Source organism: Scomber japonicus, chromosome 7, assembly GCF_027409825.1.
Source record: "Scomber japonicus isolate fScoJap1 chromosome 7, fScoJap1.pri, whole genome shotgun sequence".
NCBI lineage: Eukaryota > Metazoa > Chordata > Actinopteri > Scombriformes > Scombridae > Scomber > Scomber japonicus.
In genome coordinates, this window is record NC_070584.1 from 19,715,515 (window position 1) to 19,859,693 (window position 144,179).

General features: G+C 40.4%; 4 protein-coding genes across 8 annotated transcripts in view; all 4 read left to right on the forward strand.

Moving 5' to 3' along the window:
- Window positions 1-5,094, forward strand: part of lsg1 (large 60S subunit nuclear export GTPase 1) — a 7,381-nt gene extending 2,287 nt beyond the window's left edge. The window contains exons 3-14 of the mRNA XM_053321899.1: window positions 1-23; window positions 108-194; window positions 287-373; window positions 489-549; window positions 645-821; window positions 1,002-1,325; window positions 1,478-1,579; window positions 1,834-1,977; window positions 2,272-2,395; window positions 2,604-2,683; window positions 4,109-4,279; window positions 4,425-5,094. The exon at window positions 1-23 is cut by the window's left edge and continues 98 nt beyond it. Coding sequence (XP_053177874.1) covers window positions 1-23; window positions 108-194; window positions 287-373; window positions 489-549; window positions 645-821; window positions 1,002-1,325; window positions 1,478-1,579; window positions 1,834-1,977; window positions 2,272-2,395; window positions 2,604-2,683; window positions 4,109-4,279; window positions 4,425-4,604 — 1,560 coding nt within the window. The 3' untranslated portion in view covers window positions 4,605-5,094. The remainder of the gene's footprint in view (window positions 24-107; window positions 195-286; window positions 374-488; window positions 550-644; window positions 822-1,001; window positions 1,326-1,477; window positions 1,580-1,833; window positions 1,978-2,271; window positions 2,396-2,603; window positions 2,684-4,108; window positions 4,280-4,424) is intronic.
- A 933-nt stretch (window positions 5,095-6,027) lies between these two features.
- tmem44 (transmembrane protein 44) lies at window positions 6,028-11,795 on the forward strand. Its single transcript, XM_053322980.1, has 10 exons — window positions 6,028-6,212; window positions 6,287-6,413; window positions 6,496-6,586; window positions 6,829-6,986; window positions 7,399-7,485; window positions 7,608-7,778; window positions 8,194-8,319; window positions 8,669-8,734; window positions 8,862-9,002; window positions 11,577-11,795. Exons 1-10 carry the CDS (start codon window positions 6,028-6,030, stop codon window positions 11,793-11,795), a joined length of 1,371 nt encoding a protein of 456 aa, XP_053178955.1.
- A 2,928-nt stretch (window positions 11,796-14,723) lies between these two features.
- On the forward strand, window positions 14,724-45,941 carry atp13a3 (ATPase 13A3). Of its 2 annotated transcripts, XM_053321927.1 has the most exons (34): window positions 14,724-14,854; window positions 22,069-22,149; window positions 27,023-27,109; window positions 27,204-27,377; window positions 27,699-27,929; window positions 28,481-28,551; window positions 28,835-28,918; window positions 29,380-29,449; window positions 30,168-30,302; window positions 31,221-31,293; window positions 31,646-31,777; window positions 31,906-32,088; window positions 32,453-32,610; window positions 34,007-34,195; window positions 34,566-34,627; window positions 35,144-35,294; window positions 35,433-35,552; window positions 35,750-35,767; window positions 36,071-36,224; window positions 36,820-36,940; window positions 37,244-37,368; window positions 38,837-38,997; window positions 39,586-39,714; window positions 39,812-39,891; window positions 40,091-40,133; window positions 40,239-40,348; window positions 40,693-40,789; window positions 40,911-40,983; window positions 41,073-41,250; window positions 41,507-41,685; window positions 41,782-41,870; window positions 42,078-42,158; window positions 42,948-43,040; window positions 44,695-45,941. In XM_053321927.1, the coding sequence occupies exons 3-34, from the start codon at window positions 27,059-27,061 to the stop codon at window positions 44,890-44,892; spliced, it is 3,813 nt and encodes a 1,270-aa protein (XP_053177902.1). In that variant the 5' UTR covers window positions 14,724-14,854; window positions 22,069-22,149; window positions 27,023-27,058; the 3' UTR covers window positions 44,893-45,941. The 2 variants fall into 2 exon arrangements, with proteins under 2 accessions (XP_053177902.1, XP_053177903.1); XM_053321928.1 differs by lacking the exon at window positions 42,948-43,040.
- Window positions 45,942-52,561: 6,620 nt separating this feature from the next.
- opa1 (OPA1 mitochondrial dynamin like GTPase) lies at window positions 52,562-91,110 on the forward strand. Of its 4 annotated transcripts, XM_053322016.1 has the most exons (31): window positions 52,562-52,699; window positions 53,810-54,134; window positions 54,527-54,623; window positions 54,834-54,941; window positions 56,204-56,257; window positions 57,938-58,020; window positions 59,810-59,965; window positions 61,794-61,847; window positions 62,022-62,126; window positions 62,439-62,525; window positions 62,757-62,870; window positions 63,128-63,208; window positions 63,350-63,424; window positions 63,511-63,582; window positions 63,912-64,011; window positions 64,226-64,356; window positions 65,321-65,393; window positions 65,619-65,691; window positions 65,777-65,892; window positions 67,596-67,660; window positions 67,754-67,830; window positions 68,845-69,010; window positions 69,420-69,572; window positions 69,881-69,989; window positions 70,363-70,442; window positions 71,355-71,495; window positions 71,622-71,738; window positions 71,849-71,942; window positions 72,447-72,557; window positions 88,677-88,750; window positions 88,911-91,110. In XM_053322016.1, the coding sequence occupies exons 1-30, from the start codon at window positions 52,671-52,673 to the stop codon at window positions 88,739-88,741; spliced, it is 3,111 nt and encodes a 1,036-aa protein (XP_053177991.1). In that variant the 5' UTR covers window positions 52,562-52,670; the 3' UTR covers window positions 88,742-88,750; window positions 88,911-91,110. The 4 variants fall into 4 exon arrangements, with proteins under 4 accessions (XP_053177991.1, XP_053177993.1, XP_053177992.1 ...); XM_053322018.1 differs by lacking the exon at window positions 59,810-59,965; XM_053322017.1 differs by lacking the exon at window positions 56,204-56,257.
- The last annotated feature ends 53,069 nt before the right edge of the window (window positions 91,111-144,179 follow it).

Consider the following 144,179-nt stretch of genomic DNA (forward strand, 5'->3'; position numbering starts at 1 on the left):
CATTGCCTCAAAATTCCTCGACGGTAAGCTGAACTGATTTAGTCAATTAAATGACATGTATGTATATTTGGCATTTTTAATGTTGTTATTTCTCTGCTTGTTTTCAGCCCCCACTGGGATGGAAGCACTAGTCCAGAGGCCCTTCAGCAGGCAGAAAAAGACAGCTTCCTGGTGTGGAGACGAGATCTTGCTGAGTATGTAATATTCATATCCATATATAGTTTTTTGTAAACCCCTTTAGGATTATCTGTGCCAGTAATTTAATCACTAAGTATTACTTCTAAAGGCTAGAAGAACAACAGAAGTTACTTATCACACCATTTGAGAGGAATCTTGAGTTCTGGAGACAGCTGTGGAGAGTCATCGAGAGAAGGTAGAAACAAAAGCTTTCTTCTTCATTTATCATTTCATTTGTTCATACCTGTATTTAAGGAGGAAGGTGTTCTTCTTATATGATGCTTAAAGTAAAACTGTTTATTTTCTTGTAGTGACGTTGTCGTTCAAATTGTCGATGCAAGAAATCCTCTGCTGTTCAGATGTCCTGACCTGGTAAAAGCTTATGACTAGCAGAAATACTGAAATCAAAGTGAGCATCACCTCTACTCTGTTGATTAAATTTCTTCTTTCCCATTGTGTGCTGCAAGGAGTCATATGTCAGTGAAGTTTCGGAAAATAAGGTGAACATGCTGCTGATAAACAAAGCCGACCTGCTGACCAGAGAGCAGAGGCGAGCCTGGGCCAGACACTTTGAGAAAGAGGGGCTAAGAGCAGTTTTCTGGTCTGCGCTGGCTGAAAGCAACAGACTGGAGGCAGAGGAAAAGGTGAGAAGGTGGAGGTTTACTAACAAGCTGTACATGAAACTGAGCCGATAACTGTGTGAACTTGCATTATCTTACATCAGGGGTTTGGAGCTCAGAGAAATTTGTGTGCTCTTCAGCATCTTCAGACTTGCTGTTGCCTTTAACCCCAATATTAAAAGTGGTAAACTTCCCTTCCTACAGGGAATGGAAGTGGATGATCCAGAGTGTGGAGAGAGTGACCCAGAAGAGGAAGAGCAGCCAGACAATGAAGACTTGTCAGCCAATCGGGAGGAAGAGGGAGAAGAGAGTGATACAGAAGAAGAGCAGCAGGAAAAGATAATTGTAGATGAGGAGGAGTGGCACACCTGCTCAGAAGACGAGGGAGAAGAGGAATGGACTCTCGCTTCATCTAATGAATCAATCCACAACTCCAGTCGGCTGCTGCACAAGGATGAATTGCTGGCAATGTTTAAGTCTGTTCACAGCGGACCCAAGTGTAAAGAAGACCAACTGACAGTGGGGCTGGTGGGTAAAATGTATTACTTACTTTCTGTTTGTGTACAGTAGTCAAATATACATGTGTTGTAATCTTCTGCAAGCTTTATTCAGGAATGCTGCTGTGACAGAAAAAAGTTGCAACATGAACTAAACCATCATTTTTCATCATTTCACAACAGGTTGGGTATCCAAACGTGGGGAAGAGTTCCACCATCAACACTATTTTACGGAACAAGAAGGTGTCTGTTTCAGCCACTCCTGGACACACTAAACACTTTCAGGTACAGAATGGCTCTCCAAAACTCTCCCATGTGAATTCAAGTCATGTTTTCCATCAGCAGAAGGAAATATAAGATAAGATAAAAATGTTATTGATCCACAGTGGGGAAAATTCATTGCTACAGCAGCTCAAAAAGATAGATATGAGAAAAAAACAAATATATACAACAATAAAATTAAAAACTAAATAAAAGGACCTTAAAGTGCAATTATAATGTATGTGATTGATTTAGCCTTTTATGTTCATGTATCACAGACTTTGTATGTGGAGCCAGGGCTGTGCCTCTGCGACTGCCCCGGGCTGGTCATGCCCTCCTTTGTTTCTACCAAAGCTGAGATGATCTGCTCTGGGATCCTGCCCATTGACCAGATGAGAGATCACGTACCAGCAGCCTCTCTGATATCCTTTATATGACAATCAATAATTTTTCTTTTTGTTTCAGGAAAAACTTTATGGGAAATGTGGTCCTACTTGTAAACCAAGTTATAGGTCTTTGTCTGGGGGAACTGATGAACACCTAAACTTATGACCTAGTCTGACAGTGGTCTTATTTATTTTACATTAATCATGCCAAATATCCAAAATGAATTTGAAGTATATAAATTGCAGTTTTTACCCAGAATTTCACATTTTTACACCATAAAGCTCAGTGTTACCAGGCAATCAAAGTTAAGCCCTTAACAGATTTATTAAGTATGTCAAACAATCCCTCGGGACGTATTGGAAGGCACCTACGGCATCAACATCATCCGACCACGAGAGGATGAAGACCCCGACAGAACCCCCACCTCTGAGGAGCTGCTGATGGCTTACGGATGTGGGACTACCAGACATTTATAGAGTTTTCTATTAAAACAAAAAAAGAAAATCGTAAAATAAATTAAAAAGAATTATTTGCAAGTGTGCAACTTTCCTTGGCTTTTATTTAGTATTCGGCTTCTTCTTGTTCCTCTGTGTGTGTAAAGCACTGTGCTTTTAGATACAAGCTGTTAAAGTTTATCATCCTGCGTTTTCCTGTCTTTCAGACATGAGAGGCTTTATGACGGCACACGGCCAGCCTGATCAGCCCAGATCTTGCCGGTACATCCTGAAGGATTATGTCAATGTAAGTTACACATCCTTATCAGATTCGGGGAAAAATTACAGTTGTTTTGATTTCTTTTGGTTACTTTTGTATAGTTGGAAGGTAATATTGGATTTAATTTGAGTAACAACAGGCTGCTAAAAGTCAGTTTACAAATACTCCTCCATGATTTAGACCCCAAGCAGGACAACTGAATGGAAATTACTGCCATCTAGTGGTTGTTGCATTAACTGCAGCATGGCATTGCATTACAACTTAAAAACTGTGTCTCTGCTGTACATTTAAGACTGTGTTCTATACAAAACTGCAGGAACATAGAGACGGAATAAAAAGAGGGAGCAGTGGTAGTGACGACTAGGGTTGCCAACTTTCTCACCTCCAAATGAGGGACACTTTGTTCTGGGTGTGGGCAGGTACCAGTGCAGGCCCCAGAGTGCATGCATGCATCCAGCAGGTGGCCCACAGTAATTAAAAGTGTCATTAGCCATACCATAAACCTACTGATGTCACAGTTTAGTAACACAAAACCCATATTATTCTTGCTTAGATGTGTGGTTTACAGTAACATATGCCACAGACACTGGAAAGCTTTAGGCCTAAACCAAACTAACTCTTAGTAATACATGGGAGGTCCATATAATTTTATATATTTTATAAATAGAAACATTTTATTATATCTTTTGCATGTAGGGTGCAGAAATGTTTGTTATCCATCTTGCAGTAAATGACAGAACTAAATGATTTACTTGTTTGACAAATACTACATACATTTCTCTGGTGGTGGGCTATATGTGGGGGTTTTATAAATAGGTTTTATATATATATAAAGCAAAAGAAGACTCACCATGTAGGGCTTCTTCTTCCATGGATATTTCTTGCTACTCTTGACTGATTCCAACAGTTTTTATCCTTCTGTGCAGCCAGGTAGAGGTCCTAACCCTAACCCTTCCCATGGCCTGTTGTATCTGCATAGTCTTTTTTTTTTTTGAGAGAGAGAGAGATTCAGGTCCGTTCATTTTGACAGTGGCACACTCGCGTCAACGCTCACGCTGACTCGCAAAGTTAGCCAGCGAATCAAACAGCCGCCCCGCCCCCCAACAACAACTGTGTCTCCTAGAAACTTTACGTGAGTTTTGGCACGTTAAATGTACACTGACCAACTATTGGCTAGCAACGCTGCCTGTGACTGAAATTCAATACCTCATGGGTCTAATTTTCATCTATGTGGTTCCTCAACAGGATTGTACAGTAGCGACTTGTAGTTCCAAGTTTAAGATTATTTTTTCTGGTTCCAGGGTAGGCTATCTGAAGGTTTTTCCAAAACACTGCAAATTAGATTTTTTGGGAGGCAGTTGTTGCTATAAATTCAGTTGTTACCCCACATGCATCTGGAATAGATGTTCCTCTCTCTAACACACACTGCCTAACAATGTTGACTCCTCACAGGGCAAGCTTCTGTACTGCCATCCTCCACCACATATAGATGCCAAAGACTTCCAGCCACAGCACAGCAAGTTCCAGCCAAAGGACTCGGACAACTGTGACCTCTCCTTGTCAACAAACAAACAGAAAATCAAGAGAATCGAAAATGTGGTTGACAAGAACTTCTTCCATCAGGTACAATACATCTTACTGTCTTGTTACTAGCAATGAAAATGCTTGAAAAGTATGTCTTAACATTGAAGCTTGTTTTCCTATTTCTAAAAAAACGGTTTATTTGAGAAATTGAATGCTTGAGTTTTGATGGGATCTCTGTCTTTAGGCGAATGTGCGAGCGCTCTCCAGGGGGGTTCAATCTGTCATGGGCTACAAACCAGACAGTGGACCAGTCAGCCTAGAAAAAGCTGGATCAGAGATGGTGGTGGGCAAGCCTTGGAAAAAACATGGCAACAGGAACAAGAAGGAGAAAGTACGCCGGCTTACCAAGCATCTGGATGCCTGAAGATGGCCGGAAATCTAAGCACTTTCAATTACAGATCATTTCAACTGGAATGGAAAAACCCTTAAGTATGGTTCACATGTGATTCCAAAGGTATTAATGCTGAGCAATATCAGTAGGTAGATGTAGGCCCCTTAATCCTGTGAGTAAAGAAAGGTCATGTTGTCTTGAAATTAACCAGTGAAGTGAATAATCTGTAATGGACTGTTGTGGTTTTAAAAATGGTTTGATCATATTGGTGCAATGCATTCCATCAACTGGATCACCAGTTGTACATCAGATCTCACAGGACTGCTCGGAAATTAACTCCACATTCAGAGGGTGAGAATTTTATAAGACGCTGAAAAAGAGGTTTTCAATTATTACAGTTTGCTGAAGTTTTCAAGAGGCATAATTGAAAGTCTTCATTAAACAGATTGCTGTTTCTTGGATACACCTTCACTCAGTTATGATTCATGTGATTATCATTGGCTATTGAATAAAAGTTAAAACTCATTATGTGTCACTTGTTTATTGCATTTCCATCAGGAAAATAATGATTAATCTTCAAGGTACAATGTGGGAAATATAGTTTGCTTAAAAGCTATGATTACTGTGAGTCTGAGTAGCAATCAAGGTTTTTGATATTAAAGGATAGGTTTACAATAGTTCAAGATTGTCTTACAACCGTTCAGATGTCCAAATAAACATTGAAACAGTCCTCCTGTTCATCCTATAACACAGAATGGAATGAAAGATGTGAAGTGCTGGAATGTGTATTTTTCATGTTTTACACTTCATTAACCAAAGCTGATATATTTATGTAAAAATTCCCCAAATGCAATTACATGCAATACACTAGTGTCCCAAGACTCCTTCTATTTTACAGATTTTACAAATGTTGCTTTATTAACTGTTGTTTCAACGTCTCCGTTTTTGAGAATTCAACACTCAGACATCGTTCTGGAGTTGAGGTCGTTATTTTATTCATTCAGAGATACAAACAATTCCCAGGTTGCCCGACATTCACAACTGAGAGGCTGTCAACAGCAACTCGTGTGAAAGATAGGAACATTTCCCCTCATCCTGCAGAGGATTCAACACTGGTCCTTGCAGCTGAACTCAGGATGCATGCCAATGATTATCAACAACTATTTGACTACACAGGTGTATCACCAACTATTGTACAGGCAAAGTTTTACTTATTTTTTTTAAAGAAATTACGTATTCTGTGCCACAAATTTGCCAGATAATCTCCCACAATTTATTCCAGCAATGCAACATTAATCACAGGTGAGCCCCTCCCTTGCAGTCACCTCTGCCTCAGTGCTCAGGTACCTTTAATGCGCAGGTTTGCTCTTCGGCTGCACGGCTTTTGGCAGGCACGGCACGGCATGGCTTGCTTCGCTTTTTAGCAACTCGGAATGTGAATTTATTTGCAATTAACATGAGGGTACGCACACTGAAGTTGGAGGGCCAGACAAGAGAAAATCCCAACCTGCCGCCCACCAGTTTACTTGCTTTTTGCATCGATTCAGTCACCACCTGTTTTTCACACGACGCAGGCAAACTTTGCGTCCCCATCGGTCTCTGTTCCTTATCTGCTCTGTGTTTACTGCTCTCATGTCTTCTGTAAGTAGTTTTTTTTAAGAAGCATTTTCTCCAGCAACTCTTTCTGGTATTAAACCTGGTATCACTGTTTCAAGGCTCGTGTATCAGAGGTGCAGGTTTCGGAGAAGACATCCGGGAGAGACCATGACATCTCTCTACTGTTTCTTGGGTAACCTGTGTGCTACCACTGGAGCAGTTATGTCCAAGCAGCCGCATGTTCTGGTAAGGTAGTAGTTTATATATCATGGTTTTTTTCATCATTTGCATTCAGTACAATAACGCATTTCTGCTTCCTCTCCTCTAGATTTTAATGGGTCCTTTTGCTGCTGCTATGGATGCTGTAAATTTTATTTCTGGCTGCTTCCCAGTGTGTCTGTGCTGGAACTCGAAGACAGGTACGTCTAGAGCAATGCCATTAAAAAGAGTAATGTAAAATGTATAATCTCCTGGACAGTTACACTGTGGATATGGTACAAATACAACATGTAGCATATGCACCTAGGCTTAATAGTAGTAGCCAAACCGTTTAGGCAAAACAGTAAGCTCTACAGATAACCAAACAAATGAACTGGGGATGTCACAACTAACTGTTTGGTACTCCATCTGATGGTTGTCTATGTTTGGTACTCTCCCACAGAGAGGAGGCTGAAGATCATAAGAAGGAGGAGGAGACAGCATCTCCTTGCAGTGTGTGTGCTGATGGTTGTAGCAGGAGGGTTCCTGAAGTTCAGAGTCAGCCACGACCCAGCAGACAATCCCCTCAGTGGTAGAAGACTGCTGCACATCTCCCTGCACGTAAGGAGATGACAGCAAGTTACAGACAAAGCTACACAGCACCTACAACACAACACACATACACTAACTAAACTGTAACATAGTGCACTGAAACACGACAGATAACAGATAACTGCACTTTGAATGCAGTTTGCATAAATGCTTGTTTTCATAGTGATTAGATACTCTGTCAATACATATGGTTTGTTTAACTGTGAGTCCATGGACTTATGCTACACTGCTGTTTTTTATTTCTAATGTGTCATTGTATGCCTCTAAATACACCATTTTAAAACATATTTTACAGCATCAATATCTGCAAATGTGGATGGATATTCATGTGCTTAAATCCAGCATTATTTGGCAAAATGTCCTGTTTGTTGTATCTACACAAACTAACTTTATAACACCTGATATCTGTCCTTTTTAACAGGACAACACTGAAATCCTAGGTTACATTCTTGGCCTGCTGTCCTTTGTCATCATGTGTACCTCCAAGTTTCCTGCCCTCTACAGGGCTGTAAGTGATCAGATACAGTACAGGTGACTCGATGTCACTTAAAATCGTGCTCTTATTGCTTTCCCAAAAATGTTCCTCGTGGGAAATCTTTTTAGGAAATAGCATTTGCTTTTCCCCTGCAGCACAGAGGACGGATGCTGACAAGGGCCAAAGTGTTCTCTGGAGTGCTGTGCTCACTAGCTGGTGTCCTCTATGCTGCTGCTATACTCCTCTACGACACTCAGCTTGCGTTTCTTCTGACAGTTATGCCGTGGCTGCTGTCAGCAATATGCTGTGTCACCCTAGACCTTCTGGTATCCTTTTATTGTGTGGTCAGTGAGCATCTTACTGACATTATTAGATTCAGCGGTTTAGTTTTCAAACACCATAGTAAAACTCTTGCCACAAACTGTAGATGGTCCCTTTGAGCATGTGTACCTGTATATTGTGTTATAGACACAAACTGCTTTTTCCTGAGAGAAAAAAACCTTCTTTCATAGAAGAAGGAGCAATGGCAGCATTAGCCACCATGGCTGAACAGTGAAGGAAAGAGTGCCACTTACATAAATCCAAAGATCACCAACACAAAATACAAAAAAAGCATCAAGCACAAAGTAAATCAAGGGTATAATTAGGTTAAAGTGATCTCTTGAAATCTTTGAATGTATATGAGTTGACCATCTTTTTAGACCAACTGTGATGTACTGACCGTTGACCCAGATTTGTCAGATTCTAGTCATCTATTGGTGCAAGAGGGGAACCAGGCAGCAACCTATAATATTTTCTCCAGACACAGAGAGCCTCTTAGGTGACACCACTGAGGAGAAAGCTGTCATTTCACTAGCACAAACAAAGGTAATTCTTCATACTTGATGTTTAAGGTCTTATTTGTTTATTTGTTTGTTTTCCTTAACTCTAGAAATTGTACATTGTTACATCTGTTGCACAAACCACAGATTATCACTGTCATTTCTTAGTGAGACCTTGATGTAGTGAGACCTACTGAATTAAGAAAGAACTAACTGACTGCTTTATGTTTAACAGGGATATTTAGAAATAAATGGTAGGCACTAGGCATTGATCTCTAAGATTTGACTCATGTTCATAAAACGAAAGCCGCAGTCTCTTTCTGTTTTCATTTTTTAATCTCATGGTTGATGTGTGAGTTTGAACATTTCTTACTAGTCACCCTTTTTCTTCCAAGACAAAAAACTCCCCAGTGACTGAGATGGGCCGTTATATGGATGTCAGTATTCAACCTGCAAGAAAAGTAAGCATAGTTGTTGCAGACAACTTTTAATAATGGCAGTGAAAACTGGACATTTTCTCTTCCTGAGTCAGCACTTTCTCTTGCAGTTTAATATCTAAAGTGGAGACCATCATGTTCTTGTTGGCAGATATGCCTGAACGAGGTGACAGTGTCCAAGGAGGAGGTGAATGGGCAGCCTCTGAACAGGACAGTACGACTAATCAGAGTGGACAGTTTCTGCTCTTCAGATACCTCTTATGACTCTTCGCTAGTCAGTTCTGATCTAGAGGTGGGTGGGACCAATTAAATATTTTGTTAATGAAATGTGATGACATTTTCTTTCACAATGGAGTTGAGTAAGTTAACTGATCAGAGGAGATATCCAAAACTGATGTTTCATACAAAGGAAGATGCATTTGCAAAAAAGTAGTGAGCAAACAAATTAAGTCATCTGTTGTTATCCAGAGCCCATTCAACCCATCTCAACTTAAATAAAGCGACTTTAACTATCTACCTCCAGATTTTTTGTTTCTATTCTAAAATGTTCCGAAAATGTCCAGAACATTTTTTGTTTTAGGACTAGATTTTTCTTTTCATAATTGATATTACTGAAAAGAGGTGAAAAGGCTGTAAAAAGGTTTGGACAATGTCCTTTATCCCACAATCTAAAATTGTGTTAAGTAAGGCTATGGAGTGTTCGTCATACAGTGAGCCACTAGGTGGTGATAGCATGTAGACATAATGCTATGGATGAATGTGACTGTTTTTCACTGTGATTAACTTGAGTTGTGTCACCTTGGGTGAGCTGCTGTGATTACATTCAATTTGAGTTTATTGCCTTTCATGTTGGTTTATGTAGCCGGTTTTCCTCTCTACAACATTGCACTGAAGTTCATCAAGAGGTAAAACTTGAGAGCTATAATATGTTGTCTGCTGAATCTTTGACAGGGTGTTTTTACTATTTGGCTTTGTTTTTCTGAGTGTAATAAACTGCAGTAAAATTGGATGCCTTGCAGTCTGACAGAGTTGGATTCTGTCCCTTCTTGATGATAGTACAAGTTTGGAGACCGCCACTTGAAATTGTGGCTGTGTTACAAAAGTATGCCTCCAAACTTCTGTTTCAGTGCCACTAAAATTTCTTGTCTGAATCACCACTCCTAGTTTAAGAGCTGAAACAGAAATGTTCCTCTTCTGGTGTTTAATCAGAACCCACCAAGGGTATCTCCAGACCAATGTACTGGAATGTTAGTGTTATAACTCAACTCAGAAGAACTTGTAAGAAGAAGTAACAGTGAGGACAGTGTGCTGCTGCAAACCAAGCTTCGTGCTTTCCACATGTGACTTTGGGGGAAGTAAAGTTAGACGGTCGTCAGAGGTTCTTGTGAGAAGACAACGGTCAGCAAGTTCTTTGGGGATTGATGAGTCGAAATCTACAGAGGACTGTGTGTGTGAGCATGTGATTCTGTGGGTAAAAGTTTATGGTTTGTAAGAAGCAAGAGTTTGTGTTTTAACTGCTGATTATAGGCTAAGTAAAGTGTAATGTGGCTTTATTCTGCAGTTGCACCCAGCATTATATTTTGGCTAAATTGCTAAACTAGTCTTGTATTTAAATGATGGTCCACATGTGTATAATTTCTCCTCTTGGGTTTCTGGGGAGAATGACATTTCAAGCTTATTCCTTCTCTTTGGCCATGATGCTCACAGCCTCAAGAGAAACTCCCTTACTGTGCTACTGTAGTACGCCTAGTTATGGAGGATGTCATTTAATTGGAAACAAAGGCAAATAGTGTGAGAGCAAACAATTGCAGTTTAATACTGTTTACCAAACAGGAAAGAGCAACGGATGTAAATGCCCGTACCGCAGTTAACAGTAGAAAAGAAAGAACGCTTTGAGAGCTTCTTCAATATGTACTTTGTGTAAATTATGTTTGTGGTAAGGCTTATAGCTTTATTTGGCTGTGGGACAATTCTTCCTCTGCACCTTCATCTAACTTGAACACTCAACGGTTGGTGGTGGTCTGGTAGGCACTCGCCACAGGATCTTCAAAATATTATGTTACTCATCTTTTTTGACCATTAATCCTGAGCAAATCTCAAACCTCACAACATTTTGAGTGTGCTGCCTGCCTAAACTGAGCAGCCAGCAGCTTGGATTGTCTATTGTACTGTTTGTTGCTCCTTTCTGCTGAGTGCTAGTTCCTAACTGAGGTGAAGGTGAGGGTGGGGTGGTGGGGTATACTGAGGGTGGAATTGTTTGAGATTTACTTTGTGGCTCAATTGTTCTGCTGTAAAGGATCTTTGATTAAAGACCAACACTGGGCTGGGCCTGTCTGCTTAGGAAGTAGTGCAAAAAATGTCTGCCTTGTCTATAGGGGGCCGCAAGCTACCCTCTGCTATTTTTGGAGATGTTTATAGCGTCCTGTGTGATGCCTGCTGGCCTGGGGTTTAACTCTGAGCTTGAGGCATTTAGCTGTTGTTCAAATACAGCATGAGTCATCGGAGCGGTGAAATAAACCTTAATACCAGCACCTCAAACATTACAAACAAACCTATGTTAAATTAGAAAAGGGTTTGTCTCCTTTTTGTTCCTTTTTGTTCCAAAAGTGATTAAGACAAGTGCTACATGATGATGATGATGATAATAATAATGTCCTCTTCACAGAAGTGATTTTTGAAACACCCTTTAAAAACAATTGTTTGAATAAAAACACTAACTTCTTGAACTAATTACTTTACCATTGTGAGAGACATGCACCTAGCTCCTACTGCCTATGAGTAGATAATTAGTTTAATAAGTTTGCTCTGTTTGCCCTTTCTGTTTTTGATTCTCTATATGATATCCTGACTTGTCCTTATTTTCTAGTGGGATTTTGAAGAGGGAAATGTACAGTGGAGCAAACTAAATGCAGAGCAGCAGGAGGGACATGAGTTTCCCCTGGAAGAGTGGCCAAGAATCCCCAAACCCTTTAACATCTGCACCTGTGCTGTTTCTGGACTCCCACAGAACTCTGTAACCAGAAAAGAAGAGGGTGAGAGTGGCTCCGCTGCAAACCCAAATGACAAGGAAATGTCAATTAAATGACGTGATACATTAATTTGAATGGTAATAAAAACTGTAAACATTGACCTGTTGTCTGACGTGTTTTATTGCAATGTTTTACAGTTTAGCTAGTGTATGTGTGTTGTGTTTGTAGTTGCACTGTGTAGCTTTGTGTCAATACTCTGTCCTGACTGCTTTCATCAAGCCCTCTGAGAACTGAGATCTAGGAAGGTTTACAAAACACCTCCCCTAATAAAACAATATTGCTCCCCTGCTGCCTTGCAAGGTTATTGGGTCATATCCTGTATTTTGCCATCCGACCTGTGTTATCAGGGCAGGACTGGGAAAGTGGGCCGGTGGCGCAGATAAGCACCAAACTAGACGGCTGGGGCTCCTCTGTCCTCTCCATCATCTCTCAAACCTCTGTCCCTCCACCCGCTCCAGGGCTTTAGACTATCATGCCAGAGCAACAGACCAGCAAATTTTTAACGAAAGAGACTTCCTGAGGTCTGATAGTGGAACAATACACAGATTAGAGTAAAGTTATGAAGCACATTTTACTCCTCCCTGTTACATTTCCTCAAGTGACATCTCTGAGACAAATGACTGGGAAACAAGTAATGAAGTGTAGCAGAGCAATTGCTGATACCAGCAGTTGTAATTAATGTAACTTAACGCCTTGTTCAACCTGTAATCCTAGTTTGATAGCTTGTGTGGGAAAATGATTCAACATTCAACCATTTATCATTTGTGAGCTAAATTCTATTGTGATGTAACCTTATCATTTTATTGTTCCACCGAGTTCTGCTATCCATATTGATGTTTTTGAACAAGCTGTGATTAAAAACGTAACAATGGTTTATGACAATTTATGTCCTCCTATTTAGCAAGCATTTAATATATTTTTTGTAACAGACTATAATGTAGTTAGAAGCATATATAAGGAAATTATTTGGTGTTAAACTTTGGTATTAAACTTAACTTAACTTAAACTAAACATTTCCCAAAAAGCATAACTTCATTGTACCATGTTGTCATTATCTGTCATTGTTCAGCATATTTTGACAAATATAGTTTCATGTATTGTGTAACACTGGGCTAGACCTCACTATTTTGAACATCAGGATGATTATTTCATGTGTGGTTTTGCTTATCTTGACACACAGTGATATAGGAAAATATCCGTATTAATACTGTAATATTTCAGTCATATAATTTAGTCAGTGCTTAATATATCTTTATTTATGTCATTTTATCAACTTTGCTTTCTTTGGGGTGTGAGTAATGAATCCACAATGAAAAGCCTAATGCATTCCTTCCTGCTTCTTAAACCAATCTGTAGTGAGATAGATAGATAGACTTTTATTGTCATTGTACAGACACCTGAACAACGAAATTAAAAAGCTGTAGCTAAAGGTGCTTTCAGACATAAAAAACATATAAATTGCTCCACATAATAAAAAAAGAATGAGAGCTTTGTTCTGCACAAGCTGAGATGAACTTGTGTGCATCTTAGTAAAGAAATTTGGTAATTTTGGTATTTCATCTTTATTTTCTATGACATACAATAAAGCCAAAAAAAAAAACCAAACTCATGAATTTGTTCTCAATTGGTGTATGCTGGTATCATGATGAATGCTGAGCTAGCACTGTTCTGTCTCTGGGCCTCAACCCTGTCCCTTGTGAGACTGGGCCAAAAGAAAACAAACTGCATGTCCCTCATAAAAAGGTGGAATTCTGTTTGCAGAAGTGAAGAGGAGCACGGATTAGGACATCTGAAGCAGCAGTGGTACATGGGCCTTTCTGTTTTTCTTGGCCCGTACGTCAGTGATCGCTCCACTGCAGAGGACATAAAATGCTGGATTATTTGAGCATGACATTTTGTTCACCTTGCAAATTGTCCAAAAAGGGAGGAGGGAGAGGTGGATTTGTTCAGGAGTAACACAAAATCCTGAATTCTTGCCAGTAAATGGGCAAGGAATAAATCAGAAACTGAATGTTGATAAATGAGTACCAAGTAGTTACTAAATAACTGGATAAAGGAGATAAACATATAATCATATAATAAAGTTGCTTGAGAGTTATAGGCTAAGTGGCAGTCAAGTGATCTGACACACAAAGATGAGTTTCTGTGTCACTTATGTCTAAGTCTAAAAAAAGCCCTGATAATGTCTCAACTTGAGCATGATACTTTAAATTTTTTACAGGAAGTCTGCATTACAATTTGGGCACATTTTGAAACTGCAATGGGCAGGGAGGGATCTAAAGAATGACTCTTTTGATTGCATTATGTGAAACATAGGATCCAGGATCTCTGCTCTGCTACTTCAATGGGCAATCCAATTCAACAACTCTGCTATAAATTCTATACTGTTTTGAAGTTAATACATTCTCAGTGTTAGTTGACATTGTCAAAAAGATGATATTTCTTCTTTATGCTTATAACTGAGGTCGTACGTGGTAGTGGCATACTCGGGCAAATTATATTGAATGGTGTTCCTAATATTTTGCCCCTCTCATATAGATGTTAATGGAGTGGACAAAATATTAGGGACACCATTCAATATAATGCACTTTAGTACACCACCATCACTTACTGCCAATGTCAACAAAAACTGAAAATGTATAAACTTCATACATGTAGAATTTATAGCAAAGTTGTTGTATTGGATTGAATTAGGTTGCACAGGTGTACTTAGTGAGGTGGCCGGTGATTGTATATTCGTGTTATTCCAAATGTGAGCGGAGACATATGTTAACTAAGGACCAGCAGAAAAGTAGCTTTTAGGAAAATTGGGGGGTTTTACAGGAAAATGAGTGTGCGAGCTTTTCACCTTGCGTGGCTCTCCAGTGACGCCACGCTGCGTCACTTCCTCCCGTCAGACAGCCAGTTCAGGCCAGTTCACTACGTGCTGTAGTACTCAGTCTGTCCCGCTGAGCTGTCAACACACAGCAGCCCCTGCTCTGCGTGTCCGCTGCGACAACATTTTTCTTCTCAACTTGGTCCGTTTTCTTCTTCAACGACGTTTTCCTTCAGATAACAGCTGCTTTCATCTCACCATGACTCGGAGGTGATCTTCAGAGTGTCCGGGTGGTTCTGGGTGAGTCTGTGATTCAGGAACATGTTGCGGTGTCTCCTCTCTGCTGTCATCGTCACACATGTCAGTTGCTACCTAGCGGGGCTAAAGCTAAAGTGGTAACGTTAGCTGCTGCTTATGTGGACGTCAGCTTTCATCCTCTCATGAAGGTGAGAGGCAGGGAAACCAGACAGCTTTACCGGTTAAACGGGAATTCGCCCCCACATTGTCTCAAACCAAAAGTACAGAGGAAGACACATGGATGTTATCAATAAGCTGGTCAATGAGTAGCGAGCTAACAATGAAGCTTGGCTAATGTTAGCCAACTAGCCCGATGAAGCATCTTCCTTGCAACCTGGAGGCTGTTGGAATGATTCATTTGTCAGTAATTTAACATTTAACGCGTATTAGTCTTACCAGGGATGTAGTCAACATTAGCTAGTGAAAGGTTAACTTAGATTAAACCAAGGAAACCATGAACCAAAGCCACATCCTGTTACAATGTTAAAGCATTTACCATATGGCAATTCCCAATAACACTTATTTTAAAACTCATTCTTAGGTCCCTAAATGGCGATTATAGTTACTTTTCACTAAGTATTCACAGTTATTGAATTACTTAAGAGTACCTCTGTTCAGGCTGTAAACTGTTTGGTCAACACCTGTCACTCTGGTCTGATTAGTAACAAGCAAGGATGTACTGTGCACATGTCAAGCAGACCAGCTTAATTAAATTAACAAGAGCCTGGGTAATGCCTAATTTCATCTCATGCTTATTAGCTTTCACAACTTTAATGTGTGATAACATGCAATTGAAAATATGTAAAACAAACTGTACCTATAAACATGCTCAGCCTCTCTTGGAGCTCTTTGAGTCATTTTTTTTAACCTAATTAAAACACAAGACATTTGTTTGATAATTATTGTTTAGCCTCAAAGTACTAAAATGAGGGGACAAATTCACAGTAAGGAAACAATTTGTAATCTCATACAGCGATGTCAAAGATAAAACAGCACCCAGTTTGACAGCCTGAGGCACATCTACACCTCTGTGTCTACTGAAATAATACTATGAAATGCAAATGGCCCCTTACACTGCCCACAACTTTACATTGTGTGTGTTTTTTGTTATGACTGCACTAACAGAGAATGTGTGCATCTTGCAGCAAAGGCTAAACAAGAAGTGTATCAAAAAAGCATGAAAAAGTTATTGTTATTTTCTTATAGTTTGCAGTAGCTCTTTCCTTCTTAGGTCTCTTGGTGGGCTCCCTCACTCATGGCCCTCTTACATAAAAACAGATTTTTTTTAGGGCAGTCTGCACAAGGCTGACTTATACTTCCATTATTATTATGATTGGCCTTACTGTACTGAAATGTTTGCCTTGAAAAATGTTTTGTATCCTTTTGGTACTTTGGCACTTAACTGTTACCTCACTTTAGATGTGTTTGGGCGATTGGTTTCTTTTTCACTATGTAGTTTTTGCCTAATAATTGATTTACCAGCAGTTTGACCTTCTGAATACAAGTGTTTTTAATCTAAAACCACTCGTCACAAATTAATTATGTACAGATGATTGATGCAACTGCCATAAACAAGTAAATGTGTCATTGATCATTTATAGGTGCCATACCAGTAAAAAACTTGAAAGGATAATGGTATAGACTATTCTAGAGTTGTTATTCTTGCATGACTTGTGGCTACATGCTGTAATTGTGGATGTCATTAATTGAGACTGCTGGCTGCTATTTATTTATTAGTGCTGCAGGCTCTGCATGGTTGGCATACCCAGACTACAAAAGGGTTTAGTAAACAAAGGATCAGAAAGAGATTTCTATAGCAGCACTGACAAATTTAAAAACGCCCTGATCTAGTTCAAGTTTATTTGTGTTGCACAAATACTGATCATGCAGACTAGCTCAGGACACTTTTCAGCATATATCACTAACAGAGACAGTGGATTGGCTGGTATGTGGCTCTCTATGCAGCCACAGTGAGACTCAGGAGATAATTAGCTTGTGTGGCTTTTATTAACATGTAACCTTTGAGTTGAGAACAGTGCCCACACACACAGTGTTATATTCCAACAGGACATATGAATAAGAAAGTACCTCTTACACCCATAAACCTGTGCAGTCTCTGACTACATGCTGAAGGATTCAGATGTGATGTGCAGACTTTGTTTTTAATAATGTGACTGATGTTACAAAAGCCTGGGATGAGCTGGACCCCACTGCTTGGGGGAAATATATCTGATGAATTCTGTACCTCTAAAATAGACTTGTTGTATTCAAGTTATGTAAGGTGTAAAATAGGAGTCGTTTTCGAACAAGATTGAACAAACTTTGGGATATCCTCAGCTCACGCTGTGCTCTCACAGCAGTCAGAGAAATGCCCTACTGGTGCGCTCAGGTTTCACATGTTTTCACAGTAAAAAAAAACAAAAAACTAGAGCTGAAATGATTATTCAACTGACTTAACTGTTGACTGGTAATGTTTCCATGAAATGTATTTACTTTATTGTCTCCACTGATAGGAGAGAGAACCTGGGGCCTGATCATTGTGGAAACAAAATTACATATTCACAACATATAGAGTGTGGGAGATTGTGGAAGAGTTCGCTTCATTAGACTGGTTGGAAAAAAAGGGTGACCACAGATTTGTGGTTGGATATCTATGTGAGACGCACTGTATGTCCTACATCAGATTGGATTGATGCATTTTCAAACACAAAGGCTTATTTGTACATTTTCTAAATTGAACTATAGTTTTTAATTTAACATGATGCATGCTTGGTTTCCAATTTTCCTTTAGAGGTGTTACTCTGCCTCAGATCTCAGATATAGCAGTATATAAATCCTTCTTCACTTGGAATTAAGTCTACTAATAAGAGATTAGCCTGAACGTTTTAAGATTTGTGTCCATGTGCTGGTTACTTAGTTCAGTAAGGGCAGGAAGTACAGACAAACACAGACTCTATAAATATGTGTCTAGAGGACGTACTTGTCTATGGACTCAGTTTGACAGTTTGACTTGGGTAAATAACCTCATAAGTAATTGTTTAAGAAAAAAAAAGAAAAGGCGTAGTGTATATATAGTATCATCTGAATCCCTGGAATTGAGGAATTGAACCTGCACTTTTCACCTTTGAACTTCTCTGTGAGAGGGTTTGAGGTTCTGTCCAAGTTGAAGGTTTGGAAACAGTTTAGTCTCAAGTTAAGAAGTGAGGCGCCAATATTCCATGGGCCTTTGAACCAACGCCTCAAGACTTTTCACAGGTGTGCTTAAGCACAGCAGCCTGTGATGGAAGGCCTGCTAGTGTTGATTCAGAGTTGAGATGAGAACTATCCTGACATGGTAAAGGTCCTCTCAACAGCCCAGCACTGTTTGATGTGGGAGCTCCAGAGCAGCATGATAGAGAAACTGATCTTTCTAGTGCCGGCCCAGCGGTTTGTTTCCAACAAGACCAAGACCAACCTGCGGCCTTTATCAGTGGAAGTGAGAAGGAACATTTGGAATGAAAATAGAAACAACTGTGAAATTTAACACAGTAATGCAAACCAGAGGACAGAGTCGTTTGTTTATACATCAGATAACGCTGTGTTCATTGTGGAGCAAAATTTCCCTTCTGTTTTAAAGTTGTGTAGTCCAGCAACTCTGGTACTTGTTCATTTTAGAGTTTATTCAAACATTTTACCAAGGACTTTTTAAGGCTTACATAGACTGTTTCCTAAAAATGTAACTTTTAATTCCTTAGGAACCTGCGTGCCGTTTGAGTCTACAGACTAATGATCCTGATTGACCGACAGTATGATGTTGCTGGGAGACTTGGAGTGACTTGTTTCATCCCTCAATGATTCGTTTTGAGGCTGAAAAACTGGATGGGATGCTCTGTAGAAAACAAACAGCAGCTGAAAACCGGGCTCCTGTGATTTTTGGACATATTAAACTCTTATTCATCACAAAAAGCCTCAAAAGCAACATTTTTTTTCTTTAAAATTACTTGGAAGACTTCCATTTGCTCTATTAGCTTGTACCATGATATCACAGCATCCTGTCATTCTCCAGGCAATAGCATCCCAAAGTTCGCCCCTTGTCTGACTGCATCTCAAGTCTGTGTGGGGCAAGATGGGAACATAAACCTTCTTAGGGACCTTTTAGATTGGGATCTGGCAGTGAGGGCACAGATTGAGTTACACGTCTTCTTCCCTTTGTGCATTTGTCATACCGGAAGTTAAGATTGTAATCAATTCCAGCTGATTTGCATCTTTCATCTGAGTTTGCACTATTACACAGATGAGATTTGCGACTTAGTTTTGCATATGAAAGAAACTTGAAACTGTTGAATAATCTGTTACTTCCACCTAGAATTGTTATTTCCCACTGTGGTTCATAGAGTGCCGTAAAGCTGCTCTATTAGGTAATAACGTGTTTTAATCTCATGCACAGTGGTATCAGAAGTTTTTCATAAACTGTCAAGCAATGCCAGTGTTAATCCAAGAGCATGTGGTCTGACTTAAAACTTTGGATCTGTAGGATTATTGGTTTTTTCCCAGCCTTTTCCCTCCATTATTTCTAATAGGGTTTTTTCTGGATGGAGCCCACATACTGAGACCTTGGTGATTTTTGACCTCATCCGTTCTTTTTCCCACTACATTTTCATAACAGCCAATAATATCAACAGCTCTTCTCACTTGATAGTGATTGCAAGTGTACACAAACAATCTTAAAACATACAGTACAGTATCAGTATCTATAATGCATTTGCAGCCCATACTCTGTGTGGATTATAATATATAATATTTATTACAATGGGTTTGAATTGTGTTTGAGGTTGATGTACTTTCATTAAGTCTAACTACCTTGTTAGCTTTTTACATAAAAAAACATCCACACTAATGACAAAACAAAACTTATTGTTCAGTATGTTATCAGTGGCGGTGGGCTCTTGAAGCTGGCTGGGGAAGAGGTTTTGGTTTGGACAATAGAGGAAGGGCAGGTAGTCATACAATTTTTTAGTAAAGCCAGTGGCCACAGTGATAAACAGCTTGATTGGCCCATGATGTGGAACAAAGCTTGGCTATTATACCCCATGAGTGGGAGGGGAAGTGATAAAGAAAGCACATTGAGTGCAGAGTATGATGGTAACAAAACACTTTCCTCCAAATGCTTCCATGAATTATAGACTCCTGTCATTAGGTCATGGCTCATTGTTCATGTTTTCCTTTTTGTCTGTGCGTCGAAGAACAGGACAGAAAGGGAAAGGACAATATGTCTAGTCTTAGCTATCATAGAGTTATTCATTTATATACAGTAGTGTTGCTTTGCTCATGTTCAGCTTCTTATAAAACACAGTACCAGTCAAAAGGTTGGACACACTAACTTTGGACTGGTACTATGTTCTTTATGTGATTGCTGAGCAGCTGCTTAAATGGGATCTTAACTTAGTACTAATTATATTTAGGTAATGATGATATTTAGACACACTACTATCTTCAAACGATTCAAGCACGGGACTAGAAGCATGACTTAGTTAAAGCTGCCATACGGTGATGCATGACAACAATCTTTTTATTACTATCACGTAAGACATCGGGTGACATTTGAAATTAAATCCCACATAAAGCTGACACTGTAAATTCATTAGGCTAATTAATGAGGTAATCAACATTAAAATTAATCTGCGACTATTGTGATAATGAATTGTATTTTTCCAAGCAAAATGTGCTGTACATTGTCTAGATTCAGCTTCTTGATTCTGAGCATTTGCTGCCTTTGTTTGTGTTAAACATACACTTTTAAGATATCACCTTGGGTTTCCAAGATATTGAGACAAGCATTTTTTTTTTGTATTTTCTTTCAATTTATAGACGACTTATGTGAAGAACATAAGAACATAATATGAAAGTGTCGGTTGCAGCCTCAGGCCCAGGGCTGTACAAACATTGTCTCTGCGTATGAAAGAAATGTTTATTTAAAGGTCCATTTGCTAATGTTAATTAATGTATCACTGCTTTTAGTTTGCACTCAGTTGATAAATTGGAGTGTCAGAGAGCTCATGATACACTAAAAAGAATGATTAATTTATTGTGTCAATAGATAATCATTTCATATAGTATGCTCCCTGCTAACTAAGAGCTGTGCTTGGTACTCATCTGGTCTTGGTAGCTGTGTGCGTCTCTACGTCTGTCATCTTCTTACAAATACTTTCTGTTTTTGTTATACAGTTTTTTTCCCTCCCAACAGAGAATAGGCAGTGTTGCTTATTAATACAATAGCAGACTAATCAAATGAGAGACAACAATGTGGCTGTAGGCTGGGCTGAATGAATCTATAAATACCTCTGAAGTCATGCTGACTCCTAGAGGCCCCAAACAGGGTCCTCTGTATTCCAGTAAGAACAGTGGTCTCTTCTGTCATCTTCGTCTTCACAACAGGAGACTCAGCATTTATTCTGTTGTTAGTGTTTAGAAGGAAAGAAGAGGATGGGAGATTTATTACGGTCTTTCTATAGCATTGGGACCAGAAGGGAACACCAAGCCTCATGAGTTGATGGTAGTCAGGAGGCATCACCTGTGGTTTCAGCAGGAGGTCACGATTATTTAAGTCATGGCTTATCATGTTGGCACCTACCCAGACTTTTTAGTCACTGTGGGAAATAATTACTGGGAATAGAGCATAAAATGGACGGTCAGCACGGGACAGGATTAGTAACAACAGAAGTCCACAGGAGCCAGTGGGAACAGGAAGATGTACTTTAACATGATGTGAAAACATTTCAGTTCCACTTTAGTCTGGTCTAATCCATGAAATTCAACCCAAAGATCTGTATCAGTGTGGACATGGTAATCTGTACTCTCTTGATGCTGACGGTCTATTGTTGGACTTGTTTACTTCAGACTTGTTATTAGAAAGTTCACTCATTTCCAAATTTGGTTTCTTGAGGACAAGTTTAATTTAATTCATTTTAGTCAGTTGATTGTCTCCAGTAAACCAGTGAACACCTTTAGTGAGTGTCTTGCATCACTTGGTAGGTTTGAAACTTACTCAGGTCAAGTGTAGCTCAATACACATTAACCATTATTGTTTTTCCTTCCAATAATATGTTACTATTTTGTTGAAGTCTCTTCTGTAGTTAACCTCTTTAGTCAATTTAGTGGAAAGACCTGACCTTTTAGAAAGATATGTTTATAATGTCCATTGTTTGTGCCCCCCCCCCCCCCCCCCCCCCCCCCCTCAGGGTTCCAGGTTGGTGTGGTGAGAGAGCAAGCTAACTACGGGGTGGAGCACTGCCTGGGGCATTTTGTCCCTGGCTGTCAAGGTAAGAGCACACCAACCAGCTGGAAACGTCTGCTTTATTAGTAGTTTTTGTGGCATATGTAGCCATTTTCAGCCAGACACCCAGATTGTTAATCCCCAGGAGCTGATTGCACTGCAAATATACTGAGCAGCTATGTGGGGAGACTGTAGTAGCACCTAAATAACAAAGCTGCTTTGTAAAAAAAAAAAAAAAAAAAAAAAAAAAAGAATCTATGGGACAAAGGCCCACTCTAGATTATTTTGGTATATTTGACAATATTAATCAACTGAGCTGTGCAAAATTTTTATATGGATCTGAGGGACCCTGTGTTATGTGTCTATATCAATGTACAACTAAACTTGCCTCCTTCCCCAGTTAACATGTAACATATTGGTATGTGAGCCACAAACAGGGTTAAAATGTCTGCCCCGTCAGCTGTCAAGCTTTAACTTTAGCCTGTTGTCTGTTTTGAGTATATAATTATGGAGCTCTGTTTTCTGAGGTCACAACCCTGTTATCTGAATGATGATTCAAACATAACAGACAATGTAACGGCCTCTGATTTTAGTAACCGCATAAGCTTGATACTTTGTAATCTATGAGTCACCATACCAGAACAGCAGTCCCATAAAAGACTGTGTCCATGATGCACTGATGTCGGCATTTCCAGTCAGAGCAGACATTGGGGAGGGAGTGTTCTTGTTGCTCTGCACCCACTGCCTAGTGCCGGCCAGGGGGGCTGCTATTGTAAAATACTAGGAAGGGCTTGGTCCTAAGCAAAATATTGCGCTGTATGCCAGAGAAAAAGTACAGCCGAGTGCAGCTGACCGATAAGGTCGAGTGTGGGGGTAGTGATAAAGGATCAGTGGTGGTGGTAGTAGCAGGGTGGTCCTGTGGGTACCATGCCTTGACATGCCAGCGATCCTTTGTGATCTCCCTGTGTTTGTGTCACTTCATATGTTTGTTTTTTTTCCCTTTCTGTTTATATGTGTGTATTTCTTTTCTTTGGTCTCTGTTTGATGCAAGGCATCTCTGTATCATGATCTGCTTCTTTGGGCTTTCACACTAAAGGCAGCGTTACAGCACTGCCCAGAGGAAGACCATTGTTTTCAGTGGAGAAGGCAACCAAACTCTCTTGAAGTTGCATGAGGGAAAACTGGAGCATTATTCTATCAGTCAGAAAGTAGATTTTTATCAGTGGTAAGGTTGGCTGTAATTAGCAAAAATGGTCTCAAGGGAATACAAGGAAATGCAAGTGCCAGGTCAGAAAATGTGTGTATGGTGTTTACATAGCCTTCATTGTCCTTGTTTCAACTGTTGAAGCAGCTTCTGGATGAATGATTGTCTGTGTAGCTCAATGATTATATATTTTAAACCCTGAAATATTTGCACATTATTCACATCGCAACTACATACATTTACATTGACCATTTACAAACAGATATCCAGATGTAATACTCTTGGCAGGCAGACTACCTTATGCAAGTTATGCACTTTTATGGGAAAGCCTGTGCTCTGTATGCCTCTTCTTCCTCTTATACTCCATCCCTCCGCCAGTATTTTTTCTTTTTCTTTTTTCTAACTTATGACATATATATCTGATGGTGTTGTTGACAACATAAGAGATAATGAACAATTGTCCAGTACTTTTTAGCTGCAGCTGCAGTATGTCACCTGATTGTGTCTCTTTTACTGAACCAGAATTTAAAGTACTTTTCGTAGGAGTAGCTGAGTTGGAAAACTATAGTGGTGTATACTAGTGTTGTAGCTGTATGTGTATAGTAAATTGTTTGGATAGTGATGTGCCAGTTCTACTATACAGTATATTGACTCAACAGGACTGACTGTGTGATGTTCAACAGTAATGCTGTGTGTTTGCTAACATGCCAAGTGCTGTTACAAATCACAGACATGCAGCTGCAAGTTTTGCTCTACCCTTTAGCTAGCTGTGCTCTCACGGCCAACATGTGCATAGAGTAGCCAGAAATTGCTTCCCATTTCTAATTTATTACTTCCCACCTGCCTTGTGTGGAATGATGGGAGGTTATGAATAAAGCAGCTTTTTATTTTTTCATGCTTGTTCCCATTTTGGCATGCCAAGCCGTGATGACACATGTTTTCACAACAGCCTCACAGCCTACTGTGGTCCTGCTGTGAGGCTGTAGTATCAACATGTATGGTTGTGTTGGAGACCAAAGAGAAATAATGTTTATAAATCTCCCTGTGTTCAACTCTTACTGCTTTTGTAGCTTCTCACTGAATCTCTCTGGCTCAAAGTTTAGTTCCTCTCCTGCTTTCATGTGTCTAATATTTGATATCATTATTATTTCACTGTCTCTTAATTGCTTTCAATCATATCTGAGCTGTATTAAGTAACTGCTGATGAAAACCTATCCCTACATGCTTTTGCTAATTAATATTAAAAGCTTTCCACCAACGAACCATCTGGAGGCTTTTATTGAGAAGTGATAGGAAATTCTCTATATAAGAATGCTATACATAACATATGGAAATATTTGGCTCTATCTAGTCAGCTGAGTAGTTTTAAATATTGTAGGGAGGAACAGAGACAGCCATAGTGAGCTGTTATATGAAGATTCTTAATGCATTTTCTGCACACCAGCACACCTCCAACACGATACACACAATATAAACAGCTTTATTTTACCTTGCCATGCTGTACAGTGGAAAACACTCATCATGTGGCTGTTGACAGCATGGCTTGACGCATCTACCTCCACCACCATAGGAAAACTCTGTCAAGCTCCCACACCTGTTTTTCTGACGCTGCTTTCATCACCCAAAAGCTGGGTTGGCATCTTAGCAGCACATGATGGGATGTCACCAATTGGAGCAGAAACCTGAGTGTCCTGAGTATCCTTAGTGTATTGGTTATCGATCCTGACTTTAATGCCAGTAGCCTAATTTTATATTACTTTCCCACAGTTTGATTTAGCCTTGCAGTCAATGCATTAGCTATAGCCTCACAGTTATTTCCAAGGGCATTTTCTTCTTTTGACACTATCTGTATGTGAATGCAACATTCACATACACACACTCTCAGAAAGTGCCTTCCTTGACAGCTGGCTGGTCCTTAGAGACAACTGAGAGGAAATGGAGACATGAGACATGCTTGATATTGGGTAACACACATTTGATGACTCAGCTGGTCTGTGCATGGATATGTTGCCACACTAAAGAGATAATCTCAGGTGTTTTGAGGTCAAGCAGCTGTCAGAGAAGGGCTGAGCATAGTTGTAGTTTGAGCATGTCCCTTCAATGAACTACTGACCTCCAGTTAGCTTTAATTATTACTCTTTGTATCAACACAAAGTAATATATCTCTTTTGTGTCGTTCTTGTCTCACAGACAGTTGAAGAGTTCACACTGGCTTAATAGGATTTCCCAAGAATTAAGAAAGAGTTTGATCCCTTCTTATCTGCCCCTTATTGACCATATGCCATTGGAAGTTTCTTTTATATCTAGAGGAATACACTTGATTTAATGTATAAAGCATTTAAAGTATTTTGAGTTTCTGTACTTTTAACATTCAGCAGAACATCACAAAGTGTTTATACTTGTCTCATAGTCAAACATTTTATATACATGGTAAAAATGTGTCAGCTTGTTATTCACATAAGCAGAGAAAAATTGATATCCAATGCCCGAGACATAAGCCCAATTTCCACCGGGTCCGTCAGCGGCGCGTTACAGTCACTGGAGCTGATAGGTACCACTATAATCAATGAGGGTGTTTCCACCTGGAACGTCTCAGCAGCGTCTCAGCAACGTGTCAGCAGTGCCCCAGCAGCGGCTCTCCGGGTGCTTAATAGTGCAACTTCATTTTAAAAGGCAGATTTCTCTCCCAGAGCATGCTCTGCTCTGCTGCTGTAACGCTCCCGGTGTTAGTTGACGCCAGGCAGAGGACGGCGCTAAACCATGGCGCAGCCGTTCCGCGCCGCTGACGGACCTGGTGGAAATCCCCAGTTAGAGAGTGATTGATAGATGCATTGCAGTGTTATTCACGTCCAAATATTGACAATGGTCGTACCTACTGACTAATTCAAAGGCTCTTGTAAAGTAGAGTTCAGGCATTTAGATAATGCTCTTATCAAGAACATAAGATGTAAAGCCCAATTTCCACCTGGTCCGTCAGCGGCGCGTTACAGCTGCACCGCGGTCACCGGAGCTGATAGGTACCACTATAATCAATGAGAGTGTTTCCACCGAGAGCATCTCAGCAGCGTGTCAGCAGCGGCTCTCTGCGCCGCAGCGCTATCAATCTGCAGCTTTTCTATTTTTGACAGAGCTGTTTCTAACTCGCGACAAGCTCAACAGAGCAGATCGCACCAGACAGGAAGTCAGACACAGAATCGGCATAATAAAACTTCCATCTTTCAAAATAAAACAACCCGTCCAGCCTCCCGATCGTATTTCAGCAACAAACACGAATAAAACAGACAGATAAAGACACCTACTGACACATGAGATAAGCACAAAAATCTAATTAAAATTACCAAATCAACTATATTTGAGCAAGTTAACAAAATCGGGCCATTCAGTTGTGCTGCTACTACAGTAATTATGGTAGACTAAAGGAACTCATTCAGATTTGATTGGGCTGCCGTAATTACTGTATTAACAGTGCAACTTCATTTTAAAAGGCAAGTTTCTCTCCCAGAGCATGACATTTCATCTTGTGTCTCTTAAAGACGAACAGTCAGATTGATGCTACCATTGATCCTCTCTTTGTTTTATGTAAAGCACATTGAGTTGCCATTGTGTATGAAATGCGCTATATAAATAAAACTGCCTTGCCTTGCCTTGCAGGACATTCTCACCTTTCACTTGATTCAAAGTCTTTCTCCATCTCATTTTTCTGCTGTATTTGCAGTGACTAAGGAAGGGGCTTGGCAAACTGTTCTGCAGCATGGAGAAGGAAGATATAAAGGTCCTCAACAAGGGGGACGAGGAGGAGATGGTGAGCCTCATTTTCATGTTGCATTAGCACCAAGGTGGGAATTGTTATTTTGACACTCATAAGACTGTGCCACTTCTCTCTTTGCACCCTTCAGGAGCTGCAGGGCTACCGTCTGTGCCGTTGGCGGTTGGCCCTCGTGGGCCTCGGGGTGCTGTGTACAGGGGGCTTCCTCCTCCTGCTGCTCTACTGGATGCCAGAGTGGTGTGTCAAATCCACCTGCACCCGTACCACAGCCCGTGATGCGGAAGTGGTGTTGCTGCGCTCCACGGTGGGTAGTAATCTAAACTGTAAGGGTATACATTAATGTTTGCAGAAAATATTGTGGTTTTATCCATAGCTTAAGAGAGGCTGTTAACGTCTTATCAATTAAAAAAATCACCAAAATAACACGCAAAGCACCAGATACAATTCAATGTTGTAATGTGAAAACAAAAGGCCACATGCTGCTTTGATAACTTGCCTTTTTAAGACAGACTTGCATGACAGAAATGTACTTAAGACAGCAGAACACGTGTCAGGGTTAGTGAGTAATAGGATTAAGGTTCACAAAAGTTCAGTCGTTGAACTTAGTTTTTGTGTTTTTGACCAGGATGAGTTCCGGCGCTGGTTCCTGGCTAAGGTTCGAGTGATGCTGGCCCCGGGGAGCAACCCCTTCCACAGCCTGGAGACCCAGACCACCTCCCCCTCCTCCCCTTCCTCTCCCTCCTGCCCCTTGTCCCCTGACTCCACCTCACTGGCCAACGGACACACCCCTCACGCCTCTGATAGCAGCCCCGCTGAGGAGCTCATCAGAAGATTCGCCGATTACCAGCCCACACAGGTAGGCTAAAACACTCGTCTCCACAGTTTATCACAGTATACTGTATTTATACACATACTGAACACAACATTGACAGCAACTACAAGCACACCCTGAAAGTCAATCTTATAACTAGCTGCCTGCCTAGCGACAGTGCCTCAGTGTCTGTTGAAGTTGACAGAAGGTTTTCCATATTGTCATGTGTGATTATATCCCAAATTTCCATAATGATAGTGATAACACAATTTATTAAATGTATCTTACATTGCTATTCTTCACTCTCCATTGACCATTCACATTCACACACACATTCATGGCATAATGCCTTAATCTAACAAGAAACTCAACAATCCAAATTTACTGTAGTGTCCTCCATTGATCCAAACATTCAAATTTCCGTTAAAAATGAAGGGGAAATATTGGAATTTTACGTGGTGCACTGTCAAACTGCCTGTCGTCGTTTTTTTATTTTAAATGTGCTCTGACTTTCTGATTTTCTGGCTTTGAGTGTATGGACATTACAGTAATGCTTTGCCTGTCCCTCTTGCCCCTCTCCCTCCTGTTGCCCTCAGATTCGCTATTTTACCTTCCATAGCACAAAGTATTATTGGAACGACGAGGTGCAGAACTTTGAGGTTTTAAAGTAAGCATTCTTTGATTTTCTACACACATTTATTGAGCTATTTTTATACTAACGTGCAGCATTTTTTACTGCTGTAGCAATAGGCTAAATAAAGAGCTTATCTGTGATAAATAGCAATAATCATTATTGCCTCATATAACTGATGAATAGCTGTAGAATAAAATGGCCAAACCAAGCGTTTGCATAAACAGCTGTAGCTGGTTAGACTTGCATTGCTGGCACTGTTAAGTGTTATTAAAAATGTCAAGTTTGTCCCTTGCTGTAATCTATATTCTCCCTACAGTGGCCTGGAGGATCTGCAGGTCAGCTGCTCGACCCTCCACTCGGAGCACAGTGCAGGCCTGACCAGGAACCAGCAGGAGTACAGGTAACATCTATCTGTAGGATGAATCACAAAGCTTAAGATAATTTGTACAACAGTTCTACACCTGTTTGCGGTGGAAGGGTAGTCAAGACCATTTGTTACGTTTTCCTATTGTTGAATATTATAACCCCTTTACCCTGTAATTGCCTGACAGCATTTTTCTAACAGCTAGGATTCACCAGAGGAGGTGTGGCCAGGAGAAGGCAGTGTAGATATGTTGAAATGACAATTTATACAGAGCACACTGTTTTTAAAAGCTGCCTAACCTAAGAGTAATCATTGTAACCATCTTGTAAAGTGTTTAGGTTGAAAACCTGGAAACCCTGAGCCTCATATTACATTGTTGTGTATCTTTGCTTTATTCTGTATGTTTTTAAAGATGAATGTCTGATTTACAACACATTGAACATAGAAACAGTTTTACTTACATGAATGTGGCTCTTGTCTGTTTTACCTCTTAACAGGAAACTGTTCTTCGGAGTGAATGAAATTGCAGTGAAAGTGCCTTCTGTTTTCAAGCTGCTTATCAAAGAGGTATGGCCTAGTTGCAGCAGTTATTTCACTCATAGTGTGACTTTTCTTTAAATGAAAGACGCTTTATCAATTTAGGTGCTCATTCCATTCCAGTGTTTTTGCAGGCATATTGGCACAATTAACTGACAGTTGCCTATATACCGGATTATAATGACTTCATTATGAAAAGTTGTGGACTACGGACATTTTCCCTCATTCTCTGAACTTTATTCATTCAAATAGTAGATCTCTGATTGTGTGCTACCAATTTGTTCTAACTTTTAAAGGTAACTGATTGTTTGTGAAGGATACAATATAACAGTTTGTGCCATTCAATTAACTATTCAACAAAATGTATGCAAAAGGAGAAACACATTTTTCCCAAGTGCCTTAAAGCTTGCTGGGAGGGTGGTCTTATTTACAGACATTTACATACTTGAGGTAATTGATTCAGTTCAAGGAAAGAAACCGATGCAGTGTCCAAATGCCCTCAAGAAATACAGATACAGCTTTTCATTATTATTTCTGCATGGAATTAGGCAATTGAGCTCTATTTCTGATGAGTAAATAAACCCTAATCCTTCAGGATCACTATTAGAAAATACATTCAAGCAAATTCAGTAACATAACTCAGTGGGCATGTGCATGAAATTTTCTAAAGTTTTCAAATGTATCACAGTTTCACCTTCTCTATTTGCCATACAGGACTAATCTCTCTCTCTGTCTCTCCCTCCTGTAGGTCCTCAATCCTTTCTACATCTTCCAGCTCTTCAGTGTGATCCTGTGGAGTGCCGATGAGTATTACTACTATGCTGTGGCCATTGTTTTCATGTCGGTCATATCCATAGCTACCTCTCTGTACACCATCAAAAAGGTGAGGCCATATCAATATTTATTGTTGTTCTGAGTTACATGGCATTGGAGAGAAATGGGATCCAATTTTTGTTCACACACAATTAGACCCTCACATTTCACAGATTGGGACTGCGTTATATTTAATTTCGTTGTAATTTAGATTTTCTGAAACATGTTTTTTGCACATTTTATTCGCATGTTAAGACACATTTATGGCAGCCTACTTAGCTTGTAACTATACATTTTTTTTGCCCTGCTAGCAACGGGGCCAAAGGATGGCAAGGTCGGTTCGCCCATCCGCTTCAGAGTTTAGCCATATATTGGTTCATCTGTCCATCCATACGTCTCAACACTTTGATCCAGAGCAAGATATCTCAACAACTAATGGCCAGATTGAAATTTGGTACGAATACTCATGGAGGACAGTTCCAAATGTTTTTTCTGTAGCGTCAATTTTAGGCCAAAATGTGAACTTTGTTTGCAAGATATTTCATAATCTGGCAGGTAAAGCAGTCATCAAAACTTAAATAAGTAGCATTTAAGAATTACAGTGGTATTATTTATTATTTATGTGTCAGGGGTGTCTTTTAAAAAAAAAACATAAGTATCAGTTTATCTCTGCTCTATTTAAAAGTTCAGCAAGTACCGTAGTACTGTTGTTTACTGCTCACATCACACAAACTAAACTGCTCTGGTGCAGTCACATTTCTTACGCACCCGTTCAAACCCCAGTGCCACGTCAGACACACTCGCTGTCCCGCTCATGCCTAATCCAGGGGTTTCAGGCTAGCATAAAGGCTCATCTGCACACGGTCTGCTGCCCCTGGCTTCATAGTTCACAAACTCGGATCAAAACATGCTTACAGTCACACAGGTCATTGGTTTCAAGAAACTGTGTAAAGTATTTCATCTTTTTTTCTTTTTTCCCTTTCTCCAGCAATACGTCATGCTTCATGATATGGTGGCAGCTCACAGTATTGTCCGTGTGTCTGTATGCCGAGCCAACAACGGTTTGTCAATACTTTCTTTTTTTGTCCCCCTCTGCATTTTTTTGTAGATTTCTTCTTCTTTCTCTTGTGGACTTACCACACAGCATGCATAATTCTATTCTATTCTCTATTCAGAGAGATGCACTTTGTAGTCACATTCATATTTATTTTTTATCTTTGCACTAAATGTCACCTGATTTATATTGTTTGATGTACTGTTGTTGTGTTATATGTGCCTTGGTGACCTTGAGTGCTTTGAAAGGCACCTTTAAATAAAATGCATTATTATTATTATTATTATTATTATTATTATTATTATTATTATCTTCCTGTCTGTATTTGCATTTATCCTCTCCAACCCCCTCCCTGGCAGATATTGAAGAGATTTTGTCTACTGACCTGGTGCCTGGGGATGTGATCGTCATCCCCAGCAATGGGACCATAATGCCATGTGACGCCGTGCTGGTCAGCGGCACCTGCATTGTCAATGAAAGCATGCTCACAGGTTAGAGAATTTAACTTTGAGAACTTTGTCAAGACAATTATTTGACATATCCCAACCACAGGAGACTCCAAATAACAAAGTGTAAACCTCCCAGAAGCCAGTCCTAATATCAATTTAACCTCCATCAGGTGAGAGCGTTCCCGTGACAAAGACCAATCTCCCAAACCCGGTGCCAGGTGAGAGGGGGGAGGAGGCTGACGGTGCCTACAGCACAGAGGAGCATAAGAGACACACACTCTTCTGTGGCACCCACGTCATCCAGACCCGTTTCTACACAGGCGAACTAGTCAAGGCTGTGGTGGTCCGCACAGGTAAGTGTTTTTGTGTCTGAGGATGTAATGCTAATGTTTAATTGTCCTTTATGCTTTCTATTTAAACTGTTGCACTATAACAACAATCGGATTCCATATATTTAAGTTTGACTGTGAGACATTACTCACTTTATATGAATAGCAACTGAGTGAGCTATGCTCAATAAAGTCGACAATTCAGCATTTCGGAGTTCAAACATATTATTTAAATTCAGGATGTCAGCATAGGATATGTTCTACCAAATATGTTTTCAACATATTTTGTTACAGTGTAATTCTTGGTCATCACCGTTTGGAGACCGTTATCCCTGTCTGAAAGTATAAACTTTTCAAAAACGTCACCTAAAACCACTTCTTCACCCAGGTTTCGGCACAGCCAAAGGCCAGCTGGTGCGCTCCATACTTTACCCCAAACCTACCGACTTCAAGCTGTACCGTGATGCCTACCTCTTCCTGTTATGTCTGGTGGCTGTGGCTGGAATCGGATTTGTCTACTCCATCGTCCTCAGCATCATGAACAAGGTGATCTAAGTCAAGAGAGCAGATTAAACTGCATGGGTCAGAGTTTCTCTACCGAGGTAAAGGAGGTGAACAAGGGAGTATAGCTGTTGAAAAACCAGATCTTATATTCTCCCATGAAACATTTGATGCACTCTGCTTTTGCATATCAGCTGCACAATGTAGTTTCAGTTCAATCTTACAGTTAAATTAGTTGACCATTGAACATCCTATTGTGGCTGATGCTTAAAGGGGAACTATTGTGTTTTTCCTTATTTTCAGTTATATAATATAAAATGTCAGTGGCTCATATTAAATGTGGTAAAAGTATCAAATAAATACTAAATGTGTAGAAAAGTAATCCTTGTGAGCAAAAAGCACCAGCTTTATACTGCTCCGAATACTACCTTCAACCCAAGCCAGCGTTAGCTCTTGACAGCTTTCTGTATATAGTCATCTGCTCTATGCACAGCATGTGAGTTTACTGCTCCACTCTGCTAACATGATGGTTTTTTCCAATGTTTTGGGAAATGCCAATGCCAAGCCATGACTCAAGTTGAGCTGGCATGCTGTTAGTGTTTACCTGTTGGAGGTGTGCAGTTTCATCTGCAGTTTTTCATCAAACATCATCATCACTGTGGCTATTTCCGCTTACGATTCCTGCATTGTGACCAACTGATCCACTTAACAAAGAGCTCCAAATATCTCCATACATTATGTTAACTTTTTTTAGCACTGCTAATGGCGCTCAATTTAGTTAATTCAGTGTTGAACACATTTTGTTCTTTACAATAAACTTTTGCCATTATTAAGCCATTTAAAAGCTTTTAAAATGAAGCAGAAAAGCAGGAAATATTGAATTTGTACCGGTGGTACTTCTGGAAAGCTGACCAATAGGAGACCTCATAGGAGAGGAGCCTGAAAGAGACACAAACTAAGACCGCCTGTTAGAGACAGCTGAGGGGCTTTCACAAAGGGCCATAATAAGATAAATAAGCAGTTTTTGAACTGTGAATGATGCAAAGTTATTCTGGCGCTGTATGTGTTTTTCCAAACACATACAGTGTAGTAATACATTTGTTGAAGAACATGGAAGTGAACTGTTTGAAACAGTACTTTGCATTCTCTGTGAGGCTTATTGGAGGATTAGCATTAGGCTTCAGACTTGGAGGATCAGTCAGTTAGGGTCACCAATTTGGATTTGTGGTTAACATAACAATCAGAGGAGAAATATACCCCAGAGAGATTTTGCTTTACCACACTGTTCAGTTCTTAAGTGGGTTTCGTATGCCCAGCAGCCCCTTGAACAAATGAGGGATGACGAACACTGAATCCCTAACAGTTTAAATTAAGTGCTCATTTACAGTGATAATAAAACAAAACAAAAGTTTCACAACCTTTACCTTTTCTGCCTGCCCAGGTTCCAGCAAAGACCATCATCATTGAGTCCCTGGACATCATCACCATCACTGTGCCACCTGCGCTGCCAGCTGCCATGACAGCTGGTATTGTGTACGCCCAGCGACGCCTCAAACACATTGGCATTTTCTGCATTAGCCCACAGAGGATTAATATTTGCGGGCAGATCAATCTGGTCTGCTTTGACAAGGTGGGTACTAGCGGTTGTATGATCGCTGTTTTTCGCCAGGCACATAGTCAACACTACTAACCTTCCATATTTAATGAAGAAGAAAAGTTTAAAAAGTTAAATATGTAAGTGTATGTAGGTTTTCAACAGGACACACACCTAAAAATAAACAGAATTTACAGAAACATAAAGTGATATGAACAGTGGTAGGACGAGAACATTTTGAGTAACCAAGCAATTGGAGTGATGCTGTTGATGTTAAGGTTTGGCAGGTGTCATTTCTTAAGAAGAAGCAACTACTGCCACCTGCCTCTGGTTGTGTGACAATAAAGATCGACATGATTTGATTCAGTTGAATTCAGTTGTATTCTTACATCTGTTCTTCCTCCAGACTGGAACTCTTACAGAAGATGGATTAGATTTATGGGGAGTCCAAAGAGTTGAGAATGGCAGGTAAGATTGTTTTTATTCCAGTCCAATCCATGTTGAAGTAATTTGCCTTCGTCCCACAAAAGCTTTGTGAAACTTTGGTCATTGTCTTACATTATTTAAATAATCGTCTTGTTGATTGTCTCATTCACATATGTTTGTTATGTTCTGCAATTTACATTCAACTGAAAATGATACGTAAATACTCTGAACCCTTGAAATTGTTACAATTCCTCTGAGCATAGTGATGATTGGTATTGTTTCAAAAAGATAGCCGATCCTTAAATCCTTAACCAGTTACTAAATCTGCATTTCTTGGTGAATCTTAAACTAATTCTAACATATTACAGTAATGTTGAATGATTTGCCCCCCCCACATTGAGAATGATAATTATTGATTAAGTGATCATAATTTATATGTGTCTTAGGCTTGAATCAGTCAAAATGGAACCATAATCGTGCAGTGTTGTTATTGGTAGTTTTCACACAGCAAAACTTTTTTCTGTGCATGTTCATCATCTGTTTGTCCTGCGTCTCCAGTTTCCACCTGTCAGAGGAAAATGCCTACAAGGAGAATCTGGTCAAGACCCAGTTTGTGGCTTGCATGGCCACCTGCCACTCTCTCACCAAAATAGAGGGCCAGCTGTCTGGAGACCCATTGGACCTCAAAATGTTTGAGGCTACAGGCTGGGTAAGTTGCTCTGTATCTTCCCAAAAGCATAATTATGGCAAAACTAGAAACACAACAATGGCAATGTCAACAAGGGATTCTGTTACATGCTCATTTTTCTGATCCCTACCATCCCTACCAAAACCTTTGTATGCCCAGATCCTGGAGGAGGCCACTGAGGAGGAAACGGCTCTTCACAACCGTATCATGCCAACTGTGGTTCGACCCCCAAAGCAGCTGTTGCCCCCAGAACCTGCTGTATCCCCAGAACAGGACATGGTACGTGCAGAACTCACTTGTTTAACAAGATAACAAAAGGTCACAGAAAAAACAGCATATTCTTATTCCTCAGTGTAAGACAGATAGACACTACAGTCATGGCAATACAAAAGCTACATTAACAAATTTGAATTATGGGTTTGTTATTGACATATAGTTTTTCCTCAACTTATCCCCCTTTACTCTTCTCATTCTAGGAACTTTATGAGCTGTCGGTAAGTAGTTGGCTTTCTTTTTTTTTTAAATGTACTCAACAAATTACTCTTTTTTACCTGTCCAACTGTTCAGCCTGGCTCCTTCTCTCAAAAGCACTTTAAGAGATCATCTTAGCCTAAATATTGAATTTCAATTGTTAATGTAGGATATTTCATTTAGATTTCATTTTAAATTCCAGCTTTTAAAGAATATTTTTAGTCTTAATGAAAGAAACTGATCTGTGTAGAGTTTGTGATTTTGTCAACCGAGCACTTATTTCATTTTGTGTCATTGTTTTTGTATGTTTGTGTGTGCATGTGCAGTCAGCGTATGAGATAGGTATCGTGCGCCAGTTCCCTTTTTCCTCAGCACTCCAGAGGATGAGTGTGGTGGCTCGTCTGCTGGGGGAAAAACGTATGGATGCCTACATGAAGGGGGCACCAGAGGTGGTGGCGAGTCTCTGCAAGAAAGAGACAGGTGAGATGTCAAAGTACTGGAATTGTTATGATGGTAAATTGAACTGAAACCCACTCAGCTCCTAAAGTAGTGGGATTTAGCAGCACATCAAAGTATTATGAGAACCAGTGAGTTTTGTTTATTTTTCTTCAGTTCTGCTTATTTGTTTGTTACTCTCTCAAAAACGGCTTTCCTGTAAGGATTGGGATTTGGGAAACAGGTCAAGTACCTTGTGATTAATTCAGGTTGCAGAACTGGATTAACAATGTTACAAGTGCTTACAATGCTTTCTATGTTTTGGCTGAAAATAGTAGTTCATTGTAAGGCATTGAAGCAAACTATTGATCCAATTAGGCAACTTCCACCAAAACAGACTCTACTTTTTTTTCTCCACTCCTCACACTACTTTCATCCAATCCTGGTATAACAGATATTTTAATACCATAAGACCAAGACTTATTAGCTTGTTTTTGCAAATGGTGGCCAGATTCTTGTAAACAGCCTTCTACCACTGACCAAAGCATTTAAAGCCATAGAAGTTGAATGAGTCTCTACTGCTGTTACTGCTCTTCTATGTCTTTACTTATCTCTCCACTTTCTCCCTGTCTCTTTGTAGTGCCAGACAATTTTGCAGAGGTTTTGGAAAGCTATACCAAGCAGGGTTTCAGGGTCATAGCTCTGGCTCACCGTCGTCTTGAATCGAAAGTCTCCTGGCACAAAGCCCAGAACATTAGCAGGTAGTGTATACTGTGGATATTGTTGTCTGTGACCTTTTGATTTTAAAGCTCAGGATTATTGCTGCTCTTTTAGCATGCTACAATCAAACAGTGTCACACCCACGTCGCTCCAGTCTTCTTTATATAAATAAGAAAAAACAAATTGACGGGGCTCTTGTGTACTCAACATGTTTAAATGAATAATAACTTAAGCAAAACAATATAATAATTTGGAACAATAGTATGTGGCTCCCAAATACTTTTTTGAAGGTTTTTGGACTTGGTTTATAAGTACAAATGTATATGCGTCTTCCTCTGAACTAGGGATCACATTGAGAAAAACATGGAGTTCCTGGGTCTGATTATCATGCAGAACAAGCTGAAAACAGAAACCCCAGGAGTACTGCAAGACCTCCACCGAGCCAACATCCGCACTGTCATGGTTACCGGTGAGAACATGCTCACATATATACACTTATACACATAGAGCCTGATTTACTAAAGGTTTGCGTGTGTAAAAATGTGTGCAAGCTTGACATCACCTGCAAAAAATATGCAAGCTGATCTACTAATGCAGCGCACTGAGGTTTGCGTCTTTCAACTATGCAAGATAATATGCGCTGTACATTTAGTATGTTTGCCTTAATGGATATGTAATATGGGGCGTTTCAACCCCAGTGCGCAAAATACAAGGAGGAGAAAATGCAGATATGTATTTTTCAGATTCTAACTGCGTCTATTAATACCTTTTTGAAGGGCAGGTATTAACCAGCTGTGCACTGCACACAGATGACTGCTGTCACTGTGGAGAGGAGGAGACGGAGGCACAATGACAGAATACGCACAGGATGGAGTTTTTCCACCTGTGTTATAATTTTGGAGAGGAATATTTTTGGTTTTACTAACAGCATTGACTTCGTCACAAATATTCTCCCATATGTCGGTTTTTCTGGCAATATTAGTTTTTTTCATAACTCAATATATTTGTTAACCTCTTCCACTAGAACCTGATGACATTTTATTTTGTGCTTGCAGCTTTCTGCTCGTCCAAACTCTCCATTCAGACACGCAAAACCCTCATTTAAATACTGCTGTCTCCACCCTGTTGCACCTGTTTTCCTGTTTTCATTAACGCAGTTATTCTTAGTAGAATGCAATCTATTGCACTGTGCAGGCAATTTAGTACCCACTATTTGGGATGTTAGTAAATCAGGCCCATAGAGTATATGCATCATAGTAATAACTAATGAGAAAATGAGCTCGCACACACACACACAGATTTGGATATGCAAATAAAAACATACAACTCAGCCACAGATGCACACAATCCTCCTGTCTTGTTTCTGTCTGTCTGTAGGTGTTTGGAGCTCTTGTGTTGCTTTTTAGCACACTGCGAAATTGGTTTGATATATATTTGGCACTAGAAAGATTTAATTCCTCTGGTATTTACTCAGCTGCACCTGTAGTCTCTACTAATAACATTTCTAGGCTGGTCATTGTAACTGCCACAAACAAACTCACCAGAGGCTCTTTTGTATTTTTCCTTTACTTTCTTCTCTTTCTTTCTTCCTTGTATTCATCTCGTTTTATGAGGATTGTCACACAGGCCTTAAAAGGAAAGACTGAAAACAGAAAACATCTCACACTGAAGCTGATGATTCATGATCAACAAACATTAGTTGCTATTTCTGTGCAAGCCTTTCTCTGTGTAACCTGTTGATTTTTTTTTTTTTTTTTCCCCAAACTCAATCACCTCCTCCTTCATTTGATATTGAGCCGGACTTTTCAACGCTATTAGATTAGAGTGACATAAAAAACACATAAAGCACATGAAAAATGTATTTGTTTTCCAACTTGGTACTGTGTCATCATCCTAGTCTATCCTTAATTAGAGATGGTTACTCATTCGTTTTGCAGGTGACAACATGCTGACAGCCATCTCGGTGGCTCGAGACTGTGGAATGATCCCTCCACAGGACACAGTTATAATTGCAGATGCCCTACCCCCCCATGACGGACAGTCCGCCAAAATCATCTGGAGATACGCCGACAAACCAAGCAAGACATCTCGCCTGGAGGTGAGGCGATAAGGCAAATGAATACTTACACCAACACAAAACATACACACTCCTGCATTCAGCAATGGGATGGAAAAACAACTCTGCCCATTGTTTGCAACAATGCATACCACAAAATGTTATTCCTGGCAGGGTGGAAAGCCTCTGAAAACTGAATCCAGGTTGTTTGGGGACTGCTGAAACAGTAATTATAACACAGCATGTGAAATAGCTTTAGAAAGGTTGCTTTCAAAGCCAAAGTGTCCCATAGCACCTATTCAGTGGGAAGGAACATAACTTTCCTGCCATTTCCTTTTTATTGTTGGTCCAACAAAAGGCAAAACAAACTTTGCCAATATTAGTAGGTGGTTTGATACTTTCTCTAACAGAAGGGTTTTTTGTCCACAAAAAAAAGAAAAAGCTACACTTGTTGTCTTCAAAGCCGTGCTGTCACAGCAGTGACATCCTTATCAATGTTCAAACAATGGATATCAGTCAGCTAACACTGTCTGATAGGTTGATGCAACAAACTACGGTAGTTATTGAGGCTACCATATATTGGTATTTTCCATTGTTTTGATTCTAATCCATCATTTTATTTCATTAAAGGAAATAAACATCAGCCTGGAGGACGTGTGTCATGTAGACGAGCCCAAAAGGCAAGAGCTGTATCACTTTGCTATGAATGGAAAATCATTTGCGGTCATTGCAGAGCATTTCACCGACATGCTTCAAAAGGTATGAGGTCTCTTAAAGGAGGTTGGACATCTTCTTCATTTGATGACGTTTGTAATAATACGTAATGTCTATTATGATCATGTGCTCTGCCCTGTAGCTGGTGCTGCACGGGACAGTGTTTGCCAGGATGGCCCCGGATCAGAAAACCCAGCTCATTGAGGCGCTGCAGGGTGTAGAGTGAGTATTCATGTCCAGCATATTACTTTGAAAGTCAAGTTTTCCAAAGTTCATTGCAGTTGTATTACCTGCAGAGGTGTTAGAAGATAAATGTAACAAAAAAATTTAAACATAAGTGAGGTTTAAAACTGTGTGAGATTTTAAATGTAAAATATGGGACGATTGAGCAAAGTCTCTGATTGTTATTTGTCTCTCACAGCTACTTTGTGGGTATGTGCGGAGACGGAGCAAATGACTGCGGGGTATGTAGTGTCACCATGCAAATGAATATTTTACTGACACATTGAAATGGACATAAATTGATGCCAGTTAGTACATATGCTATCTTTCTTTCTTCCTTCATCCAGGCTTTAAAGAGGGCTCATGGTGGCATCTCTCTGTCAGAGCTTGAGGCTTCTGTCGCCTCTCCCTTCACCTCCAGGACGCCTAACATCTCCTGTGTCCCCAGCCTCATCAGGTTTTCTTTATTTGCATACTAAACAATATATACATCATAAAAAATAAAAATGGTCAAAATGAGCAAATAACCCTTTCAGGTTACATCTTCCCTCAACTCATCTCACCACTTAACTGTTGAATATTTTAATTGTAATTATATGTTATGCTGATTATTTGAGACGCCAAGATTTTTGAATATTGCGTCTTGAAATTGATTTAAAGTTCCAACATTTTAATTTACCAAATTTAAGGTTAGGGTTAGGACAAGCTGTTAAATTTCTTGAATGTTAAGTGTCTGTGTGTTTTTAGAGCTGCTTGACATGAAATTTACTTGTGGGTTTTTATGTTGTCTTTATTTTACAGGGAGGGTCGTGCTGCTCTTATAACTTCCTTCTGTGTGTTCAAGTTCATGGCCCTCTACAGCATCATCCAGTATATCAGTGTCACTCTCCTTTACTCTGTACGTAATGCTGCTTGCACAATAATTAGTACCAGTAGAGTTCATGAGAAATACAGTAAATGCCATGTAGACTTCACTCAACAGAGTCTCTGATCTGTACTTTTTTTTTTTTTCTTATTAGATTCTTAGTAACCTTGGAGACTTCCAGTTCCTCTTCATTGACATTGCCATCATCCTCCTCATTGTCTTTACCAGTAAGTATAAGATAAGTAACAAATATAAGGATTTTTTTTACCATTGCGTTTTTTATCTGAACATTCCTGCTCCACCTCTTCCTCCTCAGTGAGTCTGAACCCAGCGTGGAAAGAGCTGGTGTCACGTCGTCCCCCATCAGGTCTGATCTCAGGACCTCTGCTGTTCTCTGTGCTGACGCAGATTCTCATCTGCTTGGGCTTCCAGACCATTACATTCCTTTGGGTCCGACAGCAGCCCTGGTACACGGTCTGGACACCGCTTTCCGAGTGAGTACTTTCTGTCATTACGGAGGAACTGCAGCTATCTCAACATGATTGTTACCATGCTTTTTAAATGTGAAATAGCTCAGTTTGTGGGCAATGATCAGGGACATAGAGACTGCTCTTAAGCAAGCAAGCATGTAATGAATATTACATTTAAATCAATCTTGTACATCTAAAAATGATTTGTTTGTGCACAGGCAAATTAGATTCCTGTATTTTGACTGCAGACTAAAAATATTCTTTGACTCCTCTCTCCCAGTGTCTGCAACCATTCATCGCACATTAACATGTCTGACCTCAACGACACAGAATTGGACGACCACAACATCAAAAATTTTGAGAACACCAGCCTCTTTTATGTGTCCTGCTTCCAGTATCTCATTGTTGCCATTGTCTTCTCAAAGGGCAAACCATTCAGACAGCCTAGCTACAAAAATTGTAAGTTACTTGCTTAACACAAATAAATCCGTCTTAAAGTGGTTACAAATGTACTTTATGTATTTTAAATGTGTGTTTTTCTATTGCTTTCTACAGGGCCTTTTGTGCTATCTGCTGTGGGTTTGTACGCTTTCCTGCTGTTCATCATGTTCCATCCTATTGAAAGCATTGATAAGTTTCTAGAGGTAAGAGGAGCTCGAGAAACACACACATTTACTCAGCTCTGGTTTAAAGTGTAGCTTTTTTTCATCACTGCTGAGCATTGTAGTATATTTCTTTCAATTTAAGGCCAAGTCCATGATTTCATGAAGATAAACAAGGCTGTCCTGCTAATTATAACTTTGTGAGCTTTCATTGATGTTTAGTGTTTTTGTGTCTCTCTCTCTGTACAGATTGTTTGTGTTCCATTTGAATGGAGGCTAAAACTCTCCTTGATCATCTTAGTCAATGCTGCTGTGTCTGTTGTGGTAGAGGTAAGACACACATGTAAACACGTGCTAACAATAGATCTTTTTCTCATATCAAGTTTTTGTTTTCTCATGCAGTGTGCTCATCTTTGTGTCATTTAGCTGGACAGCAGGATCAATGTTGTGTTGAAAATAAATTTTGTCATAGAATGAAAATATTGTTGTGCTTGAGGAGACCACTCTATGGTATCTGTAGGAGTTAACACATAAGTATGTGATAGTGTTGTTTTTTTCTTTTTCAAATTCATTTTTAGTAAAACTTTTTACATTTCAGGCTTTTTTCTCTAATTAGTGGATAGGCAAATGTTATAACTTATTTCTGCATAGCTTCATGATAGTAGATAGTTTATTCTGGTCTGCCACACTCTTCCTTCCTTATAGCTGGCTGCCCTTCCATACATGCACTGCTTAGCAGACATCCTAGAAGGCACCATTTTCTAAGTTACCAGTGCAAACTCCTTTCACCTTTTCAGTGAATTAAAAAACAAGCAAAATCATTTCACACAAAATCAAAAAATGACACCCAAGTTTTCAATATTTTAAGACAATGTTAACCGTGCACTTTCTTCTCACTAATTTTGTGTAATTTCTTTTTTTGTCAAAGTATTAACCTCTTATATGATGATTAACACACAACCTTGTGGAAGAAAAATATTCCCACATGATTTTGATACAATGTGACTCTGCAAAAACAATTGAAGACCTCTGTGCAAAAAAATAACAGAGCTCTTAGTTATGTGAAATCAAATTAGCCTCTCTGTAATTCTTTCCCCTGCCCACTGCGCTATTCCATAGACCTTCATCATTGACATCGTCTTATGGAAGCTTGTGTTCAGCCGAGACAAACAGGGCAGCTTTGTCGACACTCCTGCCGCCCCGACACCACAGGTTGGGAAAATCTGACACCTTCTTCTTTAGCCCTTTCATTTTCCTCTTGTGTGGTGTTCCCTCTCTCTGTCCCTACTTCTTTTCTCTGATGTTGCAGACCGCACTTTTCTATTGTAACCTCTAACCAAGACATGCATGTGCTGAACTTAAGTCTCATATTATCTGTCCTCTCCCTCTCATGCACTACTCATGGGCACTCAGTTCATGCTTGATAACAGTTACAGATTTACTCCAAAAAACTGTGACGTTAAGCTGCTCTTAAATAAAAGTATTTTAGTGAAGATATTTTTGTTGAAGTTGAAGCTATTTCCAGATTGAGAGCTGCTGATTGTCACTGTTAAACACATTTTACTGTAGGTAAAAGATCAAATCAGTGGCCTTATGACTGGAACATTATTCATCTAATTTAAAGCTGGTTTGGAAAATCAAATGAGGAATGCACTTGCATTCTTCAGCCACCATCATTAAGAAATGTCCTCAGTTTTCAGCTGTCATTTGTGAAGAGCACATATACCCTTGTAAATTTGTCCTAAAATGTAAATAATATATTTTACACTTTAAACTTGTCAAACAACCTAATGATTGATACCTTTTCAAAACTGGTGCATCTACTGATGGTTTGAAAACCTGGCAGTTAGAATAAGGGGTAGGGTTAGATGGGAAGTTGTCTGAGATTTGATGGTGGAGCTAATATAAGAATCTAGTCCCACAAATACAAGAAGCAGAAGAACTATTAAAGTCCAGGCATAATCTAAAACAACTTCAACCTTTTATCTGTGAAGTTGGTGGCATTTAAGTTCAACATAATGAATTTGGTGTTAATTCAGTTTTAGCTTCATATCAATGTTGCTTCAATATACTGTAGATAAGAATTAGATTTTTATGGTGTGATATGCTGCCATGCACATGTATCCGTTACATTGCACACATTTATGTTGGAGAACTTTAAAAAAAAATTACAGTTTCTGTCCATAAATGCAATACAAATGTGGCCAGTTATTATTCTCCCTCTTTAAAATTTTAATTGCTCAAACTGATTCAAGGCTTCGATATGTCCCATTGCTTTTGTTCTAGAAGTTTGTTTGCTTGTTAGCTCTTCTCCCTCCAGTTCTTCCTCCACTGCACTTGTCTCTTAGCGTCTCTAGCTAATTATCTCAGATGACACTGTCAGTGGTTCCCATGAAGTACAGTATGTTTGAAGTTTAAGCAGGCTGGCCTAAATGCCCTTTTCATATTATATTGTTAATGACAAAATTTACTTGTATATTTTTTTAATCTGTAATGATCTGCTGTGGAATCCTTTGTTTGATCTTTGACTCCATGAGCTTGTTTTTAAGGAGTAGGCTCAGTCTTTAAGCTGTCTACAGCCAACTCCTTCAAATCGTTGTCATGCTGAATTTTGTTTTGAATGACGTGCATGCATGCATAATTGTAATCGTTGAACATTATAAAGAAAGTGTACCTACGGATTAGACAGCTGGCTCCTCTACAGTTTTAGATTTTGCATGATACTTGCATTCCATTATCTGATGTGATTTGCTGTCAGTAGAAATGTTTTTAGAGAAACTGTCTGACACTCATTCATTGAACCTTTTCTCCTTTTTTCTGGTATTTTTATTTCATTTGTTTATTTTTGGGGCTGTGGTATTTTCAGGGGGGCATAGACCTGCGGGCATACAAGTGTCTGTCCTGGGTGTGCTGTCCACGCAAGATGACACCCAAGGCTCGCTACATGCATCTGGCCCAGGAGCTCAGTGTTGACCCCGACTGGCCACCAAAGCCAACCACCACTACTGAAGCCAAGCCCTGCCCAGAAAATGGTTCCGCCTATCAAATCATGATCAACTCCTAGCATCCACAACGTCCCTCCCAGTATCCAATACCCGCTTCATACAGGAGACATGACCATGACACGTTTGGTGAACGCACATTCAATCTATTCATATGAAACTGTCACAGGCTTTTTACTTGTTACTGTTCAGAAGCTCGCATCTAATACTGTAGTTCCAGAGACATTACTGCAAAAACCAGAGACTTACACATAAATACCAAATAAAGTTAAGTTTCTGTTATCTCTGAACTCTTGCTCTCTCTGGCTTGCCCACTCGTGCGCCCTCAGGTCTCTTACTTACATCAGTAAAATTAAATTCCCATCGCTTATAGCAAGGCCTGTTCACCTAGGCTGAACAACATCCGACTCATAGGCGCGTTGAGAAGCCAGGTCAGATTAGCGTGTTGACCAAGAATTTAATACCCGCCTGACTTTGTCTGTCTAGAAGGGGTATAGAGGGGCAATAGAGACTTGAGTCTATTTCAGAGCTAGCCTCTGACATACATGTGCTGTCAGGAACATCATAGGAAGTGTAGGTCTTGTGCCAGAAGATTTCTGTCATACAATTGTTAAAAATACTGAGATTAAGAGGGTTGTTTGACACAGACTCTGGATTTTGAGGGAAATTACTTTAAAAAGAGGTTCCACTTAAAAACTGAGCTTTTCAAACAGTGGTGAATACTGGAAAGATTTGGAGGTGGTCATTGTCTGATCTGTAGCAGCAAAAATGTAAATCTTCATATTTTTGTGCAGTCACCACCGCACAATTAAGCCCTTCATTTAGTGCATAACCTTTGTTGTGGGCAGTGCAGGCTCGGATTGCTACTATGTAGTGGTCTTATACAGTTAATATACTGTACATACATGTTGTTTTAATGAGTTTGCATAACCACCTGGCAAGCACTCATTAGAAAGCATAGATTTATAACCAAAAATAAAAATTCACCATAGACCCCCAGTGATGAATAAAATGACTAATGACTTATTTGTATTCAAATAATCTGTCAAGCACACTGTACATTGCAGCAGATTAGGAGTCTTTGAATGCTTGCAATCAACAGACTGAAGTTCATATTGTCACTGATGATACAGGTCTGAAAAAAAACTTAAATAATGAAATGGGGCATGTCTAAATTTTGTAGGGTTTGGAAACTGTACAATAATTCTAAAAATATATATTTTTGGTAAGAGCTGACAGGATAGTTTTACCTGCTTTCATTAAACTTATTTATTGTGTTGATGTGTCACCAGCCATCAAGGTGATACTACCTTCCATAAAATTATACTGTTGTTTTCGGCCACTTTTAATTTAATTTAAAATAAATGTAGAAAGTGACTTGCTGTTACTAGAAGTAGGCAAAGTAGATTTAAGGAAGTGTTTTTTGTTTGTTTGTTTATTGCAAGACTTCCTCACAAAATACACTAAACATGCAGATTGATGATTGAAACTACAAAATTATTAACCTCAAACTAATCTGAGGTTGCATATTTTCTCATTCTCATTTTCCCAAAACTTTTATACACATTTAAGAACTGATGACTTTGAAAAAAGTATAAGTGAGAGAGCCTTATACACAAAGGATGTATTCATCTACACTCAACCATGGGCTGGGACCTGTGGCAGGCTATCCATTGCATCTGTCGTCTTGTCAAAGATGTTATTTAGAAAATATACAAAAAGACAATAAGAAAAACGAATCATTGATCAAGGAATTGCAAGTAGCATTGTTCTGTTGGTCCAGAGTGAAATATGTCAACAATTATCAGCTGTTTTGCCATGAAATTTGGCAGACATGATGTACAGAGGATGAATTTTCATTCTTTTTTTTTTTTCATCTCCTGGTGTTTCATGTCATTTCACCAACCAGTCAACAACACTTCAGCTCCCAACAGGATACCTCTAAAAGTGATGACTGAACTCTCATTGCATGCATGTTGTAACCGAAGACCGACAGGGGACAACGTTGCCTTTCCTCAGGCACTCCCCTTTAGTCCAAATTTTGTTTGCTCTGGTATTGGTAAAGCGTAGAAATAGCAACATCACAATCTAATGAGCCACTACCATTGCTGTAAAAATTGAATCTTGTTTTTGCATTTATGAGCCATTTCCTGTCACTATCTAATGACATCAGACAGGAGACTGAAAGCATGCAAAGACACCAGCTCTGTGGTCATGTTTTAAAGACTTGCAAAACTAGATTTATTACTACAAATACACAGCATTATTGTAGTATTAAGAATATTTTACATGTACATCTCTGTATTAAAACATCTGCAGAAGAAACTGCATGCATCTTGCTGGTTCTCATGGACAATTATCCAAATGCATGAAACATGATGTTTTAGATCATTCATCTTTAAACTCACGGCTGATGGGCTCCAGAGAGCCATACTACATTTTTTTTTATTTTTTTTTTTAAATGTCCATAACCGTCTCAGTAAAACATTTCTTCCTATGGAAGACTAATTAAGAGTTTGATGGTAAACAAAAGGCAAGGCATTGCGCGTCTCATCAGCTCACTGCTCTCAGCACATTCAGAACATCCATGTAAAAGCACACCGTGCACAATATGGATGCTGATTAACATTTACATTGTGTTCATGTATTGCACATAGGCTACCTGCATGGAGAGTTAAGGGCTACATTTTATGTTCACTGCTCTCTCTTTGATGTTTAAAGTGATACTCCCCCAAATCTGTTCATTAGTATCTAAAACTCACTCACAATTTGTAGATTTCAAAGGTGGCTATAGATGTCTGTAGTTTCATTCTTTATAAAAATCTGAATGTGGAAATTAAATCTGGAAGTAAAATCAATCCCAAAGCGGGTTAGTGGAAAAGCAGTTTGTACTATAGAGTTTTGATTTGCATTTTGATACTTTTCAGCCATAAAAATTGGAAACAATTGTAATTGACTGAATACAAGCTGACTCTGTTGTATGAAGAAAACAAACAGCCTTTTTACAGCCACCAGAGATGGTGTTTGATAATCCAAAGACAGATCTTGGGTCAAGTATCACTTTAGAACAAAGATACCAAAACATATGTAGCTGCCTCCCAATGTCATTATAACTGTATTCTCCACAAAGCTGCCTCCCTGTCATTATTTTATGTTTTAATTTTTTTCATTTTAAATTACATGTCCCTGTGTATACTCTTGAGTGCTTATCAGTGGTTATGCGACACCTTGTCAAAAGAATGTCAATGTAATGTGACTGAAATTAAGCAAATTACACATCTGGTAACAGCCCCTTTGTATAATTTGCCACTTTATCATGTATCATGTGATTATGAATTATTTGATTCATATAAATCCAATATCACAACAGATTTCCATAATATCAGTAACGTCACTCAAAAGCCTGAAGTTGCTCAGTTTTTAAAAGCCATGGTCTATTGAAGTACTTGTAGTAATATTACAGATGCATATGAAAGTTGTGATCCATACCGTTTTTAAAGCCCAAATGTGATATATGATAATAGTTTTCATGTATTTGATTTGCAAATTTATATGTTACTTTTAATAGGTTCATGGTCTGACTGAGGAGAAGGGTAGATACTAGATGAAACTGATGATGAAATGCATAACATGGTTCAAATAGAAATACTTGTGCCAACTTGCAGAAAGATTCTGATGGTTTGTCATGAAATTGTGATTTTAGTTTTGTTCTAGTTAAACAATGTGGCTGATAGGCCACGTGGGTTTCTATGCTTCTGAATATTCAGCAGTATTTTCTTTATCTTTCAGGGTTTCTTTTTTTTTTTCTTGATACCTACTGAGGCTAAAATTGAATGTTATGAAAAGAACAAAAACAGTAGTTGTTTTTTTTAATGCAATGCAATACTATGGTTATTGATTATATTTCCAAAGATTTAAAAACATTTGATCACATCTGTATTGGTTATTAGAAAAAATAATAATTTTAGCCTGTGTTCAGTTCTGTCAATTCTGATTTGACTGAGCAGAAGTGAACTTTAAATGGAGATAATAATATTAGAGGTTGGATTTTATCTGTATATATGAGATGTACATTTCTAGTGTGTGCATAAAAGTCAAAGGATTTAGTTATAAAAATGTAAGGTTTTTGGATTATCAAAGGGCTGGTGTGTCTTTTTCTACTATTTTGGTACTGTGTTACAATCAGTTGTCTTTCTACTTTTAATTTATACTTTCTATTGGATTTGTTTGTACCTTCACTTTTGTTATGAAGTTGCATTAGCTTGGATTTCCTTTATTTGGGCATGAATCCTGGGCATTTATTTCACAATTTTAATCAGTTATTGTGAAGTATGAATAGGGCACTTGGATCAATATTCATTCAGTCTTGGGTGAATATACAGTAATACAGAAAATGTCTTCTTTTAGAGTTAAAGGATACTCCGACTGGAAAGACTTCAAGTCACCAAAATAAGCGTACTTCTCAGCTTTTCTTCTCTTGAGTCTCAGTATTTTGTATGAAACCAAGCATCTGATCTGACACAAGAAGGGAATTAAATGGATGTAGTGTATTTAGCTCCTCCACTTGGTGAATTCAGAGTAAGAGCAACATCTGACAATCTTGTTACTTTTTTTTTGTCTGCTCATTCATCTTTTTTTTTCTGTCTAGATTTTTTAAAATATCTTTTGCATCCATGTAAAATTAAAATGTAATTGGCAAAAAGAATGTGTGTTGCTGTTCAGCGGTCTATTGTAGAGGTGATGATATTGCTGCTAATGGCAAAATGATCCAGTCACAGCTGTGTCATAACTGTGCACCTTGATACAGAAAATAAATCAATTTAATGACTTGCAACATGTAAATACTGCTACAGCTTTTCTTCTACGCTACAGTTTTGCCTTTTTATTGTGACACAGCTATGTCAAAGCAATGGATTTTATGCTGAAACCTCTACTCTTATACAGGTACAACATATACTGACTGTTGACAGTTAGCATCGGCCTCTTATTCACATGTACTTTAAACAAACCATTGAATGGCATTTAGATTGAGTCAGCCACTGAGTACATGCAGCCTCACGTGGATGTTGTTTCCTCAGGGAAATGTGTGTATTTGTAATGAATAGAGAAAATAATAAAAGTTCATACCCAAAATAAGGAAAATATACAGTTTGTAAAAGTTTTTATTACAATTCATCTGTATGTCAGTGCTTTCACAACAGTTTATTTGGTCCGCTTTTATTTGCAGCTCCCACACCTCAGCAAGAGACTCACCTTGGGTGTATGTATTTTTTTTATTGGCAGAGATGTACATTTTTTTTGGAATTTTTTGTACTTTATAATTTATTTTTTATTTATTTTCATTTCTTTTTCCCTGAGGATTGTATTTCAGATTTATCTTGATTTCTTTCTTTTGAATAAATGTTCTTAAAACATTCTGCTGCAGGTCGAATTATTTCTCTTCATGTGGGATAAGTGGGATATTACAGAGGCTGCAGATAATTATTAGTTTATATGCTAGAGAATGGTTAGGAAGCCTCAAGTTACACATATGTAGCATCAAGCCTGAGTATATGGTTCAGAGTGTATCTGAGTAGAATACAGGGTAATTGTAAAGTTGTATCCAGATATTTACTCACTCTACAAGTTGACACAGATCTTGTAAATGTAAGTAACTGCAGCACATCATTTATTGTGGGATATTGAGGGCTGTAAGGACACATTGGTGTCATCCTCCATATTCATGAATAATATACCTCGAGAGCAGGCTTTAAAATGAGATTGTGCTTCTTATATTCAGTTTAGAAAAAACGACTTTTTAGAATCCAGCCTATAAATTAGGGTTAGGGTTTGAGTTACCCAAGCAACAGTCTAGTGTGGTCCCTGCTCCCACTGGTGTAAAATTCATTTATCCTTAGATTAGCCTTAGTATTACTAACGCTGTTGGTAACCAGTTACAAAAAATTGAATCCACTGGAATTTTTGTCTGACTGCCACAACTCTTGAATACATTAGGTCTTTGTGATCCTCCTGTATGATATGTAATAAATAATTATACTTTCCTAGACAGAAAACATGTCACGCAAATAAGAACACATGTTCCACCTGTTTAATCAAATGACACCTGTATCAGTCATAATAGTATATTTAAACTGTGGTTGCATTTAGGATGATGTCTGTTTTGTTTTTCCATCCTTTTATGTGCAATATCCATACCGAAAGTCTGCAAGTTTGCATGCTGCTTGAGAACATGATAGGGAGGGTCTAAAATACACACAAATCAAATTTACAAGGTTTCCATGCACATAGTAATAAACACTGTGTCTGATGTCTGTAAAGGCTGTCGGTATTGTTTAATTTGTGTCATCCCTCTGGCCAAATGTTACTGTATATACAGCCCTAAAAGGATAGGTTCAAAATGTTTCATGTCTGATGGAATGTGAATATAAACACATGTTGCACTCTTTAATCATTCCTCCTGTTCATACTGAACATCCTGGAACCCTTCCTCACACTTTGCATTGTCTACCAGATAAATGAATGATCATTTTTAGGGGCTTGAGAAGATACAATACAGCAATTCACAATGAGCAATGCAAAAAGTAGTAGAAAACCTTTTTTTGTGTGGCCAATCTCATAACCCCTTATATTAATACAGGTTGTGAACCACTGATGCAAGTGATAGGAGACAACATCCATAGTCCTTGTTTCAATTATAAATGTATTTTAAAGTTTATCTGAAGCTTATATAAAGCTTCACGGGTCTGAGCTATTCAAATAAAGTGGATATCTTCTACAGTTACAGTCTTTGTAGTAAAAAAACAAAAAAACCTTTCTGTGTCTCAGTTTTTCTTGTTCAGCTGCAGTGGAAGTATAGTACACTACTAACAGCTTTGTTACTACAAAGACAAACTTTGAAAGATATTAACGTGATTTGACTTATTTGGACAGCCAAAGCCTCATATAAGTTCATTAACCTTTTTAGATATACCTTTGGATGGAAGGACGCTTGTGGATTTTATCCCCCATCACTTACATTGAAAGTGCTTTATGAAGGGATCTTGTGATGGTCAGTATGAACAGGGGGAATATTTATAGCAAGAGAAAGTAACCAGGCAGTTCAGGGTGCTGTCTATGAAGGGATCTAAGAGGAGCCTGAGTGGGTGAGACAGTGCAGCATTACACTCACTCGTTAGGTGCAGCTGTGCAATCTAATGCAATCCAATACAAGAAGCCTGCTTTAAATTCTACATTTATGAAGTTTATACATTTTCAGGTTTTGTTGACATTGTCAAGAAGGTGATAATTCTGTTTTATGATTATTATTGAGGTCATAGTGGGAGTTGGTGGTGTATAAGTGTGCATTATATTGAATGGTGTTCCTAATATTTTGTCGACTACATTAACATACATGAGGGGGGCAACATATAAGGAAAACCATTCAATTTAAAGCACCTTAGTACACCACCACCACTTAGTAGGACCACAATAATAAACATAAAGTAGAATTCATCTTTTTGACATATCAACAAAAACTGAAAATGTAAAAACTTCACAAATGTAGAATGTATGGAAGAGCTGCTGAATTGGATTGAATAAGATTGCACAGGTGTACCTAGAGAAGTGGCTGGTGATTGTATATTGGAACTGTTTCGCCTGGAGTGGTTGTTTTTGTCGGTGCTGATTTGGAGGTTGTACCGATTCACCGGAAGTGGACTGTCATTCTGAGCTGTGTCCTTGCTAGCTAACGAGCTACTCAGCTGCCATAACAGGCAAGCAAATGTGTACCAATTGGAAAGATGAATTAAACAGTGCCTAAAGACTACATTTTAAAGCAAATTCGTGTGTTAATAGCAGCACCATGTTGCGTGTCGGGAGCAAAGCTGGCTGGTAAGTTCCCGTTTAAACGAGGTTAGGGATCAGTAACGTCAGCTAGGTGTTGTAGCTGCGGGGAAAGCTAAGCGCAGATGTAGCTTAGCTGCTCATTTTGACAGCTGAGGACAGCGGGACTACCTCCTTTATGTGAATATCTGTCGTCCTAATTAAAAAGCTTCATGTTCCAAAAACCTAACTGAATCCCCACAAAGCATATACATGAATTGGTGTCACTGACATCTTAATTAAACAGGCCTTTGCTGCTGTTGTGGATTTTGACGTAGCTTTGGTCAAATAGCTAAACCTTAACTAGATAACATGGGTCTGGACTAGTAGCTTTATATTATCTATATCTGTACAATATATTCAACATTATGTGTACACTGTAGCTTTAAAGTTTATACCAAATCTCTTCAGCGTCTTATGGTGCTACTGTGTACTAAAAGGACCATTTAGCTAACTTAAACAAGTCAGAGTATGACCATATGTATACACGCTATTCCTTTTTATCTCTTAGTTATTTTCTATTCACCACCCCTATAGCTAAGGACTGAGTCGCCGGCTGGCAATGAGGACAAACGTACTTACACTGATAATACCTGGCTGCTGCTACAGCTGCTGTAATTGTGCAACAGCTACAAGCACCACTGCTGCTAACATAACATTTATTTATCCTGGGTTCACGTGTTTACCTGGTGTAGTGATTAAAGGTCTTGAGGCCAAGTTCAATTAGCTCCTCTCTGTGGCTCATATTTGAATTATTGTGTACTGGATATGGAGGGATTAGTGATGAAATGATTAGTTAACTAATTGAGCAGTTAATCAACGGAAAGTTAATGTCAGCAACTTTTACAATCAAGTCAAAGTTAAACAAAAATTAGTAACTATGTCTGCAGAGAATTATGGCTCCAGCATCTCAAATATGAGTTTTTTTTGTCTTTTATAATTTAATATCTGTTGAACAAAACAATCAACAGATTACTCAGCAATGAAGATAGTCATTATTTGTTGCTGTAGGATGTTTGACTAGTAGCTTTATTTGAAATTATTACTGATGATAGCACATCATGAGTTTCAGGAAGGTGAGATTGTTTAATGTGTTTCTCAATTTCTCTGTTATCTCAGCATGGCCTGCAGGAACCTGGTCTCCACCAACATGGGGGTGAGATTTCGGGTACCGCTCCAGAAGCTGCACCCTCTGTCTCGTGCCATCCACCACCGCTACTCGGGTAACACCAATCCCCAGCGGCCACCTCATCGCACGGCAGCCCGCTATTTCACCTCCATGTCGCGGTTGCCCATGCGGCCACCTAAACCTCCCCCGGGGTCAGGGGGACGGGGCCACCAGCAGCAGCGCAACTTTTGGATGCTCCGCCTTGCTTCCAGGCTGCTAAAGCTCCGATACATCTTGTTGGGCAGTGCAGTGGGAGGAGGCTATACAGCTAAGAAGGTCAGTATGGAGTCAGCAATTGTCTCATCACTTCTTTTTAATTTTTTTTATGAATATTAGAAACTCTGTAAGCCATGGTTTATTAACCTTTTCTGCCATGAACATTTCTTCATAGTTCTCAATGACTTAAGACCTGAGAAATTAGATATTTTCACATGAGTTTACAAGGGTACTACAAACATTAGTAGTCACAATTTTAATTTCCCCATCAATCGTTATAATTTATTGGTTGTTTTTCCAGCTATGATCCTACCTTGCTACTTATTCAAAGCAGTAGAAAATCCTCTCTTTCTTATTTCCAAACATACTTCTAATATAATATAAAATAGATTCATATTATTATTATATAATGTTTATGTGAAGATAACACAAGCTTGTCATTATACCCACAGACCTATGAAGAGTGGAAGGACATGCTGCCTGATTTTAGTGAATACAACTGGGTCATTCCTGATTTTGTCTGGGAGCTGAGTGAACAAATTGACCTCGGTAAGTGTTTTAATTTCAGTGCTATGTAGTGAGAGACATACAATTGACATCTTATAATTAGTTAAATGTATACCTGGACATGTCTTATGTATGTCTAAAATAAAGGTTATACTTGAAATATGGCTGCACATTTAGGGTTATCATAAAATACTTTCTACCTTCTTGCCTTTCTGTCTTTTCCACTTGACCGATCATCTGTTTTGTCCACAGATAAACTGGCCAAAGCTCTACCAGAGATTGAGGAAATAGCCAAACTACTACCTGACTTAGACAAGATAGGAGAGAACTTCACCTTCCTCAAAAGCCTCCTGTCCTCTGGTGAGTGAACAGAATCTCAATCGTGTCTTTATAAGGTTACTGCATCTGCAATGAATAATTATTGATAGACATTAGAGTGTGTAGTCCAGTGTCTGGGCAACAGTCATTCCACCTGAGCAAACCAGTCTTCCATATCAGTGTTGGCCTGTACTTTTATATAATGTACATAACAATTCAACTGACTGCCATATCCCAGGCTGCAAATACAGTGTCTGTGGTTTCTCCTGCTGCAAAGTGACCCCAGCAGAATGAGATAACATAGACTCAGAGTTATGAAAAAAACATAACGAAATAGCCTGCTGTGTGCTCAAATCTGCTGCTTGTCTGCTATAACCTTTTCTGTCTGTGGTTGTGGTTGCAGATGGATTCTACATAGTGTCTATTTCACATTCATGTTATAATATTTATTTAAAAACACCTCTGAACAGACAAAATCTCTCATGACTTGAAATCAAGCCCATATACCTTTCAAATGATCATTATTTTGTTACATTTCACAGATGTAATTTATCATATAATGCATAAATTACTACACTTAAGGCTGACCAAGTACCCTCCAGCTGCTGGTCAAGGAACATACAGACTTTAATGATGTTTGGAAAAGCACTTACGCCATCTGCTTATCAGGGGATTTCATTATAGTTGCTCACAGCACACCATAGCACACATATGCCAACAGCAATTACAATGATCTACTTGCCACCATGCAATTTACAACACTGTTAACATTTGTAAAGCAATCTCAGGTTTCCTCTATCAGCTCAACACAAAACTCCACAGGGCACCTTTAATTCACCATGACATTCTTCTAATAACCTTTGCAGAATTTAGGCCAGTTGCTGTGTTTTCTGCACCCTGAGTCCAAAATGCATTTATGGAAGGTAACTCCATCAAGTTACAGAAGAACTGATAATATGTTGCGTCATAATGCAACAATATCAAAGAAAATGTCTTCTTTTACTTACAAATCTGTAGTCAGTAATGGACATACCTTTTAAATTTAACCACATCTTGATTGGCGCTGACTCCTTGAGGATCCAGCTCAGTTAATTGGTGTGCTGCTCTCCTTTAACTGCTTCTCATGAAGTGGCTTTTTTTTTACCTGAAGCTCTGTTTTAACACACATAATTTAGCTGTGGCCCTGCTTTGACCACCATCCCTCTGCTTCTGTCATTTTATGATTTTTATCTTGTGTTGTTCTTCCTTTCTCCCCCCCCCCCCCCCTACCCCCAACCTCCTGTCCTCCTCCACATTCTTTACAGGTGTGAGTTTGGGTAGTGAAGTCAAAGGAGCTTCTGGTCTGCATCTGTTGTTAGGTGTGTAAACCCCGCTCTCAGTAGCGCTGCCCACTCCCCTCCTTTCTTTTCCGTTGATGTTTGACCACCATCTTGCCATGATGTTGGTATGGTTGTGGTAGCATTCCTGTTTGCAGACTTCCAAGCTTCCAGGTTGCAGACCAGTGCTGCTGTCAACAATGGCATTGTTCATGGTGAACGCAGGTTGTGTATTCAGTGAAATGTATGAACTATCCGTAGGATGGTGAAACAGTCTCATTTTGGACTCTGGGTATTCAGAGCAGTAGGCGTATTTCCGTAGACATCCAATTAGACTCTGTTGCTAATATCTGTTTACTGTAATCGGTATCTTTCAGTTGCTTCTTTTTGAATTCTTTTAAAATGGTTAGTGATCCTGAATGGTTACTATTCCAAGTGCAAGTTTTATTTTTTTCCCTCCTGGTCTGGAGAGCTCTCAAAAGCAAATCCAGTGTGTTTGCCTTAAGTATGTTCTCCTGTTCCCTTGTGACTTTCTTTAACTTGACTGTCCTTGGCTGCACTTTGTCCTACCTGTGTGTTTTGCCTCCTTTGACTTCCACCCTCTCTCTCCCCTGGCCTGTTTTCTGTAATTACACTCTAATCACTAATATTTTGGGTGTTCTCTTTCTGCTTTTAGTTGTTGCCACTCAGATGTTTGGAAAATTAACCCTAACTGCAATCTATATGACATATCCACTGAACTTCAACATTTGCAAATCCACAAATACTTTTTTTTTTAGTGGCATGCTCAGATGGATATGGAAACACGTGATCTTCCAGAGTCACTTACAAACAAAAAGGTTCCCACCTTAGAGTGACGCATAAAAACAACAAAGGAGTGTCCCTGGCTCCTTCTCTTCAAAATTAACCATTCTACTTATTACCCTCTGCATGACATCACATTTGACTATGTACGGCACATTGCAGCATATCGCTTTTCTAAACACCTCCCTCATTTATAAGCAGACTTTGCTTTGTGCATAGCAGTAAAAGCTAGTTAGTTCACATCATATAAACCAATAATATTAATAAGTTTGACCTACAATAACTTCTTTTATAACACAGAAGCCCCACTAAAGTGTACCAAACAAAATTTCAGCAAACTATGTCCAAATTTCTACTTAAACCAAACCATCAAGCATTTATTCTGAACATTTTTTGCATTTTATTGTAATTACTTAGAGAACTCTAAATGTTGGACTTATTGGACGCACACTGTAAGAGGTTGAATGTTTTAGGTTCTCCTCATGACTCAGCATTCAGTGGTTAAGTTAAAACTTTAGAGATTTAACTTCATTACTACCCAAGAAAGTAAAAAGGAATGTTGTAATCTCTGAACTGAAACACTATTAGAGCTTGATTATTAATAAAGAAAGGAGATTAAAAATGCATTCTTGAAACAATACGATTTTTTTTGCTACAAACTGCACTATGTAAACATTACTGCGTTTTTTACCACAGTACCAGTCAGTGTATGTGTCTGTAGATCAGTGCAAGATTTTCCAAACATCAGATCTCTAATTACACTGGTCTTTCTTTTTCTAATCATAGGTATGCTTTAAAAATAATCTGGCACCTTTTGGCCACGGGCATTGTCACCTAGGCTTGTGTATATGATGCACATAGTATGTCATGCATTTTAATGTCTAACCTTATTCTGTGTTGTTGTGTGTCTTCTGGTAGAAACCTCAGGTGACCCTCCACTAAAAGCCACAGATGCTTCTGCTGCAGCCACACAAGATGCCAGCGACAAGCAATACAAAAAGGCAAGTTCATAAAACCTGCTGACACTGTCAGCTTTGTCCTCTCTAATTCACCACAACTTGGTTTCATAAACCTCCTTTAATGCAGCTTGGCTTCCTTTCACTTCAGTGGCAAGAGTTGTAGTGCACTAGATCCAAATTCACTCAGAATTTATTCAGAAAGCACTTGTAATTAAAATGTCCCCTAAATTTGATATTGTGTAGGCATTGATGGGAGTTCATCAAGGCTATTAAGGCCACTTTGAAGTATCATGTAGTATCAAATGAGGAAGTATCATATTTGTGGGTGTTTTTGGATTCAGTCAGTTCCACTGAATGTTAAATGTGCTTTTCACACTAGCAGCGCGTTATCAGCAAAATTATTTTAGCGCTTATGGTCATAGTAATAACATGGTTTTACTGAATAATTTCAACAGTATGATAAGATAAATGGCAAGTTATCTAGTCTTAAGTGCAAGTCTAACTACAGAGCAGCTTCCTCTGTAATGAGATGAAATGTAAAAGGTTTTAGCATTGACAGAGGATACCGTGTACTCACTAACCCACTTATTCTGACTGAGTCTAATCTGAGTTTATGCACACTGTTATTATTCATTGCTTCATGAGTGCCCTTACTTCTTGTCATGCTTTTTCCAGAAGTCCCATTCATGGAGATCATCCCTTCCTCTAGCTTTACATCACATACCATTCACTCTGTATTCACATTTGTTTAATTTCTGTTGTCCTCTCTCTTGTTCATTTTGTGTTTTGTTCTTTCCTACAGTGACAACGTTCAGTGTACTGCTGTTCTATTTTCTATGTTTTTCTGTGTTTTTAACATTACAGAGTTAAAGTTTAAACAACAAGATTTTATGCGTAGATTTGACATTGAATATGATTATTCTTAGGAGAGCTGCATTAAAATAAGAGATGCTGCCTTTCTTCTCCTATGCCCTGCTTTTAGTCTGCAATCATGTTCTCCAACATGACACACAGTATAACATGACACAACTTACAAGTTGTTGTTTCACATCAAGGTACATTTGTGAAAAAGTGAAAAAAAACCCAGCATAGAAATGGATAATGTGCTCATGTTGGAGACACCTGAACTAAAGAAATTTCACCTGCTATACTGTAGCGCTTTATGCTTCACCCCGATAGAGCAATATCCCAGTGCTTGCTTTGCTTATTTAATCATCATCATCATCTTCAGCAGCTTCAGTATACTCAGACAGATCATGTTTAGAATTGCAGAATTTCATTTGTGCACCAAAATTCAATATTGTGATCTTAGTTATGATCTACAATGGTGAGCAGTTCACTACATCACTAAAAATGTGGTTAATATTTTACATTTTCAATGAAACTCCATTTTCTTTTCTCTTAGAAATATGAAAACCTGTTACAGCGTAGAGTTATTAATCCACAGTGATGATGATTGTGAGGAAAGAGAACAGAATCACTGTTGGTGCCACTTGCTGAGAGACACTGGTTGTGGTATTAGTCGCCTCTTCTGCCTTCAGTCTGGCAAAGTTTGGCATCTCCCCTTTATGTACGAGAGACTGACTTTGTTGGGTCACACTGATGACGGTGGCAAGATTACCAAAGCTAGAGACCTTGACTGAATCATGACTCTGAAATTAGTCAGCTGCAACAAGGTCAGCCAGTGATTGAGACACAGGCGCGGTTTCCTCTGCTGTAGCCGTGTATTTAGATGCAGCATTGGCCTGTATGGCTGACCAGCCCAATGACCAGCTGGTTGTTGTTTTTGTTGCCGCTCCTACATCTCTCTCATTATGACATACCCCAGCAGGGTCTGCTTGGCGAGCTCGTTCTTATTCAGCAGCAGATCCAGCGGCACGAGGAGGAGGTCCGGCGGGCCGCTGCAGCGAATAATGCGCGTCCCCCACCGCCAGAGCCTGCTCCCAGTCCGCCTCCGAACCCCAGCCCCCCTCAACAGAAACGCAAGGTGAAGGTCCTACCCCACTTAGATCCGCCCTATCCCACAAATGCCTATCAAAAGACCAAAGCTACAGATTAGGAACTGAATATATATTGTAGGAACACTTAATTATTATTACTTCAGTTCCTACAAATTAACTAATTAAAGAGTAATTAACATCAGGCTGAAAAAGTTTTTCAGTTTGCCCTCTCTGGTAGAAAGTTACAAGACTGCACCTTGACCACACCCAGCATCTCTTACAGGTGTGATAGATTGTGGTCAGAAGTGTACTCTGGTGCATCTGTATCTGCATCTACACCTAACATGAATGTCACAGTTTACTGTTGTAACCCAGAGTACACTTCTGCATCACTGCAGCGAGGTCAGAAGATAGACTACTGGAGAGCAGCAAAAACAAGATTTTCACCTAATGTTAAGTTGCTGTTTAACTAACTTAATATGTGAAAAATATAGCAATATAGGCAATTAGAATAATCAAATCAGACTCTTGTAAAAAAAATAATAATAATAATAATCAGGTTATAATGGCAGTGTTTTCTTTGACTGCTAAGAGTGTAGAAGTTTAATATTGTATGTTAACTTAATAAATATGGACACAGACAGCTACAAAATATTTCATTACTATATTTCAGTGCTGTGGCCATGCAGTAAATACAATCTTTGGTAAACCTACAATGTTTAATTTGTGTAAAGTAAAATGCAGCACATTACACAACCACCAGCAATAAACCAACTCGTCTCTGACTAAAAGTGTTTATTGCATGGCTACTGCATTTAATATTACAGGTGTTTGTGTCTGATGTTCTACTTTGAGCCATGGAGTTAGGGTTAAAATAAGTTTTGTAATACCCCTTTATGCTAAATTTATTATATCCGTAGTGGAGACAAATTGGCACGTTTGTACCTTTACCCAATATCCAGCAGTAACATCCATATATCACCCCATCGTCTGTCAGGCTGTGCTAAGATTTTCTTTGCCAGTTGGTTGTCGGAAGGGCATGCATGGGCCTCTGTAGCTCGGTTCCCGAAGCAAATTGATGTAGCTCAGCCTCACTGGATGGAAAATCATCAGAAGCACTATTTATTACGGAAGCACTGCATGGAGTCGAGTAGCAAGTCGCTGCATGGTTTGAGGTGCACTTTTTCAATCTAACATGAATGGACCCAATTTTTATAAAAACTGAAAGGTGATGAGGTCACTAGCAGTCAGGAGCAGCAAGCCTAAAGTCTGTTAGCTGCAGTTTTGTAATGCCAAAATATCACAAGTCTCTCAATTGACAACAATCATAAGGTTTTAAAACACAATTGGTACGTCAAACATAATTTACAGAGCACTTCATGTCTTAGCTGTGTTTTTGTTAACATAGTTTGGTGTGACTGTTAAATTCCCTTTCCTTTGCTGCCAATCCTACCTCTGTTAATGTATGCTGTGTCCTGTTTTCTGTCCTGTCTCTCATCCCAACAAACATATTGCAAGTGTACAAAATGTATCAACAATTGAGATATGATTCTGTGATCTTAATTCAGGTGGATTTTTCGGGGCTCACTCTGTGATTTGTGCCAGTTTGTGAATCATAGCTTGTTGATCAAACTTGAGTAATGCCACAATAAGAACTGTCTGCTTGAAATCTGGTTTTTGTTCCTCTCTTCATGCATTAACTTGATTTTCAACTCTGGTTCTTTCTGTAATACAGTGTGCACGTAACGTACCTTTGTGGTGCTGGTGGGAGTTCATGCTTGTGAGGTCGGGTAACGGGAAGCCCTTACTATCAAAGAGAAAGCGTTAATTCAGTTTGTTGCTGTTCTTTTTCTATTTTTGTACTTTGATCTCTAGTCTTCAGACAAAGAAAAGTTAGACCAGCTTCAAGAGGAACTGCTTCGTACTCAGGTACAGTAGATATTTTCTTGCTTTGGTTAAAATCAAATTCATCATATTGTTCATAGCTCAATAACGTGATAAATCCTCTGATTGCAATACTGAACCAAATACTGTCACCAGGTCCAATTCTCTTTGAAGTGTTGCTGATGCTGGTTGTTGATAGTTTATTCTATTTATTCATAGCTAAAATATCAACGCATGCTGGAGAGACTGGAGAAAGAGAATAAAGAGTTGAGGAAAGTGGTTCTGCAAAAAGATGATAAAGGGATTCACCAAAGGAAAGTGAAGGTGGGTTACACATGGAAATGCATGTGCACAATAAATACTCCAATACACACCGACTTTTAAAGATTAAATCAATTAAATGTGGGTGTTAACACTACATAAAATAACATCATCACACGACATGGAAATATTTTCTTGATATATAAAAATATTTATATGTATATATACTTATTTGAGTCCTGTGTCTGTAATATTAGTTATTTTTCGACTACTTCAGTTATTTCCTGAAGTAAAAGTACCAGCTAAGTGCTTTAATGTTAATATAAAGTTAAATGTAATTAAGCTTGAACATTACTGTTGTATCCCCTCTTGTAGAAATCCCTTATTGACTTGTATTCTGAAGTCCTGGACATCTTGTCTGACTATGATGCCAACTACAACACCCAGGACCACTTACCCAGGGTAAGGAGCTAATTTAGTTTTGGGTTGACTGGGAACGGATTAAATGAGGGCATTATTTCAGTTTTGGCTGCTTAGTTGATGCAGGTGCTGTAGTTTTTCAGTGTTTTTCAAAAACATGCTAAATATCATTTGTATCTGCACTTTGTGTTACTTTGTGTTACTTTTATTTTTGGTTTACTTGCCCTTTTCTTCTCTTCTGTCCTCCATCATCCACTTCTGCTGCTATTTCAGGTGGTTGTGGTTGGCGATCAGAGTGCTGGGAAAACTAGCGTGCTGGAGATGATAGCTCAGGCCAGGATTTTTCCCAGGGGCTCTGGAGAGATGATGACACGCTCTCCTGTCAAGGTACGCGGGACCAGAGTGGCTGGTTTTTGTGTAATTTTGTCTGTGAAAGTACAGTAAAAAGTTATGCACCCATATAGTACAAATCAAAAATTTGGACACCTTATTCAAGGGAACGGGAAGGTGTGTCCAAACTTTTGATTCGTACTGTATAACATATGCACAGGCTTGTAATCACTACACATATTGGCATTTTTTTTGCTGTAATGAAATTGTGTAATGCATTCTTTCATTCTTACATATAATACTTTTTTCTGCAGGTGACATTAAGTGAAGGGCCCCACCACGTGGCTCTGTTCAAGGACAGTGGCAGAGAGTTTGACCTTACCAAGGAAGAGGACGTAAGTCACAAAGCCATTCATTCATCCACCTAATATGAATTTCAGCATTAATTTGAACTTCATTAGAATAAGAGATGCTGCCTTTCATTGATGTTATCTGTTTATACCATTACATCTGATCTCTCTTTCTGTGTCCTGCAGCTGGCTGCTCTGAGGCATGAGATTGAGCTGAGGATGAGGAAGAGTGTGAAGGAGGGACAGACAGTCAGCTCTGAGGTTGGACATGGTTTTCATCCAGATTGTTAACGAAGCTGCTGTTTCCTGTGTTGCAGAATAACAATTATTTTTAATTTTTTTGTTAGACAATATCCTTGAGTGTCAAAGGCCCCGGCATCCAGAGGATGGTGCTTGTTGACTTACCAGGCGTCATCAGTGTAAGTAAAGACAACTGTGGTCTTGTATTAGTAAGACACCTTTGCATTAGATTAATTTGCACAAAGGAAGTATTTCATGCGTAGAATCATTATATTTTCTTGTATTATTTTGACCTAATGACCCTATATAGATTCATTAACATGTACAAGAAACATGATTTTGTGATCTATTACCTCGATATTTACACAACAATAAAGATTTATAGAATCATAAACCAAACTATGAAATTGCTCTTTTTAGAATGATGAATACTGTAACCATGCTGGTCTGCGTAAATAGAGTAATACAAATACAGTTTTTAAGAGGTCTGTTTATGTGTTTTTCTCAGACTGTGACTGCAGGCATGGCATCAGACACGAAGGACACCATCTTCAGCATCAGCAAGGCTTACATGCAGAACCCAAATGCAATCATCCTCTGTATTCAGGGTAAGCCATGAGCATGCTATTCACAACAAAGGCAATAGTTATGATTGTAAGCAAGGAAAGGACTGACATTCAGTCCCTTGCTGCTCTGTCCCATTGTTCTTAAGCAGAACAGCAAATCCAAGTCCTTCACCCCTTTATCACTCCTTACATCATCACTGTTATCATCTACACACAATTACCACTTCTTCTCTGACTGTCATCTCTTTCCATCCAGATGGCAGTGTGGATGCAGAGCGCAGCATTGTAACAGACTTGGTTAGCCAAATGGACCCCCATGGGAAAAGGACCATCTTTGTCCTGACCAAAGTTGACTTGGCGGAGAAGAACTTGGCCAGCCCTAACAGGGTGAGACAGCTTAGCTTTTCATTTGAGCCCCAAAAAGGCAAATCAACAAAAGTGTTGTTTTTATATGGTGATCATTATATAGTAATTTTCCTTTTGATGAATTTTTTTATTGATGCCCATAAAGGACAGCAGTGCCACTGTTGAATTTTGCAGCATTAATTAACTTATTATTGATTGATAATTTCTTCAAAACAATCATTATTCAATCATTCGTTAGTTATTACCATCCCTTATTGGCTGCAAGAGAACAGAAAACACTTACAAAAAGTGACCAAACTCCTGGAGGAAATTTAAGTGGAAAGTAATTGCCAGGTTTTTCAGAACACCAGAAATAACAGCCAAGATGGGGCCGACACGTAGTGGTTCTTGCTGGAGGAACTGTGTTAAAGATAATGCCAACCACACTCATATATTCTGGCTCTGTCCTAAACTAAATCTATTTTGGAAGAAGGTTTTTGACGCCCTCAAAGCGGTTTTCAAACGGGACATCCCACAAAGCCCTACAATATCATTATTAGGAGCAATACCTATGAGTATAGACAGAAAGGATGAAAAATACCTCCTAAACATATTGCTCACAGCAGCATTAAAATGCATAACTAGGTGGTTAAAACCGGATCCCCCTACATATAATGTATGGATCCAAAAAGTATGGGACATATACCAGATGGAGCAAATTACATACTTATTAAGGCTTCAGAAACCTATTTTTATTAAATGATGGACACCTGTTATGACTTCGTCATATCTTTTTAGAGTAACTATCTGGAGTGGATTTTTATTTATTTTTCAGGCCTGTGTATAAAATGTGAGCTGCCTTGAGAGAAGCTTTATGCAGTTGCGCCACAAGAGGGAGCCCAGAGCTTTAATTTTAGTCTGATGTTCCCTCAATGAGCCAGTGTTGGGAAGCTTGTACTACTGATTAAAGGAGCCCAAGAATTTAAGTCACATTCATTTTTTTCAGATCCAGCAAATAGTGGAAGGCAAGCTGTTCCCCATGAAGGCCCTGGGCTACTTTGCTGTGGTGACAGGAAAAGGTAACATGCACTACAGAGTGATCCAGCAGTCTGCATTAATCCCAGAAGTAAATGAGTAGTTTCAGATTATTATGTCCCAGCCTCCTCTGGTAACCAGGGACCTTCTTGTAGGTTCTGAATTATGTAATTCTTAATCACATATGTTTAGATATTATTTTGTATAAAGTAACTAACTGAATTGCCAGATACTGACATCTTATTCTTACTCTGTCTACCCATCTGTAGGGAGCAGTGGTGAAAGCATAGACTCCATTAAAGACTATGAGGAGGATTTCTTCCAGAATTCAAGATTATTAAGGCAAGTTACACATCATTTACCAAAATGTAATGCTTGATGGAATTAATGAATTTATAGTTGACAATTAATGTCCTTGTGGAACTAGGGACGGTATGTTGAAGGCCCATCAGGTGACCACAAAGAACTTGAGTCTCGCTGTCTCTGACTGCTTCTGGAAGATGGTCAGGGAGTCTGTTGAGCAGCAGGCTGATGTCTTTAAAGGTATGATCACTTTCACAGGCTATTTAGCTATTTTTAAACTCTATCCTTTTGGATGGATTGTTGATTGTCATTGGTGGCATTTTGCAAGTGTTTATATCCAAAGCCTTTTACAGTGCCAGGCATGTTGTGATAGTGTTAATAGGCATGGTAAGATTTAAATCAATGAACTTTACAGGGAACAGGTGCTACTTCTCTACTCATGACTGTCCCACCTCACTGTAGTCGTCTTACTCGACCTGCCTCGCCACACTTTTTCACTTCCTCAGTCCTGCCTTCTAACTGCAATTAGTCTAGACAATCACGGGTCTATTGCTAACAGCACAAGAGATTTATGGCCATGAGACTGCAGTTCCCATAGGCCCATTGTGTGGTGTATCGATCCATAGCCCATCAAATCACACACAGCCGGCCTTCATCCTCCATGCTTGGCACCACCGTGGCCTCACAAACCAGCAATTAGCCTAATCACCACTGTGGATAGGGAGCTGTGGAAAGGGACAGCAGCGTTGGGTATGCATGTGAGTGTCTGTGTCATTCTCTGTCTCTGTGTGCATAAGTGAGAACTAAAACTGACTTAATAAAGAGTGTGTGACTGGCCCCATCTCCTCTCCTCCTAATGGAGTTAGGAGCGTGTGTGTATGCACAAAGTTCTTCACACACTTTTATTAAAGGATAGGCACCATTAGCAACCTGAAAGCTGCCTTTTATATCATACCAAGTTAAAACAAAGCGATTCTCTACCTTGTGCACCCCCAGTTGATTCAGTACATTACATTTTAGATCTTAACCCGTATGAGAAGGGCCTAATCTCCAGGGTGATCCAGCACATTTAAGCCCCTTACTTGGGCTGACAGAAAAGCAGCTTGGGAAGAGGAGATAAGGGAAGAACTATTGGAGCAGACATGGGACGACAACATAGCACACATCCCTCATCACTCTGTATAAGACATGGACTAATACAGTTCAAAATCCTTCACCCACTGCATTTTTCAAATGCTAGATTGGCTATACAGTAAATTCAAAATTTCCCAGATGCCACCAAAGTCCTGCAAGTTTGGGCATGGCAGGCATGTGTGTGGTAGAAAGCATTACCACAAACTGTGTCTCTGTCATTTTTAGTGTGGCAAAATCAGAGGAGAATTTATCTTTGTATAAGGAAAACGCTACTGCATTTGCATCTCTTTTGGCCCACTGTTTCATTCTTCTCCCCTGGAAAACAACAAAGCCCTGTTCATTTACACAATGGGTTAGAGAGATGATGACTTCTTTTAAATTAGAAAAAGTCACATATTCAATATGTGGGTCTAGGAAAATTGTATCCAACTTGGTAAAAACTTTGTTTGAACTAAGCCTTTTCTTGCAATAGTAAACTTGCCGTTGCCCTTTTTTTCCATTCAAAATTATAGCACTAAGACACTGAAGAAGAGAAGTCTGAATCAGTCTTGATGTACACATCTTATGCAGTTTTTTTCTTTCTTTCTTTGTTTTTAGCATTTAAAGTCTATTTAGATTGCTTTGGTATATTGTTTGCTGAATGTATTTGTATGTATGTTTGTTGACCTTTGGAAGGGGAAGGAGGGAGGGATTGGGGAGGTGGGTTTAAAACTAGTATTCAATCATAATTTCATTTATGTTAAATTTAAAGTTGAATATTATTAATATTGATGTTAAAAAATTAATATTCATTGTCACCATCCTTCCAGCATCCCGCTTCAATCTGGAGACAGAATGGAAGAACAACTATCCTCGTCTGAGAGAGCTGGACAGGGTGAGAAAAACAAACACTACACTTAAAATTACACTCTTGTATCACAATTCCCCAGAATATTTATACATATGTCTTCATTTTCTCTCTTTGCAGAATGAACTGTTTGAAAAGGCTAAAAATGAAATCTTGGATGAAGTCATTAGCTTGAGTCAAGTGACCCCACAACACTGGTAAGTTTATTCAGGTCGGAGGTCAGTTGTAGCTTCATTTTTATATTATAGGTAATAGCATCATGCCATTTATATATAAAATCTGTTTTAACAAGAAACGGTACCACGTTTGAGGACCCGAACGCGCAACTGTCTGTTTATGAAGAACTCGTTCTCACACTAAACCAGCCATGAACAGGAAACTATTTTTAGAGCATACTGCAGGCCTTTCTCTGCATGTATTTATCTCTACATGAATGTAGAGTTATACCTCACCCTCAATGAGGAAAACCTTGCTTAATGAGATGTATGCTTGGTGTTGTGGCCGTCCCCAGTGTGCGTGCCATCAGTTCTCCCAGATCAATACTCTGATAAATGGCCCATGGACAGGAACAGGGGTGGCCCAGTTAGCTGGCCAGCGGCCAGCCAGCACTATTGGAGATTGTGCTTATTGACAGTGAAGAGTGCTAGCCTGAACAAAAGGGGAGCTTAATGAAATATGAGCATGTGTTTATGATAAATGAGAGGCACAACACTGCTCTGCTCTCATGGGGACCTGTGCAGGGTTTTGTTCCATTGTCGCACTGCTGTGGAGAAATGGAGTAGGAGTGGGGAGACCGTTAACGGCTAACAGGGTCATAGTGGAGCTGTATTGGAATCTATTAGAATCAAGTGCAATCGCAGTAGCACTGACTACAGGAGTAAAAGCCGCTCAGCCAAGAGCGATCCCTCTTCACTCATTGTTTTCTGTCTCAGCGGATCACTTAACTGAACTGAGCTGGAAATCTGAAAGCAACTTGGTTACAAACACTGCCTGCTTGTTATACCTATTATAAATCTGAATCAAAATATAATAATTTGAACTTAAAGGTAAAAAAAATATTATGATATGGACAAAGCACCGTCACTACAAAACAAAAGCACAGAGTACCAAAATGGTACAACCTGCTCCACTATGTGGTGCCAATTAAAAAATCTTCTTTCAGTCCAGTCATTGGAAGTTGGCATGACTTGCAGTATCTTTTAACCTCCCAGGGAGTCCATCCTGCAAAAGAAGCTGTGGGAACGTGTTTCCACCCATGTGATTGAGAATATCTACCTGCCTGCTGCCCAAACAATGGACTCTGGTACCTTTAACACCACTGTAGACATCAAGCTCAAGCAGTGGACCGACAAGCAGCTTCCACATAAAGCACTGGAGGTAACGGAGACCAACTTTATACAACTGGTTATGTTATGATTTAGATTGTTAATACAAAATGTTATTTATTACATGAACTCTAATCAAATTTTTGTTAAATCATATTTTCTGCTGATAAAAGGAAATCTCCAAATATTAATGCATGAGTTGGTGCCTGTTTTTGCATTTCATTTAAAATGATAATTGATAATCATAAAAATATGCTGTTGTCAAATATTGAGTTATTTCTGAATGATTTGGCACTTCAGTGACATTCAGATTCTCTGTTTTAGAGTTGCTTCTTACCACTTATATTCAGTTCAACTACTCTGACATAAACTGCTGAGCTTCCAAAAAATATTCAATCAGGCAATGGGCTTATGTTAATATGAGCCTTCTTCTTTCTCCAATATACTTTGCCCCCCATTAGGTTGCCTGGGAGACACTGCAGGAGGAGTTTGCCCGCTTCATGGCTGAATACAGAGGCAAAGACCAGGACGACATTTTTGACAAGCTGAAGGAGGCTGTGAAGGACGAGAGTATCAAGAGGCATAAGTGGAATGAGAGGGCTAAGGACAGCCTGGTAAACACACAGTAAATCCACTTACATGCACATTTTGATTTAATTTAGTTTGCAATTTAGTCATCATATATTATGAATGTAACTGGTCTTGCTGGAATTAGTGCAATGATTATTTGTTGCCAACAACTGGCACATCTGGTATTGGGCTTAATATGCATTATCATTGCATGACATCTTAACTGATAATGTACTTTTTCGTGTGTGTGTGTGTGTGTGTGTGTGTGTGTGTGTGTGTGTGTGTGTGTGTGTGTGTGTGTGTGTGTGTGTGTGTGTGTGTGTGTGTGTGTGTGTGTGTGTGTGTGTGTCAGAGGGTGATCCAACACAATGCCCTAGAAGACCGTTCCATCACAGACAAGCCACAGTGGGATGCAGCAATCCAGTTCATGGAGGAAACCTTGCAGTCACGCCTCAAAGACAGTACGTCAGTCTTGATGCCTTCATGTAACATCAAGATCATTTAGATCGAGCTCAGTATTCAAACATAGTAGGCTCAGATCCTTTATTACTACAAATGAAAATCTCCATTTACTCCACAGTCGAACACACCTGCGCTTATCAGCATTGTTTCACATAATATGGCTACCAAATTATGGAGTAAATGGTTAACTAAGTCACAAAGGCACATCTCCTGTGTTGCCTGGGTTAAAAGTTCTGTCTCTATTGTGCAGTGAATACTCATGAGTTCTGACTTCATGGTTTGAAATACTTTGGATAGAAGTGGCAAGTACTTAATAACATGCTGTATGTATTGTCTATATCCCTTTTCTTTTGTGCTCCTCTCATCTTGCAGCTGAATCAGTTATCAGAGACATGGTGGGTCCAGACTGGAAGCAGAGGTGGATGAACTGGAAGAATCGTACACCAGATCAGGTCAGAGTTTTTAATAGGCATCCCAGAAACTTTCATTTAGAAGAAGTATAAGACACTAAGGGCCTGATATACTAAGATCCCAAATAGTGGGTACTAGATTGCGTGCACAGTGCAATATATTGCGTGTTTCATTTGCAAGCGTTTTGCGGGTGATCTACTAAGAATATCTGCGTAAATGAAAACGGGTGCAACAGGGTGGAGACAGCAGTATTTAAATGAGGGTTTTGCGTGTCTGAATGGAGAGTTTGGACGAGCAGAAAGCTGCAAGCACAAAATGAAATGTGATCAGGTTCTAGTGCAAGAGGTTAACAAGTATATTGAGTTATAACAAAAACAAATATTACCAGAAAAACTGAGATGGGAGATTATTTGTGACAAAGTCAATGCTGTTAGTATAACCAAAAATATTCCACTCCAAAATTATTAACACAGGTGGAAAAACTCCATCTTGTGTGTATTCTGTCATTGTACCTCCGTCTCCTCCTCTCCACAGTGACAGCAGTCATCTGTGTGCAGTGCACAGCTGGTTAATACCTGCCCTTCAAAGGTATTATTTATAGACGCAGTTGCCATCAGAAATAATACCTTCAGGTTTGGTAAATCACAATGCGTGTGCTAAATAACATATTTGCATTTTCTCCTCCCTGTATTTTGCACACTGGGGTTGAAACGCCCCGTATTACATATTCATTATGGTAAATGTAAATGGACAGCGCGTAATATCTTGCACAGTTGCAAAACGCAAACCTCAGTGCGCTGCGTTAGTAGATAAGCTTGCATATTTTTTGCGGGTGATGTCAAGTTTGCACACGTTTTTACACACGCAGACCTTTAGTAAATCAGGCCCTAATTGCATTACTTTCAGTAGCACCACCATGACAGTGCTTACTCACTTTTCTTTGACCTTTGTAGCACATCCGTAATGAAACGAAAAACGAGCTGGAGCGCTTGCTGAAGTTGCACGAAGACCACACAGCCTACCTGGCCAATGACGAAGTCACCACAGTCCGGAAGAACCTAGAGGGACGAGGGGTTGAAGTTGACCCTGTGCTGGTGAGATCGAAATACTTTTTTCAATTCCATCTCTGCAACATGTACAAAAGTTGTGCTTCAGTGGCTGTTTTTATTACGTTGTCCACTCATTAACTGCTGGATTACTGACTTTCTTGCCTGGTCCAGATCAAGGACACCTGGCATCAGCTGTACCGACGACACTTCTTGCAGAAGGCATTGTCCCACTGCAACCTCTGCAGGAGAGGCTTCTACTACTACCAGAGACACTTTGTTGACTCTGAGGTAAGTAGATTATAGTTCTCCTGAGTTGTCTTTCTCTGCCAGCTCCTTTTTAAGTTGTATTTTAAGTCATGGTGAGAAAAGCTAATCTGTGTGCCTGCATGTTTCACCAGTTGGAGTGCAATGATGTGGTACTGTTTTGGAGGATCCAGAGGATGCTGGTCATCACAGCAAACACTCTCCGACAGCAGCTCACCAACACCGAGGGTAAGGATTGGGGACTTAATTATAGCTAATGGAAGACTTAATTCAAGGGGGCACTTAGTATCTCCTGTTAGGCCTGCCTGGCTTAAGCTTTAAATGACTTTTCTGCTTCTCATTTAATTGGGGCAGGATGTCAGTATTGTGTTTATGATGCTAACAGTTTATTTGTGGAATTTTTACTCCACTCTTTAGAGTAGAAGGACCAAAACAAGTGGTTGAAAGTTGTCAAAATGTGTTTGCACAGAAAAGTTATTGTTATTGTTAAGCGCTGTGCTTTGTGAAAGGTACATAACCAGTTTTCCAAGTCATCGATGACCCTTCAATCATGAAACTGAGTCTTACAACAACTATACACAAAAATACATATTGGGCTAATAGACAATTTGTCTCTCAACTATTTTAATGATGGTAAAATGTGTGGATCATATAATTTATTGCAACATTGAGAGACAAATTCAATGCATTATTGTTGAATTAGATATTGATTTCTTTCATTTTCCTTCTCAGTGCGCCGCTTGGAGAAAAATGTAAAGGAGGTGCTTGATGACTTCGGGGAAGACATGGAGAAGAAGACCCAGCTCATCACTGGCCGCCGAGTCCAGCTGGCAGAGGATCTCAGTAAGTCACAACATTTTCTACAACAACAACAAAAAAACTGCTAACTGCTGATCTCAGTGTCACTCATACACTGGCTTCTGTGCATTCAAATATACTTTCAGTATATTGTATTGTTAAATGTTTCCATTAAAGCAGGTCTCAACATTTTCAGTAGGTGGCACTGGTGCTTAAGGAAACAGTACTTACTAATCTGGAAGAAAAAGTATTTATGCAGTTACTGACCCAGACTGATACAGCTGGCTGCTTTTTAGGCTTCATTTTAAGAGGGATTCACTGTTGTTGTCTCAAACTCTTGTCAGGTCATCATATAATGAGCAGCATTGCTGGCAGATTTCCAGCAAAATTGTGTAGATGGATATGCACAAATCGCACATGGTGTTGGATTGGTGTAAAAATGTAAAAAACATACTTTACCATTTCTAACTGTCATTAGCCACATTTACACCATAATCCACCCTGCTTGTCCCCATATGTGTATACCATGCATCTATGACTGACCCCATGAGACTGCTACATATTTACTTAACATGCATGTTTGTGATGATATCCTTCATATACACAAATGTGTCTTTTACAATATTTTCTGAGGCTTTAATTGGCACATAGTACAGGAAGAAGTGTGTGTGGGTGTGCGTGCTTGTGTGTAAAGCTGCAGTGTGCTGGCTGTCTGCCTGTCAGGTCTATCCACCAGCTCTGTTAACACAACCCTGCTGATTAAATGCAGCACAATTTGCAGTGCCCACATGCCTAAAAGACAAGTCCAGGCAGTCTTTCTTTGAATGCATGCAAAGACACCCTCTTTCATTTTACCAAATGGCATCTCTCTGAATGGTAAAATACCGTACATCACCTCAGAATGGAAAACGTAGCCTTAGGTCTTCCTTCATACTTAACAGTAACAATCAGATATCCACCAATTCAAATGATTGACTCCCACCTTCAAAAAGAAACTGCCGGACACCTTATTGGTTGCATCTGATGTTAAAGTTGTGTTAGTGTTAAGATTTTAGCAACTAAATAGGTAGAAACACATGTTTTTAGTTTTATTTTCTATAATTTCTCAGAAAATGTTGTAGAACAGTTGTGCAAAATAGATCAATAAGAATTTGAGAATCCGTGCTTTCAAAGGTGCAGTATGGGTGGGATGAGGCTTCGATGAGTCAGCCCACCAGTATGGCTCTGGTCTCAGTCTGAGTCTGGCGTTAATGGTAACCAGAGATGAATGAGGATTTCTGTGTTTTTGGCACAAACACACCAACAACAACCCCCTAGTTGTTGAATATTAGTCATGTCTTAGACAGTGCTACCAGTGACATGACCAGACCTGTGTTATTTTGTCTGTGGTTTCCATGGATATCTTAATTTTGATTTAACCACAGGGAGTTGATTAGATTCACACAACTAAGCTGCAATCTATGTAGTTTAATCATAGCCTTCTTTTGTTGACTTCTTTTTGGCTCCCAGCTTTATACAACAATTTAACAATTGTTGGGGGTGTTATACCACCATTTTTGTTGCCTAAAATTTCCAAGCCTGCACAGAATTAAAGCTAGCAAGTTTCTGTGGTGAGTAAAAGCAGGTGACCCATCTCCACCTTCCCTGTCTACCATCATCTGTTGGAAATGTGGGTGTGCACTCCTGCTGTTGCTTACGTTGCACATCATATCCAGAATAAATGAATATACAGGAGTTAAGAAAGGTATTCAAATATGTTTCAATGCTTTTCTTTGGATGGGCCCAACATACTGTATCTGCTCATGTCCTGTTGCTGAAAGCTCCTAATAATAGCTAGGACAGTGACAGTTGAGTTGTCTCCAGCGGTCGTCTTATTCTGTAAAACTATACACAAAGCAGCAAGACAGGCATGCTGTCATTACTCTCTGCATGACACCACCACACACAAACACACTCTTGATCATGATCATGTACGCACACCTGCCTCAAAATAGTTACAAATGCACCGCTCTTCTCTCCTTTACATCAGTGTATTCTTAATACTGATGCTTGCATTATCTTAATTGTAGGCATGGAAGAAAAACATTAAAATACCGTAGATACTCTAATTAGTAGGTAATATATTAATTTCATTTCAATTAATTAATTTGTCATTTTCTTAAATACCCCTTGACTTGTTATGCCAGTGAGGTTTTACAGTGTCCTCAGTGCTGTTTGTTGTTAATCCTTTTAACTAAGCAGGTGTCTTAAAAAGCAACATAACTAAGCTGATCAATACCGTATCAAAAGTGACACATGAGTCAAGAACAATCTAGACACATGTCTAACTGTATTGGACATAATTGCAGTAATCTCAAATCTTAAATTTAAACATTTGTATTTTCGGGGCTTTTGATTAGAAGTTCTTAACAATAGTCATTGTATTTTTTAAATTACCTTAAATCCAATTTAACAGATCAGTTAAAACAGTAGATTTTTCATACAGCTACATTTGTGACCATGTTTATGTAGTGACATGATTCAGGCGTTGATCCTTTGCCCTCTGGCCCATGCAGATATCATCCTGCCGTCTACCTCCAGATATTCTTGGCTTTTATGTACTAACTCTAATTGATGGGTGTTGCTATGGCCTCAAACACTCAGACATGAACCCTCTACGATTGTTCCGCATTTATTTAAACCCTTACACAAACATACAATCTCTATTGTTTCCCTTGTTAATCTGGACTTCCTGACATCCTGATAGGAGACTCATTTCATAAAGGCCGACAGGTGAATGAGGCCAGACTTTGTGGTGTGTGTGTGTGTGTGTGTGTGTGTGTGTGTGTGTGTGTGTGTGTGTGTGTGTGTGTGATATTTACTTGACCAAGAATCAGTTATCGCCTTAAGAAAACACACACCCCTTCATTGACTTTTTCCCTCCATTACTACAAGTGTAAACACACGTGCATACACACATCCATTCATATCATATAAGAACAGGATACATACTGTATGAAGCATTTAGGTACACAAACATTCAGACTTGCATCCACAGTTAAACATGCATAAACTCACACACATTTCACACCAAGTACATCAGAACATGGCAGCTACACGGAGAGATGCACAGAAAACTGATCAAACATACACACAAAGCCTTTTTTTTGCCAGGTACAGTTAACAGTTGACCGGCTTCACTTCCTCTTCAGTGGAGTTAAGCTTTCTGACACCAGCCTTGGGGAGAGGAGGCAGAACACACACACACACACACACACACACACACACACACACACACACACACACACACACACAGTCATTTCTCTACTCCACACACAGTTAGGAATGCCCAGACCTGCCTGGCCTTGCAAATCCCATAAGGCAAGTCGATCCCAAACTTTCCCAAACAGGCATGACGTACCCACTTCCCCATCACCAAACCCTGCGATAGATGTGGGAATGTGGTTGGAATCTGTCATGTGATCTGTAGGATAAAAACACACCTGTGCACACACACACACACACACACACACACACACACACACACACATATATTCTTTCAAAGGCTCATGGGAAACTTTTGAACCTTTAATGGCTGTTAAATCTCAGTTTTTCAGTCACTTTTATTATCATATAATTAAAAAGTATACATTTCTCATGATTACAAGAACTTCATTCAAGTCATTAGTGAGATGGTACAAGCGGCAGGTTTTAGGACGTCACAAAAGCATGCTATGACTCAGCTTTAATTTTATGGAGATGTCAGAATTTTCTTTTTCCCCTTACCAAGAAAATTTGTGTTCCAGACTTTTAGCATTGTCAATCTGTCAGTTTGAGTAAGTGGGTGAGTGGAGGATCTGGGTCATTAGCTGTCTGACACTTTGCGCAGGACTTTCTATGTAATGCAGCCTGTGTGGGTATGTGGGTCCATCAGTCTGGACTGGAACTACATGGCTGATGAGCTGACTCGGTGACACGCCACAAAGCAGAGTGAGCGAGCTTTCTTCGAGCAAAACCAAAAAGTCTGCAAAAACATTTCACTTGTGGTTCTTTTAAAAGTCGGGCTGCAAGTTTGTAGCCTCATCCAGTTATGCATTGGCATGTCCAGTTACTGCTTGGTGGCGTTGTAGTTCCCAGAGGCGAACTTTAATGGCTTGGTCAAGACATGCAATTTATTAGATGGATACCTCATCATGTCATTTTGTGTTACTAGAAGACATTTCAGCTGTTGGCAGGCATTGAACCTGTGGCCTTGCAGTTAAAGGAGTGTCTTTGGAACTTCAGTGACAACCTGTTATTACCATTATTATTATCCTGTTCATTTTTATGTCTTCATATGATTATTTAAATTAGCAGTGAAAAAACACTCAGCAGGAGACACACAGACCTCTTTCCTGTCATGCAATTCCCCTGCAGCACTGTTGTTTATCTGTATAGCAACCTTACTGAATGCATTATAAAATCAGTTTACCTCAGAGCTGTTGTACCCCCCCCCCCCCCCCACTCATTTTCCACCCTGTTTAAAGATAGCAGGTCAGATCGCCTCAGGCCCAAACTATGACCTGACCCACAGGTCAGCCAGCTAATAGCTCAGGCTACTTGATCCAGCAAGCTTTCTTTCACCCTCTCCCATCGATTTAAGTCTCTCTGTCACTGTTTTGCTGTCCATGTCAAATTCTGCCCAATTGATCCCATCCGTCTCTTTCTTGACTCTCCCATGTGACAGAGGGGAAGAGAACAAGAACGGGAAAGTTGAGAGCAGATCTCACCTTTACCTGACAACCTCTCTTATGAGAACATGAGAGAAAAGAGGAAGAGATAGAAGGCGGCAGAAAGGATAAACACACTTAACAAAGGCAGAAATGTGCTCCCAGGGGCAGTCTGCTGTTAAGCCCTATTTGCCCCTACTCGCAGACAGGCCCAGCATTGCTCAGGTTACAATTACAGGTCAGGTGTGTGCGTCAACAAACGAGAGCGTGAAAAGCAGCGCTAATCAGCGGCACAATGTACATTGCAAAGAGGTGTGTGTATGTGTCAGCGTGTGCCAGACCAGCTGTATGGCACAGTGCCGTCTCTGGAGCACAGCCCAGGCCTAATGTGCAAGCACAGGCCTCTTAGGAGACCACTGGGATGTTGTTTGGCTGCTTCATTGCCTCTCATAGAAATTGTGTTTTGTGTGTGTGTGTTGTACTGGAAAAAGTACTGTGGTGCCGGATTTAGGAAACTGCACTGTACCAGAGGGTTTCCAGAATTACTGCTCCATTATGAAGTGTTAGATATCATGTTTAATATTGTGAGCTTCTACAGATGTTACACTTGTGCACATAAATCATGACTGCACAATTTTCCAGCAGGTTTTGTGTCGACAAAATATTTAATATGGGACTTCGCGCATATGTAAGATATAGACCCCTGTTTTTGAAGAAGCTGTTGAGGGGGATGTATTGTTATGTTAACATTTAAGTTATGGCACTGTATTCCCTCAGTATTAGTTATGAGTTGAGACCTCGATGGACTGTGCATATAGAGCTCTTATTTCTCTGTCAGCAGTGACTAACAGCCATCCACCTTTACTCTTCTGTCACATGGACTGGTCGCCACTGAAGGGGAAGAAGTGTTTCTTGGCTGTCAGTCCTCCTTAGTGGCTGTTTATCTGACATGTCAAATAGATGAAGGGCTTGTGTACAGTCCAGAGGCACACACACTGTGGGTTGTTATTGACACATTATTACCCCAGCATTTCTCTTCTATGTTAATGTGAGATTAAAACATTCTTAATTTGGTCATGGGAAAGATGTTTCATGAGCGAGTGTGTGTGTGTGTGTGTGTGTGTGTGTGTGTGTATGTGTGTGTGTGTGTGTGTGTGTGTGTGTGTGTGTGTGTGTATATGTGTGTGCTGCAAATTGCCATTTCTCGGTTCTTCAAAGGCCTAGTTTAATGTTACGGATCAACTAAAGACTATTTTGAATTTTTTAAGTTATTACATTAACTGCCGCAGTAACAGTAAAAGCACTTTTTGTGAAATCAATTATCATCGAGTTTCTCATTGAGCTGGTTGTAATGTTTCAATCACAACCCTGTCCATATTCAACTCAAACACATTACATACCATGATAATTATTGTAAACTAGGGCTGGGTGATTATGGCAAAAATCAAAATCACGATTAATTGAACTTTTAACCTCGATTACGATTAATGAACAATTATCTCCACCTTTGATGAACAATTATGTATTTTCACAGTTTCTTTTGTTTTATATTTTACACTGCTGCCCTCACACAATATTTTGTGATATTTTTGCACATGAGTATCTTTAGGGAGTGAAAATAATGATGTTTTAAGGTGTGACGCTGTAGTTAATGTCTAGTTTAGGCACAAAACCCACTTTATTAGAACTATGAAAAGATCATGGTTTGGGTTAAAATGATCAAGATTCAAGAACTTTATTTGTCATTTGTGCTTGCACACATAGGAACTCTTGTGCGATCGTTTGTTCAGAGAGTCAAGTCAAGTTAAAAAGACACACAAGAAAGACACATAAATCTATAAAACATAAAACTGGAGACAAGTTTTCAAATTCCTTAAAGATATGCAACCTTTACTGTCATGGCAACAGTGAACACCACGATTAATTGACATGAGCAAGATTAAGACCATTAGAGTTACTAAATGTTGGTTGCCCAGCCCTATTGTAAACTATATCTCAAGATCTCAAACGTGTTATTTCCCCCAATACCGTAAGTAACAATTTAGGTTGATAAGAGCATCTTGAGGTTCAGCATCAGACTCAATAGCTGATTAAAGATAAACAGCAACATAAAAGTTTTGTCCACTCAAAGATGTGTTTGACCATCAATAGCCTATATTTGGGATGAAGGTTGAGAAAGCCAGTAAGGTTAGTTTTCCTGTAGTGCACTTTAATTTTAAGTTAAATATTTTACATTGTTTGCATTTTCAGACACCATGCATAAATCCATTAGCATCACATTTTACTTGCGAGCACATTTTCTATGTTTTGGGATGACCAGTTTGAATAAACAGCTGGTAACCAAACACCCTTGTTCACCATCTCCACCATAGGCCACTGCTGCATGGAAAATGATGGATTTCAGCTTTTATAAGAAGGCTATTTGAGGGTTAAAGTGTTTAAGTTGTCAACAGTTGGTGCGCTTAAGAACTGTGATAATGTGTTAAGTGTTCGCATGTTTGCGCTTGCAGTCACTTTCTCCTCTTCCTTTTTCTTGTGTGAAAGCAGAATACAATAACGCTCTGGTTGTCTGGGCTTGCTCACCGGAATGCCCTCTCAGCCTCACGCTCACTTCGTTTCCTTTCAACCCCCACCCCCCACCCCCCTCCTCCTTTGAGCAGCTACCTCCAGTGTGATTAGTGGGCGCTCAATGAGAAGTGCTCCTCTGTTTTCTTCTGCTTTAAGGGATGACGTATCGTCTTGAGGTGTTGTGTGCACATGTGCCTGCTTTCAGGGAGGAGAGCAGCAGAAGCTCCCAGCATGCTGTGTTTGGGTTTGCACAAACCTTATAGTGTTTCATTTTTACTTGTGTGACTTGCATCCCATGGACAATTTTCTGAATAGATTTTATGAAGAATTTATAAATAGATCTTCATTATTGGAGAGTTTTATTATGTATTTCATATTTATCTTTATGTCTTTATCTAAGCAATGGTTTTACTGGTCCAGCCCAGTTGAGATCAAATTGGGCTGTGTGTGGCCCTTGAACTAAAATGAGTTTGACACCCCTGATCTAGAGCATAATTTTCTCAGCTCATTATCATGTTAATCATGTGCTCTGAGTCCCTATGATCTATGTTTTTTATGACAGTATAGGTTGCAGACAATGAATTGTCTGTATTGACTTACGATTTGTGTGAATACAGAAAGTTAGCTTCTTAACATTGCTACTAGTCCCTGAGACATGTTCACTGGGCTGCATTTTAGAGCATGGAGAAGGTTTGTTGCTCAGTGCCACAGTTTGATTTGACTGTCTGTCATGTCAGGCTGCCCGTACATACACTGTTTCTACATGTTGGCCTCTGTTGTTTTGTTCCTCCATCTACACTTGCTTGTGCTGTTATTCTCATTGGGTTATTGTCACTCTCTTGCTTTGCCTTGCTTCTTAACTGCTCATTCCTCGACTTTTTCTTTTGCTGCTTTAAGTTGTGCTGGTGACAAGGCTCTATAGGGATGGCAACGGTCTGATGGTCAGTCGGTTCACCCTTCTACACTGAAATATCTCAACGACTGTGCATCCTTATTGGCGATCCCCTGACTTTTCTTATAGTGCAACCATGAGGTTGACATTTGTGTTTTATAGTAAAATATCTCAACAACTGTTGGATAGAGTGTCTTGAAATTTGGTACAGACAGTCATACCCCCCTCAGGAATAACTGTAAAAACGTAGTTTATCCCTTGACTTCTCAGATAGCATCACCATCAGGTCAAAATGTCTATTTGTTCATTTCTTTGACCAAAAATCTGCAAAACTCTTCAGATTCAGCAGTTTGAATGTTTGTGTTTTGTGCTAATTATCAAAGGTTAGCATGCTAACACACAAAACTAAGATGGTATGTGGCATATTATCTTGCACAGTTGTAAGACGCAAACCTGAGTGCGCTGCGTTAGTAGATCAGCTTGCACATTTTTTGCGGGTGATGTCAAGTTTGCACACGTTTTTACACACGCAGACCTTTAGTAAATCAGGCCCTTAGTCTTTTTTTCCACCTTTCTTGCTCTATCTTTAACACTCAGTTTCACCCTCCCTGACCACAGTCTTCATTGCTTCTGAATTAAATAGACACTAGTTTAGCATTATAGCAGTTTGACTCTGAGCAGCTTAGCACCGTTACAGTCCAAGTTAGTTTTTTCCCATGCAGGAGGAAACCTCAGGCAGCAGAGTTACTGCCAAATTATCCATTTTTTTCCTGAGAGCATCAAGTATACAAACATTTGATACAGTTGTCATAATGCTAGCACAGATGAAGCCGCTCCTCCTGCATTTTATCCAATCTTGTAAGGTTAATGTTGTGTGAAAGTGACTTCCAAAAAACTAACACTGCTTCTCTTATCCACCCTTAAACAGCTCTAATATCTTCAATTACTTTCTGTAAGGATTTTGAAATGTAAACATTTTTGTGACAGCTTTCTTTGTATTGAGTGTTCACTATTAAGTTAGTAAAGAACAAATCTAATGTAGTATGAGAGACATTTTGTCATCATGTCTGGTTTACTACAGGCCCCATAACTGATTAGGTCAGGTTCATGTTCAGGTCAGGCCGCTACTCAGCTGACCAGAGATCATTTGTGAAGGAACGGCAATGTGTGATGGTGAGCGCATAGAGTGTTTTTGTAGTTTGCACAACTCCGACTAAGTGATACGTCTTCTCTGATAAATCAGCTGATCTGGTAACATCTGTTTCAGAAGTTGCATTCTCCCAGTTGTGTTGGATACATATTAAACAACATTTAGGAAAATATAAGTATCAGATGAGAGTCGGTATCTGCAGATACTCAATATTGAAGTACTCTGATCACTATCTGGTTAGGACATTCCTAGCTATGTTAAAATGAAGATGACATTTCTCATTACCAGTTGTGATGCACTCATGCTGTAACACAAGCTGCAATCAGATGAAGTTGACTGAAATAGTGAGTCTGGGTAAAAACAGGAAAGAAAAAAGTAAACTGAGGAAATGAGAAAAATGAGCTGTGTTTTAGATGACAAGCAAATCAGGAGGTAATGAGTGAAATGGTGATAAGGAAATAAAAACGTGAGGGAGGATGTAGAGTAATTTTTCAGTCTCCTTAGAGAGCGAATGAGAAAGCAAGTGTGGGAAAAAGGAAAGAGACGGTGGTGTGTGATGGGAGGGGGAACCATAGGGCTTCTGTTCACATGTTTCTAGTGCAGTGAGGCCACCAGGGACCCATTCGCACTGATCCTCTTGTCATTCTCACAGACACACACACACACACACAAAAAGGTCTGACATCAGGTGCTGCTTGGGATGAGGTAATAGGAAAACCATACACTCCTTCCCTGCAGTATTTTTTGAAAAAATGCACCATTTGAATTATTTTTGTCTAGTTAAACCCATCCAAAGTTTAGATGGGTTTACCTTTGTAGCCTTGTTGTCATTTTTAAGAAAGGCAAAAATATAAAACGTACCATTGTTGCTACGTACCATTGTCAAAGTGATGCACAGTGACACTAATAAATAAACCAAAATTAATTCCTTGGGTGCTCAGAATTTCACAATGTAAGGCAGGCTCTCACATACTGTTTGTGTTGGCAGTTAACGTGTTTAAGGATTTCATTTTTAGGTTTTCATTTCATTTCAGCAAATTTTTAAGAATAAAAAAAATCAGTGTCACCTTTTAAGTGTACAGCCGAGAATAACAGCATGAAAGTCACTGATGAAAGAGAGTAAAGTGTGTGTGTCATTATCTCAATCGATTTATTGGATCTCATCCCTTCAATGTTGATGAAATTCTCTGTCATCTTGTCCTCTTGTTAGCCTTATATTTGTAAGTAAAACACCTGTAGTCCAGTGACTCCAGCCTTTGGGCCTGAACAGACTTTCTCTCAAAGCTCAAAGGAATTCCAGGTGTGTTTCTTCTCAGTGTTGTATAATTGTGAAGGTGTGAAGGGTCCAGAACAGCTGGAGGTATGCATTACCCCAAGGGGAGGAAAAGGAGAGCTGGACTGTTTAATCTCCGTTGACTTATTTTTATCGAATCGTTTGGGGTCAGCGCCATGTCAAGAAGGGACTGAGACAAAGTGATTAAAAAGTCATTCTTTATATTTCATTCTTGTTATAAGGAAGGTTGGGTTGGTATTTCCGTTTTCATGGCTGCAGGATTTTTGTGTGTGTTTGGCACCTGCTGAGACGCAGCTGTGTGTGAATCTAGTGTTTGTAAATTTGGGAGTGAGTACATTTCCTTGTATGCACTCACACCTGTGGCTGATTCAGCAGAGGGGTGGTTCTCTGAGGGATTATAACAGGACCTCCGTTTAAACTGGGCTTGTCATCCTCACATCCCCAGGCTTATGTGGCTACTGAAGATTGATTGCCACTTAGCCTCAGCACAGAGCTCCATTTGAGTGCAAAAGGTGAGTCTTGAAAAACTTAAGACATCTGACCTGCTGTGATTTACACCATGAGTCATAAGTGAACTTACCGTGTAAGACCTGTTCATTTTTAGAAAAGGAAGTAATGGTGACAGTTTACTGCTGTATTTGGTTGAGAAATTTCAGTTTGACTGTTTCCTCCTGTTGTATTAGTATCTGCTCTATCAGTTAAATCCATCAAGCCTAGAGCTAAATCCACAATCTCCCAAATTGTGTCACTGCCAGCTCCATCTTTACAACCCCTGCACTAAAAATCTTTTATGTCTGGCCCTTCAAAGGCACAGGCAATGCTTGTCAATAAAACCTACACCCCAAAGACCACAAACAGTCATCACCTGGTTCTTTCAAAGGATTTTTCTCAGCATTTTGCTGTTTTTGTTTTGTCTGCCCTCTGGCTGACCCCAAGCTTTGACCTGTTCAGACCCACGTACGTCTCTCCCCAGGTTGAGCTTTTCTCTCACAGGCATCTGTTTTCTAGATAAGAGCAGCGAGTGTGCAGGCTGATTCATTGCTCTGTCACTGACACAGCGCTTGGTCCGTCGACATTCCCGCTCTCCCTGTGTCCATGTCTCTTATGGCCCACTTTTTATAGCGTGACAATCCAGATTTAGTGACAAATCAAGCAGCATGCTGAGGGAAAAAAAGCCTTTTCTGTTTGTTACATTAAGAGATCAGCTTTCAAAGAAGGAAACGGCAGAGCGTTCAACAGTTCAGAGTCCCACCTACACTGTGACCTTGGCAGTCAGGAGATACAGAAAGTTTCTTCATGAATGATGACAGGTTGGGACGGGAACCAAACACTTTCTCTCTGGTGACCATGCTGTGAACTGCTGCTCTGTTACAGGTAGAAAACTTCAGAGCCGTATGCTATAGTAGCCTCAACCTTGGCGCCACACTCAGTCGTTGAAATCTTTCTGTTGCCACTTTTTCATAACAGCCACCTTTTCTTGAAGCTTTCTTCCCTTTCACATCCAGCAAAGAAGAGTGGCCATCTTCCATAGGAAGAGGATTAGTATATTTTCTCTGGCTCACAGTAAGTTGCGGGCCTCCCTGTCCTCTCCCTCTCATCTTTTTCTCTCCTCTGTGTTGGCTACTTGTCCAGCAGGGCCGCACAGTTTCACAGTCTAATTACAGGTCAATTAAAGGCTTTCTGGCTCAGCTCTCCTTCTGCCAGCGTTTCGGCCGCAGCAGGCTTAGGGGACTCTACAGAGTGAGAGTGAATGAGATATCATTTCATGTGGAGATCAGCCGAGAGAAGGCCTTGAAAGAGGGGATTGGGGGGAAAGGCTTTCCTCTCTTTCTCTCAACGGGCGAGAGTCCCTCCACCCTCTGCAACCCACACAACACCCAGCATCTTAAAGAAGGGGCCTCTGGGATAGAGGCCAGAGGATTATGGGAATATTCATGACCAGATAAAGGGGTGAGCGGCTGAATGACTGTGTTTTGCGGCTGATCTCTTAGGTAAACAGGAGCCTAAATGGAGTTTTAGATCGCTACTCCCACTGCTCATGAGGATCAGGCAGTGGTGACTCTGTCCACTGTTTTTTGTTGCATTTCCACAGGACGGTGAAAAGAAAGCCTTGTTTTGGCCTTTTCTTCCTCTTGCTGGTGGCAAACAGATGGTGCTGGGGGAAATAAATATCAGTTTCTCACAGTTTTTATCCACAGAATATTGGCTTTTCTAAAAGACGCCATTCACCATCACCCGTGGCCTCCTGGGCTCCTGAAAGCTGCTGAGGGCTCATTTTAAAGTCATTAAGCATCCCGCTGTAAGGGATTGGGTGATTGATTTAGCTGTTCTGATCTTTGCCATCTCCAAAGTGTTACGGTGGAACTCTAGTTTTGCAGGTAGTCAGGATAATGCAATCAGAAGAGATGGCTGCACGTTATCAATATTGTGACACAAAGAGGACCAACAAGGTTCTACCAGTGTTTGGGGGCACCTGAAAGCTGCTCGGATTCACATGGCTCATTCCAAATACTTCTACACTATGCTTGAAACTCTTCAGCAGCGTAAGAGTCAGATACACCTTCTTCAGGAGCTGGTGGAGGAGAGATGAACATTAACATCACTATGAATATTCCGGATGTGTAAATAAGCAACTTGCTAACAAGTTTGTGGCAACTTAAAAGACATTATTAATCTTATTGTCAACAAATCTCATGTGCAGAGCCAAACCAGCAATGGACACATCCTACTCACAAGCCAGTGTGTCCAAAGCCTGATCATATTCCTCTGTGCCTTAGACCTAAAGTTAAGGAAAACTTTGCTGATTTTTCAACCATAATTACAGTGTGGGTAGGAATATGTTCCTTCCATGTTGCCCGCACCAAGATCTCCCCTTTTGCCAGGTAACCTAAAACACATCATCTGCCATCTGCCTTAGACTACAAACTTCATGTCAGCAGTGCTACTCTCAAGAACGGAAAAGAGTGGGTTTCGCAAAACACTACTTTGCCATGCTACACTAACAATAGGGAACAGTAGACACAAAATATCATACTACTAAATACTTCAAATTATCAATATATTTGGAAGAAAACTAGTTTCATGATACAAGGCAGAGTGTCACACTGTTGAATCAGACAAAACAGATTCTGGAAGTGAAAGCGACCATGGGACCGGAGCAACAGCTAAGTTTGCCTAACCCTAACCCTAACACAAAAAACAACAAGCTTTAAAATATAAACTTGGAGCATAGATGTGGCCCCACTATTATAGCTTATGAGGCCAAATATAGTGCACATTGATATTTTTGTGCTTTGTTCCTCTAGAGGAAAGGATTAATGATGGGTTTCCGTTGCCTCGACGGCAGGTGTTGGGGAAGAAAAGAATGATTTTCATCCTTTCATCAGAAGCTTTCTCAGCCAATCACAGGATTCGAACCTGCATCTTTACTTGTCACAAACCCCCACTTCTACTGCTACCCCAAGTGATCTAGCAAAGCTTGTAGTCTCTGCTCGACAGTTGGCAGGATCCTAGATGTTTGACCCTAGTTAAACAGTCTGCATTTGAAACACTGAGGCTCCACTGAGCACCTTTATCGTCAGCCACATCTAAACCCAGTTAAGCTTTGAAGCTTGAGCCAGGGGATTTCCCATGTTTTGATGATTCGACAGTCAGTGCCCTCCTTTCTTCACACCAACCTAAACGCCACCTCCACTCTCTTTTTCATCAGGTCGGACAGATGTTTGTAATCCTGCTCTGATTGGTTTGGATTGAGTTATGTTGTCCTGTGGTCAGGGCACACAGCCCACGCGGCTTACTATGTCAGTTGCCTTTGAGCTGTGCCCTGCAGTGAGCTGCGTGCTGGAATGGCGTACCGCAGGGTTATGTTTCATTCAACCCCACACCTGCTGCACTGACTTGTCAGTGTGCCCCTCTACAGGCCTCTTTAATGCCTCCATTAGGTGTTGTAATCTCCTCCTAACGCCCTGCCATTTTGCCTGAGTGTGTTAACAGATTATCAAAGGCTGGGGAATTTTTTTTTTTTCCTTTTTTGCCACTGCCAGCGGTGTGTGTGTGTGTGTGTGTGTGTGTGTGTAGGAAGGTTAAAAGAAGCGGAGGTGGCATGACTGTACAGCTCCCGCTGGTGTTCAGGACTTTGGGGTGGTTGTGTTCGAGTGCCTTTCAGGGCCTAACTTTTCTGTCCATCAATTAGCTTTTCTCATTTCTGTTAATCAGTGTGTAGATGGGTGTGTGTGTCAGCTCTTCTCATGTCATCCAGCACTTCTCAGCTCTGCTAGTGTTTCAGGACGTGTGCGGGGGTGTGCCTGCATCTCTCCTAACAACCATGTGCTTTTCATCCATCAGGAAAGGGATACCTCAGCAGCCGTGCTCCCATCAAAGGGGCTGCACACAAGCCCCCAAGTATGATATTTAGTTTCAGTCTAAAGCACGCACGCAGTTATCACCTTTGTGCCGACCTGAAATGGACACTTAGGATATTGTAGCTCTGAGGTCCAAACCATAACGATTCATCTCCCCGATGCACAAGTCTTTTTAAAGCTGTGTTTACATGGGGCCTTCTTATAGGAAAACAATCAACAATAGGTTGCCTATGGATCTCGTGTGGCTGATTGATCAAGATAGAGCAGTGCTAGTTTGTTCTTCAGAGCTGGTGTTTGAGTTTGTGCTTGGGAGAGATCCAGACAGATTAGCAAAGGGTGACAGGGAAGCTGAGAGCGAGCCAGGCCTAGAGGTGCAGCTGGCATTGCGAGCCGTGGCTTCCTTTTCTCCGAATTGGCCCACAGACTTCCTTCAGCCACTGTTTAATCAGCGACTAAGACTGCTTTAGATGGCTTGCTCATCTCGTGTGACAGTACATGTTGGGTGGAAGGATTGCTCGTCTTATGCGGTCTCTGGACAATAGTGTGTAATCATGAGAAGTGACTGACTGTTTTTCCAGTAGATTCCCCACTTTTATGTGAAATGTTGTTGTTATGGTATCTCCCTCTGTCCATTAGCAATGTGCCCGGAAGGTACATACCATGTAAAAGGGGGAGGGTGAGAGCTTTGATGTGGTCTATGCTAACTGGGAAAAGGGTGCACAAGCCTTCATCATCACATGTGTGAAGGTGGTCTGCCTTGAGGTTTGGCTGTCACTGTCAGAGGGGACCATCTGGTGTTTTCATTGAAAAAACCTGCAGAAATACACTGCAGGGATTACAATTGTGTTTAATATTTTACTCTGTTTACAGGCAAAAGATTTATAACCAGGTACATGTCCTGATGTAAGTTAATTTAGTAGGTTTTTTCCCCCCAGTGTTTCATTTTCATGAAGCGATAAGGAAAAAAATGTGACCCAAAAATCACTGCTCACATTTCAGTGTCCAACAGTCCAGAGATATTAACTTTACAATCATAGAACAAAGAAAGTAGGCAAATCTTCTTAGCATCTTCTTTTCTTGAAAATTACTAAATCAATTGGAATTCTTGCAAATTATCTGTTGATATGATTTGAGATCTAGGATTATTTTTTGATTAATGTTTGTGTATGTATTGTTTAATTAATCAATATTCTTTATGTGCTTCCTTGCAGAAAAAGTTCGTGAGATCCAGGAGAAACTTGAAGCCTTCATAGAAGCTCTTCATAAGGAGAAATAAGAGAAGCAGGTATTTGGCACTGTATAGTGGTGAAGTGATCATCAGTGTTACAACAAAGCAAAAGCAACTGCATCACTGTAAATCCAAAAAAAAAAAAAAAACCTCAAAGTGACTCAATGTGTGCTGCGTTTTATCTGATATGTTTTTCCTCCTCCATTCTTCTTTACAGAACCTCTGAAAGTAAATATGTGGATCACAGCAGAGAAATGCACTGAACAAAGACAACTAAATCTGTATATGACTGTCATCACCCCCTGGTCCTGCCCCACCACTCACCTGATTTTAATACCTACGGCTTGGCTCCTTGTCGCCCTTGGACGCTGATGGAAAGATGGACCGAATCAGAAGGGTAAAGCGGAGGAACAGTTTTCAGGCTTTCTCTTGGATTTTCTATTTTTATTTTTTTATGTTAGTTTTTTTTTTTTTCTTCTTCTTCTTCTTCTTGCAAACTGTCCCGATTTTGTGAGGGGGACTTCTGCACAGGAACCCAAACACAGTCACATCAGGATTAAAATGAGAAGCTCACACAGCGTTGTCATCTGACAACTCATTTTTTAATAAATGAGGATTGTGTACATGTCAATCTCCTCAGTTGTTTTTTTTTTCTCTTTTTTTCTCTTTTCTTTGTTTTTTTTTTGGTCATGATCATACAAGTGTGTGTGTGTGTGTGTGTGTGTGTGTGTTCATTGAACTGTGCACACAGACACTATCGGCACTGTTCCTGACAGGTGTGAAAAGCCTTGAGTTTCATACCAATGTCTCACCTGGTGCTTGTAAAATCTGCCATGTTACCCTCACTGTTAGAATTTCACTCGCCTCACTGAACTCTATTTAACATTGGTTCTTCTTAGTTGCACTTAAGATTCAAAGCACTTACGTTATCCCTCCAAGCTGCAGCTGCATTCTGCATTTAATGTACATGTACCCCTTAATGAGACTGTGTGTAGTTTCAGCAGATATTCTCACCTTAATTCATTATAAAAACAGTAAGTGACTCTGGTTCAGTATTCAGCTTCAACACTCTCCCTCGTATCACTAATAGGCTCTGAACCAGGTTTTGGAAAGAATATAATGCTTAGATTTATTTCTTATTAAATTTGAGGTTTGTTGGGGTTTATCTGACAAAATACTGCACGTAATTACCCAGTCATTTCTCTAACTCACCCTTTATTTTCTGTGAATTTGGGTTTAATGTGCATTTCCAATAACACATAGGACTTTATGTGCATTAACGTTTCATCTCTGCTCTCCATGTTTCAACTGACAGATAATTATACAAATTATACAGTGTCTCTCTTAATAAGTTGAAAGTGTAATAAGACACAAGTTAATTATGCTCCTGGATAATTTAGTGCTGCAGTTCTTTTAACTGATGATGGTAGTTATTAGGTTTAAGGCATTATTAGTCAACATTAGGTAAAAATCCTTGCCATTTATTATAATAACAGTTCTAAATATATGATCAACCAAATTAATAACCTTTCATTCTATTTTGATAATCTATTACAGTATCTGTCAGTTGATACACGTCTTTACTTTACACCTGAACACAGTAGCAGGCAGTTCATATTCATGTGTTTCCATCCGGTTTTATGGCATTTTTGGCAGGACAGGCTCTTCTTTATTTATTTACTTGTGGTGACGCAGCACAGACCCACTCATACTAATCCACTTCCCCTCTTCTTCTTCTTCGTGTGTTTGTATCAACATTAAGATCTTGGGCTTCTGTCAGGGGTGAGATCAAAAAAACAAATACAAGGAAAGTAGTTACCTCACTCTGTAAATTAACAGGCATTGAAAGAAGTTAACAATCTAACATGCTGTTAGGTGACGTTAAACCGAAACTTGCGCTTTTCTGAACTCAGTTCTTCTTCTACCAGTCACTTTCCAGTGCCAGATGTTTCCCTGTCACGTGCTTTCCTCCTCGATATCTTAAATTGGCTTTCAGAATTACACTTTCACCTCCACGATTTAGACCATTCTGGTTCTTCTCATCACCCATGTAGACATCCACTCATTCTTCCTAGCGTAAAAACTGTCTGATATTTGACTGAAGGGGTGCGAGAGACTGTGTTTACCCCATTCATTCATTCATTCATATGTGTATATGGGTATATATAAATAATATGCCGCGCATTCTTGTACAGTTAAAATGAATGGTATGTCATGGAGCTACTATCATGTACAGCACATTTAAGCAGAGTGAGCCACTTGTGTAACAGAAAATCGGTGAGTTGGTTCAAAAAAATGTTTTATGTTGTAGAAGTAATGTTTGCATGGTGTACCCCATCGAATGTGCTTTATTTATTAAATTTGTGTTTAAAAGAGAAAGTGAAAATAAAAATTGACATAAATAAAAATGACCTTTTTCATGACGTGTCAACCTCTTCAGTCAGTGCTATCGCAACCCCCCACCACACAGAGTTGCTGTCAGTTCACCGCTTTGATCCTGATTGAGATATAACAATTATTGGAGGTAATTACATTTTTGTACATTCATGGTTCCCTGAGGATCAATCCTACTGACTTTTAAGTAGCACCAGCATGGAGTTTTCTTTCTTTAATTTCTCGTATCTCAATAATGGATTGTCACTAAATTTGACACAGATGACCATGTTCCACAATGGAGATGATGATCCCTTGATTTTTCGTCAACTTCAATACTTTGGTATATGACCAAATAAGCAAATGTTAGATAACACACTAAACTAGGACAGTGAAAATGAAAAAGATTACATCTGCTACTCATCAGCATGTACTGTAGTTATGTCACTGTGACCATGTTGCCATGGTTATCAGTTTAAAGCACTGATGTGTATAAGCACAGTCTCAGAGTTGCAACCTTAAACAGACCAAATGTCCATTTACTCAAATCTTCACAGCCTGCAAGAGACTCAAGAAGAGAAAATACTTGACACAAACATTTCAATAATTATTTCACTCATCCTTGAAGAGTTGTGTTGCATATGCATGTGTTTCCATTACATAGTCTGCTGTTATCCCACAGCTGGTTGCTCCTGCTGGATGCAGTGACCTGTATGCTGATGTGCTGAGGCCTCTGCTCCAGGTCTGGGCAAACCCTCAGAGTATTTAACTCTGCAATTATCTCATCCCAAATCAGGCTGAAGACACGCTGCAGCCTGAGGCAAACAGGCAGCCAAGGGCCTGACTGATTAATAAGTCAGAGTCCAGAGGTCCTCCACTCCTAGGCATCTTCTCCTCTTTCACAAGAGGCTGGTTGTTAGCACATCTCCTCATTGCTCAGAGGGCAGCACGGAGGAGAGGGATGGATGTAAGGAGGGGGGCCAGGGCTCCTCCTCACCACCATCACCTGAGGCTTTACACAGATTTAACTGCCTCACATCAACTTGCTGTTTTTGTGCAGCTATTATATTCCCCTGTTTTCTCAAAAACAAGGGGAAAGGAGTGAAAAACGCCTAATGACTTTGTAGCAGCCATGAAAAGAAAGGGGGAAAAGTCAACCTCTAGCAGAATGCCTTTGTGTCATCAGATAGCCACGTTCTGGAAGGAGGGAGGCCGACCGGGACACACTATACGCCATTAGCATCTGCAAAGGCCGTCACGTTGACTAATAGCCAGTGCCACAACAGCACAGTGGTTCAGTTTGTGTTTTCCCTCAATCCCCTTTATGCTGGTGACACAAAAGCAGCCGGGCCAGACCTGTCAAATGTGCCACAGCAGCAGACGTGCACAAAGCTTCATTTCTAGTCTTTTTTAAGAAAAAGAAAGGGCCAATCTTGTTGTTTCATTTTTTTTAATCCCCCACCTCATCACACAGACACATTCTGGGTCTTTTGGCAGGGGGTGTGGACGGTTGGTGTATGATGAAAACCTTGAATAAGTCTTGGTAAAAGGCAATGAATTGTGGGGATGGGCGTTTTTTGGCAGTAGCAGCAGTGTCAGCATTTGTTTGCCTTCTTGTTGGTGATGCTGGCTTTGTTCTCGTCTTTCTGACTCCTCTGTTATGGACCTCCTGGTTGAAGTTGTGGGAGAAGCAAAAAATTCTGGCAACCAGATTAATGCACACAGCTGTCCATTTATGGGATCCTGGCTTGCACTGCTTAGCAGCTTTGAACCATCCTCAGGTGGACATTTACCAGAACTATGGTGGTTTTAGAAGTCCACTTTAAATATAGTTGAATTACATTAATGTCCCCTAAATGTCAAACCATGAAACTAACAAGTGTATGATGGATCAACATTGTTTAGAATCCTACATAGAGAGGTCTCACCTTTTGGAGATTAATAATCTATTTAGCTTTAAAGGTAAATATTCCAATGAAGCCTTTTCCTGGTTTACTTAACAATTGTCTGTAAATTTAGATTTAAAAAAAAAGGCTCTGAATTTTTTTTTTCTCAATCAGCTTCTTATTCTGAGCAATGTATGAACATAAAGTCTTCTGCCAAAGCTCTGCCGCATCAGAGATTTTAATTTTTAAATTGTTTTATATATCTTTTCACTGGTTTGAAGTGGGCAGCTGAGTTTTTGAATGTTGAGCACTTTAAAAATAACTACCAAGGATGATTTATTTCCTAATTTTGACTTTGTTACTTCTTTAGTCATAAACATGTGTTATGTTGAAATACTTTTGATTTAAAACCATATTTTATGGGGTTTTTTTTAAATACTTGACAAAAATAAAATTGTTCTAGTTTGTAGTTTGATTACTGGGATCATGTCATTGCTTTAACACCAATTTGACCAGATGAATTAACCATAATTTGAATTATGCTTTTTTTTCTTCTTTCAAATCATTATTTATCATGCTTACACAGTAAACCTATTTACTATGTTGTTTTATCCTTCTTCTTTTTTTTTTACATCCACTGAGTCCACATAGTTTACCTTTCTGTTTTAATACTTGATTGCATAGCTCAGTTTACTGCACTGACCATGATAAATATTTGACAGTACATGAGACTTTGTGTGGCTCTCAATACATTAAGGAGACAGTATAATATTTAAAGAGACACTACACCACATAAAAGACAGTGATCTGGCCTATGAGAGTCACTTATCAGCACTTCAGTCAACAAGTGCAGATAAATACACTGGATGTAAATCTAACACTTTGCGCCCCGGGAGACAAACTGATGAATCTTATCAGAGGCTTGTTGAAGCAACAGGCTTCCTTCTCCGTTTCAGCCAACAAAACCTCCTACTGTCCTCTGGGCCCGCTGCTTTCTGCCCTGCAGAGAATAGCGTCACAATTGGCCTTTGTGTTCATTATGTTGGAGGCATCTTCCCATTGCACTGTGGGGTCCATTCCAATGCCGAATTAGGCCCATGGGGATTTTAGCCAAGTCACAGGGGTCAGTGACCCTCCTTGTCACACCCCCAACACACACACACACATACAGAGAGCCCTGTTCTTATTCTGTGTGAGCAATAAATTATGGCTTAAATTTTAGGAACTGAAGGAGGCTCGACCGTGTGAATCTTGTGGTGGTCCAGTATGCATAAATATATATATGTGTGTGAGACTCAGCCACTGTTACCACAAGGGTCAGGGTGGCAGGGCAGAGGATTGCTGCATGTTCTCACCATTCAAGTCCAGCCTGAAAGAATCCATAAAATGACCTCACCATCTCACGACATGGGACGTCATACATGAATTAGGCCTTTGTGGAGGGAAACAGCCTCCATTAATAAATCCCTGACGGTCTAACTATATTTTCCTACTAAGTCCCGCCAAGATGAAGGGTGTCCCCTTACACATGGGTCACCCACTGGGCAGGAAAAAACACACAGTGATATTGGACTGTGATCCCAAAAACCTGCAAATATTAACCATTAAATTGGGTTCTATGTATCCTACAAACAAAAAACCAGTCCAAAGCTTCAACAAGCACACTCCATTGACAGGTTTTAATCTAACTAATATCTTATTCATGTGTCTTTGATTTGCCACTATACTACACTAATTCTAGTCTGAAGTTTGTGTCGGTATGTGTGAACTTTCATTTATCATTTGTCCAAATGCTGGATTTTTTAATGCATCTTTTGCTTGAGACCTTCAAACTAACTTGCAAGATTTTTGAAATCCACAACAATAAATAAATCTCACATCATTTATGCATGACAGCTGTTGGCTTCCTCTTCATCACAACATCTTAGCTGAGTTAGCATTAGCTTAATAACACAAGACATGAATGGAGAACATCAAAAATGAGAAAACATTTCTCACTTTAATTATTTGAGGTCACACCTCCATTCTGTCAAAAAATACTCATAATGATAATCTGAGTTCTCACAGAAGATATGACAGAGACATAATCAACCCTCCACAAACATCAGATACTGTAAAGTGTGAAAACCATCATAAGGACTGTAACACTTAAATTTAAGCCATAACCGCCTCCCCAAGATGGCAGTTTAACTGTGAATAAGTAATGCAATGCGAAAACAGTGGGTAGAGAAATGAAAGGAGTGTGTGTGTGTGTGTGTGTGTGTGTGTGTGTGTGTATGTGTGTGTGTAAAAAATGGAGGGGTGGGAACTTTCCTTTGCAGAATGCTGATATGCAAAGTTGCCATGGAAAAACTGATCGTCGCTCAAACTGTTTCTTAATCGAGTGGAGGTCTTAGTGAGAGGGAGGGACTGGGAGCTTTTAGCACAAGAAGCGGCTATGGGTTTGCATGGACTTAGTGGGATTATGTGAGCATTCATTGCAACCAGTGAGGCCAGCAGGTGAGGTTCGGGCCTTAGCCTGGAGGTAAACAGAGAGGAGGGTTGCCAGATCCTAGCTGTGTTGCCAGGCTGAAATTGTATCTGTCCACACTACTTACGTCAGTCAGGCTGATCTGCCTCCTCCTGCAGAGCTGTGGTGACAGAGGGCTGCACTTGTTGCCGGATGGGGGACGCTGAGGACTATCTTTTATCGTCTAAGTGCCACAGTGAGACCAGACCAAAAACGGTCTGGTGACATTACTTGACTGGCCATCAATAGTATCTTAGCAGGCACTAAAACCTAAAGCAAACAGGCAGCGAGCCTGAATGTGAATGTTTGAAAGCAAGGCAGCGTTAGCTGTATCGTGCAATAAAGGAGAGCAGAAATGACAACAGGCCTGGTAAAGTGATCAAGTTTGTGAGTTTTTGTCTCTTTTCAGGAAATGCTGATCTGATTTTCACCAAGCTTATACATTTAATTAGATTTGCATTTTTAAATAGGCCTGTTTAACATGTGTTCTGGGAGTTAAGCAGTAAAACAGGCTTATGCTTAAATGAATGGAACTGTGTTCTCCCAGAATACTTCAGTTTCAACATGCCTGACACCACATCAGATTAAGACAAGGGAATTGCCACTTTACATATTCAGCGTTGTCAGGGATTCTTGCCCATGTTCTTCACAAACACACAAGAAAAGTGTTTTTTCACATGACCTTTGCACAAGAGTTGAAAATGAGATTATAGACAGGACTCAAGAAAATGTTGGACGGAAGAGCAGCTCTGAGGGGACAATGTTTTTAAAAAGGAACACAGTGCATGTGGGCCAAAAAAAAAATCTTGTTCCAATGTGCCAAATATACAGAAAGCTGTAAAAATGAATGAACAATCAACTTAATACTGAAATAAATAAAGCTGCAGTCATCAGTGTGTACGGCTTTCCTGAGTTCAACTTTTTTGTCTGTGTCTCTGTCGTTCGTGACACTCGATGGTCACACAGGTTTGTCAGTTGTGTGTTTTTAAATGTAAACTTGTTAGCTTTTCTGGTATTATTTGTTCACTCTTACATGTTGTAAAACTCAGCTAAACATTTAAAATGAACATCCTTCTCCGTAGCATCCTGTCATGTCATTGCTGAGCTCCTCCTCCGCTCTCTGTTTGTTCACCTGCTGGTCAGTCGGGTTTAGGCTGAAAGGCCACCATGTTGCCCCTGCTGACCTTCTGACCTCCTGCAGCCTCCACACGCCTCCTCTCTGGACCAGCAAATATTGAACTAGTCTGTCAGTCATTCAGGGTTGTGGTCTGTTACTCTGCTGTCCAGTGTTTGACTGTTGCCATAGAACAGGTTTACCACTACTGGACAACTGCAGGTCAGGGCATGCCCCTGTGTGTGTGTGTGTGTGTGTGTGTGTGTGTGTGTGTTTGAATGTCTGGAAGTGGCATGTGTGGCTGTATATAAATATCTCACTAACTCCTGAGGGACATGTTTGTCTCTGCTTAATGCCCCACTATCATCACTAGCTAGTCGCTAGGTTGTCAGTCTGCTGTTTGTTTGTTTGCAGGTAGTGTGCTGTGTTTTTAGCTGTTTGATTAAAAAAAGCTGAGAGCAGAAAAAAATAAATAAAAGTAAAATTATAAAACGTCCATAAGGGAACTGTAGTAACAGGTATTGAATAGTTCATCACTAATGTAGTGTTGATATAAAAAACATAATAACAACCAATAACAAAATATTCCTGATTTGTGCAGCACAGCATTTGTCTGAGTACATGTACCTGTATGTATTTTCTGTATGAGCTCATCTGAAACATCTATCGTTTCCATTTTCACTAAACACAGTACCAGTCAAAGGTTTGCTTTGAACTTGAATTTGTATGTGCATCCTGAACGTGTGCGTTTATTTTATTATGTGCAAAAATATTGTGTTCATTAACACTGAGGTAACAATCGTAATGTAGTTGTAAGCTGATATTTGTGTGTGTGTGTGTGTGTGTGTGTGTGTGTGTGTGTGTGTGTGTGTGTGTGTGTGTGTGTGTGTATGTTCCAAACTATACTAAACTATAAAACCTGTCTGTCCCCAAAACTGGAGGCTGATGTATAAACAGATAATGAATGACAATATAGTAAAACACAGTTGTAATGATATAAATAGGTGATAAATAGGGACATTTTAAGTCAAGTGTTGCCAGTGTAATTGTTTCTCACAGCTGTTGCTCAGTTGTTTTTTTGTGTGTGTGTGTGTGCTCAGGAATGTTTGCTCTGCCAACACTGAGTGACTGTAGTCATCGTTGTCTCTCCAGCCTCGAGTGAAACGCCTTTTATCAGCCGGACACGGCCCGTCCCTTTATGAGGAGGAAAGTAAATAATGGCGGGACTTTAATAGGTGGATAATGTGGTTGCATGGCTCAAGACTGACTGTCCCTGAGCAAACAGGACCACATCAGCCGACACACACACACAAGCTTTCATTGCTTTTTCAGGATTTAAGGTTCTTTAACATGTTCAGTCTTTCATTGATCACAAAAACACACACACAGACACACACTGATACAGGATATCAGTTTGTGTTTAATATGTAAGCTTGATGAACCAGTGATATATAGATTATATTCATCACTTATTTCATCACTTGTAATTTCATTTTATTTTGCTCGTTTTCTCTTTGGTGTCCATCTCCAAATTACCTAAATTTAACCAGCACCATCACCTTTCAAACTCATTCCTATTTGAAGAGCATCATACAGTTTTAAATTGTGGCTTCATTTACTTATCTATAACACTCCCTCATTTTTTATTTAAGTTCCTCTGCACTCATTCATCTGTTTAACCTTGTTGTTATTTAATGTTCTTTTTTCTTTTTCTTTGGGTTCATCATCTTTTTCTTCTTGTTTTACGACCCGTCATCAGATGTTCACCTGTAGGGCTCCTGTCCTGACTACACATTCCTGCTCACACACACACACACACACACACACACACACACACACACACACCATCATCATCATCATCATCATCATCATCATCATCATCATCACAATCCTATCAAATAACATCCATTACGAAACAGTAGATTTATCTCACAGACAGATACACACCACACACTCACATGCACTTAAACACCCAAAACGCACACACGCTCCCTGAAGTCTCCAGACGCCAATTAAGATAGTCTACTTACCTTGGGGCATTTGCACTCCCGCTTACCTCCCTCCTCCCCCTGAGTCACCACCACCAACCACCCCCCCCCCCATAGACCCTTTGACCCCTGACACACGACCTCTGTGCTGAATGAGTACACACAGGGGCGTTAGAGCGAGACCCCCGGCCATTCCTAACACATACACACACACACACACACACACACACACACACACACACACACACACACACACACATACACAAACCCTCTGGCTCTGCACACTGGAGTGAACAGTAAAAAAAAAGGTATGGACCTCTGGTCATACACAAGCCGTTCCACAGCTCTCTTCACTACACACACATACACACACACACACACACACACACAGCTGGGAGGTGAGGTTAGTTGTGGGTCGCAGGTTAATAAAGTCCAAACGAATAGCACAGCTGCAAGATGCAGGAGGTGATATAAAGACAAGGAGTAGTTCAGTTGGTTTGGACTGATGACATGAGAGAGATCCATGAGGACATAAGAACACAAACCATTTCTGTGACCCAGTATTATTTACACTTAGTACAACTGTGTTGATAAAATGTAAGCCTGTCTACATGAATTAAAATGAACTGACTTTAGTCTTTTGGAAAATGTCTCAAAACAAAATTCCTCTTAGCCACTATCTTTATCTATATACTTGTTCATGTCATTTTCTGAAATTGCAAAATAACCAACATATTTTCTTATTTACCTCTTGTGGTATGCAGCAATGCAGCTGGTTTTGTCTTAATTTGCCTGACTTTTGAAATATCAGATGTATATATATATCAGATGTCATTTGTTATTTTTTTTTGTGGTCCCTAAAGCATTTAAAACTAAAAAATGCTGAACATTTCACCTGCAATATGTCTTTCCAGAATTAGTGTCCCAGTTAATCAAAATCCTTTCTGTCAAGAGTTTTCATTGGGAAAACTTTCTACCAGAGGAAATGGTCTTTATGAAAACTGTTGACAGCGTGCACTGTGGATTATTCATCTAACAACCCTTACTATATTGTAGTAAATTCGATTTTTCTTTGTAAAGATTGATTTCTTGTGTGGGAGGTGCCATGGGATTTTTTTTTTTTTTTTTACAATCCTTGCTCTGGAGCCTGATATCACATTCAGATATCACAGCCCCATGTAAATAACACAAACATAACGAGCACAAATGACTGTTGAATCTTCTTAGACGTCTGTAATTGTCATGAGAGGGTTATTTATAGAATAGAATAGAATAGAATGTCTTTATTGTCATTGTAACAGGTGCAACAGAATTTAGCTCAGTCCTTAGCAGTGCAAAAGAGCTAATAAATAATTTAAAAAGAAAGAAGAAACAGCAAATAATGTGACAAAATATTCCTTCAATTAAAAAAATACTGCTGGTTGAAAATACTCATTATTTTCAACCAGCAGTATTTTTTTAATCAACCAATCAAAATCTCTCCAGTTACAGCTGTAGTTGTTTCATCTTCTGTGTTGCATATTACCTTTGTACCTAACACAATCCCCCCAATTTTTTAGAAAGGACAAAATGTGAATTGTTGCATTGTGGTGGTCAATGTATGAGGACATCAAAGGGATCTACACAGTGGTGGCAACACTGGGAGGAGGATAAAACCAGAGCCAGCCAACAAAACTAAGCCCAACCTGAAAGGCAGCCTGGGCCAGTAATACGGGATCATCCCTGGTGTAATTCCTCCCTCCTGGCCCCCAACAAAGAGACCTGGGACAAGAGCTGCACATCTGGGGGAGGGGAGAGGCGGGCTAGGAGAAGGTCCGGTGGTCCGGCAGTCACTGACCATGTCGCCATGCCAACAACATACATGCACACACACATACACACAAACAACCGCCTGCAACAGTCCGGAGCCTTCTTGCCCTCTTTCATCCCCTCCATATTCTAATCAGCTGCTACGGGTATTGTGTGTGGACGTGTTCAAACATGGCGGGAGATCAGAGGTCAGCCTGGCCGCTGACCTTGGCCCCTAGTGGCCCCTTCAGAGGCCCAGAGAGAGGGGTGTTGTTGGATGTGGGTGGTGTCAGGCTATGGCTCTGTCCCTCTGTGGCAGGTCCGGTTCCTAATCGGCTCACGGGCAACTCGGAGGCCGGAGACCAGTCGGTATTGTCCAGCTGCGTCTGAAAGGCCTGGTGCTGAAAGGCTGGGGCAGGGCAGGGTCAGACTGGCCGCAGCGCTCTGTTGCCTTTCAAATGCCATCGATACCCTTCTTCACTGTGGCCAAGTCTGCATGGCGAGCACCCAGCCATGGACACTGGTGGTAACATGTCTCTAGAGAAGAGCATCAGCTCATTATTAAGATAATGTCACAATGGATAGTTATTTGATCTTTAAACTTAACACCAGTCGTCTTATCAATCATGTCCTGTAGATTCAAAGGTGCTTTCCCTTTCCTTGCTAGTAGTTCCTTCTTTCCTCCCCTTTTTCTCTCATTTGTGACACAGAAATGGATTTGCTGCGGCCATATTGCTTGGTGTCCCAATGGTGTCTTCAAAAAATCCCTCAGAAAAGCTTAACCTGATGAAAAAAAAATCCTGATAAAAAGTGTTTTTATTTAATGTGTAATATCCTACTTCAAATTCAGATATTGGCCAACTAAGCCATATGATTGGCTATCAGACTGAACATTGATTAGGTGGATTTTTTTTTTTTTTTTTTTACAAAGTAAAGAGTTATCTCCTTGTCATGTTCATTTCCCTCCTTTGCTTCCTCTGAGTTCCAGTATTTCCTGATAAGAGATAAGTAGTGAGTGGTGATGAAGGAGACAAAACAGGCAGTATGAAGGACAAAGGTAATACTGAGTGATTATTTCCAGTTCTCTGGGTTTAAATCAGGGAAGATATTTTGATTAGCACAGCAGTGAAATGTTTTATTGTCATCCAGCAAAAGAAGAAAATACTACAAATGTTAACTAACTGACTTTAAAGAAGGTCTTATCTTCATCTAAAGAATGCTACCACTGTAGTTTTTCACTGCAGAAAAGAGTTCAAACTTAAGTTGGATGGTATAAATTGTCTTTTATGGTTCAAATCATTGAAAAATCCCCTTAAGATTAGGTCAGTTGGGAACAATAACAAATTGATCTCTTATTGTGAAGATGTGAAGAGGTGGAACTAAAGTACATGTCCTAGAAAATCTGTGAGTGGAGTAAAAAAAAAAGTTTTCTGCTGTCCAGGTTAGCCCCCCCCCCCCCCCACACACACACACACACACACTTACATACACGCTTCATACAGCCTCCACTTGTTGACTCAGGACTCAATTAGCGGCTGATAAAAAGATGTTGCCAGACTCCTAATTCACTTCCACTCACACAGCTGCTGGTGTCTCCTGGCTGCCCTTAAGGGACTGACCCACGCACGTTAATTCTATTACAACCGCCTGCCAGACTAATTTCATCAAGCATTTCTCGCTAACTTGCATGCACTAATCACATTTTCAGAAAAACTAATACTGATCAATGAGGTGGCCAAGGAGATGAAGTGTTGTGGGAGCATGCACAGCCACTGAGGTAACACAAGCTTTTCTTGAAAACACATTCCTCAGGACCAGAGAAATAATAAGGACTGAGTAGTTTTTCTGAGGAGTGTTACATTCTGTGTTGACAAGCTGAGGGATTTTACATTTTGTGATGAATGTTTAGGGTCAATATGGGACAAAGGGGAGCTTGTTAGGGGGGTTTGACCACAAGAGGTACTGAAATTGAAAAACTGAGTTATATGGATGCTGTGTTATTTGTTAAAAGCACATTATTCACTATCATCCATCTCAGTAATTAGTGAGACATTTTCATATTTTTTTTCCTAAAGGGAAAATTTGTATCATGAACCCGAATCTTGAGTTTGACAGTTCATTCTTGGCCTTGGAAATATTAGTTTGACAAAATAATCAGTGGATGGAGTTGAGCAACACCCTGTGCTGTGAGATGTGGTTGAAAGCTCCATAAAAAGCTGGTAATAGTTAAGATTGTTTTGTCAAACCAGTATCTTATATTTGTCTTTTTTACCTCCATTTCTGTCCATTATCATAACTTTAAACTCACCAAAGTAACTGCTGAGATGGTTAAATCAAAAAAATTAGAAAGAAATCTCAGTAATTAGCTTTTTGACTACAATGTTACGATTAAGGATAAAAATAGTCCTCAAATTTACAAAAACAAAAAAACACCCAGGTTGTCTGAGACTGGATTTCCTCTCCTATATTTGGCCTCTCTGTCACCAAGCGTCTCTAATACTGTACCAACTCATCACAACATTTCGAGTCTTTGATACAATACGGGTGACAGTGCAGTGAGTCCAAAGAAAGTCCACTTGCACCTAAGTGGGTATGTTTTAATGAAGTGGACTCTTCAAACACACTCACAAGACATGTGACATCCCAGACCCCTCAGCTCTGGTTGCTTTGCAGGGTAATAGGACCTGCCAATGAGATCGTCTCTTTTTCCTCTTGCACTCAAGAGAAAGGCGAGCAATTAAATCCAATTGGAGCCTACAGCAATGCTGGGACCTGGGCCCCAGTAGGCCCTAGTGGTCCAGACGTTTAATCATCATCTGACCTAGTTGCTGGTTCTGATAAATGGGCCTGGGGAGGGAAAGCATTGGCCGGTCATTAATCTAGAGTCAGATAGGGACAAGCACACACGGTTGCCGCCAAGTTAATTGGCCACTTATTTTAGCACGAGTGGGAAGCTAAAGCGAGATGGAGATGGATGTTCCTCTGTTGATCCATAATTCGGTCCCCCTGGGGTACTAATACAAGCAAAACAAACAGAATAGGAGGAGGAGGTGAAGAGGATAAGAGGAGTGAAGAGAAGGAAGAGGAGGGGACATCTCCAAGGAGATCGGAGGGTTTTCCACAACTCCACAGTGCATGAAAATACAGTCCAAGGCAGCATTTTGAGGAGAGGCCAGTTTGACTTGAACTCTCGAAGAGAATTGGCTTCCTAGTTAAATTGGACAGTCTTGACCTTTTTAACTGAAATATGGTGGAATAAAAAAATGCTACATTAGATTAAAAAAAAGTCTGTCAAACTTCCAAAATCTTGCTATATCCTGAAGAAAAATTGCTGAATTTCAAGAATGTTCACATTCTCCTTATCTATCCTATCTCCTCCACTCCTGTGTGTCCTCTCTGCCAGGCTGTCCAATCAGGTTGTAGCGAGGGTCAGCAGTCATCCAGGTGGCTGCCCACCTGATGGATGATGGGAACAGGAGGGGCTGACCCCGCCGTGATAAGGACCCTATCTTGATAGGGGCTTCCTCTCAAAGCCTGAGCTCAGTCACATCGTGTTGACAGAGAGAGATGGATGTGCAGTTGGATGGATGGACGGATGGATTGATGAGGAGGAGATGGACATGGAGGGTTCTTATGGAACAAGACACAACCTGTCCTTATGTGTTATCAGTTCACCTCCTGACCCTTGTGCTTTTTCCCTCTTCACTCTCAGCATGATAGATGGAGGTGTAACATGGCTGGTTGCTGTTATTTGTTGTCTGGTTATGGATTTTTTGTTTATTTTCTCAAAAAATGTTTATGAAGTTTGTAACTTTGAGACTTATCTACAAAGGAACCTGATAAGAGAGAATCATTCCTTATCCAAAAACATCAACAATAACCCTCATATTTAGCAATATTTGACAATCACACAGGGAGAAATCAAGATACACTAAAAAAAACTCTTAAACTAAAAAAAAAAAAACTTCAAAAAGCTAACTGACTAACAAAACTAAAAGACTACACACAATCACTTCGCCCAAGGTGTGTGCCGGGATCTGAGACAACAAACAGGAAGAGGGACTGGCCCATCTCATCCATCACACTAAGAGATCACATCTGATCAGAGACCTGACTGTACATGCTGCTTCCCTGGAGGTCCTCAGGGAATCTGTGTTAGTGTGTGAATGTGGGTCTGGTTTTTTCTGCATGTAGATGTTTGCACCATCCACTTCCTATCATGCAGTATAAGTGAGAATGTGTGTGTCATTGTGTTTCCGCATGTGTAATCTTAAGGAGGAATCACTATCTGGATTTTCCTCCAGCGTTAGTGCTGCATGGCTTGTGCTGCTCAACACCATCACGCCTTGATGAATATGAGGAATTGGACTGAACACCAGGAGTCTGATCAATATGATCAGTTGGGGCGTCACTGCACCGTGCAAGTTAATTCTAACTAATTGGGACTTTTCACACATATATCCAGAGCAGAATGCCGTCCCTAACGAGCGCGGCTGCTTTCACTCTCTGATCTGAGGCTAGCAGCAGGAGACTGGCCCGGATGACCTGCTTGGTCCCTGGTGGTCAGCACTGAGCCGGACACGGCTCCTGGCTCAGCCCCAGTGAATAGCTGCTCATCCCCTCTTCTCAGCGGGAGATAGAGGTCCCCTGAGCTCCAGGTCTGACCCCATGGGAGAAGAGCGAGCCAGGGTCAGGTCCCAGAGTCAACAACCCTGAACCAGCCTCCACACCAGCACTGTGCCCTCCGACCACCAGCCTCTAGTCCCCTGACCCTGCTCAGCGCTGCTGGCTGGACTCCCTGGGGTGAGTCAGTGGGTCAGTCTCCCGGAGGGTCATTGTAGCTGCCACTGGCCAATGATAAAAGGGCAAGTGGTCAAGCCAAGGGGGCCGCAGAAGCCATGAAAGCAAGAGGATAGTGGCACCCCTGCCGCTGCACTCTAATTTGGCAGGATGCTGGCACATCAGCGACAGACGCCGGTCCAACAATGGCTCAGCACTGGTAAACAATAATGTTTGTGCAAGGTCTCTTTCTTGGGGCCAATCTAGTGCTCACAAAGCCCATCTGGCATCAATAAGATGTCCTGAGATGCTATTCAGCACATCAGTCTTCATTTTACCAGGCTTTTCAGCAGAGGTCCTCTCTGCATGCTCAATACCCAGTGTTGGCCAACACTTGGAAAGTGACAGATGCTATAGATCTAAAGTTTTTGAGTTGAAGTGAGCATCTGTGAATCTATCTGTTATTAGATTTAAGATTTCATGTTGTCCTCCATGGAAAAGAAAATACTGAGTTGGTCAGACCAGATTCTTGATTAAGTGGTGACATTTGGCTGTAAAGGAAATGATTACATGACATGATTACAATGGCAACATATTATTTTAAACTATTCAAAGACATGAAAAAGTAAGCTCAGTGTTTGTGTTTTGTCGTGATAGCGTGATTGTCTTAACTTGGTGCCAGAATGACCTACACTGCCTTTCTTTACCCATTATATGCTAGAGATTATTTAGAGACGATTGCCATTTCAACACATAGTCTGTCCACCACAGAAGACTGACAAGTTTACTTTTCAACTGTAAAATTTTCCACTCATTCAATAAAGTCAGTCAAAAAAGACTTTTGGCTGATATCATTATTGGATTTTTTTCAAATCTTTTAGATATCTTAATTGATATTAGCTTCATAAATCCAACATTGGACTGGCTATAATAAACATAAACACAATTATTATACAATCATTCTTTCCTGTGTTTTCTTCTACAGAACTTTCAGTTCATGTTTGGTGGTGATGATAAGTAATTGTTAATGGCACATGTTGCTACTCAGGCCCAACAATATAGAACACAACCGCTTTTTTGCCGTCCTCACTTCACAAATTTCCTCCAATACACTGAAAAAGACTCACAAGTAAAAACCTCCTCATTCAAGCTTGATTCAGGCCCATATGAGTCATGTCTTTATATGGAGGAGTGTGGGAGGAAGTTTGGAACAAGATGGCCAGTGAGTATTTTGTTCCCAGCACTGGGGCTGGGCCGACTGGGCTGGGGTGAATAGTCAGGAGGCTAATGAATAAGAGCGAGAGACAGAGAGAGAGAGAGCGTGAGAGTGGAGGAAGTGAGCACAGCAAGTGGCAGATAGAAGCCAGAACTCTCGCTCTGCCTCTCCCTCTCTTACTCTGTGTCTTGCACTCAATCTGGGACAGGAAGTAGGATTGTTTGTGACCAGCACGTGTGATCCACAGCCCAGCATGCTCTGCTCTCCTGAGGGAGGTCAGGCAGGAAGTGGCCAGGCGTGGGCTGTGACCTTTGGGTAATGAGCGAGGACCCTCAGGGGGAACTGCTGCCTGCCGCCACGTTCTCTGCACACACACACACACACACAGACAAACACACACACACACACACTTATTGGAAAACACAGACATTCAGTGCAGGCATGTGGAGACAGTAGACTCACAGCAGAGAATCTGGCAAGCAGTATCATATTCAAATGGAATTACTAATCCGTCCATATGTGATGCTCAAGCAGAATGAAAACTCTCATGGGACATAATACAGTAGAATAACGACAGAACCGTGAGCACAGTCCAAAGGGACAGTTTTTGAATGAGTGATGTGTTGACGGTTTCAGCTCTGATTGATTGCTGTGTGCAGCTCCCAGTTGCATCTTTGCACAGTTGTGGTGCAGCAGCAACATTTGGGTCATTAAAAACAGGCCCTATTTTCTCTGAGTGTTCATAATTTAATTCATAAATGACTAAACTGGATTGCAAGACATAGATTTTGTTGTATTACAGCAGTTGGAAATATGAATACAACTGACCAGAGTTGGTTAATTCATTTAGTTTACAAGCAGTTATAGACACATATTTAAAAAAATAAAATAAAATTTAATTGCAAATGTTCCTTCAGTGTCCTTGCTTTTTTCCAGTTCTTGATTTGGTAAATTATTATTTCATTTCTTGTTTTACTTATTCTGAAGTCCCCTAAGAGTCTCTAACTCTTACTACAGACCATATAAAATTGGCCAGACCAATTCATGCAGCTAATTGTATCTTGTATTTATTTTTAAAAAGAGTCCCACACCCATAAACAGTATATACACATGTCATGTATGGTGGCAGATGTGATTAATCATTGATTAACATTTTGTCTTGACTAAGTTCCAAATTCAAATTGTTGTCAATATTTGAAATTTAATTAATTTCAAAGGCATTACTTTTTTCCATTTCTTTTTGTGAAGCACTTTGTAACAGTATAGAAACGTGCTACATAAATTATTTTTATTATACACTTCCTGGCCAAAAAAAAAGTCGCCACCAAAAAAAAAAGGTCACACACTCTAATATTTCGTTAGACTGCCTTTAGCTTTGATTACGACATGCATTCACTGTGGCATTGTTTCGATAAGCTTCTGCAATGTCATAGATTTATTTCCGTCCAGTGTTGCATTAATTCGAACCACTGCACAAAGCCTTCTCCAGCACATCCCAAAGATTCTCAATGGGGTGAAGGTCTACCACTCTTTCACAATTTGAGCCCGATGAATCCTGGCATTGTCATCTTGGAATATGCCTGTGCCATCAGGGAAGAAAAAATCCATTGATGGAATAACCTGGTCATTCAGTATATTCAGGTAGTTAGCTGACCTCATTCTTTGGGCACATAATGTTGCTGAACCTAGACCTGACCAACTGCAGCAACCCCAGATCATAGCACTGCCACCACAGGCTTGTACAGTAGGCACTAGGCATGATGGGTGCATCGCTTCATCTGCCTCTTCGCCCATCACTCTGGAATAGGGTAAATCTGGACTCATCAGACCACATGACCTTCTTCCATTGCCAGTCCAATCGTTATGCTCCCTAGAAAATTGAAGCCTTTTTTCCGATTAGCCTCACTGATTAGTGGTTTTCTTAAGACTACACAGCTGTTCAGTCCCAATCCCTTCAGTTCCCTTTGCATTGTGCGCGTGGAAATGCTCTTCCTTTCACTATTACGCATAGCCCTGAGTTCTACTGTTGTTTTTCTACAATTTGATTTCACCAAACATTTCACCAAACTTAGAAAAACAACTGTAGAACTCAGGGCTATGTTTAATATGGGCATGCACGGGCATATTCTAAGATGACAATGCTAGGATTCATCGGGCTTAAATTGTGAAAGAGTGGTTCAGGGAACATGAAACATCATTTTCACACATGGCTTGTCCACCACAGAGTCCAGACCTTCACCCCATTGAGAATCTTTGGGATGTGCTGGAGAAGGCTTTGCGCAGTGGTCCGACTCTCTCATCATCAATACAAGATCTTGATGAAAAATTAATGCAACACTGGACGGAAATAATCTTGTGACACACCGAATGCGTGCCATAATCAAAGCTAAAGGCGGTCCAATGAAAAATTAGAGTGTGTGACCTTTTTTTTTTGGTGGCGACTTTTTTTTGGCCAGGCAATGTATATGTATAGATGTATAGATGGGGGCATATCATTTATACATTCTTGTTACAGACAGTAACTGTACACACAACAAGTGTTACACACAGTGTGCTATCCAAACATTCATAATAACTCTAACAGTCTTTTCAGTGTTTTCTGCTTTTTGAACAAGAGCCATAGATAACAGAAGTCAAAAATGTGTAAATGCAAACTGAATAGACTGTTCCTGTCTTAATCCTGGAGAAAATATATGGATAACATTGTGTGTATGTGTGTGCATGTGCATGTGCATGCGTGAGTGCCTGTGAGACTGTGTGTGTGTGCATGTGTCTGTGTGTTTCTCTCTGTTTGTGCAGTTGAAAATTCACTTTGGCAAATTGCTCTCTTCCCATGCCTCTTGCCCTCTCTCTGGCAAACTGCTTATTAAGCTCTGCCATTGTCAGGACTGTGTGTGTGTGCGTGTGTGTGTGTGTGTGTGTGTGTGTGTGTGTGTGTGTGTGTGTGTGTGTGTGTGTGTGTGTGTGTGTATTGGCATGCCAGTGTCCATGTGTGTTAATGTGTGTATTCTATATGTCATTGTGTATATGTAAAGTGTGTGCACGTCAGTGAGTGGCCAGTCCGGGTGTCAGACAGTGGACTAATAAGTGCTAATTCAGAGGGTCTGTCTTAAAGGGATGGGTGTGTGTGTGTGTGTGTGTGTGTGTGTGGGGAGAGGGGGTGCTGTCAGCGGGGCAGCCAGCCAGGTTCCCAGGATACCCTCTGCAGACCACTTGAGACGAAGAGAAAGAGAAGAGAGGGAGTGAGGGAGGAGGAGAGAGGGAAGAGGGAAGAGACGTTCCCTAAACAAAACACAAAAACCTGAGGCCACAAGTCAGTCAGGGAGGCATTCAGATCCCACGCAGGTAGCCTGGACGGAGAGAAGCCAAATTGTCCTTTGTGACACAAGAGCCATTGAGCGGGAACAGGATGCTGTCTGCGGGATGTCCCAGACCCCTCGGCGCTGTATTGTAGTGTGTGTATTTCTGTGCATGTGCGTGCATGTCTGGCCCAGTGTTGACTTTCAGGAAAGATTGACGAGGGAGGACTTGGCTTGTCTCAAACGCAGCTCTCTCCTGTGTCAAACGTCTGACAGTGAATGAACGCTTCATAGACAAACTCAATTAGCCAGCATGGACATTTGAAAGAGGTGTCTCGTGCTACAATAGGACCCCACTTTTTGACATATGGCTGTGGTGAATGTATAGCAAACACATCTCTTTGTTGATTCTGAGACAGTGGCAGACAGGTTAGATGAAGCCTGAGACAGTGAGACAGACAGAGAGAGGAGACCATGAGGAGCAGTGAGAAGGGATGTGATAATAACAGTGACAGCTTAAGAGGCAGATGGATAATGTATACACTAGTTATAACTTTCAGAGTCGAGAACTAGGACAAGGCTCTGTGTATATAATGTCAACTAACATTAAAGGGTTAGTTCAGCCAAATCACCCACTCATAGAGATGCTACAAAATAATAAATCATAATAATCCACCGACCGTAGTGTGACTCTTTTCTACTTTTTGTAGAAAATGAATACTGAATTTTTTCTGAATGTAGAGAATGGTTCCTAATGAAATGGGATGGAGAATAATGATATGACATGAAGGATAGAGTATGTTGTATGCTGTACCCTTGAGATAAATTTGTGACTTGTGATATTGGAACATAACAATTAATTAATCAATTAATTTGGTTTCTTAAGTAAATTTCACTAATATTACAAATAACAATATTATATTACTTCAGTGCATTTACTATAAACTTTGAATGCAGGACTTTAGTTGTCTGTTAATTGACAGTTTTGAATTGTTGTGTTGCTACTTTTACTTAAAAAACATTAGTGATGGAAAATATTGACTGGATTTTAGTGCAAAGTCAAATGTCATCTTCATACTGTAAATGGCAATACTTATTATTTGACAAGTTGACTCAATTCCACACCCATAGAAAGTTACAATATGGAGGAAATCTTTCCCAGTAAGCCTGAGGTTAAATACAATCATGTGAGTGTGTGACTGTATATACACACTCACAGGATGAGTGTTTATAAGTGCATGCTTCTATCTTATAGTTTTCTATGTTCACATGCACATATGTATGCGTGGGTGTTCACTGAATGCTTGAACATGTTGCACCATGTACATATGTTTCCATATACAGTTTATAGATAATATACTGTACATAATATGTGTGGTTACAGCCGGTGATTTCCCGAGGTCATGTTTAACCCTACGCTGTAGTCAGCTCCGTTTCTCATCTGTCCTCTGTGACTCCCTTGAAAGCCCTGATGAATAGCGCTGGCAGTTTGTGGTGGCACAGGCTGAGTTATACATAAGACCTTCCTCTCATCCCCAGGCCATACTGTACCTTCATAAAGCATATTTCACCCCGCACCATCCTTACATACAGAAACACAGTTTCCTGGTTCATATTTTAAAGTTCAGGTGCTGAAAGCTGCTACATGGTGGGAGACGAGCCAGCATGTTCCGCACAAAAGAATGAATTTATGTCAGCTAAAATCAGTACAAGGGGAGGCTGATGAATGGGGAGGCGGCTATGTGCTTGTGTGTGTGTGTGTGTGTGTGTGTGTGTGTGTGTGTGTGTGTGTTCATCCCCATGACAACAAGGATGAAAACACGTACTTCCTTGCACAGTGAGCCCATATAAGGGGGCCGCTGGGCCGAGGCCTGCTCAACAATACCTTTAATGTCATAGCTCAGTGACTGCTCTTTGTATGCGGGGCGGCACGCTGCGACTCACACAAAAACTCAAAGGCAAAATGGATTAGAATATGAGAGAAAAGATGACTGAATCAAACCCAGTGGATTGGAGGAGATTAGCTGAAGGGATTATGGGAGAAATGACACACTAATTACTTTCTGTTGGGGTAGGGGATGAGTTTGCATTTTAAAGTTTTTTTATTTGAGAGAGGTGGGCACATGCTAGACATTTTTGTGAACTTTTGACACCGTTTCTTCTCTTTCTTCATTTGAATTTCAATATACTGTACAGAGGGAATGCAGTGCAGATTTAACAGAAATAACTATTCAGATTTCAAGTTCAGTCAGAGTTGATTGTAGAATTTCAGAAACCTAATAAAGTATTATAGAATAATAAATTAAATCAACACTTTAGTATCTTCCATGAGTTCTTGAAAAGTAACTCACATTCTTATTATTACTAACAGCAAACTAAATGTACTGTAGTTTTAAATAAAACAAACTGAATTTATTTAAGGAGCATTCCTTACTAAACAAAACCGTTTTATTAATCCTGCATTTTGTGCCACCAAATTATTCTTTTGTGCAGTATTTTGGAATGAACGTTCTGCTTCCACATCTTTGTTCAGCCATTCAAAATTCTGAAACCCTTTAACTGTTTGCCTGTTAAAACTAAGTCAAACATTGCAAAGCTTTGAATGTGAAGCTGATACTAATTCCTGATCTTTATCATCTGGAGCACTCCAGACCTGCCTGTTGTGTTTGTGAGGAATCCAAACTTAAGTCAAACACTTTGCAAGGAACAACAGAAAGCCACTCAGACCTGCATACTGACTTTGTGACTTCCACTCCTGTTGACCGAATGCTTCTCTCTCACTGTTAATTATTTGACCAAACTGGAGTCGAAGAGCTTAGAGAACGTCTTGTCTGGAGTTTGCTCTGCTCTCCAGGTCTCCAATTAGCCTAAAAAGACCCCAGGAAGGATAGGCAGAGACAAAGCAGGAGAAAAGGGAGCAGGAGGCCAAAAGAAAAACAAAACACAACAATCAACAAGACCTCCTGGCGTCCATGTGGGGGGAAGACGGACACACACACACACACACACACCTCCTCCCATCCCTCACAAATGCTGTGGTGTTTTCAGAGCTCAGGCCGTCACTGTGGAAACCTGGAGCTTCTTTCGTTCATTTAATTCGTCCACCTCCCTTCCCTTCCTCCCTCCCTGTGTTTTTTTTTTTCTCATTGCACTCCACCCCCCCCCCCCAGTCCCCACCTCCTCCCGCCTCTGCATTCACGCCCTCCCTTCTTCCTGGGCTAAAACAAAGCATGGGTCTGAAAGGGCTCTGAGGTAGGTAAATGTATTCAGTGACACCGGCCGGATGATTCCATTCTGCGCCAGCCCTGTAACATTTGTTTCAGGCCTTGTCTGAGGGCAGGGACAACGTGTTGGGCCCTTTGTCCCACGTGCCCTCTGCACAGCCCTGCAGTTAATGGTGGCCTTGTCCCAGGCTGCTGGACCAGAAACCTGCAGCCCCACGGGACGGACAGACATGGCGACACGGGAAGTGGGAGAAACAGGGGAAGCTGAGGAGGGTGAGGGGGCTGTTGGGGTGTACAAGCCCCTCAGCTGGTAAGCCCACCTCAGAGGTTTCAAATGTGCTAAAAAGAAAAGAGGAAGGCTTTGCACGTTAAATTTACAAATGCATGCACTCAGTCCACCCTGAAACCAGTCCAATCCGTCCACTTAAAAACTGAGACTATCCTTTCCTTTCCTTTCCTCTCTTTTCTTTTCTTATCCTTTCATTTTCTCTTCATTTCCATTGCTTTCCTTTTCTTAACTTTCCTTTACTGTCCTTCTGCACACATCTATCCCATCTTGCACCTAGAAAAAAGGATGGAGTCCTCTCCTCTCTTCTGATACAATACTCTCCGTTCTCTCTCCTTTTTCATCCCACTGTGAGTGACAGGCTGTTCAGCCGAGCAGCCAGGTGCTGGTGGAGAGGATGACCTTACTCACTGGGGGTTGAAGGCAGACACCCTGTTGCTATCTGTATAGAGAGGGCCCCCAGCATTTAGCAGTGAGGGTCCCTACTCTTTCACTGCCGGTCGCTTGAGAGAGCATCTTCACTCTGGTTTTGTACGTCTCTCTTGCTGGGAGAGGAGTGGGCATTGGGGCTGAGAACTATACCACACTTGACTCTGGTAATCTCCTGAACAGCAAAAGAGCTGAAGCCTCAGTTGATCCAAGAGCATAACTGTGCTGCCATTGTTTTTTATGAAGTATCATTTGCCTGAAACATTACATTTTTGTCAGGAGAGAGTACAGAAAATCACTGTATAGTTAACCAAATTATAACTCAATGAAGCTTTGGTGATGTTCATCTGGGCAACATCCTCCCAAAAGTCAACTGTATAGCTTCACTAATTCACAGTTATGACTCTATCAAATAGGTTTTTATCACAGAAGAAAATATATTAAACTAGAATACTGTAAAGTGAAGTGAAAATGATAAGATGTCAATATCAGCTAGTGTTCTAGTGCTTCACATGAGGTCTACATTTTTATATGCATGAAGTTGACAGTGAAATGACTTTATAATACTATTTGTAAAGACCTGCTCTGTTCATTTTGTGCAACTGAATTAATGTGTATCGACTTTCTGAGACTGTTGCAGAAAAGTCTGGATTTTTGTACTTAAAGTAGTTACTGAATTTTGTGACTACTGACTTTTAATCACTTGCCCTCAGTGGAACGACTATTGTTTTCATGTAAAATGACAAATAAATAAATTGCACATTAGTACAGTACACAGTTTGTCTCTAAGGCATCCTTGCTGTGTTTCATTCCATGAATTGATTCCTGCATTCAAATGTTATGTGTTATGTTATTATAATCAGAAATTCTGGGAAGTTGATTCCCACCAGAGTAATTTGTGTATGTCTGTGTGTGTTGTGTGTGTGTGTGTGTGTGTACGTGTGTGTGTGTGTGTGTGTGTGTGTGTGTGTGTGTGTGTGTGTGTGTGTGTGTGTGTGTGTGTGTGTGTGTGTATTTATACGATCCAAAACTCAAATCCACCCCATTCTCTCACAGTGTTTCGGCAACAAAATCAGCTCTTGTATTGGGGGCCACCACTACAAACTGTGTATGAGGGGATTAGGGGCTCCTTGACTGCTCCTTCAAACACACACCCAGCATGGCCGCCTCGATTATGACCATTAGATACCCTGAAAATGAGGGTGAGATGAAAGGAAGGAATACTGAGGGCTTTTCCCAGGGACGAATTTGACCACACGTCCAGCAAAAATGAATGTATAATCCAAAACCCCACAAAGAGCAGAGTGGAAGCTGTCTTAGAGTGTTGTGCTAGCTTGCTGAGAGAGGCTTTATGTTTCTATTGCCTTCATTGAGACTGGGAGTGCTATAATAATGATTAGGGACTTTAAAGGCTAGATTAAAGTGAGGACAAGGGCAGCTTAGTCTGTGAAGTAATTTTAGGGCAGTTGAGCAGGTTTCTTAATGGAAAAATTCCTCTGAACAACAGTGAAAAGGACACAGCACTCCATCCAACTGTGGAAAGGGTTGTCCTCAGATCAAGTTGGCAGTCAGAATGAGAAAATAAAGGTTCACATGGAATTTACTCACACACATGCACAGACATGCCCCATCACACAATACCCTCACACACACTCACACAGCAGCTCATCTTTGGACTGTGTGTTCAATGGAGCTTCAGGCGGTGCAAGGTGATCCCGTATTATCCGGGCTGCCTTTACTCGGCAGGTGAAAGTGCTGTGGGGCAGAGGGGCTTAATGTAGCTGCTGTCTATTCACCAGCCCAGGAGATGCAGGATGCAGGGAGCAGCTGAGAGGCAGAGAGGCTCGCTACATCTCAAATGACCGATCGCTGCAGAGGCAACTCACACAGGTCAAGAGGTCTCAACACTGGAGATATACAGCTCCCTGAAGGGTACAACAACTGGGACGCAAAGGCTTTAGAGAAGTGTGTCATTGAAAGTTTTGTTTCAGCCCATTAGTTATTTCTATTGTGCAATATGTCAAGACTAAATTTATACTAATGATTTTGCTCTTTAGTAAGTTTTTGTGTCTTAATTTGAACTTGACTTGACTTTTATTGATTATTAGTTTTATTTCAATCTCTGATACTGACTTTTTAGGTGCAGTATCAGGTTAACCAAATAAACTTCAATGTTGGTATAAGATGACAAAGATTAAACAGTGTTATTGGTTAAGTTTGTGGAAGGAGTCTGATTGTTAAGTGTCAAGAATAACTGAGAATGACCACTTTTGATAGTTAGATGATGCTGAAAGTAAGATTGAGTAGTTAATACAAAAGTATTTAAATAAGACAGTAGGTAAAAGAGTTGAGTTGTAAAGCTAAACTCTCTAATGTTGTTTTAATCTTTGCTCCAACCTTTATGTTTTATCACAAGCTTCAGGCAGTGACTCAAAAACCAAGATTACATATGCAAGTGGCTGAAATGAGGTTTCTCAGCATCGCTTCAGTATCAATCTTCTGCTCACTCACACTAAGAGGGGCCAGATGAGGTTATCTGGACACCTAGTAAGACTGCCTCTTTGCTGCTATGACACATTGGAGGGATTATATCTCCGATCTACTTATATGTCAGTAGTCTTTGTTAAAGATATGTCATGCCTCTATCACTTGGCCACAAAACAATTTTAAATGGAACATTAAAACTTAAATGGAAAATCCCCTGATTGTCATTGTCAATATAAAATATATAATGAAAGTGGAATTGCTGAAAAGTTTAAATAGTTACTCAATAAGAGTACTAGTGTGAAAAGTCTCCAGATGTCCAGCATCATGGGTCAAAGTTGAGCAAAAGGCACATATTTTTTCTATTATCACTGAATAATAAAAAGTGTCACTCAAACTGAAATTCTACTGAAATTAAAAGCATATTTCACAATGTTATAAAAAACCCTGATGTAACCAATAAAACTATAACAACCCCATACACTCAACACAAATCAAATGCACATTTTACTTGTACATTTTACTGCCAAGTCCACCCCACCCTCAGTCCAGGATTCCCCATGAATATCCCCTAATTCCCCACTGGAGCTGATAACAAAGCCGTACAGGATGCCAACAAAGCCCCAGGAGATCCTGAAATATCCCACTACCAGCTCCCTCTCCCCCTTCAGGCAGAATAACTCCCTTTTCCTGCCAGAATTCCTTGTCTGTTCATCTCAGGCCAGACAATATGTGTTGCAGAGAATGTGAAACTCTGTGCGGATGAGCCCTTAGGGATATGTGCTCATCACTTAGGTTTGGGATAAAGGGAGACCTGCCAGGAGAAGGGATGGTAACTCAAGCATGCTGGAAAGGAGAGAAGGGACAAGCCATCCAGGGAGTCAGTGTTAAGGAAAATAACACCTCGGTTCAGTTCCCCCTGCACGTGGCTTACACACCTCCGGGCTCAGGTGTGTTTTCTCCTCTCCTCTGGGAATGTTTACTGAGTGCATCAGCACTGCTTTCACCAGGGTCTAGGGTAAATTTGCAGCCAAATGAATCAATTCTACAAGTGCATTTTGGTGACAATAAAATGAAATACTGTGCAAAGAAATGTTCCTATAATATCTGTAAATCGGTGAATGTCTAAAATCCTCCAATCTTTTATTTTTATTATCAGTGTTTGACTAGTTATTTCTCTTGGCTGCTTTTGGTATTATCTCTCATATTGAGTCTAAATAATTTTGAGGGAGTCCAATAAAATCTAGTAATTATTTTGAATTTAACAAGTGTAGTTATTATATCCTTCAACACAAGTTTGGAATTCATCAATGTACTATTTATTTCTTTTGCCATAGCTACTGTTGAATAAATATTTCCATCTCTGCGTATATTAATTTTTCTCTTTTACACAATCTTTCCCTCTTTATGACTCATTTCCCTTAATATTGGTTAGTTATTTTGGTTTAAGTTTATGTGCAGACCTAAAAAAGGTCTCTCAGAATGTGAGTACTAAAAAGAGTAGTAAAAAGAGTTTTTTTGTATGAACTTCAGTTTGGTTTTACTATTTAAGTGTGATAAACATCTACTGGGAGTTTCATCCATACAGTGTGTGTGTGCAAAAGCCTCTCAAATATGATGTCAGACTATAATTTCCAAATTAAACAAAAGTGATGATAAGATTATTTTAGCAGCAGATTGTGGTTAAAGTTTTACATTACATGGCAGAAAAAACTGTTAGGTTAAATAACAAATGAAAAAGCCTGAACTGTCTGTAACATTGTCAAAGGTCATCAGTGAAGAATTTGCCGATTCAAACTGAGCCTATTCACACTCCATACCTTATTATAAAATGTGTCATTTTTTAATCCACTTGCTAATTAACTGAAAGTGTATCCTTCAAATTTGAATTCAATTACTGTCTTCATTTTCTCAACATCCAGCCATTAGATTCTTACACCGAGTAATTGTTCATGTCTCAGCCACTAGAGGGAAGTGTTGTCTCAACGGCTCTGTGAATGGTCACTGAAACTTGCATGAAGAGAAGAGAGGTAGCTTCTCCCTATCAGAGCAATTTGGGGTCGTCTGCATGTAATAGTATATATACTATTTATGTATTTTATAAATGTAATGAATAAAACACACACACACACACACACCTTAAACATTAATCCAAAACATTGATTGGCTCACAAACATTAACATCAGATGGACAGCAATTACTGACAGCCTAATTAATTATCCCTGTTGACGTTTCAGACCAAAATTAAATCATTTTGTAGAGTTGTGAGTTGCTATCTATTATACCCATATACATTTTTACCAAAAAAATCAGATTTGTTGCGAATTTCTTGTGCTCTAGCTGTGAGACAACTTACAAACATGTCAGCTCAACCAAGTTATCTTTCCAGCAAACATTATACAAACTTTACTGTTGCCCTTTTATTATATTTGTTTCCAAAAACTTGTTTGAAAACACTAAACTAAGTGCTTTTGGCTATTTGTTGAAACCAAATAGTGTCTGCACCGCTTTGACAGTGAATATGTATATTCCTGTTTCCCCCCTGTGACTATCATTATTTGTTGTATGCATTTCATGTGTACAGTATGTACCCTGAAGGATATGCATTTCACTGTCAGTTCACAGATGTGGACCATCATCAAAGTGTACTTTTCCCCTTGAGGGAGGCATCCACAGTAGGCTACACCCTTCTGAAGTCAGGAGGTCTGTGTTTACTCCAGGGATTACATTACCACACCAGAGGCCTTCCAGACAGACCTAAAGCCTGACAGACTGCATCACCACCCAAGGTAAAGCCTCCTCTGCTGGTGGGTGCAGTGGACAGTTCAGGATAGGCCCATGGGCTTCATGGTATGCCCCTTTTTTCTGGGGAGTTTGTTGACTCAGATGGGACGAGTAAACAGAACCGGTGTGAAGCTGTGTGGGTGCTCTTTTCTCATGGAGCCCTGGCCCAGTAGATTAGGCTAATGCTGGCCCATGAGGGGGGTGTTGCAGTGCGGCCTTCCCTGACAGGAGGTGACGGATTAGGGCTTTGTCAGGGCCCATGTCAGCCTGAGGGACCCAATGATGAGGGAAGGAGGAAGGCAGAAAGGAGATCAGGGCCCAAGGGCAGCCCAATCCCGGGATCAGTAACATGTTGACAAGGGATTATCCTATTTGGTGTGCTGCTGAGGTCTCATAGATGGTCCAGGAGAGAGAAAGCAAGTGTACATGCAGTAGACTATGATGTGAGGTGTCCAGAGACCGTTAAATGAAGGCATGTTAGGGAGAGTGACTGATGATCTGACGGCACAGATGGTTGTTGTTACAGGTGAAATAATACTTGGACATCATACAGAAGAAAATGCAAGGTTTCCATATCAACCAAGTAACAGGCAATTCAAATGATTGCTGCCTTTTCTCCTTTCTGAGACATGAAAATTAGTAAATCTGCTGCTGTAGTGACTGGTAGAAATGAAATCCGTCATCATTTTGGGTTTTGACTGCGAGTTTGAGAGCCGCTGATTTAACAATAGCCGTAAATCCCCACGCATGAACAGAGATTGAGTTGCAGTAAGTGTTGGCGATAGCACCCTTCCCTGGAAACGGCAGTGGCATGATATCTCAGCCACGTTTTGCCTCCTTCGTCAAAATGTGAAAACCAGATTGTGTCTTTTTATGGGTTCCCTTTGAAATCTGGCACACTTGACCCTCCCTCCGCTGTGATTTTACTGCATGCTGTGGTTTATTTCTGGAAACCTCCTACACTCCTCAGCTTGTTTAAGACGCCTGCCCAAGTGTGCCTTTTGTTTACTTTGCCAGTTGGGACAAACAGTAAAGTGAGGTGATTAAGCATTTGCATGAGGTCTTGAGTACCCCAAGAGAAACCACAGGGAACATTTAGGAGGGAGGCCTGTCAGTCCACAGTTGTAGGTACTGTTGAGACGAGGGATCTGGACGAGAATAAATTACCAAGTCTTGGCAATATCAGTCACTGGCACTGTCTTTACATCTGGGCTTTGTCTGAAGTTATTAAATGTGAAAAATGAGCTCTTCTGTGTGATGTTATTGTAAACGATACGGAATGACATTGTTGGACACGAGAGCCTCCTATCATCTACTTTAGGAATATAAAATGATACTCTGAGGGGGTCAGATATTTGTCATTTAACTCTGCCATTTATTGCCAGTAATACATCCCTCAGAAGACAGATTTGTATTGAGGTTATTCTGTGTTCATCTGAAACACAAATGATTAGTTTTACATATTCCGATCATGAGGAAGGTTAGGTGTCAAGCAGGAGTAAAAGGGAAGAGTGAGACATGACTGAAAGAGATAGTGACTGATGTGGCAAGGAAGCACTGATCCGTCTCTTGACGAACATGTCGCTTCACCACGCTCCGTGTGTCAGGGCCTGGCACTCTCCCGGTCTCAGGCGTGGGTGGCCTCCTGACACGCGTTTGAATGTGTGTGTCACGTCCGTCTGGGCTGAAACCGCTCCTGAACACACACCCACACAACAACACTGACACTGCGCCATCAGGCTCGCCACTGAGGCCAGACGGAGTCCCTGGCAATCACAACCTTTATCTCTTCCCTCCTTCTCTACGGGTTTCTCACAACCTCTCAGCCTTCCTGTTGCTTGCTCTTCCTAGCACTCATCGTTTAAGTACAACCACAGACATTAACCAGCAATTTGGGCCTGAATGATTATATTTATTGTAATTATGACCATAAGAAACAGAAAAGTGGCCTTGGGACTGCGCCGAGCTCTTGGACTGAGTTCATCTGAAAATGAACCCTGTGCTGTAAATTGTGAGTACCTGTCAGTGAAGAGAGTGCCAGCCAGTCCTACACAGGCCTCACTCATAGACCCCACTCTGTAATTGCCTGCTAGCTAGAGCTGCTGTGTAATTTTTTGACGTGGCTCTGTGGTGGCGGTGGTGGCGCTGACAGAATAAGGGACTAGAGATTTAATGCCCAGTCTCAACTTTCTCCCAAACTTCTGACTGTCTCTTTCTGCTCTATCAGTGAACCTTTTTATTTCTGGCTTCAATTATTTTCTCTGGGCTTAACTCAGGCTGCCCAGGTTGCTGCTAAAAGGGCACAGTCTGGCATGAGTTAAAAGCGACTTAAGTACCAGTTGTAGCGATGGGTCATGTCCTGGCAGGTACTCAACATATAAGGTGTTGTTTTTGCTGCAAAAAGCACTACTAAAATCCCATTAATTCAGTGGGAAATTTAGAGCGATGTCATTCATATTCACTGAAGAAGGCCATGTGTCTTCACATAACAGATGTCGGTCCATTTGCTGACATGCTACATATTCATTCTTGTGCATTCCTGCAGGTGTGTTTCTAGGTGGTGATCTCCATGTGATGCACCCACTCAGCATAAAGAGTGGGAGGAGGAGGAGGAGGAGGAGGTCTGTATGGAGGGGAGTCTTTAGTGACAATAGCCCCCCTTTGAATACTCTCAGTGTGTGGGCGGGGGGCATTTATAGGCCATTCATCCCTGGCAAGACCCCCCGAAGACACCCCCACATTCTGGGGCTGACTACCTGCCCAGGAGCTCTCTGTCAGCCCATCTGTCCCTCCTCTTCCCTCCTTCACCACAGTGCTCCTGGAGAGGCTGCAGGCTCTTCCACACACACATACCAACGGGTGATTGCTGACTCAGCTCTGCATTAGGCTGACGGTGCAAACGGAGCAAGGCAGGGGGTAAAGAGGGTGTGAGTGTGTGTGCCTGTGTGTAGGAGGGCCTGGGCTGCTGTTGTATTTGTTGGGGAATGAGTCGGTGTGACTGTTTGTGTGTGTGGGAGTTACTGGGTGGGTGATTGTGCATTCATTAATGTTGATGGATGTGTGTGCGTGGGTGTTTGTGTGAGTGGACGTGTGTAGGAGGTGATGGGTGTGTGTGGGTTTGTCTATAGGAGGAATTCAGTGGGTGACTGTGGGTGTTTTACTCTGTAGGTGGATGGGAGGCTTGATATCCTGAATTATACAAACTGACCTAATAGTATCTACATAAAAAAACTCAGTGACACATTAACTTACAATTAATACAGATTTTTAAAAAATAATCTAAAATCTGAACAAGTTTTAAATACATTTAAGCATCAAATTGCCTGAAAATATAATAATAATAATAATAATTATTATTATTATTATTATTATTATTATTATTATTATCATTATTATTATTAAGCATTGTTGACAAATAAGTAACTAAAACTTCAACTGCTTTAACTAGTTATTATTGGAGCTTTATTATTATAATATAATAATATAATATCACATTATATAGTATAATATACCCATCTGCAAATTGTTCTCATATGCAACACACACACAATAAGGTCAATTTAATACTTACTTATTGCTACATGTCTGTATTAATGCCATTTTTTAAAATCTAATTTGGATAAATATTTAGCTCTGGGATATTTTTGCCCAAGATGATCCATTCATGAAATTTTGATGCCAATATGTGGGTGTGTTTTTTCAGCAACATGCCCTCATTTCTTGCAGCAAGGCAGCAGTCTGTAGCGTTATTCCCATAAGTAGGTCTATAGGAACAGGCACAATGTGACCTTCATTCCAGCATGCTCAGTCCATTAGTCCAATTTACTCAGCTGTCAAACTTCAAATTCACACTCTCATCCACTCTGAGAGCAGCAGGTTAAAAGAAGAAAGGCGTTCTGCATTCCTCTCACCCTCTTGATTTTAAACCTCACGGTCTTTGCACAGAAACTTGCTGAATAAACCTTCCTCTCTGTCCAGCAGTGAGAAACCAAACCTCATCCCCCTCCTTTGGTGGGAGGATGACTGTAGATGAGTTTGTAGTTGAGAACAGTTTTTGGCAAGCAGGCACGCCGCCGGCTGCACACACGAGGCCTGCAGGCGTGGGAAAGACCTGACTCTGATAATAAGCAGCATTTGGCCCTCCTAACCTCTGCAGGCTTTGGCTCGGGCTAGTTGTCTCTTTCTCGCTCACTTGTTTTCTCTCTCTTTCTCTCTGTGAGTGGAGGAGTCACAGGAGAGGAGGTCAGCCAGGGAGAGGCACACAGCTGCGGCTGCGAGGTCTTGGTGTGTTTATTTGGGCAAGCCCAACCAAAATAAGCTCCAGCCAGGCATTGCTCCTGAGGACAGGGGCCACCACTGCTGCGGTGCTTTTCATCCTAACAATGGGGAAAGTGCTGTGATCGAGGAGGGAACCGCACGGCACAGTTTACTGTACAACAGCTGCCTCATCTGTGGGGGAGGAAGTGTGCTGCAGATGTGGACAGGATGGATGGTTCATGTTCCCACACCTACTCAGTTGTACAGTTGTTCAGCCGTGCTCAGCGGTCAGTGAATGAGTTCCTTTGTTTAGCATGAGAAAGTTTGCCTGCCGAGTGGAAACGCTGCAGGGTGGAAATCCACAATGAGTACTGTATTTGATATTTACATTAAACAGGTGACATAGGTTGCATAATGTATGTACTACGCTATGCATCTTAATAGATTACAAAATATCATTGTTATATAATGCTGAAAGCACTTACATGTATTTGTAATGTGATCTTTATGCAATGTACAATATATTCTGTCATGGTCATAGTCATGGTAGTTTGGTTAAATAAGAATAGTTGTGTTGTGTAATGACTAATGCAAAATAAACAAACAACGCAGTTGCCCAAGTTATTTTAATTGGAATCAACAGGCCTTGTCTGAGAAGAGAATGAAGGGCTCTGAGTTAAACAAAGTAACAGGTGTTACTTCTCAGTGTGTTTATAGCTGGTATTATAGAAGCCAAATTTGAATAGAAGGACCATAAAATGCATAAGGTCACAACAATGCCTTTGATTCACTGACCTGCCCTTCTATCACTCAGGTGATCTATATTGGGGGTTAGCTGCCCATTTATATGCAGAACAACAACATCCCCATCCTACTTTACTCATCACACTGTTCTGCACTGACCCCTCCAATTAAAAGTGTCACCCAGCCCTATGCAAAGGTGAACAGGTGTGCCTGGGGCCTCACTAGGCTGGGTGATCGGCAGCTGCCCGCCCACCGCCCCCTCCAGCCGCCAATCACTCCTATCTGTCCTCGCCACCTCCTCTCTGCTGCAGCTCTGCTCATCTGTTGTAGGCCGTAAAGTTGACAGATGATTAGTCGTCCTGCTTATCTTGTTTGTTCTCCTTCCACGCTGTGAAAATCACCATCTATCTGTTTATCTGAATTTTTCCCCGCATCCTACTTTAACACACCTCTTTTTCACCTCTGCACAACCTCTACAGGACTCAACATTTCCAACTCCATCCTTCCTTCATCAACAACCCCCCCCCCCCCACCCATAGCTTCTGTCGGTCAGTCAGCACCTTAGGTAAAAGCCCTGGATGTGTTTGCCTGTTGAGGCCCCTCTCAGCTCTGACAGTGGGGGAACCGCATGGGGCCACAAAGAGGGACACGTGTCAGCCGAGCCGACAGACAAAGCAGGTGCTGTTGCCGGGGCTCAAGGAGGGGCAGCTGTCGGTCAGACCTGCTGCACCCAAACACCAACCACATCACATATGGCCACTAGATCAGGGCCTGACTGATTGACAGCCAGGATGGCGGTGGCTTGAGTCAACTCTACTGCTGGAGACTGACCTTAAACTGACCGCAGATTCACTGACGTCAGAACTGTAAAACTATTATTCAGGTGTTTTGTTGTGGGTCTCAAGACTACCATGTGTTATGAGAGAGCAAATAGACAATAAGTATGATTTTAACCTCATAAATTTGAGGTGGATCATTTGTTGCTAAAGAACTTCCTCTTATATCTTTTAGCCATACAACTTGTAGAGAGTTTCCTTTTAATCCACATTTATTCATTTACAAAGTGTGTCTGTAACAAGCAACAGATGCCTGCATACTGTATGTCCCACTTCTGCCAGCTCTCATCTGCCCCCTATTTTTGCTTCAAGCAGACGCTTCCAGCCAATCACGACCTCCAGGGGGCCCTCGATTCTTAACCATTACCCCCCACCTCCTCTGAAATTAAAATGCAAAAATGCAGACTGCCCTGTGAGATTCCTTACTATAATTCGTCTTTCCCCTCCCCTAAACCCAACTCCCCTGAAGCATCACTCTGAGGTCTGACAGCAAGTGGGTGACTTCTGACAGGTCGCATTGATCTCCTGGCTGGGAAAGAAGTCAGCTTGACAATGGAGAACATGTGTCCGTTTTAGGACAAGCCTTAACTTGTCTGACCCCTCATCTGGGATGCGCACACAGAAAATCCATCCTTTGGTTTTAAAAATTATTCATCTTCTCAGACAGGAATTTGTTCTTTTGTTAATGTCTTGGCCTGACTTGTTTGAAGTACAGATCATCATATTTTGTTTTTCATCTAAATACTGAAAAGAAGCATTTGTCTTTAATTCAGCATTCTGCAATGTTGCGCACTTTCTGCTTGGTGGGTTGTGTTGGTGGGTTAGATTCGGGGCTTTTTGGGGGTTCCTTTAAAGCGGCACCATGAAGAAATGTGTTATCGTCTGTGTGTGATTAGGTAGTTCTGTTCCATTGCTGTTTCTTCCATGTGAACATTAAATAAGAGCCAGCCCACTTCTAAAATGTCTTTGATAGATGATATGAATTGCTAAATTCATTTATACAGCTTTGAAATGACTCAATCGGGTCACATTAATAAAAGGGACCATAATGGAGACAGATAAGCAGGAAGATGGTTTAGTTTATATTTGGCTGGAGTGTCAGAGTATGACACATTACAGTGATTCTTGGAAAACCACAGTTTTACACTGTGATGTGCACTTAGAGTGGAGCTGTGCGTGCCTAAGACAGTTGGTTTCAGCGCAGTGTAATTGGCCCTCTTTGTCCCAGGCCTACATATGTATATAGTATAATCTATGTGTGAGAAAGACAGAATTGATTTCCCTTGATTAAACTGAACTAGAGCATCTGGGAGGTAGAGCATGTGTGCATGTGACTGCCACAGCAGTAGCTTCTAGCATTTTTATACTTAAGAAACACCTATGGTATTGCCTGTATTAGTAACAGAATTCCTTTGAGTTAAACCGTGTGTGCTGATTGGGAAAAATGCCAAGACTGTTTATATGCAAGATTCTTCCAGCATGCTCACACAGCTGCTTTTATCTTCACTACTGCCACCGCCTGTAGCTCATGAGTCATGACCACAGGTGAGGTTTGGACCAGGTAGGTAGCTGCTGGTCTGTGGAGTGAAGCAAATGTAGAAGTGTTAAACCTGCATTCTCTCTAATGGCCGGCAGGAGGCGACTCCAGTGGTTGTACGAGGAAGTCCGTTTGTATAAACGTGTATGAGAAAATGACCCTACTCCTTACTTGATGTATGACCTCAACATTTTTTCCAATGAGTTTATGGTCTCAATAGCTAGTATCAAGCTTCTTCACCACAGCATGATGTTCATTGTATGAATTATGTCCCATTTAGAGTAAAAAAGAGGATAATCCAGGGGGTGCTTTAGAGCATGGCTACCTTGTAATTACTACCACGGCGATAACGTTGATAACGTAACGTAAACATGGCGGAAGCATTGATTATTTTAGACGATCAAAATCAGTCGACAGTGTATTCAATTCATGAAGGTTAATGGTAACATTTTGATAGTCTAAAAAAGTCTTGTTTGGAGTTTGGATATACTAAACCACCCTCTAGTGAGTCGGCTGTTCAGTTTTTCTGGTAAGTACATTTAGTTTGGATGGTTTTAGGCTTGTTTTTCGCTAGCGAAAATTAGCATTAGCATGATTGCAATTAAACACACGATATAAATGCACCGTGCAAACCAAGCTAGCAGGTAGTGCTGGGGTCTGCTCCTTCCTCTTATATGCTGCAAAAATCCAGGTGGAACGAGCTTCAAACCTTAGCTGATCTTGCTGGATTTACCCGCTGAGTCAGCTTGGTGAAACTGGTTTAACTGGTTATCAGCTGGTGGCTGGCCTAAGCTATCAAAACCTAGCTCAAACTGGTTAAAACATTTACATTTATTTTATTTAAAGATTTCGATGTTCAAATTGCTAAGAGAACTTTCTTCAGCTCTTCAGACTCATTTGAAATACTCAAAAACAAGTTTTTCAAATGATATGTTTAGGATGTGTACACAATATACAGTCTGGTACTGCTCTTGGCTGTGTTTGGATACTTAGTTTAAACAGCACGATAAAAATACTGTAGTGTTCGCTTCCCAAACTGATTTTCAGTTTCTCATATTTGAAGTCTGGATGAGCTGTGTAAGATACTGCTCCTGTCATAAGACAGTACATGTGTATGTGTGAGATCAGTGTGAGGGGATTGGAGTGTCTTGATTTCAATCTGGAGACATAAAGTTGATTTCAGGGTGAGTTAAAGGCCCAGTACTGAATCCTAATAGGAGCCACAAAAGGAAATATTCTCAGCTGCCAATCCACTCAAACCGTAGTGATTGAGTGACATTTGTTATTGTGATGAGTATTTGCATACAACATATTACATTTTAGTCATGTATATTCATGTGTTGCACAGGCTCTTGATGATTTTGCAGATGTGTAAACTGCCAACATTTGTAAACTTGTCAATTTAATAGTTAACATAGCACAGGTTCCTTCATATTAATAGCAGCTGTCCTGCTGGGCACATTTTTGTCCTGCTTCTGTTACAGCTGCACTTAGTTATTCAGTAATTTCTGTGGTGATTGAAGGAATTAAATTTCACGTTATCTTGGGCATACTAGAACCCATGCATTTGGATTTTCACGCCAGTGGCACTGAGTTGTTTTTTCTTTTTCTTTTTTATGTTATGTAGTTTCTAGATCTCAGATGTACTTAACCCTCAATGTCAGCACTGCTCCTTTTGTGGAAATAGGCAAGAAAATAATATTTTGAGTCATCTCATCTTTCAAGTGGCCACAGTTAATTGACGACATCCCTCCTTGCGTCACTCATGACACCACAAGCTGAAGTGTGGTGAGCCTGAGTCTGTGAGAAAATGACAGCAAGTGTTCCAGCGAGGAGTAGGAGGGTGGTGACAGTGCCTTTCATACTTATGTGAAATGAATTTGTTCTAATTAATGCACCACAGCTCGGCTGATGAACTAAGCAGCATGCTGAGGGCTCCAGTCTGCATGGAGGCTCAAGTAAACTAGGGAAATGATTACAGTTTTACTATATCTCTGTTGTTTGCCATTTCCCTGGTTACTCTCGAATAATGTGCCTTTTTCAGTTTTTGAGCTGTGGTTCTCCAGTTTTGATATAGCTGATGTCGTTCAGAAATTGTGTTGTAGAGAGCTGAAGTGAAACACAATCCCATTGATTTTTGTAGTAGCATATTTTACTAAAAGTCAAGCTGTAAAACATAGCCTTCTTAACAGTATTTTGTTCAATTCCTATATTTAGATACATATGGTAACAAAGGAAATTAACAATTGTTGTTTCTGTTTTAAGCAGCCTTTAACAAACCTCATTTTCCATGAGCCTTTGACACTGATGGTTAAACAGCATTTCTTGACAGAAGAGGCAAGTCCAGAGGTCGAGAGGCAGTGGAAAATTTAGACCAGTTTAGACTGAACAGTATAGTTCTGTCAAAGTAAATTATGGCGAGCAATCTGAAAAAAAAAAAAAAAACTTTAGAGGAGAGCATGGTGTTGAATTTTATGGATATGGACAAAGTCAAGTTATGATGACGTAAATACCCATACTGCCCTGCTGGTAAATTCTCATGTGATCTGTAGTCTTTTGTATGCTCACACAGTTATCTTTGTATGACTGTAAATTCATAACAGCGAGCACTGTAGTGGGTGCCAATTTGTCTTTGAATATGGAAAGTAAACCTTCATTTTCAGAGGGTTCAGAAAGACTGATGAAAGAAACAAGTGATAGACTACATTTAGTTACAGAAGCTTGTGGAGCAGAGGTAAGCTGTCATGTGATGTCATGACTTTATCTCTCTATTACTGTTTATGTGTTAGGATCATATGTTTTTTAATCTTTTGCACTCAAGTCAATATCACACATAATTATATTCCTCCACGAGACACTCCCTGTACACTTGGTTACTTGGATCTTATACTCTGTAGTTTAAAATGATAGGGTTAGTATAACTTAAACAGTTGTAGTAACAGTTGTGTAAGAGTGTAACAGTTTTACAGCTCAGTATTTATTCAAGTGCAGTAAGACAGGTGTCATGTTTAGATTTATTGAATGATTACAGTGAATTATTTATTTTCACACGAATCTTGCTTGTCTCTGTCGACCTCTCCGGGGCATCAGGGGCCCTCACTCGCCCTCACTGACCAGATCACTGTTTTCCCCGCTTTTACATCTGTGACCTTTGATAACCAGAACACATTAACCAGTCATTGTCTGACATTCAACTCCATTCAAAGCCTGGGGTCACGGTTACAAATCAATACCTTGTGTTTCATATCTCCACGAGCAGAATCTCCTAATTAGTCAGGGACAGTATGGATCATCTGGTGATGCCTTTTCCAGCCTCCTCTTTATAAAGACAGGGATGGAAAATAAGGAGTGGAAAACATGTTTATAGATGTTTTATGGCACAAATGAGAATATAAAGTATGTATCCTCATCACTTGAGTGCGTGCTTTGTCCTCGTTTTGTTGGATATATCTTGTCTGTTGTCTGACAAATGTCCAACACAGAAGTCTAGTATTTCAAGCTCACCTGTGAGATTATCACACATCACGTGTTTATAAGGAGAGAATACATCAGTGCTTCTTCCCATGTTCACCCTAGATGTGGACAGATGGCAAGCATCAATCCGCTACTTCCTGCAGTCACTCAGGAGTGACCAGCTGGCACTCAGTGACATTCTCCAGGGTCTCTCTACCATGGATAAACACAGAGCTGCTCACTTTCCCTACACAGAAACGTACCTCTGAACTCTCCTGCTCCGATTTGTGTCCGCTGGGCTTTGATGTGGGCCATGTCGGGTCAGCCCTTCCACATCTTTGGCCTGACCTGGTGGGGCACGCTGAATAGCTTCCCCTGTCTGTGATTCCTCCATGGGGAAAAACACACACATACTCATTACAACAGGCTCTCTTGTTGTCGGTCTGCGTGAAGGCATTCCCACCTGTGACTGCGGCTGCGAGACGGGCGGAGGGATGTGTGAAATATCAGTCTGAGGTGGCTGGAGGCTCGGCAGCAGCTCAGAGAGACAGAGGGAGCAGGCCAGCTGTAGATCTAATATCACCTACGGTCCTGCCGGCTGGGAAGGTCTGCCTAATATGATACACATGTGCTACATCCTGTCTGAGCCACTGCCCAGCTTTGTCGCACTGACTAGAGGCAAGGCGGGAGGTGTGTGTGTGTGTGTGTGTCTGTGTGTCTGTGTGTGTGTCTGTGTGTGTGTTTGTCCACTATGTGTATGTGAGAGGACAGCTGGAGAGCGCTCTTGCCATGTATTCTGTAATTTGTGTTCTTCTCTGTACACATAGCATCTATTGCACGTCTGTCTGTCCTGGGAGAGGATCCCTCCTCTGTTGCTCTTCCTGAGGTTTCTTTTATTTTTTCCTAGTTAAAGGTTTTTTTTAGTGAGTTTGTCCTCTGATCTTCCAGACCTGAACTGTTAGCTGTAAGTCACATTGTTAGCTTTCACTGATTAGTTATGACAAAAAACTTTGTTGCTATTGTCTGAAGACCAAAGCATCACTTTATGTAGCTTTCTGCTGTAATTTTGGGATGTCAGGAGACAATGGATAAGTAGGAACATATCTTTTTAATGACTGTTTTACCTAGACTTTTTGTGGGATAAGTCTTAAGAAGTTTGGGTATTTTACAGAGGCAAACAACCCGTCAGCAAACAGACTTTGTGTACAAGTCGGGCGTGTTGGAATGTGTGAGTGAAGAGAGGACTTGCCATTAACATACACTTTATCTCTAATTAACTCTCCAGTGGTTACTGATTGACCCTGTTACACCTGGGCGGATATGCCAGCGCTTTTAGCAGCCACGTCAAGGGAGAAGCTCTTTTGATTTAAATCCACCTTCAGTCTCCAACTTAACCACTGGGTAAAAGAGTTTATAATGCAAGCCTGGCTGACACCGCTGAGCTGAGATTACTCCGGAAGTGGAGCAGTGTTGAGAGCACATTAATGTATCCTTAGAGTCTTACTTGATAATACCAGTCTGACTACCTGGGATTCAATCCATATCCCTCCCCCAGCGACCAAAATAGCCATGCTTTGATGGCTTAAAATTAATTACCAATTTACTGAGTCCATAACTTTATCTTCAACTCCTGCTTAATCTGTATGCTGATATCTGGTGCCAATTTAGGGCAATCATCAACCAATTTTAGAGTTAATTGGGAAATGGTGCCTTGGCCAATTAGGAAAATAAGGTATAAAATACAGAGGCCGGCTTGGATGATAAATCCTGAAGTAAAATCCACATAATAAGGAACTTTTCACATTCAGCTCTCTTAATTAGTGAATTTTCTTTTGTGTGAAGTCCTCTAGTCTCATACTGTCTCTATACTTAAATTATTAAAAGGATCATGATTCTTTGCTTGGTTAGTGAACTGCACCATTGTGCCAGGGAGACTGATTACCAGAGGCTCAGCAAGGGCTTTTGGGAGCCACATGCCTGGCTTGTGCAGAACACCGGTCTCCTGAGGAGAGGTTAAGGAGAGGAGTCAGCACCTCCCTGGGAGCTGCAGACTTGCTCTGTGGCACCATGTCATCCATTCTGGGGCCTAATCGAGTTATCATATCAACAAATCTCCCATCAGGGGCCCCACAGCTGACAGTCTCAGAAAGACACCCACAGGGGGACAACAAATTTTCAGCAGCAGGGCGTTGCTAAGAGAAGAGCTGAGGCACCTGTAAAGGTCTCCTCTCCTGCCCACGGAGAGGGCACTCCCGCTGGGCACCACACTGCTCCCTGGCCCCCGGTCAGCTATAGAGCACAAGTGCAGGGAAGCAGGAGCCACAGTTAATGCTGTTCACAATAGGCTAAGGACACAATAGAAGCACTATATCACCAAGACTGTCAATAAATTTAAAAGCAACCCACAAACAATTAGCTGAAAGGGCAGGATGGTTTCATGGCCATAGGCCTCAGCTCTGTAGGCCAACAGAGACAAACTGTCCACCCACGTGCAAGTGGCAGCTGGTGATTCTGCCAAGAGAATACGTTCACAAACTCCCGTGGATTACCGCCTGACCTTTGAGTTTGTCCCCCAAAAATGAACCACATGCTGGGCCATTCCTCCAGTCACGGGATGGTTTATGACTCCTTTAATGCGGGAAATGTCGCCCAATAGTTTGCCCTTGTGGCTATATTGAATTACGTAGTTTGTTCGCTCCATGGTTTACATATTTGGCAATGCAAGCCAGCCAGCCAGCTGTTCCCCTTGATGCTTTATGATGCTGCTGCCAAATGTTTACTTTGTGTGATGATACAAAGCATATAGCTGTTTGTGCTCATAATTTCTGACTTTTGAATATTGGTTTTCTTAACAAATTCTTCCATTATGCTCTCTTGCTTTAACCAAATGAGGCTAAAGTGAGTCATCTGCAAATCCTGGATAGCATGATGTCTCTCTTGATTTGATTTTTGTGAGATTATTTAAAAAAAAGGCTTTGTTTGTATCGTCCATGTAGCCCTAAAATCACCCAACATGAAAAACAAATGCCATCTTTGATTTGGGCGAGTGGGTATGAAGTCCATCTGTTCACAATACCCTAACAAGAACAAAACGCCCTTCAGGGCAATCAGAGCTTGCCTGCCTTCCATGACCAAAAAACTTGTGAAGCTGTAAACCTACTTCTGAAGTGTCCCAGCTTGATGGAATCACTTAAATAGGTTGGCAAGCGATAAACAGTTCGCGACAGAATGACAGATCAAGCTCGTCTTTTACTTTTGGCAACAGATAGTTTAGAAACCACATTTTTAAAGATGTGAGCTAGGCCAGGTTTTGTTCATTAGCAGAAGGTTTCAGGGGAAACATATGCAGAGGAAAAATACAAGATGACTCAATGGCGTCCGATTTGTGAAATGCATTTTAAAAAAGTCTTAAAGAACTGACAGCTCAAGTCAAAAAGTTCAAATCAAGCGCTGATGGTGGGGAACAGGCAAACCTTGAACATATTGTGCCTTTAGAGAAACTTTAAGAGAATCCCTGGCCAGATTTAAGTGCAGCCTCTTAGCATTCTCTCCATCCGGTGCGTCTATAAATCATTCTTCTGAGCACCGTTGCTCCCCACCACAGACCAGCTCGACCCAATGGCCAGGAGCCAAGCCTGTGTCCGGATAAGGCCCTGACCCATGAACCTTAGCCGAAGCCCCTGGGCCAATGGGGCGAGGCTGTCAGAGCTGCGACCCCAGCAGCTAGGGCTACCTGCTGCTCTGGTATAATGCAATTGGACACAGCCATCAGAATGATGGAGCACTGGGAATTCTCCACGCTGACCACTCGAATGGCCACTGACCACTGCAGCCAACACTGGTGTCAGTCCCTCCAGAATCTAAGAAAATGGCCCTTTTGATATTATGTGTCAGATGCTTTTTTGTGGGGTTTTTTGTTGTTTTTTTTAGGTGCTGCGATTTGGGCCATTTTCAAAGGGGGCAGGGTAAAGAGAGGTATTGTTTTAAAGGAACTTTGTTTTCAGGCCAGCTTTCTGCTTTGTGTTTGTCAAAGTGGTGAGAGAAACCTTAATTGAAAAGCTACTCTTAAAGGTTTTAGTGATGTTCAAGTAATATCTTAACAAGTTTAAGATTTTGAATATGAGCCTCCTTTTCTTTAGTTTGCTGAAACTGTGTTTTAATAAACTAGCCAGCTAGTCAGCTGTTGTTCATTTACATATAATGTTAACCTTTAGTGTTTGCCCCAGGTTTTACCAATTCAGTCACATTGTCATGTCAGGTACTAGGTAGGCCGAAACTCAGGCTCCTGCTGACATTTCCTCCTCCTATCTCCACCTCTGTTTTGTTAATGGCATGAGGTTCACACTGGTAAGATAATTACTAACATTATATCAAACTAAGAAAGACTCTGCAGGATGCTAACCCCATGAAGCCTCAACCTCTGTTTGCCTATCAAGAGAAAAGGTGTGCCAGTGATTCACTGCTTGGCTCTGTGTAAACTGAAGGCATGCCTGTGTATTCCTACAGGTGCCCCCCCACACCCCACACCCCACCCCCACCATCAAACACACACACACCTGAGGGACCCCCTCCAAATCAACACAATTAGCATCCTCCGTGCCCTGCGGAGTTAAACTATCAGTGCAAACAAATGCACCGACTGACAGGCAGCTTAGGCAAATGACTTGTTTGGGGAGCGGGTTGAGTCTCTGTGGGTTTACAGAAAGGCTGAGCGAATTTCAGCTGGGAGTGTTTGCATTACAGAACACAGCGTGAGAAAGAGAAGCACCTGGATACAGCTCACCTGAATTGACAGATAATGTTGTTGAGAATGGGATTTAGAGTTTCCTACATCATAAGTTTATTCCCAGGGATGTTAGAAGATGTTAGAAGATGTATGGAGAAAAGTGTAACGTGATGGACATTTAATACAATGTAATGAAAGTATCATCAGTTTAATGAGTGTATTGACAACAGCTGCAATGCAATGAGATGTTTTTTTCGATGTAGTACAATTTGGTTGTCCCATTAAGAGAAAGATCAGTAATTATAATCATCCATCACATGCATAATTTGAAGGGATGATCCTTCATGACTGTCTCATGTTTTCAGAAGAAGGTTGTTACATAATATTACAATCATACAGGTCTAACCAAACTAACCTCATGAACCTGTTACTCATGTGAACTGATGTGAGGTAACCTGAGTCACATATTGACAAATAATTCTGTCATTATTTGTTTTAAGCCTCTACAATGATCTCGTACTCAGTGGTTGAACTTTGGCAAACTTTGGAAAAATGAGAATGAAATTGTTATCAGCAGGACGATGTCATAATCAAATATATTTATGATGTGACAATGCTTTGGTTATATGTTGGTTAGTGATGTTAGTGATGATGTTAGTAATGACTTAGTTTGGCTAAGGGAAAGGCTATGGTTTGGATTAAAATAAGTTCTTTGTTAAGGTAGATGTGATTTGGCTTAAAGTTAATACTTTAATTACTACATTAAGGGGCTTTTGTCATGTCAAAGGAAATATAGGTTGCTTTGGAGCATTTAAACAACTGATCTTGTATTTTTTCTCGGGAGGACAGTCTCAAAGATTTGTCACCTGTTTGAGTATCTAACCAGTTTTTGCTTGACCCAGGCCCAAACCTGTAGGCAGGTGTTCTGAATAGTAATATTTGGTTGTAAGTCACAACATGAATAGACCATTATATAATTTCATTGACTGAATGATGAGGATTTATTTGTATGTCACTTTGGACAAAAACATCAGTCAAATTAATAAATGTAAATGTAGTGATTCCAATATAATGATTCCAACCTCTCTTGCTTCAATAATTTTTTTCTGTTCTATGAGAAATCCACATTTGTTTTCAATGGGACCTGATTATTTATCAAACTCTTCCTTGTTCATTTTTCCTGATTATCACTTATACAATTTACTTCTTTCTAAGCCTCCTTTAAGATACAACAGCTGCAAGTATTGCCTCTTGTCATGAGATTACTTTTCTGTTGATTCTATTTTAAAGTATGTTTATTTATGTGTTTCACTTTTTTCTATTTAATACATAAACAGATAAATTAGACCCTGCTGATGTGGAAAAATGTGGACTCTAATAAAGCCAATAGTTTGACCTCACTTTTAAATTACCTATTGTGTTATTTTTCAAAAAACCCAGGGTTGTCTTCAAAGCATGTTCAATATGGGCCAGTAGATCCCATTACTCATCTCTGGAGAAGTTTAGTTTGGGGTCCTGACACTTTGAAAGGCGTCGTAAGCTCGGTACAATGTCCTCTGTGTCTTTTGCAATGAGCCAAGGTCTCCAAGCTGCACAGAGTTGAAGAGAGAGGGAGGTGGGCGTGGTATTATGTCCTAATAGGCAAAGCTGGACAGACCAACCGATAGCAGCATCTGCCTGCTTTGTCAACGGTGGAGAACTTAATGGAAGAACTAAACACCAAACGTTTAGCGGGACCAGATGAGGACAGAGATGGATGCGTGAGGGGTCACAGGCTTCTTCTGGCCAACGGGTCCAGTTTCTTATCTCTGACCCTCACTGAGCAATCGATTGGTTGTGGGGCATTAGTCATCAACTAAACCCAGGTCACCGTTTTCTTCTCTATCTGTGGCCCACAGGCAAAGCATTGTCAGCCTTCATGTATGTGCCACTGTATGGAGATGGATGAATGTTCAAACAAATATGTTGCCGATGGCAGCCTAACAGTGTTGTTTTCGATAAGTTAGAAAGGTCATCATGATCTGAAACTGAATTATTGTGCAAATACTATGGGATGTTTAGGCCATGACTGCAATGGATTTTTTTTCACTTGTTTAAGTTTAAACTGATTGAAATTTGGAGTTTGATATTTAGTCAGTTCACTGGCCAAACATATTAATCGTTGAGACCACATGTTGGTCTATCTTTTGTATGTATTACAAACCAACTGCTTTTGTTGCTTAGTAAATGACCACATTTTGGAAAAAGGTTGTTTTTTTTTCCATTTCAGGAAAATAGCTTTCAAGATCCACAAAATGTTTTCTGACCAGCAAATGCTTTACCAATTTTATATATTCTTTGTTTTTAATGCCAATTTCATATTGGGATTTGTGAAAAATGGCCAACAGGACTTTTTTTCTGTAAAAGATGGACTGGCAATCTGCCTATTTAAAGACCTTGCAACATATTTGTATCATTATCTTTAATGCTATCTTTAATCTTTTAATGCTCTCCTTGAAACAAAAACCATAGCACTGTAGCACTGAACATGCTTGTAGTTGTTTGTTTGAGAGGAATGAACTTACGGTTTTTGATACCATTCAACTCTTGTTCCTGTGGAGGTTAAATGCAGTTTTAGAAAGTAGCCTCGGACAAAAGTGTCAAATTAAGAAAATATAACATTCGCCCAGATCAAATGTGAGTAACAGCAGTCACACTGAGCAATGGCGCACGCATTGTTACAACATTTTTGTGTACAGTGAGCAATCTAAAACACACTACAAATCAATTTAGGTGCTGCTTCTGGATCCTATAGATTGTTTGTAAGAGCAGAGTTCAGTTTAAGGAGAGATATTTGCAACATCACTCCTCTCTTTATAACAAGGCAGCTTTGGCAACACATTTCATTTAACAGTCTCTCCTCATGTATTATAAGCTAATTTCTGTGCTGCTCTGTCTTGTTTGCCAGATGCCTGATATTGTGGGAGTCATTTTGGCACAGTCCGCCAAATTTGAGTGAGAAACCTGGCTTTATGTGGTTTGAGGGGCTGCAGACAGTAATCATGGCTACCCTGCAGGATAGCCATTGGGGTACAAGACAAGGGGAGCCAAGAGGATGTCTGCACTCCAGGGTTCTAATCCGGTACCATGGGCTCTGCTTTGGGAAAAAACAAAAAACGTTCTGCAGTTCCTGAGCTCCCTCAGGTTCTGGCAGGTGCTTTACTCCACCAGCAATTAGCCATCCCCAGCATTTGGCTACTTTTGTGGCCGAACTAAGCCCATAGGAGCATTAACTGTGGTCACATTAGCTTAAATGGAAAAGTCAGCAGGGGCACCTTTTTCAGCTTGGTTAACTTTATTGTTAAATTTTTTTGTTGGGATTTTAATAACATCCAAATCCTGACTTAGTTCCGAGGATCTTTTCATAAAATGTCAACAAAAAAGAGGACTGAAGAACTCTGCATGCGTTGACAAATTGGTGTCAGTCAGTCCTTTCAGAGTAAGTAGTGAATGCTGCCCACAGTTCATACTATATTGGTATGAAGGGCCACTGGGTTTGACTCCAGCCCTCTTCACATTCTACTTTACTCATCATTGGCTTCTTCAGTTCTCAGTTCTTTGGTCTATGAGCATCTGCTCAGAGCTCTTCTTAGTGGAGTCTTTACTGCCTTACCTTTTAATCTTGGTTTTTGAATCAGTCCTCCTCTTATTGGAAAGCTTTGAGCTGCTGCATGAGAGTGAAATTAATTGTGTGCTAAGCAGAGTGGAATTAATGGCTTGTACTGCAACCTGTAGCCACGGCAGGCTTAGCCCTCCGCCGATCCCCCTGATCCTGCTTGTTACAGGAGCTTGTCCATTGTAGATGGTGAGATGATTGTGTGGTTTCAGCCTCTTGTCTCTGTCTCTTTTGTCTTTTGGGGGAGCACAGGGATCCCTCCTTTTGTCTGCTTCCATGTTCCTTTCAGGCAGTATCACAGCTGGCCCCTTTAATTCACTCAGGGCATTGGGTGACCCTACCCCCCAGGAGGCTACTGTAAACACACACACACACACACACACACACACACACACACACACACACACACCAAAAATAACATTAGAACATAGTTAAAATAGGTTTCTCTCTACGTTTTAAACATTATAACTTAAAAGACATCTGCACATCTGGGTCTTTGTAGGGCTTGTCACATGATCATGCGCGTAGCTAAGCCTTTCTCCAAAAATCACTCTAAATGTGGCAAGTACAACAAGTTGCCATTAGTTAATAGTTCAGTTTTCTTGTACACCCATTATCCAGCTGCCAACCAAAGGTTCAACAGAAATGTGTGAGTCAGGTTTACAAATGCATTAGGTTTTCCCTGGGAATCCCCAGCATGTGTTGTCTAGCCATCTGCCCGCTCTAAAGATGCCGACTCAATGAGCTCCACAAATAGAACTACTATACAGTCAAACAATTACCTTAAACAGCTTGGTAATGGGTTTGTGGTGTCTAGAATGACAGCCTGCAAAATAAAACTACAGGATCCTCACAAATACCTTACATGGTTGTAAATATGTATTAACCAGAAAATGGGCCTTGTGTGGGATCATTTAGAAAAGACAAAGACTGGCCCTCGGACAAAGAAGAAAGATGCCGTAAGAAAGAGGGGATTCTACTTAGCTAATGAGTTGCCCCATAGAAATGTAAAGAGGTGGGTCTTTAGGAAGAGCGGTTGCCCCGCTGGTCAGGCCTGATAGACTGTAAAGTATGGAGGTCCGGGCCACTGTGCCCACTGTCCATTGTGGCCATGCTAATTCACCCTGGCCCCTAGTTATGTCTCGGAGGGCTTTTATTGTGGCCTGAGGTGGAGGGGGAAAAAGTCATAAGGAAACTCCCCGATAAACCAGAGAGGAGAAAGAGGCTTTGTTAAGTGTTCGTTCTTTAGGAATCTCAAAGAGAGGCACCCTCCTCCAGCCTCAAATAGAAATAAAACTTCTAACATGAGCAATGGACGACCATCCAATTTAGCCCAGGGTCCTTCAGCATCAAGGGCCATGTCAGAAAGCGCCTTCTCTAGTTCGTGAGAAGTGGTCAACCATAAAGAGGAACTGAGAGACTAACCCTTGTGTCAAATGAACATCATATAAATAGACTGACATGAAAACACACTGACGAGCCTCGTTCTTTTTTAAGTTTCACAAGGTGTTTGAGCGTAGATAAAGGATTTCTTGGAAATAATGGACAAAAAAAAATATTATGATGCAATTTCTCTAGTAGAGAACGCAATGAAAATGCAAGACTAGAGCAACAACTAAAAACACCAGAAAAATCCATCAACCATTACTGTTTTAAGACATACATTGGTAGCTAAACACCTTGTAAAGCATTGTCAGAAATAGTGAAACTGCTTGTGCTATATCGCAAACTTTAGACCGATCCCTGCATTATAACATCTAAATGCCTGAATTAGGGGGATATCAGTGTTTTTGTGTTGGGGAAGATGGGGACTTGGAGATTATACCACCGATTGAAATGTAAAACAGCTTTTGCAATTACCCATAACCTCAGCACGAACCTTGCCTGAAACAATACGACTAGTTTCAAAGCCTGAGAGGCAGGCGCATCCCTGAGAGGCATGGCTAGATAACAAGAAGGCATCATTAAAGGTAAAGGAAGAGAAAAAAATCTTTCCTCAAAGATATAGTCAACAGATGAGCTCCCTCAACCAAACACCTTTTAAATCATCTTTTAGTGGGTAGTGAAATCATTTAAGATGAAACGGGAGGTTAGGTCAGTTTTGTTTCTGTGTTTGTGATTTATTCATTTTGATATCAAAGTGTGAAATAAGAATCATTTGGTAAATTGAGAGCTGGGATTTAGTGAAGAGATGCTTATCATTTAACATGTATAATAGGCAAAAGTAAGGAAAACAAATGGAAGTTATGAGTAGTTTTATTGTAGATCTGTCCAGTTGCTAAAGTAATCTGCTAGTTTGGGTTTGCGTTGGTTCTGGGTTTGCTAAACCCTTTGTTGCTGGATTCGTGGTATCAGTGTGTGGATTACTCCTCCCTGACCTGCCATATTATGCTGTTACATAGGACTGTGAAAGGTCTGTTCAGCCTTGGACAGAGCTGGATTTAGCAGATATTTGCATGTTAATGTCTTCAATACAATCTAGTAAGGAGAACAGATCTAGGATCAGAGCGACTGCTACCTTTTAAAAAGGGTCCAGTGTCCCTTTTTTTCAGGGAGGTCTTTTGATTGTTGGAATTAGCAAAGTGCACTGTTTCACTCTCAGTATTGGAGGGGTGTGGGGCTGAAACACCCACTACCACACACATTTACTTAGGAGTAAGACACACCTAATCTCACCCTACTGATTCCCCCCACATAGATAGGTTTCTCTCTCTGTTTTGATGTCCGCTGCTGTCACCTTAATTCCAAGCTTTTAATCACTCTGTATGTCAGCACAGAGACCTCAGCCCACTTGAGAACGACCCTGATCCCTCTTCAAATCTGCTACACTGGCAGCCCCAGTATGAAGGGCAGATGTGGGACATGAGCCAATCTGCTCCCTGAGGTGTTTGCCATCTCCATCCTCTTTGTCAACATTCTGCTTTCTCTGCCACTCTGTCGCTCTCCTTTGTCTGAAATGAGTTTAGATGGAGACAGCAAACTCTGTCCAACATGGATTGAGGTTGGAAGATGTCAAAGGGGGTTGTTTGATGTTTGATCGGCTGTTGCCGTTTGTGTTTTAAAGGCTGACTGTTTGGGTCTTGACTCGTTGGGTCTCAACAAGTATTCTTTGGATTGGTGTTTGCATGGATTTGCATACTGGCCTGAAGATGAGCTTTAATGAAGAAGTGGATTTCGGTGTATTTACTTTTTGGCGTGAATTGTTCAGCCTGTTGACAAATGTTGAGCAGCTTATAGAAAAGAGAAGCTGTAGCTTTAGAAGCTTTTCTTTTTTCACATGATATATAGTCTTACAGTTGTCATGCCTAACCATTTAAATATAAAATGAAATGAACTAATCATGTTTTGAAGTACTTATATTGGTCAGAAGCTCACTTTAAATTAGAATAATAGTTGCCATGTTTTAAATGAATAACAACCACTGAACCCAGACAGTTTGAACAAAGTTTTTGGTTTTATTGGCCCAGCAGCAAATGAAAATTCAGTGATTGATCAGATCTGTATATTGAAGGGAGTAAAAAGAATGTATGATTGCATTGACTGCATATTCATCAATGGTGAATTGTCACAATTTGGAGTTTGGTTCAGTCTGTATTTAGGTCCAGTTTATTTTTTTTTATCAAAATCTTCATTTTTACATGTGAAATCTGAATTATGTTAGAATCACAGACACAAGTTATTGTTTTGTATGTAAGACCTAAATGTAAATAGAACAAAAGAAAAGCATACAAGTGGTTTATTAGTTTTCCATTTTCTATTAATAGTAGTTAGTGTTGCCTCTGTTGGTCATGTGACATTCATCTTACACATTGTTGCCTCCCATAGACAGACTCCCCATTTCTCTCAGTGCCTCTCAGCTGACTTTGTATTTAAATGTGAAAAAAAAATCACCTGACTTTTGTGAAGAAAGAACGTTAAATCTAGTGTTTTGACACCACCCTCTTAACTCATTTCAGCATGAGATGAGGACCATAAAATCTGGGTGAGGACAGAGGTGTAAACAGCCTCCTATCTTCACTTGCTGGGCAGCACAAGAGCCTCATTGAGGTGAACAAAGCCTCAGCAGAGAAGATGGGTGCTACTGTTTGTGGAGGGAAGCTGTGACCCAAACCACTGCCTTTAGCTTCAAGGTGTGAAATACATTAACACCTCTTTAGCCCAGTGATATGCTATATAATGTATATGGAAACTCTACAGTGCAGCAGCATTCATTCAAGCTATTCTTTATTCACACACCTCACACAGTAATGGTGTATCAGCTGACCTAAATTTCATGGTAAAGTAACAGGCAGAGGTTTTGTGTGTGGTAATGTGTGGTAATGAGCGTTAAGATGATGAGCCTAGTCCTGTGACCCGTGTGCCTACTTTATGGTCTTCCTCTGGCAGTTTGACATTCGGTTCAATGGTGGCCAAAGGCAATGCGTTCTGGTCTTGTGTTTGGGTGTTGTGATGTAGGCGGTCAGGACCTGAGAACATGTGAAGAGGTAATATCACTGCAGTGCCTTCTCCAACAAGGCTAGTAGCTGACATTTTATTTAATGATAATAAATCAGTAAGAAGATCATAATTTGATTTTAACATTTTTGAAAGTTCTGCATAAATGCAATGTATAATTATTATTATGCACGGTGCTACAGTCATTTATTGTATATAATGTCTACCAGTAGTAGGAAACATGGCTGCTATGATTTCATGCAAAGCTGTCAGGTTTGTTTCATTATCCACACATTCCAAATAGTAGTGAAAATGGGGAAAAATCAGGATGACACAGCAGCATTAAAGATCATGGTGATCTTACAGATGGACATAAAGCTTTCTTAATAGTTTTGGCATAAATTCTCATATAGTTAGTTAGTGTGTTGCCCCAGATAGGGGTCTGTGTGTCTTTGATGATAAGACAAAGATTAGTCAAGGCTGAAAAAATGAATACCTACGGAAGTCAAACTTTCAGTCTTGCTGGTCGAGGTGTTGTACTGCCACTGTGCAGCTTTGCCATATTGCTATTTTAAATTATACTGTTTAACACACACGCCCCTATGACAGCGTAAACAATGTTTTCATTGTGAGTTAAGGATTGGACGGAGTTGTGGGGGAAATCAAGGCAATGATGTGCACCTGCACCAATTGTAGCTCTCTGCCCCCACGCATGCTAGTGTGCAGCGTTTCAGAGATGTAGTAAAGTTAGAGACAAGATTTCTCAGCCTTCAGAAAGCTGAAATGCTGTTTGCTGATGTGACCTCAACATAGCTACATAAACTATAACTTTGAAACAATATACTTTGAATGCAGAGTTCAGTCAAGAGAGACCAAAGAATGAAATGAAAGGAATTGTTTATTACAACAGTCTTGTCAAAGACTTTGGCGCTTGGACTCTGCAGGGAGAATTTTGAATGGAAGGTCAGTCAGTCCTGAGCAGCAGCAAGATAGATCCCCCATGGAGTCAAGACACTGGTGGTGGTGGCTGCTGACTTCAATCAATCAATCTATCTCGTGCCAAATCACAACTAAAGTCATATTGAGGCACTGTCATATAGAGCAGGTCTAGTCCTCCCTCTTTAATTTAAAAATTGAATCCGATTTATTCGCTCAAATGTCACCCATATCTAATTTGTTTCTGACAATGTGAACAGCACAAGTCACATTGAATCTGACATTTCCAAATCCGATTCAGGCCACTTTCACATGTGGTACTGAATCGGATACATATATGATTTTTTTGAATGCGACCGCAATCTGAACAGTCAGGTCGCATTTAATGCAGCTTTGACGTTATTCTGGAGCAACACATATCACAGTTCTGTGCCGCCGACAAAAACTGACATCATTAAAGTATTCATTTTCTTTCTCCTCTTCCTCCTTTTGAACATCACCCACTCACAAATTTGCCAGCTGCTGCCACACACTGTTTTTAACATTAGACCATAAATGAGACTACAAGAAACTTCACCTGAGCATGCAGGTCACTGCAGGAGCGTGAGCTGTTCACATCACAGTCCGCAGACAGGCCACATTTAAAAGTGTAATATGAACAGCCAAACAAAAAAATCGGATTTCAGCAATAAATTGGAATTGAGCATTAAGGCCTGCAGTGCGAGCCAGAGAGACAGTCAGGAACTGC

Bases quoted from the DNA above. Each gene is read 5' to 3' on its own strand.
- tmem44 (XM_053322980.1), top strand. From the start codon at position 6,028: ATGAGGGTACGCACACTGAAGTTGGAGGGCCAGACAAGAGAAAATCCC. The intron at 6,414-6,495 runs GTAAGGTAGTAG...CCTCTCCTCTAG, and splicing joins CCAAGCAGCCGCATGTTCTG to ATTTTAATGGGTCCTTTTGC. The intron at 7,779-8,193 runs GTATCCTTTTAT...CAGATTTGTCAG, and splicing joins GTGTCACCCTAGACCTTCTG to ATTCTAGTCATCTATTGGTG.
- atp13a3 (XM_053321927.1), top strand. From the start codon at position 27,059: ATGGAGAAGGAAGATATAAAGGTCCTCAACAAGGGGGACGAGGAGGAG. The intron at 28,919-29,379 runs GTAACATCTATC...ACCTCTTAACAG, and splicing joins AGGAACCAGCAGGAGTACAG to GAAACTGTTCTTCGGAGTGA. The intron at 34,628-35,143 runs GTAAGATTGTTT...CTGCGTCTCCAG, and splicing joins CAAAGAGTTGAGAATGGCAG to TTTCCACCTGTCAGAGGAAA.
- opa1 (XM_053322016.1), top strand. From the start codon at position 52,671: ATGTTGCGTGTCGGGAGCAAAGCTGGCTG. The intron at 63,209-63,349 runs GTAAGTCACAAA...TGTGTCCTGCAG, and splicing joins ACCTTACCAAGGAAGAGGAC to CTGGCTGCTCTGAGGCATGA. The intron at 65,692-65,776 runs GCAAGTTACACA...TTGTGGAACTAG, and splicing joins CAGAATTCAAGATTATTAAG to GGACGGTATGTTGAAGGCCC.